General features: G+C 42.7%; 1 protein-coding gene across 1 annotated transcript; it reads right to left on the reverse strand.

Moving 5' to 3' along the window:
- Positions 1–13,907: 13,907 nt before the first annotated feature.
- Positions 13,908–70,290, reverse strand: LOC104257907 (hormonally up-regulated neu tumor-associated kinase homolog A). The gene is made up of 10 exons (XM_009812826.2): positions 70,039–70,290; positions 68,800–69,092; positions 64,256–64,311; positions 62,970–63,108; positions 58,426–58,553; positions 56,111–56,246; positions 54,390–54,567; positions 47,528–47,747; positions 45,519–46,097; positions 13,908–14,083 (listed from the first exon to the last, which is right to left on the reverse strand). The coding sequence occupies exons 1-10, from the start codon at positions 70,288–70,290 to the stop codon at positions 13,908–13,910; spliced, it is 2,157 nt and encodes a 718-aa protein (XP_009811128.2).
- Between the last annotated feature and the right edge of the window lie 73,889 nt (positions 70,291–144,179).

Raw genomic sequence — 144,179 nt, forward strand, 5'->3', positions numbered from 1 at the left:
GATTGTGAGCAGGTATATTACTTTAACTTCACATGGTATCTTACTCAGAATGTTTTTATGTGGGTGAGTTTGTAGCTGCTCATTCACTCTGCTCCCTTCACAGTTCTTGAATAGCTGAGTCCCTCTGCCATGCCTCAAGCCTCTCCTGCCAGCGTCACTTCAGCCCAGTGGTCTGCCTTGGCTTGATACTGCTTAGTATCTCCCAAGGAAGAACTCGTGACCTGTGGACCTCTTTGATCATTCAAACATCTTTTTTGCTTCCTTCCAAATCATTACAGCCCCACTAGTATATTCAGAGCCCTTCTTCTCCTCCAGCAGACTAGTGGGAATGTAACGGCAAATTAGCTGGATTCAGTACTGGGGCTATTATGTCTCTGTTGATATGAGTCTGTGGCCTTGTCTTACCACTTCATCTGCTGCCACTCACTCAGGGACTCCCAGCATGGTAGTTTATAAGACAGAAACAAATGATAGAGTGGACCTTAAGCTGAATAACATTGGAGTTAGCTGACTATGTTATTAAAAGCTGAGCAGTACTTTTGATTTAAATGTTAACTCTTCTAATAATTTTGAAACCTGCATATTTCTTTGGATCACCTTGTACTATGCTTTATCTCATGAAGCGTTCGATATAATCTTGATTTCTAAACTGAGGGTTGTTTGAGCAAGGGGTTCCCAAGAGCTTCTTAACAAGTAAAAGCAATTTATGAAATGACCAGGTGGCCACAGTGGGTTTTTTCCATGTTTCTAGGAGAAGTGGTGGGGGTTGCACATGTGCATCTGAGATTCATGTGGTGCCTGTGGTCTCACCCTGAATGATCCCTGTCACTTCTGAGTTAGTCCTGCACATGCAGTAGAGACTGAAGCATCTGCACACGATAGGATTAGGCAAAACGCTTTGCAGTCAGCCTACTCTTAGGAAAGTGGGTGACTCAAGGGCATGTTCTGTGGTCACTGAACTTGCAAGAAACCCACACAGGGAAACTGAACCCTACCTCTGGCAGAAACCTGAGAGTGGCTGTGGGCCTGTTGTTATCGTTGACCTCTGTCTGTCAGGGATTATGTTTTTGTTTTGTTTTTACTATTGGGCAATGTACCCTACTAATCTATAGCTAATTTAGAAGATTCTGTGAGGTTTTTTTGGAAGGCAAAGAGACCACATGTTTTCTTGTGCAAGTATTTAAAATGACTGCTGACTTGTGGCTACTTTTCAAACCTGAGGGAATATTGTGGAGAGCACCAGGATCTGCCAATCAGTAAGCATTGATTAAAAAGATTGGAGATGAAGGACACGTGTGATACTGTAATTGCACTTCCTGAATAATGGACCTGGCTGTAATTAAGACCATGGCATTCCTCATACACACCCCTGGCAGTCTGAGATGTTTTGTAAAAATTCTTGATAAGTTGTGCTGGTTCAAAAGTAGGAAATAAGGGACAGGGATAGCAGTGAGAAGGAATGTGAATCTGTATGGGATTCACAGGCTGAGGTCTGGCGTTTGAAGAGATCAGGAAGGGGAGCTCATAAGTGCATCAGAAGGAGCACGAAGCTATTTGTGGCAGTAGTGGAGGGAGGGGACCAGGATGGGTGTACTCAACTTTGGGGAACTATTGGGGCTCTTCATGTTAGTTACACCAGTGAGGATAGTCCTGTTCTGAATCTGCATCTAAAGGAGCTGTTCTCTACTGACTATGGAGAGAGCCAAGAGGAATTAGCATCTCTAGGCTAAAACTAGCTTTCCTGAGTCCTGGAGTAATAGTCTGCTATAGGAAATGACTGTGAGAGCTCATCTGCTCCACCACTTACTCCAAGGCAATTATCTACAACATTTATTGCAGGCATTGATGAAAGATGATCTTAAAACTCTTTGTTAATAGATTTGGACAGTTGAATTTCCACTGCATCACCTCATTTGGCGTGCCAGAGAAAGAAGTCTCTAATGTCTAAACTAAACCTCTTTTGCTGTAAGTTCAGAGTGTTCTTGGCCAATTCGAAATGAGCCATGTTCATGCTAACTGGTTAATCCTGTTCACTTTGCACTACTTTAAAGTACTATCATAATTTTGCAAATCAGTCTGTTTTTTTCTAGACTTAAATAGCTTCAGGTTCTTTCGTGATTCCTAATTTTTCTCATTTTTCTAGACATCTTCTCCAGACTCCCCACAGGAGGCTCACATCTTTCGTGAAGTGCTGTGCCACCATCTGACAATGAGACATGGACTGGAAGAATTAGTGCTTTTTGACAGTGCCCTCATTGTTGCTTCTTTAAAGAACTGTCAGTTCTCCTGGACTCTTTTTTTCTTTCTAACCTGTTAAAATGACATTTCTTGAAGGCTGTTTTTCTGAAATCCATCATCTTTTTTGCACTTTGCCTCTTTCTCTTCTAAAGAATCCACAGTCACAATTACACTCCTGCCTTCCTCACCCCGTCCCTCCCTGCTTCTTGGGGTGGAGTTCAGACAAGTCCTCTCCTTTTCGACCCAGGATGGACACATTCCAAGAACTTGCTGGGGAGGAGTCGGCTCACATATCATAGACATCTACACATTAAGTACCCAGGCCAGATTTCCAGGCTGTCTTTCCAGTCAGTGGATACACAGGGGCACATCCAGGAGTGATTGACTCCATTCTATGATATCAGCCTACGATTAATAACTCATGTCAAGTACTTACCTCTCTTCATTGACTATAGAAGTATTTGAGTATTTGACCAACTTGGATGAGACAGGCCTTGCAATATTCCTTTTTCAACTAAAGGTTGGGAAATTAAAATATTAACAGATTTTACCAAACACCAGATTATACAGTTGAGGTCATTTTGATTACGGTCATCAAAAGCTTTGCTATGTGAATTTCCCAACGTGATATTAGTCTGTGCTGTAATCCAAGACAGCCCTAATAGTCCTCTACCCCTGCTAACATTGTCCAAAGACCTTAAAGCAGCAGGTCTTTCTCTGTTTGAATCTCGGCGAAAGTGTGTATGTGCTTAATGTGTAAGACTTTTCCTATCCTTCCCGCTTGAATGAAATGTAACCTCCTATAAATATGCCAATTCTTTATATTCTCCAACTAATTCTGCTATGTCAATGAAGTCATAATTCTGATCTTAGGATAAGACGTTGGGCTCAGTGCTCTTTTTCCCCTTACTTTGTTCATGGAAAAGATACGGTTCATTGACCTCCATCCTCCTTTGGCCTTCTATAACCTTAGTATAACTTTATCTTTTATGATTTTAAGCCCCTCCTGCAGGTGGCCCTCGTTTAACCCTTCCTTGAGAATTTCAAATTCTAGTCTCCACCAGTTCTGGTTTAAAACTCTGCTCATTATGTTAGCAAGACAGTGTACAAAGATATTCTTCTTTTTTACTAGGAAGCTTAGGATGTGAGGGAGGATATTGGGATGGTAAGCCACTGCGGGGAAAGCATGCAGAAGAGGTCAAAACACAAGCCTAAAACTGTTTGACTTTGAAAGTATTTCTCACCAGAAATTTGAAGGACAAAATTAAAAATCGTTTCTGTCCAAAATTTTGCAGTTCTGGCAAACCTCTTCACTAAAGTAAAATAAAATGCTAGTTTTAAAAATTGTTAGTCAGCTCACAGGAAAAAAAAAAAAACAGCTTTATTTTAGTAAAACTGTTTTTTGTTTTGTGGGGTTTTTTTGTGGTTTGTTCCCAGTCTCTTTCACAGTGTGCTGATCCTTAGAGAACTTGACAGTGTGGTAGTGAGGAACTTGAAAGTGTATAGGAAATGTAAAAGAAGAGAGTAGAAGTTTCTCACTGGAAATTTTGTACTACAGAGTAGTTTGAAGCAGGGTTTTTCTTCATTCTAAAATTAGTTTGAGTCTGAGAGATCTTATAAGAACAAACCCGCATGCTTGGCAGTGATCTGTGTGATTTCCATCCTGCTCCAGTGTGAAATGTCGCATTCTAGGCAGGCAATGAAATTCCCTAACGCTCTCATTTTTTCCACTGGCCTCAGGAAAATGGCAAACCTGGTTGTGATTGTACTTCATTAAATAAAATAGCTGTTAAACAGTGCTTCAATATATTTCAGTTAATATCCACTTACTAGAGAACTGGTCCCACCTAATGCATCCCATCAGACTTAAACAGCTTAACAGGTTTAACGTTCTGCATCAATTTCAGAATTTCAGGCGATTGTTCAAATACTGGATTTCCAAGTAAGATATGGGTCTATCTTGGCCCCTTCTTGCGAAGAGGCAAAGCTGTTTGCAATTTCAGCCTACATGTCACATCAAGCTCTTTGTAACTTCTTCTGTTGCATTCTGAGTGCTTTTAGAGATGATCCATCATACCACCCAAATCAGGTCTAAACTCATTTGTGAGTCCTTCTGCCCAAGACTCCTGGTGGATTCACTGACGCTCTCTTTTGACAGCAGAGGAGTCTGCTGTATCCTCTCTTCTTCTGTACCAGGGGTGGCCATGGGGATCTAGACCCTCTCTGTGCTTGAAAAATTGCTGGAACTGCTGAGAAATGCTGCCAGTGGTTTAGTAGACTGCCAAGAACGAGGTGTGTACATATGTGGCAATGAAGGAGAGGTTCCTGATGGCAGTTATGCAAGTGATGGAGCTGTTTGTGTAACAAATGAGCTCATAAGAACTTGAATTCATGTGTGCAAAGTAATAGCGCTTCAGAAAGTAATGTAAAAGTTCACACATTGTTTTCCTTGCTTTAGGTGTTCATGTTGCTTCCCTGTAATTTATGGATATCAGATTTGTAGGTATTCAAGCCTGAAGTCTAGTTGTAGATCTGGGAAAGAATACTTTTATAGGATGTCTCCTACAGAACTTGTCCCTAATTTTGGGAAACAGGAAAGTTTAAATATTTAGCTATTTATAAATACAGATAGTCCATAGGTCTGTTCTCTCATCACAGACTAGAAAAAAGCAAGCAATTTTGTGACTTGAGGAAGGTTGAACTTCTGAAGAACAAGCTTTTATTTATAAATAGGACTCAGAATAAAGCTAGTTTACTGTAAGACCATGAAGACCAGATCCTCAGCAAATTTGAAAGGTGAATTAACATGGCTTCACTGAGTCAGAGAAGCTGCATCCATTTATAGGAGTTGAGGATGACAAATTTCCAGGGTCTGTATTAATGAGAAGTCTGGAAGTGGGTGGAGGCATGAAATTACTTCAGTATTATTACTTCAGCAAGGCCTTCTGCACATGTTCCTACCATGGGACCACCACAGAGCATTTGTCTGAGGAGCAGTTTTGTCACATCAAACTAAATGAGTTTCTGTTGCTGCTCTCGGCACTCAGTCCCATCAAGGGCCCTCACATGGCTGCTCCAGCACACAGGAATGCATCCAGGAAGGAGCTGTGATCAAAGCTTCCTGGCTTTACTGAAAATGGGAATCTGGACACATGACCGAGGCACTTCTGCAGAGCAGCACACCCAGGGTGTGTGCTTGTGGGGGAAGGCAGAGGTGAGCTGAGTACAGTGGGCGGGTGTGGATTTCAGTTCTGCTCCAAGTTACATGTCTTCCTTTACGTTTCCTTCAATGTGAAATTATGTTAATATATATTTAATTTAATGATTTACGCTAATTCTTCTTTCTTCATTAGACTTCATAGAAAAAAATCTAAACTGTGTATCAAAGAAAAAGCCAAGCCAACTGAATTAAATTGCCTGATGTAGGTTTTCCAAGAGTCAGTGACTGACATAAGTTGTAGCCTTTGCCTTATTTAATTTTTCAGATTTTTCTGGGGCTAGAGGTAGATCCTGGGTAGTTTCCTGCTTACAGGTTGCGGCAGATGTCTCAGCTGGAGTGAGCTCCTCTCTTCCCAGAAATGGAGCTCCTGAACACGGACTGGCAATTGGGCAACTGGTTTCATGAGACAAAAGCACTACCACAAAAGTGGTCCCACTCCCACTCCTGCATGCTCCAGCCACTTACCTTGGGCTGGCTGTGGGAGCTGATTCAACTCACTGAAGCGGCAGAAAACAAGCCCAGCAAAGAAGTGGATGATTTTCTACTGTGTAGTGAGTTAAATTGTCACAGCAAGGGTCCCGTGAGCATCACAGCACAAGAAAAGGGATGGCATTGCGTGGCTGGGAATAAGAGAGGAGGGAAGAGAAGTGAGACACCCTTGCTAATGCCTTTTGGGAGTGTGTTCAGTTGGCTCTGCTGAACATGTAGTTGTAAATTAGTTGCCTGGGGAGTTTTCAGGCAGAGGAGGGAAGTGTCTGATGAATTCAGGCGCCTAAAAGGTTAGGCAGTTCTGGAAAGCAGGCAGAGTGGATCACTGTTGGTGTACATGGGTTTTAGATGCTGATGTTCCATCTTTGGCAGGATTTGAGCAAGCCAGAACCCACCCTGAAAGATCTGCTTATAAAACAAACAAACAAAAGAGTTGTTCTGTGTTTTTCAGTGGAATGCCACTAACTGTGTTAATGACAATGGAGACCACCAATAGTGTGAACTCCCTGTTCTAATGCAATACTTCCAGGCTTCTTTAAGCTGCATTTTGTAAAGGCATCAAAGGCGAAAAAATTCTGCATTAGCTCTATGGGAGCTGCGTGCGTACATCAGAGGGCAAATTTGGCCCCCAGTGTTCTCCCTGCAGTGAATTTGAGTCTCTGATAGCATCAGTGCAAGAAGAATAGAGCAGTAGCTTAGGAGGCATGTGGCATTTCCTGGCTGGGTGCAATGGATTCCCCAGCTGAAACCAATAAAAATCAGTTCAGGAAGAATTTTTCAGAAAATCAGTGGTGAAATTGACAGTCTTGAAATGCTCACACAATTCTTGCAGCTGTGGAGTCCTTAAAGTCAATGAGTTCCAGGAAAAATGACAATAGTTCTGGAAACTTTCCCATGACTGCCTCTGGGCAAGCATTCAGAATAGCTCGTTTACTCAACGATGCTAATTCATTAATCATTAGAGATACTTTTGTTCAGTTTCCTTTGAAGTTGGCCACAACTTTTCTTTTCTCCTAAGATGAAATGTGGTCAATTATATCCATACATAGATTTAACACGGGGCAGGTTCTTCTCTTTGACAAATTATTTACTAGCTTTGTCAACCCAGACTTCTCACTCTCTGATGTTTCTCAATTGTATATACTGACCAGAAAATGTTGCAAGTCATCCAGTTTTACTGTATTAGATGGGGTTCTCTTTCAGCTCAGTCCTTAATGTCTTCAGTCGCTGTGGTAAACTTTGATGTGATTGGTCTTTAATTTTCTTATTATAGGACACATCATTTTTTGTGCTCACAGCCAACCATAGCATTACACTTTCAAAGGCATGACTAGTCCAGCAGTACCCCTTCTTCAGGAACTGATAGGTTTTGACAACCTCCCTTGCCTTTCCTGCCTTTCCTTCCATTTCTGAGCTGATGGGTGACCAAACTTGAAGCCAGATGGTGTCACAGCACTCCTCTGAGAAGACCTACTTAGTCTTATCTAGCCCTGCTTTTCTAGCGGCTTGGGCCCTCCAGCACTGCAGCTGGACTGGAAAGAGCTCACTCTATCTCTTCTAGTCCTCTTTAGTGTACCTGGCCTCTCCAGCAGGCTTTCTCCTCTCCTGCGGGTGAGGTTTCATGAGGCAGCTGAGTCAGCCCATGAGCTTGCTGCTGGTGGAAGGGACAGGCCCGTTCCTGGGCACATGCTCCATTTGTCTCCCTTCTGTCATCTCTGGGATGTGTCTGATCCATTAGCTCACTAAAGTGGTGAAAACTATTCACTCTTCCTTGATTTGTTTTGTTTTGTTGGGTTAGATTTCTGCCAGTTTAGTGAGCTAAATTCACTTTCTAAGGGGTCAAATGAATGCCGGAGCTGGTGAGAGGGAAGGGTAGGTCTCCATAGCTGCCAGCAAGAGAGGAGGCGGAAACGATGTTGGATAAACTGAGCTGTTTTGAAAGAAGATGGCAGCTGCTGCTGCATTTTGAGTGTTTCTGAGAGCACTTGCTGCACTGAGTGTCTCAGGAGAGATTGACAGAGTGTGCTTGGTTTGCGGATCTGAACAGGGTTCAGGCCGAATATAAGTGTTGAGCTGCTCAGGCAGTTCATCCTGGGGTGAAAAAAAAATCCCAGTGGTTGTCCAGAAATGAAGTTTGAAGCGCAGAGGGAACTGTGGATTTTAGGCATATGGTTTCAGGGGAGAAGTAAGCATATTTGGGCTGGCAAGAGGCACTACATACTGCAATTTTGGATGTTAATGTCTAAATTCTACCTAAGGTCTCTTTTGGCTGTGGACATTTCTTCCTTCTGTCTAGCCAAGAAAATTGTGATGATGAGAGTGGCTGTTACAGTAGGATACCATACTGGTCTTCAGAGGCTGTATTTGGGCTTGAGGTTTCAGCATGTGGTGTTGAAAATTACCAACAAGAGATGCTCAACAAATTCTGCAGTAGGCAAGATGCTCTGAGATACGGCAGAGCAGAGGAGCAAGCTTCCACCTCAGTGTAATGTTAGAGACCTCAGTGCAGGTCCTGCTACCGACTGTTCTGGGGAGAGCAGGATTGCCACTGAAAAATAACAGCATGTACTCCAAGGAAATATGCCGAGATCCCAAGCCCTGAAGATGTCTACATCTTATTTTTAGGTTGTTCTCGATGTCTGCATCTCAACTAGTCACTCAAGGTCAAGAGAAGTAGACATCTAAGGTAACATGAATCATTCTCTATTTTAGATGCTTATTCTACAAGATAGATTTTTCCCAAGAAATACTTATTTTTCTCCATTGTCTAGAAAACCTACCTTGGACAACAGGTTTCCATATAGATGTCTGCATCTGATCAGATGAATCAGGGTTGGGTAACCGCACTGAACTATCGTCATCATCAGGGCCAGTATTGTCATCAGTTTCTGTGTGATTAATTCTGGAGCAGGAGGAGAAGGGAAGTTCACCAACACTGTTTTCTTATGACTGCTGTGTGTGTTCCTGATGACTGTGTTCAGCTCATTTCTGGGTAGCTATAGGAAGGCTGTATCATTCTCCACTTGAGTGGAAGGGATGAGAGTCTGGACAGAGCTACAGGCAACTGAAGCCATGCCAGAATTCCAGGTTTGAATGAGACACTTCCCTGGGGAGGAAACACAGAGGTCTGAAATTCCCATAGTAGATGAAAAAAAAAGGTAGCAACTGCTCCTATTTTCAGTAATCTGCTCTAGAAGTCAGACAAATTAATTTACTTCAAGTGCTTTAGCTGAGCAGTTGAAATGCTGAAGCTTAGTCTCCTGAAATGTCTTCAGGATAGAAGGGCTACTTAATTCTGACTGATTTGTACATGTGAAGTTTTGAGGCCAAATAATTTTTGCAAGGTGTTTAGACACAGAATTAGCTATACAAATAGAGAAGTCCAGTAAGTCTTTAAATCACTTTTCTTTCTTAATTGTGTTTTGCCAGTTAAATTGAGCTTTTCACTTGCACCTGTGGAGGATTTGACATTTCTTGATAAGTTCATCAGTTATACTTTTCTGTTTGCATCCTTTTTACTTTATAGGAAGAAGCGAGATTAATTCCTATATAAACCCAGGTGAATTGCTTGTATGTTAAGTGAACCTGAATTCCTGTGTGTTTCTGGAGTCCTGGGCTGTTCTTTTCCAGCATGTGGAAATTTTTTTTTCACTTCTCTTTTTTTCTTAGTGTTTTAACACAGCAAGAACTGCTGAACAAGCTGAATTGGTAGCCACTTTGTCTTCTGGACACATAATTTTCATAATTATCATAATACACAGATCTGTCATAATGACATATGTATAAAAATAACAGTGCCAAATATGTTTCCTCTCCTTCCTATAATACAGACACCTAAGAACATCTCACTTGTCCCGGTGTTAAATGGACCCTGTGAAGATGTTGTTCAAATACAGTGTAGGCAAATGTGGATCTGCTAAATATCTTTTGTGTTTTTTGAGATGGCATGTCAGATGGCATGAGCTTGTCTTGGAAGGATAAGCAGCCCCAGTGGACATTTTGACATGAAAAATTAGTGACTTACACATTTGGTGGAGCGTACAGAGGGAGAGGAAGTAAGCAGGAAGTACCAGGCAGAAAGGGAAAGAGAAAGCCAGCCTCCCATTTATTTAATTTGTTGTCATGGGATACTTGGGCCTCTCGGGGACCATATTCATGCACCTGATGCAATCAGCCACACCAGTGACTTCCAGTCTGAGAGTTACACCCATCTACATCAGGGGATGGAAATGTTCCTCAAAGAATACTTAGCTTTTTGGGGTTTTGACCTTTAAGCTACTCTACTTTGTCATTTGTTTTCTGACCAATCCCATTTCTGTGATTTAATTCTAACTGCTGCAAAACTTGGCTTATAGTCTACAGAAACATGCAGAAGAAGCAGAGGTAACTTTGTGAAACTAATTGTTTAAGGAAGGAACTATTTTAGTTACAAAATCGAGCTGGTTTTGCTCCAAATCTTAATTCTGAGCCTTCTCTGTTATTGTTTTTTATTAGACTAACTGATAAAATAACACAGACAAGCTTTCAGCCATACAAGCCCTCTTTCAGATATGAAGCAGAAACAGCAAACGTCAAGTTAAAAGTGTAATTCATTGCATGTGTCCATGCCCCATTCCATGAACACTCATTCTTCGTGCCAGTCTCTGTCTGCTGACTCCTGTGTTAAGCTGACAGAACCATTTGCAATGGCTCCTACTGAATCCGATCAGGAAACGGATGCAGGTGAGGAATGGCTGTGTTTTCCTTCTTACTTTTCAGCCAGGTAAACTCTTTGGTGCATTTCTGCCTGAATCCTTGTGTTGGCACAAGGGAGAACTGAGTGTAGAGTAAAATAGGTTGACACTGAGCAAAGGCAGGGTCTGGGAGGCCATCTCTAGCAGCAGGCTGTGCTCAACACAAAGTTAGGATTTATCAGTATGATGTAGAGCTTGCTCTTAGGAGTACTGATCTCAGCTTATATTGCAAAGAAACATGTCCTTTGAATCTACTATCTGGTTCCCCTCTCTCTTTTCAGCCCAACCTACTTACCCTGGCAATTTCAGATGTCTGTGTTATGACCCATCCCATGTATCCCTGCTGTCCTTTCTCCTGCCTTTCCAGTCTGCCGTGCATGTTTTTATGAAATATCACCATACTGAGAACTAGGAAATGCAGGTATCTTACCATTCTTTCATTTCTCTTGCTGTAGGACATTTCTTGTTGCCTTTGCATATTATCCTCTTTTCCACCCATACCTCTTTTCCATTCCCTGCACAAATTTCTCCTTGAGAAATGGATTCCAGTGGATTTTGTGAAGTGAAGGTGAGAAAAACCTACTGAAACTCATTTTATGGTTAACTCATCGCAACTGGTCCATTGGGGCACGATGGTCGCCATCTCCACTTTGGTGTCTTGTCACAAACTCAAAGGGCTGTTACATAAAGGATGAGAGCTGTGCTGCAATGGATTTTATCTGTTTGCAGTAATTCTCAGTTTAATTGTGTCCCTACTTCTGAAACTAGGAACAGTACATTCCCAGGAATTATGTTTCTGAGAAACACAAAATGGCATGCTGCACTGCTGGGAGTGACCCTTTGAAATAAAATGAATGTTCTCTGACATTCTTTCTCTCTTCATTGTAGCTTAACTGGCATCAATACAAAGGTTTACATCTGTATTAAAGATGTTGGTGATTGCTGAATGCATGATACATGGATGGCCATTATCATCTGCAGAGAGTTAGTGTACTATGCATATAATCAATCAGATTCTGTTCATGTCAGGAGCTGGCCAGCTCATTACAGCCCGTATCACATTAACTCTTGCAGTGAGTGGAGTGATAAAAGGCAGAAATATTTTGGAACAGGCCAAGTAGTGATCCAACCTACCTACTTTTTGCCTGCCAACCCTGTAGGCATGTAGATTTGTTAGACACCAAACCAGACAGCCTGAACACTTACATATAGTTGCTCATGTCGAGACTTGAGTCTATTTCTCACTCACTCGAGAGAGGAGTTTATTTCCTGCTTAGCACTGTCCTGATAGTCAAATGGTAGGCAATCTGGTACTGGATCTGATCAGGAAAGCAACTGTCATCATCTGCCATGCTGTCATCTGCCTTTTGCACATGATGGGCAAATGGTAAAAACGGTCACCTGGGAAGTGGGAGGTGGAGGGCAAGAGGCAGGAGGGAGCCTGACTCTAGTCCTGCTCTGTGGACTGTGCCTGGACCAAGGGCAGAACTGGGATTCCAGACCATGCTCCCAGGGTCCTGTTGTTTTATCCAATGGCAAATCATTGAATTAAAGTAAAAACAATTGAAAGCATGGCCAGGAAGGCCAGCTATGTAAAGTGCATGCACTCCAGCAATCAGCAAAGTGAGCCAGTAAAGTAACAGGAAATAATGCATTTTCTGGAAGAGTTGAATAACACTGATAAAGCCTACTTCAGATGTGAGATATATGGACTTAAGGACCTTTATTGACTCTGTTATAAAGGAAATCAGATAATCTGTCTGGCCTCATAATCTATGAAAGGTCTTGATCCCTGACTTTGTTGTTCTACTGATGCTTCACAGCCATGATGCTGGCTTAACCGGCCATATCAAGCATAGGATGAGACAGGGCTTCAGCAACAGCTGGAGGAAGATTATCTATCTGTAAATCAGTCATTTTGCCATGATCTTTCAAAGGAATAGGAAAAAACAAAGACCCTTATGTTTCAACTATCGTGGCAGTGTTAGGTTAGTGTGACTGTGGCTTTCTATGCTCAAGTCATTACGAATTCCCATGATAATTCTCAGGCTGTACAGGATGCTGAACTCGCACTAAAGGATAGTCCAGCCCACGTCTGAGGAGTCCAAAGATGTCCTCAGACATGTGATCCCACCTCTGACTGTGCTGAGATCTGAATCCCTATAAACAGCCGGGCAACCTCTTAAAATAGCCTTAATTTTTGCAGTGAGATGATGACATCTTTGAAACTGTAGTCAGGCTTTGAAGCTGACAGTAGCAAAGGTGAAGCTTCTAGAACTGCAGCCCCAGACCCTGGCACAGATGCCTGCGCTTCACCCTGCATTTGGTTTATAATTGCTGGCATAGTTTTTGAGTTACTGGAGTTTCAAGAATAAGAAATTCTTCTAATCTAAAGAAGTAAAATAGCACTATAAATAACATTTAATCTTCATTGTGACGAAATTAAGTGAAACAAGGAGTTATTAAACACATTTCAATTCATTTCCATAGCTTCTCTTGAATTTTATGTGAAGCAGGAAGCTGCAGTTGAAAGCAGGGAAAGACAAAGGTTTCTGACTGAGCCAAGGATGTGGCACAGCTGGGAAAAAAGTAAATATAAATCTCAGGAGATATATTGCTAGCAGAGGCATTAAATAAAAGAGGAATTTTTCTGTGTGGTACCAATATGACCTTAGCTGAATTTTTTCACAATTTGATCTGCCTCTGTTAAAAAACAAAAAAGAAGGGTCAAACTGGAACAGGTGCAGAGAATGGTGGAAGAGGAAGCCTGCTTTGGGAGGGCAGACTCAAAAAATTTGATGAAGGTTTAGAAGGGATGTGAATGGTTTATAAATACATTTTGTGGCTTAGGGGAATAGAGAATAAACACTATTGGAAACTAATCGATCTTTTCTAACTCTGAAAGGAGGGCACACGGCTGCAAACTGATACAGATACATTTAGGCTGAAAGTTAGAAGAGCATCTGTAACTATTGGAGCAACAAGATCATGGTTATTTTGTCCTTTTCCTTTTAGGACTAATGCCCAGCCCTGACCAGTGTCAAGTCTTCACAAACTGGGAAGGGGCCAAAGAAACAGGAAACACAAGGAGAAGAATTAAGTCAGGAGGAGAACTGATGACAAATGAACGGATGTGGTGTGAGGGTTGAGAACGAGATTGCTAAGGGATGGGGTGAGAGGCACTGAGTGCCCAGGGAACTGGTGGACGTTGCCTGGTGTGCTGGGCTCTACTCAGAAATAGGAGTGGAGGAGGGAGTGCACACATTGCCCCTGCCCAAGTTGCTGGGACCCTTGTCACATATCCTCCTTCTGCGGATCTGGGGGGCCAGTTTGGCCAGGGCAAGGAGGACATTGTCGAGGACAGGTCCTATGATTTGGTGGAAGCTGCCTTCTAATAGGGCTCCTAGAGGATAAAAAGTTACATTTAAGTTGGGACTTCTTTGTCAGTAAAGAATTGTATATTGTAGTTCCATGTACAGCAAGGTGACAGCACTTCATAGGAACGGTCCCTATGGTTTTTTACTCCCAGTCTCTCAAGAAAAGGCCCCTAGAAAAAACAACTCTTCCTCCAGTTAGCAATGTTACTGCAATTATATCTTTGGGAAACCTAAGTCTTTTTCTGACTGTTCTATTTTTCTTTTTTTTTTTTTTGAGAGGCATGGTTTCAGGTTTCATATCATGCTCTGATCACAGTAGTAAAGCTGAACAAGGCTGGTTGTAATGACATCTGCCTGTGTGATATTGACATACAGCAGAATTTGATTGTAAGGTTCTTTTAACCTAAAAGTGAAAAAATGCTTCTCGGATTAATATCTTTACATGTCAGTATTTCATTCACGGCATAGAAATGGGTGAGAGACCAGACAGCCTTGACAATGTTATGTGCCAGAATCTGTCTTGTGAAGACATCTTTCAAGCACTTGGCATTGTTAGGTTTTTAATGTCTCTAAGAATCAGATAAGAATAGAGAGAAACTCAGGACATTGCAGCAAGAGCCAAGTGCAAAATTGCTGAAGCTCTTTCAATAGGAGTAGAAAAGAAATTATTTCCCACTTTCTTTGGGAAACCTCATTAGAGTTCACACCAGATTCAGACTGGAAGCGTAATTCCAACAATGTTGCTCAAAGATGTTTTATAATTACCCTTTTATCTTGCCTTCCCGGCTCTGCAGCTAGTTACAGTCCCCATGAATTGGAAGAATGGATGCTACTAGAGCCATGCCAGCTTACATGTCCTGAGGATCTCTTCTTGTTTCCTCACCAAAATCTCTTCAGATTCCATTGATATGAAATAGGTTATTGCTGTGATATGACAAGATGCCATATATTTAACATGTCAATAAATACATCATTGCTGTTGTTGGATGACCTTCTGGAATCAGTCTGCGACACCAGAGAGACTCTGGTTTATCTCCATTTTACCTGGACTCATTTTTCAAACCCTAATTGTTAAACAACCTGTAGTATATCCTTAGGAAGACACAGGTTCTCATGTAATAGCCCTAGCCCTAAGTGAAAGTGATAATTTTTATGGAACATTTTGCTATTAACCATTCGATGAGGAAAGCCAAAACATCCCCTCGAAACTCTCAAAACCCAACCCCTGTTTAAACACTTGTATTTTAACTGCCCTAGGAAAAAAAATCTTATTAATGCTATGAAAATAAAATAATGCCCAGAATCTATAATGATGTCTACTGGTACAGCAAGTTGCATGGGGCTATCTTAAGTCTGCAACCTTTAATGAGTATTTCTTTGACGTTAACCTAAGTAGTAATAATCTGCATCTACCAGAGATCACACTAATTACGGAATAGTGCTGCTCCTGAGTTTGAAGTTTAACGTTTTCTCTACTCTGTTTTGCACATTGTCTCTTTCAACACTGTCCTTTTTACAGTAGAACCATTGGACACATGTTGAAGCATATTTGTTCTCCGTATTCTTTTATGAAGTCACAATTATATAAGGCATATTCATTTTAATATAAATTTAAAACAAAACGTACAGTTGTAAAATGCTGCAAAGCCCTTTCTTCCAAGCAAGAATGACCAAGCAATGCACCTAAAAGAAGTAGAGACCTAGAAGTATTTCGCTATCAGATAGACTTGTTGGCTTTGGATCATTTTTACATTCTTTGCCTGGCACCATTAAAAAGATTGTTCTACTTTTAGCTGGGATTTGTTTCACCTGAATTCAGGTGTTCAACCTGGAAATTCAACTAGGAGTTTAGTCTAGACTGCCTTTATCACTAAGACAGGCACTGCCATGTTTCATCTTGCTCATTTTAAACAGCTGGTCTAGGGTGGGATGTCCCACTCTCAGAAGCATTTCCCTCCCTCTCTTCACTACAGCTAGAATTTAAGATGAGCTTTGAATAAGCATTTAACCTTTGAATGATCACCTTGAGATGGCATGTAATGAACCTGCACTGTTTAGGTAAATGGGATTTTAACTGCAAGGTATTCAAACCTATTACCATGGTGTATTTATTCTTAATTATGGCTAGGCCTATTTTAAGTAACAAGCTTTAATAATGATACTCTCCATGATTAGTATTTTACTTACTGGTGCTACAGGTTTCATAACCTGTTCCTGAGAAGCTAGTGTTTTTTCTTCTTGCTCAACAGTCTGTATTGATAGACCATTCAAAAGTATTTGCTTAACTTGTATTAGTTACGGTATCTCTTGGACGGCACACACTTGAGGTAAATAAAAAGTGGGCAGTTTACACAGATTAAAAACATATGATTTGAAACAAACATGCATTTAGGAAAAGGAAACATTTGGAACTTGTTAGCTTTGTGAGCACTTCTTGCAAATAGATGTAATTCTAATGGTCTTAAGGATCTATACAAGTAAGAGAAGGACTTTATTTTCCTTGACCTCAGAAGCAGAATGATTGGCAAGTATTGGGACTTAATTTGCTGGAAAACAAGTGATCTCATGGTTTAAATGGCTTTGTCAGTGAGTGCAGCAAGAATTATGAAGACGCAAATCACAGGGAATGAAAGAAATTCGGTTCCACATCGTTTTATTATCATGAATGTTTTCAGTAATGCATTTACTCTAGTATTCTCTATGCTGATGTACAGTAACATCTGTTAGTCGGGGAAGTCCAATTTTTAATAATTGTCTTGACAAGGCACAAAAAGATCAAGTAGCTTGCTCAAGGTCACATGGAGAGTGAGATTTAGTTTGTGTTTGCAAAGAAGTATTGCCTGGATCCCAGCCTTTTATTTAGCCGGTAGAGCTCATATTCTTCTTAATATTTAGAACTTGTTCCATATAGCACATGATTAAAGTGCTTATGGCTACAGCTTCAAGACCTACTGTTATTTGAATTGGAACCTAAAGCACTCCTATTCAGAGTGCCAATTAAAGATATTAGAAAAGTAAACAAAGCATGATTTTGTAATATAGAGTTCTAATCATTTGGAAAAGCTAAGTTTGTAGAGGATAGTGCAGCTGCTAACAGCATAATAACTAATGTGCAGTATTTTAATCCAGCTGTTTAAAAACATTTTTTACATTACTTTCAGAGAACTGGGAACAGAAGAAGATCTATTCTTGTATTATGTATTTGTTATTTAACACACCAAGCTGGTAATTTTTGAAACACATGATACTCCTCATCTCTTTAAAATTCGTTATTTACTTAAAGTAGGACCTTCACTTTGAGGTCTTTTTTTAATTAAAAAAAGTTCTCTAGAAGGAATATTTTGGGAATAAAAAATTCTTTCTTTTTAAAGATTGAATCTGTGACTATTGTAATAATAATAATAATTTCTTTTAATAAAAGTTTAGGCATGTGATGCTGCAGAATCTAAAATTTGTTGGATATTCATTCCAATTAGAAGTCATTTGGCAAAATCACTGCAGTGGATTTCTCAGGGGTCCAGCAGGTTGATATGAATGAGTAATACCTGTGTTCAAGTCATAAAACCATTAGTTTGGCCTTAGCCATTCAGAGCAAGGGCCCCCTTTATCATTATCCTGGCTCCAACAGTGGCTGTAAGCAGATGCTAGGAATGAGCAGGAACGGGACAAGCATGTGTTGGTACTGCCCCAACACCCTCTCTACTCTCCCAGTTCTAACTATCCTGTCAGCTCAGGAGATTTCCTGGATCTGTGGTAGTTGGTCTATTTCGTAATCTTCAGTGGATCTGTCTAGTAAGTATGTGTCGTACCTTCCCTTGTGATGATGTACGCGTGCCTTATCTGCAATACCCCTTGTCAAGGAGCTGCACAGGTTTACAGGCTGCTGCCACCTTCTTCTGTTTTTTTCGAATGGGGCTCTTACTTGCTCTGTTTGATGGCTTCTAGCTCTTTGTAGTGGAAGATGCCATGCGTTGTTGAACCTTTCTTTGTGTTACCCAGAATTGTAGACTCACCTAATTTTTTCAGGATAAACCAGCCTAACTTCCTTTGCAAATCTCTGCAATGATTCCCAGTTCTCCTCAGGATGTATTTCAAAATACTATTTACAGACTTATCCAAGAGACCTTTTCATGCTTTCTGGTTTGCATCATTGTCAGTGTTTAACAATCCAGCTTTCAACCCTTCAGGTCTGTCTAGAGTAATTTTTATTTGGAAACTCTATAACACACTTGAGTTTGCTGCCTATGCAGGAATCTGTAGGCCATGATAGAAAGAAGAGTCACTCTGAATTATGTTTGATTAACTATTTTCCACTGTTCTTGTTTCCTTGGTTTTAATGTCCATTATTTGGTCTTATTTTTAATCTCTTTAGTTAAAAACTACTATGCTATGACTATAAAATCTCAGGTTCTCAAATATTACAGTGACAGGACTGAAAAAAGTGTAGATATTTTTAGTACTCTAATATTACAAATGAAAACAACTGTGGTACCTTGCTGTAGTTCTGTGCACCATATCAATTCCTGTTCCTTACAATGTGGCAGATATGTCTGCAAAAATAAAGTATGGTGAAAGTGCCAATTAAAAAAAATACTCTATTGCAGTCATAAAGCTTATCCTGCATAAATGACTTACTTTTCTCAGAATCAGAAAATTAAAAAATAATATTTAATGCACTGTTTTAATTTTAAGGGTAATGTTGGCAGCCTTCCTCAATGCTCTCCAAAACATTCAGCTTCATCCCATCTCGGGCTGTGGTGAGTATTTGGCACAAGTGCCACGTAGGTTGGCAGAAACAAACCCTAACTGTCCTTGAGCAATTCATTGTTGCACTTGTGTCTGATCACCCAGTTTCCTGATACATTTCTCTGTAAGTACACGTGGAGGGTAGTGTCGTCACAGGGTGGGGTATGCAAGAGAAGAAGAATGATAGGGGCTGCTTAATCCAGCACTGATGCTGAAGAGATGCATGTGTAAATGTGACTGTGGTATTGCAGAATATGTTTTTAAAATAAAGGTTGCCTGCCTCACTTTATCCACTTCGACACTTAGGTGCTGAAAAAATAGATGTGAAAGAACTGGAGAAACTGTGTAACAGTCTCTTACGTCAGAAAGGAAGAGGAAAGAAAGTATGGTATTAAGTAAGCACTGCTGGGGAAAGTGATTGACTCAAGCAGTGAGATGCAGAATTACTCTTGTCCAGAACCCTACTGAGGTACTCAGCTGGCCAAAAAGAAAATTTGTTGTACTTTTGGTAACAAATTGTACTGCCAGTCTCAGGCCTTCGAAAATCATGAATCAGGCCCTAGAAATCACAAGATTAAGAAGAAAAGGAGAATTTTTAGAAACAGCACACATTTCGAGATGTTTGTATCCTGTTTTTTCAATCTTTACTGTACATTACGACATATTTTCAAAGTTTTCCTCCACATCCTTGAGGAATAACAGATAATCTTAAAACCTGAGATTTTCACCAGGTAACATGACTTGAAGAGCTTGGGTTTTGTGGAAACCACTGGCTATCAGAAACTTTGATAATACATTCAAACGGGTTAGCAACAAAGGGTAAAAGAATGGGGAAATGAAGTAGAAAGGCTTCAGAAAGATTAAACTGCCTCTCTGAGTGAGTTGACTAGCACTGTTACTGAAATTAAAGTGAGGCTGCCCGGATGAGAAGAGATTGCAAAGATTTTCTTGATTAACCTTTTGCAGGGAACACACATCTCATTTTTCTTGGTAAAACAGAACAGGCTCCAAAAACCAAAATGTGGTGATTTAGAAAATGCTCAAAGGAGAAGCAATGACAGGTTTTATGGCATTCCTGAAAATGCAGAAAATAACAAAAATGTGGGAATGTTGCCTCTGTCACTTACACAATCCTTGCATTTTGATAGTATTATAAAAAGACCTTATGGGGCAGAAGCACAAAAATCCCCAGATCCAGCTAAGATATGTAGTTTTCTGTTTCCAGAATTATCAAACTCAGCAATAATTTTTTACAGGCAGCCGGAAGAACAATGAAGAGCTGTATAAGAACAAAATTATCTATTCTGATGACAATTGCTACCCTGAAGTTCAGAAAATTTGGAGGCACGTTGGAGCTAACCAAAACCAGCTTAGGAAAAGGGATAAGGTCCTTCATTTCATAATCATCACAACTAAGATGGGTATTATTATATAAGAACAAAAGGTCCCAGAGAAGCATTGCCAATGCTTGACAGTTCAGGCATTGTGATCCTTCAAAAAGAAGCAGCAGAAGGATTAAACATCCAGTCTGCAATAATTAGACCAACATCTAACTTTACAGCAAATTCACCTGGATTTTGCAAAAAGACAGGAGGCCTGACATGCATCAGGACTGCAGAAAGGGAAGCTGAGAGAAAGAAATGAAATATGAAGTCCGGATGCTCTACTGTGTCCAAGGAGCAAAAAGGACACCCAGGGGAGGAAGTGTAAAGCTGTCTTTTTCTGGGATGCAGTGTTCCTGCATCCAGACCCTTGGAGGAACTTCCAGCAAACTTAAGGCTGTTTGGGGTTATGTATTATCTGGCAGTGCACTCAAGGCACCAATAACGCAGCTGGGGATCAGCTTGGAGAAACGCTATCTCCTGTGGAAGCAGGAAGAAGAAGAAGAAGGGGAGATTCTGAACCTAAATTCTTTTTCTAGCGAGCATAAGAGCACTCCTCTACAGCCGTACAATTCCCTTGCAGGCTGGCTATGTCAGGCTTAAGAGCAAAACCTTTGGTCTGTGGAGCCATACCATCTAAACAGGCAACAAGCAAAATAGGCAATAAACACCAAGTTCTACATTGTGCTACCACGGTAGGTTTAATAGGCAGATGTCGGGGAGGGATGTTATGGATACTAGGAAGGGAAATAAGTGACAGGATGCAGGTATTAAAAAGGCAAGGCTGTACACTGGGTAAAACTTGCAAGGAACTACTGATAGAAGAAGGGGCAAGTCAGCAGAGGAAAATACGGGCTGTGTTAGCCAACCCCAGCTGTTTCAGACTTGCTTTCTTCCTCACCCTCTAGTTCTTATTCCGAAAAGTAAAGGAGCAAAAATTAGCAAAAATGTAAAGTATATTGCAGCATTTGGAGTTGTTTCTTTTTCCTTCATACTCTCTTAATACAAAGCAAAAGTTGATTGGGGAATTTTCTGGGAAGGCAATTCTTTGCCTACTACAGCTGTTAAAAATAGTAGCTGTAGCTCTCAGCCTACTGATTTCTGAAGCCAGGCAGCTTTTCTGCCCAAATAAATTTGAGTTCATGGACAACTGGTTTAAGTTATTTGTTGATCCTAGCCAAGAGTTTTCACCAGGTCAGGATGGCTCTATACCTAGAAAAAATTTAATGATAGCTGTGTTCTTTATTGCACTGTGCTGGATACATTTGTATTGCTATATCAGGAAGCTAAACCTGGAACTAAGGAGTTGCCTCTTTTTCTCTCCAGTCTCCTCTTTCTTAATGCCTTTGCTTCCAGAGGTAGGTCTGTACTTACACCTTAATGAACACCACAGCCTTGCTGTCCTTCTTGCAGGACAAAGTGATGGTGTTTTAACTTCTTTACATTAGTTTCTTTTTAGGAATGTTAATACAAATACAAAGATTTGTATAAGATTTTGTGGGTTGATAATGAAGCACAAATATTGAACATTTAAAAAGTTACCTTTAATGTTTGTAGGGTTATGCTGAAAGAAGCTTTCAATAGCATTCACATAGAAACAATTTGAAGGGCTGAACATCACAGAGCAGCTATAGTATTAGTTGCTGATTAACCTTTCTGAGGACAGACTCCTAAAACTCAGATGCCGGGAATGGGAGAAATGCATGAAATTTAGACAGTGGGTTGTGGGCTAAAACTTCTGAAACTCCTTAGCCATGCTGCAATTAGTTACAGAGGTACAAACACCAAATCAGCTATGCACTAAGCTCAAGACCCAGCCAAGCAGCCATAGGAACTTTAGAGCTGAATAGATTCTGCTTTGTTCAAATATAGCTAATACAAGCAGCACATCTGCTGATGGTTAAAGAGCCCTCAGTGTGGCTGGGAGACAATGTATTGTAAATTGTATGAGCAAATTATTGTTGGCTCTGTCTGTTACTATGACAGTAATGGTGTGTAAAATATGAAACTCTAGCCAAGGTCAGGATGGACAGTATCTCAATGAGTAAGATTCTAAGGTATAATTTTCAGTGTCATTCTGGCCAAATATAAATTTATGCTTACTATGTTGTTTAATGTGGCATAGCTTAGGTCTCTGAAGACAGAACAGAAAACCATGCCGGCTTTAATTCTCAGTTGATTTATTTAAAGATAAGAATAGATACAAGTAACCCTGTATAGATAGCTATTTCATATGGAGTATTTACCCCTGTTCTGTACAGCCTTGTCATAACAGTGCAAAATGTACAGAGGCATTCTGCTTATGTGAACTTAACAGATGACATATCTTACTGGTGCTAAGATTTGCTTGTATCTGAACTGTCAGAAATATGAGATCATCCTTCTTCTTTCTTACTTAAGCTGACCTTTTCCTCTAGAAAATATTTTAACCATAATTTGCATTACAGTCCTGCTTTAGGCATTATGTATATGCGCAAAAAATAAGATTTTAAGAAAAGAACACTTCCATCCCCCTCTCCAAACTTGAAAACACTACATTTTCTGATATTCCACATCAGGTGGAAAAGTAAATAAAGAAGAGAGAACGAGGCAAGCTGGCAACTAGTTGTGAACAGTGTAATAAGTAACGGTCTTAGCACCCCAACTGAGAATCATCAAGCATAATTGACCTAACTTGCTCCATATATTATTTACCTTATTTTGGAAGACATGCTCAGTTGCTTTTAATTTCACTACCACAGCCTAACAGACGTTTTGCTTTATTTTCAGCTGTAGTATGTTTGGTAACACATCCAAGGAAAGCAGAGCAGAAGGGTGAAAGTTCGAACAACGTGATCACAAATTGCTCAATCTTGTGTTTGAATTCTGGAATGAGGATTTAAAACAATCTAGAGCTAACCTGTTCCCGGGCTAACCTGAATAACTTTGGAGCAACTTTGTCAGGACTGAGCACACAAAGAGTAAGACAGGCCCTGAAAACTGCAGGCTTTGCAGTATGAAGGTGGGGATCACTACCTGGTTCTTGCAGGTAGTTTTACAGTAATTCATTTTTCAGTTTTTAGTAGCATAGTGACTTTGTTGAAAAGCTGCACTTTTAGTTTAGCAATGTGTATTTTTTAGAAACGCAGCAGTGAATGCCAACTGGGATTGTTCTCCGCCTTAATTTCTTGAAATAGACATATTATCTGATGCCAGATACCAGCAGACAAGGAGTGTTGCAATGCTGGAGAGCTGACTGGCCTAACAAAATGCCATGTTACTGTTTTCTTTACATGTGGGCGAGGCTGAGCTCTTTCCTCACATTGTCATCTGCCTTGCTGACTTTTCTCAGTCTGGAGTTCTCCTTAGTTACTGGCCTTCCTGTGGTCTTGCTGCCTTGTGCCTGTCCTTGAAATGTTTGAGTCCCTAGGTGTCTGCTGCCAGGCTCAAACCTCTTAAAGGAGGGCTAGTAATCCTACAGGACTCCATGGCATATATTGTTCCCCATCCTCTTCTTTAGCCTCAGAGCTCCCTGGATAGTCAAGCTGCTCCATTCCCAATTAAATGCCAAAGGCCTGCACAAGTCCAGCCCTGCCTCTCACATTAGATTGCTCGTCCAGGCTCCCTCTTCCTTAATGTTCTCAAAGGGATCTTCTAATTTCTTCTTGTCTCATTTGTGGCTTCAAGCTTGTGTGGAAACTTGTTACGATCCGTTTGTCACTTATGCTGATTTTGCCCCTTCTTCCTACTTTCTGCTGCCTTCCTTTGGTTACTCCCTCTCTTTTGTCCCTTGCCTCCATACTTCTATTGATCTCCTTTTGTGGATGAATGCCTTTTTTCTGAGGTGCCAAGTCAGGATACTGTAAAAGGCTTTTAGTTCCTTTCTATTCCTCTGATGCATTGGCACCTGAAGTCCCTCTGGGCTAAAGTGGTAAGCAGCAGGCAATACTGCAGAAAACACATGTTGGCGAGCAACTACGAAATATCTAAAAGCAGCCAGTAAGACCAGCACATCACCCCATTTCTTACAATGTAGTGGTCAAAATTCACAAGTGAAACCCCTAAATTCTCCACTCTTCCTACCTTTTTTGTCAGGATACATCACCTCCATCACTTGGGGATCCTCACCCTTGGTGGTGTTCCTCTGATGAACAACTTGGAGTCACCCAACCCAAGAAGTGTGATCCAAGCCACATCCAGCACAAACCAATACTAGTGAGGCCAGGACAAAAAACCCAGCAGTCAGCACCACTTTACAAATATGATGTTATTCACTGCTAGGGAATGGGAAACCTAGGGCAGTTCTTCCCTCAGAAGAGTACTGAAGGAGATGACTGTTCCCTAGCTTACGGTAATAAGGAGGAGTTTCCAATCTTCCCTTTGAAGCTGGGCTGCTGTGTAGAAATGAATGCAAGTTTCATGGACCTTAACCAATGACTTTATATGCAACTAAGAGAGCGTCACTTGGGGGAGACCAGACCTGGGCTCTAATCCATTCTTTTAGAGCTGTTTACGCTATTTTCCCCGAAATTAAAATCCCAAATGGTCTAAGACACTTCTCTGTAGCATTTTCTGTTGGCTTCCTAGTATGGTCCCTCTTACCAATCTAATCTTCACCTGGCTGATAGTCCTATGCACAGTGTAGAGAGCACCAGTGGCCGTTCAGTGCTGTGGATTTGAGACTAATGGCCATGCAGTGTATAAGATAGCCATTGTGATGCTTGTCATCGCTTCACCAAGTCCCTTTGTGGGTCAAGCCCTGGGTGTCTTATTAAAATCATGAGGGAAGCAATCAAGTCTTCAGTCCTCAGAAAGAAGGGTGTTCCCAGCAGTGGTCCCAGGTTCCCTCCCGAAATGGAAAATGCCCTTCTCTTCACCTTTGTAGCTCTGCCCAGTCAGCAGCTTCTGCTCTTTGCTTTTATTTGACTCAAATGTTCTCAGTTCTTCCATCCCAGTGACTGAATCACAAGGCAGACTAGGGCTGTGTGTGACATACTGAATGGTAGTAAATAAAGGCTTGTTTATTCAAGGGAAATGAAATACAAGATAATGAATAAAATTCATTGATTTTTGCTTAAGAAAATAAGTCTGGTGAGATTTATTTTGAAGAGTAGATCTTTTGTCTGTGTTTATTTTTTAAAAAAGTGCATGGATGCCAGTGTTCCAGGTATTTTTTTAGTATAAGTTCATGAATTCTTCAGATGCGACTTTGAAGCTTTTCCCAACCTTTTGAAAGTATAAGTAATAAAATTGGGTGGGTTCAGTGCCTCAGATGGAATCTCCTAGACGTAAAATCCATCTACTAAGGTGTTTCATATTTTCTAAAAGCCAAAATCGTGCAAACTGCAGCCCAAACTACGAGGTGCTTGTTAAGCGTAGGCAGAAAACAGTGTCAAATATTCTTTAGGCTGCCTTTCATAATCTTTTGTTGGCTCCACTCCTGCAGGACCTCCTACAAGGAGGTCTTGGCCATGTTCTAAAATAATACGTTTATCCATAGGCAGCAAAGGGTACAGCTGCAGCCTGCTGTTTGTGTGAGATTTAAAGACCAATGGAAAGCTCTTTTAACTTCTCTGAATTCCTCATTAAAATGCTGGTGTGATTTTCTGCAGCTACCTCAGCTGAGAGTAGCAGTCCAACAAAGCAGCACTGGAAGAGATTGGCATTGTATGTTTCTCTTTGAAATACGGCAAGCTGAGGAATAAACTTGGATCCCCCATCAAGAAAAATTGGAGAAGGAAAAGTATTTTCACCACTAGCCGCTGTGAGTAGGGATTCTGTGGAGGCAGCTCTCCAGCAAGGATCTGGTGGTGAGAAGTTAAAGGAAAGACTGCAGTCTCAAAACACTGCACATCTTTGTGGATGCCGTTGTCTTCTTAAAAAAAAAAAAAAAGATTTTTTTCTGTATTGCAATCTTTCCTCTAGCTAGGCTTTCCCCTTTTGAACACATGAGCTAGTCTGCCTTTGCCGTCTATTCAGATCTCTGGGAGCGCAAAGAAGAGAGGATAAGAATGTCAGGGCTGGATATCTATGTGTCTGATTATGAACAGGTCCAAGGAATAATGAAAACCAATGGCCTGAAACTGAAGCCAGGCAGAGTTATATTGGAAATAAGACACGAGTTTTTAACAGGAAAAAGATTAGCCTTTGGAAAATGCCACTATGGGGAATGTTAGTGTCTCCATCTCTGGACATCTTCAAATCAGACCAGACCCCCAGCGCTAGATCTGTGTGCTGGACTCACCAGATCCAGGCACAGATGCCTTAGCCAAGCACAATCTGCTGGGCCCAGCCCAGGAGTAACTGGGTGTGATTTAAAGACCCGGGAAGTCAGACTTCTGTGATCCAGTTCTAGCACATCCTTCTCACTTTTTGAATATGAGAAGCTTTGTAAGGAAAATAAGAGCACTGAAATTCAGCCCAGCTTGAGATTGACAGGCTCAACTCTATTACATCTGTTTGCTTTTACTAGACGTGTAATGACATAGTTAAAAGGTATAGTAAATAGTTGTATTTCAAGTCTCGTAAGGTGTGTGAGCTTTTGAAAGCAGTTTCTCAATGCTAGCATGTACCTGATTTACAAACAATTCCTAAGGCAAATTGAGTCAATTCTGCCATATTTTTATCACTTGTGCTAGAGTGTAACAGATTTCCCATCCAGTCCTGGTGAAGTGATAGTTCATCAACTAAACGAAAGCCTGGATCTGTTCTTTGATGCACAGTGCAGTACCACAGGACATATTCAGGTATACTGAAATGGATGGGACCATCTGCTGAGTATTGGGATGAAAGTTTCAGAGTCACACTGGCAGTTAATACTTGTTACTCACATGTGACCAGAAACGTTTTACATTTAGAAGATACTGTTTGTTTTCAAAAGCTTAAAATAAAAAACCCTGAGTTTGACATTCTTACGATGATTATTCTGAGATGAGTCCATGGTGGCCCTGGAGGGGCCAGAATTGCATGCAGTGGGAGTGACAGCTGTAAGAATCAGCCCTGTTCCCAGGGAAAATAATTAGGTAGACAGGAAAAGAGAAAGTTGAAAGCAACTGGAATTAGAAAGTGTTTTTTTTCCTAACATGCCTTGAAGAGATGTCTATATCCCTGTCTTGGAATTAAAGTTTAAAAGTGTGCTTGGTTTTATTTATTGTTCAGAATATCTGGGATTCTGCTGGTACTTTTAGAATGGCAGCCACAGCCAGTATTGCATGAATTTGGGATGGCTTTGTGTCTGAAAATCTTTATTAGATGGTTTGTTGCACTTTAAACCCCCCCAATCTCTGTAGGCACTTGCACAAATCTGCTTAGCTATATAAAGCTTTTTTTTAAAGGATTAAGTCATTTGGTGTTCTCCTGACTTCGGGAAGGTCATGAAAATTAAGTGGCTCAATAAATATTTTAGAGTGAAAATTATAATTTTATTGTAGCGTTAGGAAAAGGCAGCAAATTATGGCTAAGAGTAATTCTCCTACTGTGGACGGGCCTGAAAACTTTGTACTGCTTGTGAAATGCTTTTTTGGTGGAGGAGAGAGTTAAAACCCTGCAGCGCTTATGAAAGAAAGCATCACATGTGGCAAATTATCACCGTGCAGTAAATAACTGAAAGGGAAGAGATCTGCAAGACTTCACCCAGAATTTTATTGGGCTTAGTATATTGCTGTCGCAGAAGAAGTTGAGTCTGGTTGGGAAACTGGTGGGACACCTATGTGAAGGAGCAACCATTGATGTGGATCCAGTAGATGCACCAGTTGGAAGGGAAGGAGAATCCAACCATGTAGCTGAGGACATTACCAAAGGAGGCTTTGGAAAACAAAGGTTGTCATCAAACTGTAAGACTAAAAGGCACTGTAGTAGGAGTTTAAGAGTAGGTGCAGAGCTGAAGGAGTATGAGTTAAAGTGTTGTGTGCAACTGAATTTCTGCTCACATAATTATGTTCCACCTTCTCGTTCAGATTCAGTAGCATAAAGCATTCATCACGTCCTAGCCTAAAATACTGCAGAGAGCTTCTGTGCTTTGCTAATCATTTATGACAGGTTGTCCTAGAGGCTGAGCACATTTCAGTGGTGGATGAAGAGGTCTCTGTGTACATTGGCCATGTATCAGCTTAAGTTTGTAAAACACTTTGGAATCCTTTGGGGCACAAGGCCATGTAATGTAAGGCCATTATCATGTTTGCTAAGAAAGCTGGGTTTGCTGCCAAAAATGACAAAGTCTCCTTTAAACTTTGAAAGACTATAGCTAGAATCTGCATTAAAATAATGCAAGAACAAAGTAAAATGGGACTTACCGGCAATTTCAGTGTTGCCTTGGCACTGCCTCTTCCCGATGTAGGCAATGTTGATCCCATTCCTTTTCACCTTCTTCCTCTGGGTTCTCCAAAGTCCGTGGCTATAATCATGGGGTGGACTTGGCAGCGGTGTGTAGAACCTGGAATGTGTTTTTCCAGCAGCCGTGTCTGGATTTGTGGCTGACTTCTTTGGCTGACGCCACTGCTGGCTCTGCTGGCAGACAGATCTTCTTGGGGGCTGTTTTGGGTTCACAGGGCTGTCAGCTCACTTTCTGTTCTGCCCTGGATGCCGTTTTCCTTGAGTCACACTTCTTTTTTTTTTTTTTTTAAAGACCGTGTTTGTGGACAAACTTTCTATTATGAAAACACATGATACGGCAAAAAAATCTTTCCGTATTTCAGGGTTCTTGTAAATGTTTCCCTGTGAACCAAGAGTAAATGTGCACATTCGCTCAGAAAAGTAACTGCTGCTGTAGACGTGGTCATTTCCAAATAAAGCTGCTCGGCTGGGGACCTTCTGTGGCAAATTCTGTCACTGGTATTGTGGCCAATCCCGATTCCCGTGACAAAAAGTGCCCTGTAGTGCCCTTTGCTGAAATAAGACCTTGATCTGCAAAGGTATTTAGGTGACTAACCATTATGTAGGTGCCTCATTTCCACTGACTCATATTAAGCGCACTAACTGCTTTTAAGGATGTGGCCTTATTAAACCTTGCAAGCAGCCAGAGCCAGCAGGTCATGTGGGTGATGCCAGCTTGGCAGGACGGATTCTCGCTCACAGTCCTGGATTTCCACCTATCGCTCCTTTGCTGACTAATGGCTCTGCTGGAACTTTGGTAGATTGCTGTGAGTAGTTTCACCAGGGGATGGGATATATCTATTCATATTAAACTGAAAGACCCTCACTACATCCTGGTGAGAGCTCTTTAAGTTTTTTTTTTCCTTTTTCGTTTTCTTTTTTTTTTTCTTGTAGTTTTTTTTTCTCCCTTAGATCTTTCTTTTTCTTTCTCCTTTTCTTCCTTTCCACTTTTCCTTCTTTCGCTTTTTAGATTCCTTCCTTCAGGAATGGCATGGAAAAGAAAGCAAGCAGGAAAGTAAGGAAAAAAAAAAGCTAAAAAATAGGAAAACTCTGAAAAGTCAAAATATTTTCATTTGGAAAAGCAGCCTCTACTTTTTAGAAATGCTTTGAATGGAGAATGTTGGGAGCTGTAATCTTGATAACTGGATTGAGGCAATAATTCTCGACATACGTTAAAACTGTTTTTAGGGGTTTCCCTTTCTATGTTAGATACTCTTACAAGCATTTTGCATTTTGATGTCTGTACTCCTTAGATGAAGCTGTGAACATCCCCTCTAGGCCATATTGGCATGTCAGCAAAGTTCATTTGGCTTGTACCCTCTTTTGACTGTGGCCCCTGGCTTCCCAGCAGCAGAGGCATTGGTTTACTCCTGGGCTTTTCTCTCAAATGAGCCAGCTCTTGATATAAGCTCCTTTCCTGCATTGTTGAGTAGCTAATTGACTAGCATTAAAGTTAACACCCCTATGTCCTTTATATGGCTGAGCTTGAGTCTAATTATTTCCAAAACAGATATATGCATAGAAAATGTTTTTTGAGGGGAACTTTCCCTGGAGTCCACCTTGAGTACTTTTTTATCTTTTGAACCTTCTAATCCATCTCTAAGACACAGAAGTAGGACTAAGAGGGAATTAGTAAATAATGGTATGGCTTTATACAAGAGTAGTGGGAATATCGAGTTCCTCTTTTGCAAATAAATGGGAATTCCAGCTTTTTGACAAGGAACAAACTTTTCTTGTTATAACAGGAAGGCTGAGCGGCGAAGGAGAAGTACAAAATAACATGTTCTGAAGCTGCAGAGGAAAATGGGAATCCCTGAATTCTGGATTACAACCACAGCGATTTATAGTTTCATTAGGTAGACATGCGAATGACATAGCAGAAGATAGTGGTTTTCTGTTAGTAATTCCAACTTTGCTCCTAAACAATCATTTAGGAACAATCTTTTGGTTTGGTTTTTTTTTTGGTTGTTTGTTTGTTTGTTTTAAATGTGCAGTGATATGGGATTTTTTTTAATTTTAAAAATACCTGACAGAAAATACCTTCAGGAAGTATTTACGAGTAAAGTATGCATAAGGATAGTATATTGTTTGCTTTAACATTTTAGACAAGTAAGAGTAAGTGATGTAAATGACTAATTCAGTTGAATGAGTCATCACTTGTCTTTTGCATTTTGATTTATAAATATCATAAAGGAAGGAATTATCAAACAATAATAGCTGGCAAGCTCTCTTGCCAGCCAGCCCCGGATAGATACCTAATGGCTTTTTTTCAGTGATTTGTCCAGTTTGCTCTTGAAGTTACTAGGAATAATAAGACTCCTGCTGCTTTTCTTCAGATACTTATCTGTAGTTAACAAAGCTCATTGTTAAGAATTTCCCCTAGTATACTAATTTTCTGTATTTTTTGTTACACCTTTTTGTTCCAGCCTGGTTATTTATTCCCGTCCTTGGTGTTTACACTCTTCAGATACTTGAAGTGGTTAACATATGGCTGTTGGACATTGTGCAGACAATCTAACATCATTCCTTTAATCTCTCCTCATAAATCAACCCCTACAGCTGTTCAGTCATTTTTATGGCTTTTTTCACATACCCATCATTCTGTTGCTCTCTTTCTGGTATTGAAGTACCCAGAACTGTGCAGAGATTCCTGCATATAATCCCCCCAGAGGGAGGCTGAGTCATTCACTCTCTGGTACAGTATCTGCAAGCACATACACGGTAGCTATGAATTCCAATTTGGGTTGCTGTCTCGCATCTGATAATTCGGTGCTTTGTAACACGTCTTTCGTTCTGGTTAAACTAGAACAACATTTTGGACTGTTTGAAAGCTCGAATTAATAAATTTATGGTATTTAGAAATTTCAGAAGAGATGCTGTAAATTAGTGATCACAGATTTGCACAACAACAACAATAAAGACTAGATTTTTGACATGGCTTGTAGGAAGGAGATGTAGTTGTCACATGCACTGGAGGATACTTGGTAGCATTACTGAATCAGAAAAATAAGTCAGGAAAGATCTAAGACATCACCTAGTCCATTATCCTGCCCAGAAGTAGGATGCAGTATAGCTCTGTTGCTCCTGATGGGATTATCTTTCCTGTTATTAAGGACATCCACCAAAGAGGCTGTGATTTCTACAGGAAGTCTATTCCAGTATTTACAAAGCAATCCTGCTAGAAGACTTTTCCTGTTTTCCAACCTGCATAATTTTGATTTTCAGGCTTCTCAGGAGGATTAAGAGTTGCCTTTGTTGCTACTTTAAATGACAACATTGATTAAATATGGGACTGGGACCTGGGTGCACCTGTTCCTTGCGACGAAAAGAAGACATAAATGATGAAAGGAATATGGTTACTAAGTGGCCTGTCATTATTAATCTAGTCCTCTAGTCACAAAATATTTGAGCAGCCATGATCAGTGCTCTTGAGAATGACTGCCTGGGAGAGAGATGCTGACAAGAAGAAGTGCTATTAATTCAACAAGAAAGGCTTCATCCATGCCAGAGTCCCAGCGGCTGGTAAAGATGATTGCAGTAGTGCTGTGCTGATTTGCACCAGCTGAAGGTCTGTCATATATGTAGACTGAGTTTGTTTGAAAAATACAGAACTGTGGCACAAATTTAGCCCCAGCTCCTTGCATGTGTACCCAAAGTTTCCTCTGTGAACTAACTAAACTTCACTTGTAAAATAATACCAATTCAAAACTGTCCTATTGGATAAAAACAGCAGTGTGAGATGCAAAGCCTGAAAAACTGCCCTAGAAATACTGTAAGAAGTTATTTCTTTTCAAGTTGTGTTTGGAATACTTAATTATTTGGGGGGGGGGCTGTAGTACATTGCAAATTATTTCTGTTTTTATTGATACTTCAATCCCATATTCTAGCTAGTGCCAGGAAATGCAGGGAGACATCATGAAGAAAATGCTAGAAAGTCTAGAAAGTGTTTAGTGGTCTGGGAAATGGTCCAGATCGGATATTCAAAGCAAAATATAGCACATCTTTTGAAAGTCTCAGAAGTATTCCATGTCCCATGTAAGTATTAGCTTTTACTGAAAATGTAGTACAGATTGGGTCATTCTTATCCAAAACCAGACACATTTGATGAATAAATAAACAGACTTTTAAAAGTAAGTAAGTACTCAATTTCTCAATTTTGAGGTGTGGTTATTGTAGAAATCAGGTGTTCAGGTAATTACATGCCATACTTTCTGCTATTTGCTGCTCATAAATGAACTAATTATAATATCCTCTGTGTGGATGAGCCTGGAAAATTTTCCCCCAGATTAAGTACCCAGAAAACATAAGAAATGCTTAATAACTCAGACAGGGGTGCCACAGGTAACAGAAGTTCTTTGAAATATGTATCTATCAAGCAGGAATAAGGCCATCAAATGTCAAGAGTGTGCGCCAACATCCTTCCCAATGTCCCTTTAAAAAATAACAACAAAGCAAATGCAATAAAACAGCACCCTGTCTCACAACTTGATAACTCACAAAATCACAATACACTGCCACATAACTTTGTAGGGCTTGGTTTACCTTACTTCACTTTAAGCACCTAGTTGAAAGGCCTAAATAATGAACAAGGTCATTCAAAAAATTCTCTACAGTCAATGGAAAGTGATGGACCCTGCTAGAAGGCAATACAGATCTTAAAGTCTAAACCATAGTGCTGGTAGAAAACAGTTCTTGCTTCCCTGAATCAAACCTGAATATATATTTTAATTAGGAAATAAAATGCAATTTACCACACAGACTGAATCTTTCCCACAACCCTCTCCCAGTCAGTCAGCCGCACCATGGGATTCTTTGAGGAAACAGATACTGATGTACAACAGACCTCAAAATCAGTAAAATCAGACTCTAGGGAGCAAAGGGAGGAAAGAAAATTTCAGAATCAAGACTTTCTCACTTAAAATGTCCTGTATCTAATATGAACCTTTCTTACTTAACTTGGGATCCAGTCATGTTAGTGCTGGAATTCCTGGTTTTTAAAGATGACACTTAGAAGAGCTGTATAGAGGATTATTTTGTACTACTTAAAAATCCACAACTAAGAATGTATGTTTCTGTATATTTTGGATTGTATATGTACATAAAATATGATCTATTATATTTTTCAAATATATTTCTGGTTTTGGTTCTGTTTCTTGTATCTCGAGTGAAATATGGGAGATAGGAAAGAAACTAAGACTTAAAACATCTACTTCTAATAAACTAGGAACTTTTTCAAGGATAGCAAGATTTAGTGGTATGTATCTTACTAAACACTAATGCTCTACTAGTGTTTAATCTACAATACCGTGCTTCCTCTGTCTCTACTTTACTGAGGTTTTCTGTTCTAAAAGTGATATTTCTCTTCTGTAAATTAACAACCTAAAAATGGGTTGTCTATGTCTAAGCTAGCCAACTTCGTCTCCGTATATATTCAATGGAAAGAAATGGGCACTGCCATGGGGCAAATGCATCTAGTCCTGTCTTTTCCTAAAACAGAATCACAGAATTGTGCAGGTTGGAAGCGAACTCTGGAGCTCATCGAGTGCAGTTCCTGGCTCAAAGACAGGCCAGTTGCTCAGGGACCTGTCCAGCCTGGTTTTGATAATCTCCTGGGAAACCTGTTCCAGTGCTTGATCACCCTTGTGGTCAAAAGTTTCTTCCTTTCATGTGATCAGAATTTCTGACCTACCTGAATTCCAACTTGCATTTCTTGCATCTTATTTTATGCCTGTGCACCTCTGAGAAGAGGCTCCATCTGGCTTTCATAAGGTAGTTTCAATGACCCTCTCATAAGGTAGTTACAGACGGCAATAAGGTCCCCCCCCGAGCCTTCTCTTCTGAAAGCTGAGCAAACCCAGTTCATGTAGCCTCTTGTCATCCATCCTGTGTGTCGGCCTCCTGCCCATCTTAGTGGCCCTCCACTGGGCTCACTCTGGCATGTCCATGTCTTTGTGGTACTGAGTAGCCAAAAACTGGGTGCAGTACTCCAGAAGAAGTCACACAAGGGCCAAATGGAGGCAAAGAAACACTTCCCTTGACCTGCAAGCTACACTCTTGCTAATATAGTTCAGGATATAGTTGGCCCTCATTGCTGCAAGGGCACACTGCTGAATAATGTTCAGCATGTTGTCCATCAGGATGCCCTGGTACTTTTCTGCCAAGCTGTTTTCCAGAGGGTTGAGCCCTGGACTTTATTGCTGCATGGAGATATTCCCTCTCAGATGCAGGACTTTGTATGTGCCTTAGCTGAACCTCATGACATTCCTGTCAGCCCACTTCTCCAGCCTGTCCAGGTCCGTCTGAACAGCAGCTTGTGCTCCTGCATATTGACTGCTCCCCCCAGTGTGGTATCACCCATGAAGAGGCTGAGTGTGTCCAGTCACTAGTAAAAACTAAACAGTACCAGCCTTTGCTCTTCCCTTGTCCACGGAGCTAGTCATCTCATAGAAACCAGTCAGACTGGTCAGGCATGATTTGCCTGGGGAGAACAAAAGAGATGGAGTACCTCAGCCTTTTCCATGCCTGTTGTCACTCAGTCTCTTGCTTCATTGAGCAGAGAGCCCACATGCACATTAATCTTCTCCCCATCGGACATATTTCTCATCAATAAATATAAAGACAGAGCAGGCTGATTAGCTTAGTCTTCACTAATTTTCAAAAGCCTAGAGAACACTGGGCTGGGTGCAGCCTGGGTCGGTGACATGTTTGCGCTGGTTGACAGCTGACTTCAGCAGCCCGGCAGGGTAGTGCCACCACATTGCACGGGGAGCAAGGGCTTTGATCAAGCATCAAAATCAGGGGCTTCAGGCTTTTATTCTCTGTTGTGTTCTGACTTGTATACTGGTTTTAATTACTTGAAGAGTGATTCATGGCAGAGAAACACAGCTTCACAATCGGTGCGGTCACAAGCAGTTACTTAGCCCGTGATGACGTGGATCTCCCGAAGTCTTCCAGCTCTTTGGATGTTCCTGCTGGTGTGCAGAGGGACATGCACTTGGTTTACATGCCATGTACAGCAGTTTTGTAGGATCTAACTTTTGGCATGAAATGGTATTAAGTTAAAAAAAGATGTCAGATGTTACTTTTATCTTATGAGCTAACACTAAAGGAAGGTGGTACAGAAGATGCCTGTAATGTATTTAAAAGCACTTAAGGGAAGAGTCACCTACATGGAGAAGTCGTTCTGCTGTTGCTCTGCCACGCTTTTCTTTTAGGGGATGTTTACTCACAGCAGGCATACTGTCAAGGCAGATACTGCCTTTATGGGTTCTTCCAGTGCCCAGTGCCTCTTGAATGTTGGGCTGTGCTGTTGGATGGCTGACTGAGCTCAGGTTTTATAGATCAAAGTTACAGTAAAAACCAAAACAGGTGACTTAACCTGAACAGAGCAAAACAAGGCAGGAAAGAAGCATTTTCTATCCCCAAACTCATAAAGAGAATGCCCTATAAAATATCTGGGGGATGCAGTGGGGGAGGTGTCATGATGACAGTGAGTGGAATGAGAAGTGGTATTTATGAGAATGTAAAAATAGATCGGTGAAAAAGAAGAAATAGTTTATCTCATTAACCTCTCTACCAGTGCAGTCCTTCCTATAATATCCATTGTAATAACTATTCCAGGAGACTTTTGCCTGCCAGGAGAGTGGTGTTTCCATGGAGCATGCAGCATGCCGAGGGGTTGCGCGGCTCCCAGCAAGGGTGAGGGACGGATTCCAGGTGACTTTAATGCCTTTTCAATCCAGGTCTAAAGCCTACAGTTAGCCTAAGACTACAGTTAAATAAGACTTTCCTGTGCTTAAAGGCCCAGATCCGCTATAGCAGGCAGTGCCAGATTAGCAAGGCAAAAATGACTTTATAGATCTTTAGGCTGCTGTAAAACTATTATAAATTAATCTTGGCTACCTGTGAGCTCAAAGAGTATATCTGGTAGCAAGGGAGGAACACGGTATTGATACTACACCCTCTAGCTGGAGAAGGGAAGGTGGCATACAGCCACTGTTGCTGCTTTGAATTACCCAGTATTTCCGCTCTATGGAGAACCATCAGGAGAGCAAGGCTGCTGGGTCTCTGGCTCTTTTGCACCGCTGAAGTGGCAAAAAGCAGCTGGAGCAGACCTGAGAATGAAGCTGCACAGCTCGTTTCATTTAGCACGCTAATTTTTTTCCTGTTTCTGAGCTGTACAGCAAATAGCAAAACTTTCGATTGGCTTTAATTATGCAATATGTTAATATATAACTAAGCACTCATCATGCATTAATTATCAACAGATTTTTGAAGACACTTATTGACATTGAATAATTACATAGGAGATGTGAGTCTCTTATAAAATGGATAACCCTCAATAAGTCTACTTCTTGCAACCATTCTCTAATTATTTTACGCTAACTATATTTAGATTTGGTAGTATAAATCATAAAATACCAAATTATTATTTAAAACAATATTTTAAAAGTCTAAGCTATGTAAGTTAATCCTACAGAAATATGTCTTCAATAATCAAGTGCTATTTTTTTAAAATGCAATTAGAATCTTATTAAAACTAAATTAAAAGCTTACATGAAAAACAATTTAAAAATAGATATTGAAACCTAAGAATTCACACTCTTCAGTGTTTGCTCTTATTACAATGCACACTTAAGAATTTGATAATTTTTTCCAGGTGGACAAAAACAAAAAGGGTTTAAATTTGTAGCTAGTTTCAGATTTTAAAGTAAACAGGCTATTTAAATGGAAGGACGTGGTTTGCCCTGTTGTACCCATATGGGAACATTTAATTTTAAACACATCATAAAAATAAGGCAGATTAATGTTTTTAAGCAACTTTGTGCCATTTGAAGGGAGATTTTATTTTCATTTCAGACACTGAACTTGCTTTTTCCAACATGCAAGTCCTTGGGCAATGATAGGTCCAAGGAAGCAAAAGCAAGGATGCAGGGGGCAGATGTTCATTTTTGCAAGACGAATTAAAGTGAAAAAATCTGTAGAGACCACAGGGTATAAGGGTATGAAGTATAGTGAGTGTGCTCAGTCACTGGAGTGGCACTGAGCTTGATGCAACTGGTTAAGCCTAAAGCCATGGTTTGCTCTCCTTGCTTTAATGGAAGGGCAAAAATCCCAGCTCTTAGTTATTGCTAAGCCAATTTTTGGTCAGTACTTCCAAATGGGCTATTATGAGGTTCTCTCACCATGCCACATACTATGTTCATACATTGAAATCTCTGCTTGGTGTTTCTTCTCTCCACGGGGCAAAAGCAGAATAGAAGCAGAGAGATTCCTGCAGAGAAAGTGTCAAGAAAGGGCAAGCTTATGAATTATTTCTGAGATTGCATAGAGATGTGTAATGTATGATCTGTACTTTTTGAGCTCAGATGTTCATTAGTTGATACTGTCATACACTGATATCTATCAGGATAACATAATAGCTATATGACAGTCATGATTTTACTGACTTTTCAGTCACTGCTGAGTATTTTTCAGGCTTTCTGGGAAATTTTGCCATCTTTACTATATATTCCATGAGTACAGAAGTCTCTCAAATATCCATTTTTCTCGAAGGATTGCCTTTGCGAACTCAAGGGGTGCTTGCTTGCTTTTTTGTGGAAGGAAGATAATGAGCTTAACAGAAGAGAATCAAGCCCATTGGAGCAGGGTATCCTTAGAGCATTTCCGACAATTTGGGGCAGGTTTTCTGAAATGTAAATTTTCTTCTCATCTGCAGGATTTGCCTACTTACTGCTGTTGAAAACAGTGAAGTGACTGGAACACAGTTTTCTTTCTCTAGAAGGCTGTCATAACAAAACAGCTTGAGCTGGTACCGTATCATCATCTCTATGACTCTTCTATCTCTGTCTGAGAAGGTGGGGGGTGGTCTCGCAGCAATAAAAGGGAGGCAGTATAGACAAACACAGAATGTGTCATTTAACCTTTCATATCCATTGTGTAACAGCGTATCTTCCACACCTCTCTGTTTTAGCCTACATGTAAATGCCTGTAAATGTATGTGGCTTATACGTCAGTCGTCTTGGGGAGTTATTTTTTGGTTTAGTCACAGGAGAGGTGCTGAGCTATTAAAGCATATGGGAAGCAGCAAGTAGAAATGCCTAGAAAGAGCAGAGTCTCCGTAACATGGGAATTCTGGGTCATGCTAGGAAAGGGTGTAGGCTGGCTAAGAATGGCTGTCTGGCAGATGTATAGGCTGTGTTCTGTGAAAGAAACCTCTTGGTAGTGTGAAATACTGCCATACCCACAAGGGCTTGTATGCAGAACTTCACTGGAAAGACACCCTGAAGGTCTGAATCAAAGGGCTCCTCCTTTGCTGGAGGAACACCTGCTTTCCTTTCTGGTCACATTGAAGCGTACTGTAGAAACTGCTGATGTGAGTTAAGTATCAATTAGCATAGAAAAGACTTGTGTAACGTAGTCCTTAATGTTTTTTGTGTCCTGCTTGAGCTGCTGCAATGGATAGGCTTGATATTTAAATCCTTCTTTTCTCTAAATAGGGGAATACTGGCTTTCTGCTTTAAGGAGGACTTGCTTTCTAAGAAAGGATTTGTAAAAAGTGGCGTTCAGTCTTCTTGCTGGCCTCAAAAGGCTGTTACAGCTGCTAAATACAGATGTCCCAAGTAAAACGCCTGCCTGCCTAGAAGCAGCTGATTAGGTTTAAGGACCCATTTGGTTCTCCCTTCTACCTTTCTGAGCCTTTGATATATGCTCCAGATAAGGACTTAAAAATCTTACTGTTGTGCTCCTGTGGAGGTCAGGAAAGAGTCCTGCCAGCTATAACATTCATGAGATGAGACGGATGCTCTGTTCTTATTATCCAGTCTGTGGAAGCTCAAAGCCCAAAATATCGGATCAATTAGTCCTTATGGCAGTGCAGTTAGGTAGATTTTGAAGAGTCTGTTCAAGGGCCTCCAAAACTAATTTACTCTCCCTGTTTTCCAGATGTCCGTAGTCTCCATTGACTACAAAGGAGTCTAGACAACCAGCTTAGTCAGAGATGTCTCCTCTGTTTAAGGTTGGGTAAGCAACATCGCACTGCAAGATCCTATTGCTCCTCAAAATCTCAACCTGAGTATGCCTCACGGTGTTTAGCTCTATTTGTTCCCTTTGCCCCTCTGCCCGCTCTCCTGAGTGGTGGTAGAAGCCTTAAGCTCTGTGATAGCTCCTTCCTAGCTGGAAATAGCTCTTCCCCGAAAGCCTTCTCTTGCTTTCTCTCTAATGGATTAGCCACAAAATGTGTGTGTATAAGGGACTGGGGCCCAAACACTACAGCCAAGAAAATTATAGACTTGGTAGGAAAGTCCCTGCTGATTCTTCTGCTGGAATGTTTTATGCCAGGAATCCTAGCAGAAATCTCAAATATTTATTCTTAAGAGGACTATGTTTCTTAAGTTCACTACCTTACATTTTTCTGTAGTATCCATCTATATAATCTGTAACCCAAAACGATGACCAGAACTGAAAAAAGTGGTGAAAGAGAGGAAGGGAGTAGTTCATTATCGTTATGATACTGAAAGATTTTAATTTCAGATGTATGGGTGAGGCAAATGTATATTACATATAAGGAACATAAAAATTGTAAGTGCTGATTCATAGAAGAAAAAATGTGTTTGTGTATTTCTCAGGCTCACTTTCAGTTTGACAAACACTGATTTCTTTTAAGACGGCTTTTGTTCGATGAATATCTTCTGGATTTCTTAAACCTTTCCCACACCCTATGATTAAAGCCCATGGAAGTCAAAGGAGTGGATTTCCTTGGGCTGCAGATCAGGTGTTGTTGTTTTAACACTGTGTTTATAAAGAATGAGCAAAATGCTCCTGTTTGCCCTTTCTCATCATCTTGCTGGCACAGACAACAGGTGAACATGAGCTGCTTTCTCTGTTTTCGTGAGCTTCTGATTTGTGGAGTTTTTTTGTTCATAAGCTGTAATGTGAGAGGGCTGTGAGAGAATGGGTCAGTCACTTCGATCTCTCTTCAGCGTTTTACCCAGGGTGGATGGGTCAGCATGACAAAGGCTATCTAATGTCAGAACTTCTGAATTATTCAGGGATTTTTCAGAGGCTAAACAGAAATTCCTTTACTGGCTAAATTATTAATATTGTTCATTTATGTGTTTAAAAATTATTAAATTAAAAGTGCAGTATGAAAGCAGTGACATTTTTTCTTATTTTTCCAACTGTAGGTTTGATTCTGTTTCCCGATAGCTCTTTTAAGTGTATATTTGTACTTCATCCCCAGAATTTCCTGTGGTTTGAAATTCTTTTGCTGACATGAAAACAGTTGTGATTTGAAAAGCAGAACAGTGTTCAAACTGGTAATACATAAAGCAGTTGAACTTATTAATACGGCGCAGAAACAGGGTAGTAGTAAAAGGTGCCATTTCCTATGTGTAAATGGAAAACCTATGAAATGGAGGGCTGGGAAATCTTTTGTGATTGCATTGACAGACCATGCAAATAGCAGGATCCACTTACAGAGACTAATTTGAAGGACCTAAAGATGCAGTGTCAGTCCCAGCAGAGACTCTATATGAAGTTTGTTTGTATAAGGGACTGCTATAGATGTAATGAAGTAGCTAAATGCTGCTTCAGAAACTGTCTCTTTAGGGGCCTGTTGTTACGTTTCTGCTACCAGATGCGAGAGAGGAGGTGTGAAAGCCTTGCCGTCCCACTTCACCTTGCCTTGCATCTTATTAGCATTGGCTTTTTATCAGGGTTGTAATAAGACTCTACTCAGCGTTAGGTATTTTCAAAAACCCTTCCTGAAGTAGGGTGCTGTGGGACTCCTGTGCAAGGCGTTCAGCTCCCTCCTCTCCCCCCACATGGATTGCACTGATCGAACACTACTCTGCATGACTCAGTGCATTTCTGGCCAAGTGCATCCTAATGTACATTTTCTTGCCAAGCAGCGATGTCCCCTTCCTTAGTTAGAAGCAGACTTTTTTCTTTACATTGTTAAATAAAAGGGTGGATTCCAGAGCCCCTCACTTCTTTCCGTAGACATCACATCCCCGAAGCGTAAATTTATCACCTGCTGAAGGGAAATGTTTTTGTGGGAGCCACTTGTTAAAATACTGGCACCATCTCCCTGCCTGGGCCACCCATGCAGTCCGGCTGCCTGGAGGTGTTTCCATCCTCACGTGCTATGTTATCGGCTATACTGAACTGTGGTCCCTGCCCCTTCCCAGCTCAGCACGTGATCCGGGACCTGCGTTTATGTCACTGACCCGTTAACTGCACTCTTGCCTTCTCCCCTTCAGGAACGAGATGGTTTTTATTTCAAAGTGTTCATGTATGTGGTAGATGAGAGTTCCTACTCAGACGTGGCCGCTCTGTGCTAGCAGCAGATATATGTTTTAGCAGTGTTGGAACAGCTTGGGAGAAGGCCAGGTTGAAGCTAGCCCTTAAATAAGTGTATGGAAAGCATAGGTAGAAAATCTCTTTTCTCTCTGTGTGACATCTATAAAGCAATACTCAGCTGTGGCATGTTGAAGAAACATTTATTTCAGCACTATGACCTTTAAAGTGCCAGACAGGACAGAAGAAGGGATATTCCCCTGCCTTTTAGTAAACCACTCCTAGAAATAAGAAACCATATTATCTTGAAGATGGAAAGAACAGGCAGGTGGTAGGGACCCTGCAAAGACTTGATGTTTTCTCCAACCACTGATAAGTGTCTCACCCCTTGGAAACCCCTATTCTCTGCTGCAGCCAGAGCAGAGGCTGGGCTGGAGGCAGCTGAGGCTATGGGAGGATGGAGGCCTCCTCCACACTTGGGTCATGGTGCACAGTCACTTAACACTGATCTTTCCAGGCTTCATTTTTGTGGGAAACAGGTATTGTCCTGTGGCTGTCGTCTGCTTGGCACCTACATAGACACACCTGCACTGAGTCGGTAAAGGAGAAGCATAAGCTCCTCTTTCTCTCCTCTCTCCGAGGTCTTGTGGAGGAGCTGGAAGATGGTGGTAGAGCTGTTTGGAAAATGGAGTTTCGACTCGGTGAAAAAAGCTAGAGCATTTTGATGTTATTGTCATCTGGAATTAGAGTATAAAGGCAAAATATTAAAAAGTGTCAAGGAAAAAAATTTTTCTCAGAAAAAAATTATGTGGAGGAAAAAGCTTTTAGACATTTATGGTCAGAATGAAGCATTTCAGTATTGTGAAAGGAAGCAGTAAATTGAAATGTCAACTTACAGCTGAAACCATTTGTTTCAAACTGTATATTCAAACAAAAAGTGTTTTCTAAGGGTAATTCAAAGCTAAAAATGTTTTTGAGACATAAACAATTTCTAAATTCTAAGGAAATCAGATTTTCCACAAAAAACACTATCTGGAAATCACTCAGCTACCTCTAGGTTCTGAATTACATGGTGCCAGAGTTATAAGTACAGCAAATGGCCCCTGCACTGCTCATTAGCTCGGGTGTGCACAAGGGAAACTGCTGGGTTTGAGCTTCTTTGCCATCTGCCCCTGTTCAGAGACCAGAGGTCCTTCCTTCCCCTCTGAGTGGAGGGGTACAGGTGCCGCATGTGTATCTGCTTCCACGCCACGTTCTGCCAAATTGTGCTGGGGTCACCAAGCATTTTTAATAGTAAGTTTCTTTCCAACCTGGATCATTCTGACCAACTAGATTTTGGGGTGACTACATGTACTGTTATGCTCTGAGGAGACTTTAAGCTTTGAAGAAAAGCACCGGGCGGGGGCACTAGCCTTTCCACCTAGCTCAGCTGCAATCCCAGGTGGCACGTCTGACTTGCAGCTACACGCTCACAGGATGAAGTTACACAGCATGTTTTCTTCGGCGGCGAAGCTGGCGTAATAAATTCCTGCCCACGTGCCCCAGCCTTCCTCTCCAGCTCTTCAGCTGCAGCTGTGGACTGGCCCTGTAAGCCTGGTCAGCAAAGATGTACTGAGTTAAAGGGCTGGCTGAGAGCAGGGCTCTGCTATAGCTGTTTCAGCCCAGCCGAGGAGACCGCGGTGTGGCTGGCACCCGTGTGGGTCTGCATAAGCTGCCCTCACCAAGGCGGTGCGGCATGCTTCTGCAGGAGCTGCGTGGACCATGAAGACCTCACCCCATGGATGTGGTCCTGGCACGGTGGGGAAAGGCGAGACAGAGTAAAATGAGAGCACAGGTTTGGTCCCGCTCAGTGTGACCAAATGCTTACCACAGTGCTTGTCAGATAAAAGCCTTGGGTTTAGTTCATAGGATTATGCCTTATTCTGCTGTGGCTTTTTCTTGCTGCTGTGGCTTTTTCTTGCTGCTATTCTTCATGTATCTATCTAGTATTATTTAGAAACCCTTTGCGCATCTTTTACTTCTACGTGTGAGCTTACAGAGCAGCAAATATCGTAGAATCATAGGGTCATACAATGGTTGGGGTTGGAAGGGACCTTAAAGATCATCTAGTTCCAACCCCCCTGACAGGGGCAGGGACACCTTCCACTAGACCAGGTTGCTCAAAGGCCCCTCCAACCTGGCCTTGAACACTTGCAGGGTTGGGACATCCACAACTTCTCCGGGCAACCTGTTCCAGCGCCTCACCACCCTCACAGTGAAGAATTTCTTCCTTATATCTAATCTAAATCTACCCTCTTTCAGTTTAAAGCCATTACCCCTTGTTGTATCACTACATGCCCTTGTAAAAAGTCCCTCTCCAGCTTTCTTGTAGACCCCCTTCAGGTACTGGAAGGCTGCTATAAGGTGTCCCTGGAGCCTTCTCTTCTCCAGACTGAACAACCCCAACTGTCTCAGCCTGTCTTCATAGGAGAGGTGCTCCAGCCCTCTGATCATCTTCGTGGCCCTCATCTGGGCTTGCTCCAACAGGTCCATGTCCTTCTTATGCTGGAGGCCCCAGAGCTGAAGACAGTACTCCAGGTGGGGTCTCATGAGAGTGGAGCAGAGGGGCAGAATCACCTCCCTCGACCTGCTGGTATGAAGGTCAATATGAATAGGAAGACTCCCTTTGTATTCTCACCTCTGTTGGAGTCAATCAAGTTCAAATCTGTTGAAGTTAAGGGATTTAAACTGATACAAAACTGGTTTGAAGACAGAATCAGGCTCAAAGCTTAGTATTATGAAAATCTAGCTGAGAAGCATAAATCATTGAAATGGAAAGCAAATGCATGTTTTCAATAGTAAGAGACAAACATTGCAAAGGCACACAGTTACAAATAGGCAGTCCTAATTAAGCTGTTAAATTTACAAGGAAAATGTTTTTATTTGCTCCTTTCAGGGGAGTTAGGTTGCATGGTCTCCATTAATTAGAATACACACAGTTAAAACTAATAAATAAATAAATAAAAGATCAGTGCCATGACTATTTTGTTTATTAAGACAATCTCCCCAAAATCGATTATTCTGTCATTGCTGCTGTTTGTTTACCTTCTGTATTATGTTCACAGCTTAAATAAAATTGCCTGACCAGATTTATTTCCCAAATGATATGCATAAGTACAAGTTACACAAGTTTGGGACAATACATGTATTGATACAAAGTATTTAAAATCATATCTTCTGCCCACAGTGTCCACTTTTTTGCCTAAATATGCTTGATGTTGTTCTGTTACAGTGGCATCTGTTTTTCTGTGTCTTTGGTGCGCTCTGCAAAATTTGTAGCCCAATGTTTGATGGGTATCAGAGGATACACAGCTTAAATCATATCATTCTTCTTTGTATTTGGAGGTGTCTCATTTTAAGATTGGATTCATCTCTCCTGCCGTCCTTTTCTCACTCTCTGTTTCTGTCCATCTTTGTTTCTTTCCTGCCCCTTTGTCCTATTTTCTTCTGATGCTTTGTGGGTGTTTTATTTATGCAAAATTTAACCTTAGAATCTCTGCTTTTTTCCCCAACCTGGTTTGGTATGGTGGAGATAAAACTGGAAGATTTAGATCTGTAGTTTTAGGTGTGTGTCTGGGTTGGATAAAGTTTTTCTTAGTTTTCTTGTTGAAAAAATGAGTTGGGTTATCTTTAGACTGCCTCATACTTCTTGTGGTAAATGTTTGCTGTTGGGACATGGGGAAGGCTGGTGGTTTTGAACCATTGACTAAAACCAGAGGGCAGATATTTGGATGTTGCTGTGATGACCCCAGCCAGGAAATCTTTCTGGCTAGGGTTTCTCTCAGGGCGGCTTGTTGCAGCCTGGGGAAAGGCGACAGCTGGGGAGAGTCAATCATGAGGAGATCAGTGCCCTCTTTATCAAGGTGACACCGTGTTGGGATGTAAATATTGTCATCTACTGCCTTCAGAAGGTCTTTAAACCTCATGACCTGATGAGGCAAAGGACTTCTGGTAATAATTCTGTTTTCCATTAGGGACCGGGGAGGTGCTTTCATTGTACATGTCATTGCTTGAATATTTGAAGAGGGAGGTTGGTTATTTGCTGGTGTGGATGGTGATTTCTCATGAAGACATGGTTTTGCGGCTTCAGTCAAGTCTTCAAAATCATTCAGATTTTTCTGAAAGTCCAAAAGTGGCTGATAATACATGGGCTCACATGGCATACTTTTGCTTGATGACTTAGGAGGTCCAAGGTGGACCGAATCTCTGCCTGCAAACTTGGAAACTAAATAGAATATGGAATAAATCAGATCAGCTTCTGATGGGATGGTATTTTCAAGAAAAATAACATGTTAATATCAAAACAGCTTTATCCCATAATAAAAAAGTCAGCACTTGTAAAGGCATAAATAGAAGTAGATCTTGACATAGAATGAAATCTTGCACCAAGGATTTAAAGCAAATGGTGATCTGGAGGTAGGAAATCAGCAATTTTTTTGGTTGGGTGAACAGTCTTTAAATAAGCATCTCAGCATAAAGTTGCCTGGCTTAATTTTAGTGACTATTATTCATTTATGCTTCTGGGTCTGAATTCAGATCTGGAGTTTGATTATCCAGTACTGTGCATCTTCTTCAAGGCCGCACCTTGAATACTGTGTTCAGTTTTGGGCCCCTCACTACAAGAAGGACATTGAGGTGCTGGAGCGTGTCCAGAGAAGGGCGACGAAGCTGGTGAGGGGTCTGGAACACAAGTCTTATGAGGAGCGGTTGAGGGAACTGGGGTTGTTCAGCCTGGAGAAGAGGAGGCTGAGGGGAGACCTTATCGCTCTCTACAATTACCTGAAAGGGGGTTGCAGAGAGGTGGGTGTTGGTCTCTTCTCCCAAGTGACTAGTGACAGGACTAGAGGAAATGGCCTCAAGTTGCACCAGGGGAGGTTCAGGCTAGATATTAGGAAAAAGTTCTTTACTGAGAGAGTAGTGAAACATTGGAATAGGCTGCCCAGGGAAGTGGTGGAGTCACCCTCCCTGGAGGTATTCAAGGAGCGTGTGGATGTGGCATTGTGGGATGTGGCTTGATGGGCATGGTGCTGTGTGGGTTGTTTTTGGTGTGGGTTGTGGTGTGTTTTGTGGTTTGTGGGTGGTTTTGGTTTTTTGTGGGTGGGTTGTTTTTTTTTTTTTTATGGTTGGACTTGATGATCTTACAGGTCTTTTCCAACCTTAGTGATTCTGTGATTCTGTGATTCTATATTTTTGAGACTATGGAAAATGATGCTGTGGATGTGAGTGCAACCCCTTCTTGAGCATAAGTGAAGTTGTGACACTTGCACCATGCTCACATTCATCCTGGGAATGTAAATAATTTCCTTTTCTTACTCATAAATGTCTATTCTTGGAAGTGCCTAAGCAGTACTAGTGCCATCCCAGGGTGACTCATAGAGGAACTAACCTGCACAATGACACCAAACAGTTATTTGTAATCAGTACCTGCAGAGTATAAACTGGATCAGGTGTTCACCTGCTAATTTTTTCACCTGATCAACATTAAATCAATCACCAAACTTAAGGCTGGGAAACAATTGCTCAAAATACTTGTAATTAAAAAAAAAAGTGGAAGGATATTTCTATAGTATTTTCAGGAATCATGTTCCCTTTTTTACCCAGATACCCTAGTACCCTTTCAGACTAGGATGCCAAGACTATATTTCAGAACAGTACCTTCTGAGAAGTTTTCTTGGCTTTCCAATGTAATTGTGATCTCATCTTCTTGAATAGCATCTGGCACTGCCAGGGTTTGTGCAGAAGGAATTGCCCTATTGCCGTAATTCCTGAGGTTTTCCAGAGTGTCCATTCCAGCCTTCTGGGAAATCTGAATTTCTGACTTCTGATTCAAATGTTTATCAGAATTAATATTGTGTTTTTCTACTTTATTTTCCCTCTGCAAAATGATCAGACACCGTTCGATTAGCATGGAACAAAAAAGCACCTTGAACTTTAAAGGAAATCACAGTATAACATGTGCAATGAGAAATCTTGTTTTCACACAAGTCTTAGTTTCACATACCAACTTTTCATCTCAGCAGATCCCATGCCAGAGGTTCTTCCTGAAACCCAGCTGCACATGGGCTGGCAGACCCTGCCTTTTACCACACAGGCCATAGGGAGCAAGTTTTCATGAAAATCCACTGGAGACTAGAATGCCATCTTTGGAGAGCCTGTAGCACTTCCTTCGAGGCTGATGGCTCACAGAGTCTGCTAACAGATGTCTAAGGGAGACTAGGGTACCACAGAGCTCAGGCTGCAAAGCGAAAACATTACAGGATGCTGTGAACCACTCCCCGATCCAGGAGGAAGATTATTGTGGGACTGTTGCTGTCTGCTGTAAGGAGATGCAGTCACCGCGGGGCTAGACCAGTCCTGGGAAGGTTTTGCAGTGGGATTGCAGCAGGAGGATCTCCATGGAGCTGTGGTAACAGGACTGAGCATCCTGACACGAGCATGGGCTCCAGGACTCCCTCCTGCTGCAGTGTCATCACCCATACTTCTATGTGCATCCTACATGCACGTGGTGGGGTGTTCTCATATGTAGAACACTTGTCTATCCCATGATCCAAGTTTTCAGAGTCCTCACTGTGGTAGCCTCATGCACGCTGAGTTTCAGGTATCAAAACCTTGTGAAAACGCAAGGGCTGCACAGTGAAATAAATCCCCTTCTACAGTACTAAGTCCTGTGATGAGCTCTCTGCACTGTATACTGCAGCTGACAAAGACCATCTTCTCTTAGGTCTGGCACTCCTCAAAATGAAATTTCTGAAATGTATTGACTATCCACGTGGATATTCCAGTTCAATACCAAGATTTTTGCACGTTCTTTATATTATCTTTGACAGACCCCCTTTGTCATTATGCAGCTACTACTTCAAGGATTATCTGTAGTAAGTTTTAATCTTTTCACTGCCATCTCCACATAATACGAACTTCTTGCTTCCAGAATCAGAGATGTAATTCGTTTTACTATGGTATATTTATCTTTCATGGTTTTCTTCTATTCTTTGCGTTGCAAAGTACTCCCCTTGTGAAAAATATGTTTTTAATCTACCATGCCATTATAAAAAGTGGGTGTAATTTGTGGAGAAAAGGCACTTTTGAAAGCTCGCATGTATTTGTGAGTTAGCAAAAATGTTTGGAGAAGTTTGAAGGGCCCTAAACCTCAAACTTGTGGGATTACTCCATCCTTCCTACATATTTGCAACACCCAAGCACAATTAAGGAAATTATTTTTAAAGTATTTATAAAAAGAAACACAATACGTTTAAGTTGACAACATATTGCTAAAACCACACTAGATCAATTGGGAATTTGACATGTCATAAGCATTTTAGGCTGTGCAATCAAATAGTCTCCCAGGATTTTACACACTGCTAGTTAAGAAAACAAATTTTCATCTTACATTTTGCAAGCTGTCACCTTATATACAGTATATCAGAAAACTTGCCGTGACTGGTTTTACTGCCAGACCTCTTAAGAGCTAATTGGTTAAGCACCTGGGCAGGAAGCTTTTTGGCAGAAATGTTATTTTCTGCAAGGACTAGCTATAAAGTTCTGGATGGCAAATTGTAATCATTAAGGCTCCCTCTTCTACAACAGAACACATAAAATGCAAATACATTGCTTGGAGAAATTACGATGCATAAAAGGACAGGCTGTGTTTTAAGTTTATCCAGTGACTTATGGCTCAAATTTGAACATGGAAAGGATCTTATGCTTTTTTCAGGGTCAAGCTTTCAGCAGACTTCTCTAATTGCACCCAGAAAAATGAGAATCACATCTGTTTGCATCCACCAAAACTATTATTTGCATGTACAAATGTTAACTTGTGTATACAAGGAGGAGTTGCAAATACAATGAGTCGCACTGGTTTTTCAAACACAGGGGGTTTTGTACATGAAAAGTAATTTCCACAGACTTTTTTGCAGTTGTAGATTAGAAGTTCTGCTGAAAATTTGTCCCCAGGAAACTGTATGTTTCTTCGGTATTGTGTGAAAAATCATAGCGTAGTTTGCTGCCTGGAATGAGTTGAATGCGGTGGTTTGTGAACATGTGTTTGAATTCCAAACAATGTTTTGCACTGATTGTGTTGGTGGAATTTTTTATTGCGTATTATTCATGACCATTGTCGTGAATGCAAATACTTTTTCATTTGTGTTGATATTTGATATGTTTAGTACGTTTTGGACAGAATTTTCAGAAGAGCCAGATGCCAACTTTCTCTACAATTCACTGAGGGGAGGTTTTTAATTTGTTCAAAAATACTGGAGTATTTTTTTACCATAAATTTACTCCTTTATAAATATTAGCTGTTTGTAAATATCTCTTTTCATAGGCAGACAAGAATATGCAATATCCTTTATGGTCCTAGACAGAAATAATGTAAATGAATAGCAATTTGTTTTCAGGGTACTTCATTTTACCTGTGACTGTTAGTTGTTACTTATTTGTTTCGCTAATTTAGGTTTAAATTTGCACTAATTTAGATGCAAATGCTAATTTCTGTGCTTTAATTTTATGCACACAAGTTGTCTTGTTGAGCTTAGTGAAACTATTCATATACTTAAAGTTAAAGCAGATGCATACATTTGCAAGATCTGGAGAGCTGAAAGGAAATTATGTGATTTAATGATGGTTCACACACTGCTACTAATAAATAGCAAATAGTTGGCATTATACAGAATAGAAGTAACATCTATCTATGCATTTTGAAATATCCTTGGCATACTTTGTAATACAGATATCAAATACCCATGCTGTTGTAATTAAGCTCCAGTAACATTATCAGGATCTCAACAAGAAGATGAAGAAAAAGTGTGAAATTTCCCCCTTGCACTCTGTTAACAATCTTTACACTTCTTCCTCAGTCTCAGCTCTCTGTGGCCGGGTGGTCGGAGAAGTGCATTGCAGCCTGCCAAAGAGGTGGTTGAATTTGGCCTCTTTTAGACCAAAGCAGAGAATCTTCCCCCAAGATAATGCCCTGCCAGCTGCCTCCTCCGAGAGCCACACCAGCGCAGTGTGGGCTAGGCTCCAGGGGAGCTGGGGGCTGCTCTTGGCTCTGCCTCTGCCCAAAAACGTCATGCCACCCGTGTGGGACTCCGCCTTGGGATCCAAGAGATGCATTCTTTTCTTTTCCCTATATACTTTGCATATGCTTAGGGCTAAGTTTTACCATTGTGTAAGCATGTGCATAAAGTAGCTGTTGCTGAAGAACAGGCCAGAGGACACTGGAAAAATAAGAGCATTGAGTAAAAACGCCCAACTTGATTTCTTAGCCAGCTTTTCCCCCTCTCTCTCCTCTTTTTGCCCAAACTCCAGTCTTTCTAGGTAATATGAATACTATTGAACATTGGAGAAACTGGCATAAGGTGGTAGCACTGATAGTCATAATTTAAAAGAGCTCCTGGGGAGAAGTGAATGCACAGGTTAATTGTATATAAGGCTTGAATAAGAAACAATCGAGAGGTGATCATTATTAACTACAGAGAGCTGCAGAGCCTAACGACTAGCAAGGGAGAAATATTAATTTTTGTAATACAGAAGAATGTAAGAGGGAGTAGAGGGACAAAATTAAGAAACAAACGATGTAGAGTGACTGTCTGGGAAAAAGCCTATGAGTTTTACAAACACTCTTTGATAACAGAATAATCTCTAAATGGTACTAGTAGCAGGCTTTGTGTTTACGAGTTTAAAGGTTGCATTTACAAACCTTGCTCTAGCAAACAAGAGGAAGCAGACTTTAACGACATGGAAAGATGATATGAATTGGTCTTTTCTAATTTCCTAATTTCCAGGTCTTAGTAACATATATTAGAAGGTATTATCTATGATAGAATCCACTCCGCCAAGTTTAGGCATCTAGCTTGTGCCTGTATTTCAGGTTCTCAGCGAAGATGTCCTCCTAAAAGTGAGTCATTTCCCTGCAAAGCCATCAAAGGGAGAATCTGTTTGTCTAAATGCAAATTTAAGAAGTCCCCACATTGAACATGTGAAAATTTGCAGATCAGCATTCTTTTGTGGTGCAGAAGAAAGAACTGCACACCTGGGAGCTATGTGGAAAGGGACATAGGGAAGATGTAGAAATGGGGAGCTGTGATATGACACAACTGAACTGACCCCAGAGCGCGTACCCAGTTCACGTGTTAGACATGTCCCCACTAGGTTTGGTTCAGCAAAGGGAACTGCAAAGTCCTGCACCTGGGGAGGAACAACCCCAGGCACCAGCATATGCTGGGGCCACCCAGCTGGAAACCAGCTTGGCAGAAAAGGGCCTGGGGGTCCTGGTGGACACCAAGTCGATCATAAGCCACCAATGTGCCCTTGCTGCAAAGAAGGCGAATGGTGTCCTGGGCTGCATTAGGAGGAGTGTGGCCAGCAGGTCGAGGGAGGCGATGCTGCCCCTCTACTCAGTGCTGGTCAGGCCACACCTGGAGTACTGTGTCCAGGTCTGTGCTCCTCAGTACAAGAAAGAGACGGACATACTGGAGAGAGTCCAGTGAAGGGCCATAAAGATGATGAGGGGACTGGAGCGTACCTCCTATGAGGAAAGGCTGACAGAGCTGGGACTGTTCAGCCTGGAGAAGAGAAGGCTCAGGGGGGATCTCATCAATATATACAAATATCTGAAGAGAAGGTGCAAAGAGGACGGAGTCAGGCTCTTTTCAGTGGTGCCCAGTGACAGGACCAGAGGCAATGGGCACAAACTGAAACACGGGAGGTTCCCTCTGAACATCAGGAAGCACCTTTTCACTGTGAGGGTGACCGAGCACTGGCACAGGTTGCCCAGGGAGGCTGTGGAGTGTCCATCCTTGGAGATATTCAAAAGCCATCTGGGCATGGTCCTGGGCAAACAGCTGTAGGTGGCCCTGCTTGATCAAGGGGGTTGGACCAGATGATCTTCAGAGGTCCCTGCCAACCTCAGCCAGTCTGTGATTCTGTCATTCTGTGAAAGTCACCACAGTTTTGAGCTGGTAGCTGGCTAGGTTATTTTGGGGCAGTACCGGTTGGGGTTTAAACCTTTGGCTGGAAAAATGTCAACACAGAGAAAGAAAATGTCAGTCATTCCTTTGTTAAATTTCCCTTCTTTTCCTCCTTGCTCTACCAAAACCTCCAGCCTGTCTGGGAAATATATATACACTAGGACTCCAAAACAATAATTTGTAGTGTTATTACCTCACAATCAGAATTATTTTTTGGGTCTGTGCTTGAATTCAGCTTGACTCTCTGCCTTAAGAGGGCATTTTGGAAGCCAGGAGTGGCAGGAAGCAGCACAGCCCCTTAATCAGCTTGTGACTTACTTTATGCACACGATCGCTTCCCTCTTCCACCTGGGTAGGACGCTGAAAGAGGTCATAGAGGACGTGAAATGCTACCACTTGCCTGGAAGGCTAGATCTCTAGGGGCTGTAAATCAGCTTGATATCCAGAGATTCAAGAAAGCTGGTCAATAGCCTTCACAGTACGTCTCTTTTCCAGTGACTTACAATTTAGCAGATCCAATTTAAATTTATAATATGAAAAAAATCACATATGTGAAGGAAAGCCTCCTCCCCCTAAGCATGCGCACACACACTCCCCAACTCATATTTTTGAGTTACGGCTCTGCCTGCAAACACTGCACAGGCTGTTGCAACCTTGGGGCTGTGTGCTGGGATGGAGATCTGGATCTGCTCAAGCTCATCTGAATAATTTCTAGAGGAGTCAACTGGACCTTCTCAAAATACAGCTTCTCTGGGGCGAAGGCTTTGAATGGGAGGCTAATCGCTGATGTGTGTTGTTTTGTAGCTGAAACCTTTCCCATTGCACTTGTGTGTTAGAAGCTGGAATTTGGCTTCCTGTCTGCCTAGTTTCTGCCTGAAGCAAAATTTTTACGACTGAGCTGTGAACCCCTTAGTGGAGACGGTTGTAAAAGAAAAGCTTACCGCCTTTTTAACTAATTGTGGCCTTACCAGCGATTACCATAATTTTCTGAATTTACTTTTTAGATTTTTGTCCCCTCTGATCTCAATCCATGCCCCTGAGTGAGTCAGAGCTGGAGTATGAGCGTAAGATACAGTGGTAAAAATACAAAAAAAAGATGCTGGGAAAAGATTTTACAACTTTCACAGCTTCCACTCACCGCCCCAGACTCTGGATCAGGCCCTCAAGGACCAGTCAGAAAGGGAAGGGATGGCGAGGTCATTGAGATGCTAATGCTCCTTGTCCCAATGGAAAAGTAATCTTTTATGTAAAGCAAAACAATTCTCAATCCCATTACAACCAGCAGCCCATTTTTAAAATTCATTAGTAATAAAAAAATGGATATATTTATCTCTGGGAAAAAAAAACCCCTCTTAAAATAATCACCTCCAAGAATGCCAGAATGTAGGTTTCCTGATACTGCACCCAGATCTGCAATTTCATTACTATTTTTGGGGAGTTTTGTCTCCATTCCATGAACAACCACCTTTTTCACATGTGCTGTGTGGCTGTCGCGATGTTCCTCGTAAGAATTCAGGGAGCACTTTATGTCTGCCATGATCGTGATATCTTACCTGGGCTCTTTTGTGGTCTTTCTGGTACCTAAGCAGTTTCTTCAGCAATAAGCAGTAAGAAGCCATGGCAGGAGAGGGTCTGTTATTTATTAAAATGTTGATAACTTCTGAAAGACTGAACTCCATCATTTCTGTCATGTAGTTTAAAACAACAGGATTCAATTCACTGGGGCAAAGTCTGAAATATTAGGAAAAAGTATTTAAATACAAATGAGGCATCCAGGTGCAACGTCAGAATTTACAGTAAGTGGACAACACGCTTCTTGTGATGTAGCTGGAGTAGGCTAAGTCAATTGTACAGGCAAATTATGATACACAGTTGTGCAAAAATCCTCTGTCTGGCTATGCTAACTTCACTGCCGGGCTGAGGCTCTGTTACTGCATTATTAAATATCCTATTGTTGATATAATTTATTACTCTGAAAGGACACCCACCAGGATTAAGCTTGAAAAATTAAAAGATGGAAACCAGCATTTTCTCATTTTAATCGAGTGTGTATATTTTGGTTCTCAGTACAGTATTCTCAAATGGATTAGCAGAGAGGTAGCGTGTGTGCGTGTGCATAAGAAGACAGGAAGAGCCCCAAAGGTGGGAAAATCTCAAAGGACAAAAAAAGAACTAAGGAAAGTACAGGAGGTTTTTTATTTTTATATCAATCAGATTGTGAAATAAAACTGGTTGTGTTATAATTATTTTACTCACAGGCTTCTGTGAGTAGTAAAGTCTAGTAAAGGCATCTTAGAAATATGACTGCCTTGGATTCTGAGACTGCTAAGACATTTTTTCAAACTTGTCAAACTTCAGTATGAGTGGGCACAGACACATCTGAGGGGAGGTAAGGAGGGCAAAGGTAGACACAGTGGGCAATTCTCAGAGAAATGAACAAACTGCACATAGATTTCTAATGGCTCTGGCTGTGACTGGCAGTGGATCACCTGGATTGTGGTAGGAAAACCTGCCATGTGTCCTGTAGACACCATTGCAGATGGTGCAGATTACATAGGCCAAATTACTCTCTTTTTCGATTATTGTAAACTATTGACTTTTACAGAATTATCTGGGCACAAAATATTTGATGCATGACTAGCTACTTTCAGCTGTGAGGAAGATGTAAAAGGTCCATCACTGAAATTAGGTATTTAAAGACATGCAAAGTATACTTTGCTGCCTCCCAATATGAAAGATGAATAACATCTCAAAAGCTGCAATGATTATGTGAAGTGTCATATTGCACACATCTATTTCAAACTTTTATAATAATCTTAAACCATAAGGTGGCTTGCTAAGAAAAAATGGAGACTAGTTAAGGCCAGTTACAAAGATGAATGAGAATAAAAATTTTTAGAATAACTTCAGTGTAATATAAAAATGTCGTTCCCTCAGGTGGGCATGCGAGACCTAGTCTTGCAGGAAAGGATTAGAAGCACACTGTCTAGAAATTAGTGGCACCAGTGAGGCATGTTGAAAACAAAATTATTGATACAATGGACATAAGCAGTTCTATAAGGATGTTTCCTCTTATATAAAATTTATCCATGGCTAGAAAAGGTGATATGGTATTTTCTGAAATAAAAGTCTATCATTTTGGAGCAGCCCATAGCAGATGACAAAAATCTTCTAAAACAAACAAAACAAAAAAATTCCTAAAAACCCCAACACTTCCCGCCCAAATCCTGAATCCTGAAATCCCAAGCGGGAAGAGAGATGTGAAATTTGTTACCTGTTCTCATAGGTAGCAGCATTCAGTATTTTCCTGGTGAAGCCTTCGTTCAACCATTTGTCTTTTATTGCTTCTTTGACTCCAGGCCTCTTAGCAGGGTCAGGCTCAAGCAAGGACTGCATGAAGTGTACAGCTCCTGTGCAGTATTCGGATGAAATGGCTTGTTTACTAGTAATATCTGATTATTTGGGCAGTGCAAAATTTTCCTTTTTCAGAAATGTGGCACTTGCCCTGCTTCTCCACATTCTAAGAAGCTCAGCTAAAATCCAGTCTCTAGGGCTACCTCTGGATTGCTGATAAAACATCTCCGGCTGTCCTCCGAGACTGCTGTGGTCCCGTGTGGTGACCCTGTTCCCCCCAGGACGCCTGAGCAGGGTGGGCAGCATGGGCCAAACAATGCCGTGAAGCATGCTATGGACCTATGGATGCTGCCAGAGATACAGGACTGGCCCTCGCTTCCTAATTTGCTTGATTTACACCAGTGAATGCAGCCTATGGCATCCATAGCAATCTCAGCATTGTGCTCGCTCAGCATTTGAGCAAGGCTCTGGGAAGGGGCACTTCTGTGCCAGATGACTACCCAGGAGTTATGTTCCTCACACACACAAAAAAATCTTATTGATAAAACTCTCTGTATTGAGGGAGGGAGATGGACCCGTGTGCTCAGATGACATGTTGTGCTTCTGCTTCCTGGAGTTGGGACAGAAAAAGCTCAAACATTCCCATATGTCTATCACTCAGCTCCAACACTGCATAAAGTCCCTCTCTTTTTTTTTTTTTCTTGGGAAAACTCTGCTGAATTCTTCCATATTCCTTGGGGATGTTTTGAAATGAGCAAAATGGCAAGTGAGCATTAAACTGGGAACATACTGCTCCTTTCACTTGTAATCTCCTTCAGAAGAACTTAGATCTAAAGTATGCAAAGCTTGTTTACTACTGCTCTCTCACTAAATTCCCAATGGGCAAGGGAACAATGGAGTTATCCACAATTGTCCACTAGCTGTGTGGCCTTTGTAGAAAAGCAGAGATAATGCATTTATTAGTAGAAGCTATAACAATAACATAAATAAGAAAAATAAGAAATATAATAATTGCAGCTATGGACGGCTTGTAGAAAAATGGATCTGCTATCTGGCAACCAATCTCCAACAAAAGATAAATGAGAGACTAATGTACAAACATTCTGGACAGCTATGGTAGATATCCTCATAGCATTTACTGGGGAGAAAAAGAAACTGAATCATAACATTATCTTAATACTGTAACTCCGGACTAGATCCAGCTAGCTTAGTCTGGAACTGTCTGCTGCTTCCCAGCACTTGGCTGCAGGCAGCCACTGAAGCTAATCTTGGTTCCTAGGCTCATTCTTGCCTAATGCAGAGCAAAGCTGCTCAAAATGATGGGGAGATCTGAACTCATGCTGGTAGATACCTGGGCAAAACATGTCTTGTTCTGCTCTGCTTTCTGACTTGGTCAGTGAAGCTGCACAATAATGGCTGCGAGAAGGGGCCCAAGCCTGTGATGCTCAGCAGAGAAGATGCTAGTCCAGGTGGAGAGAAAGTAGGGACTAAAGCCAGAGGTGTACAGGAATCATTGTAAAGCAGCAGAATTTTGAGCTTTGAGGCAGTGAATTTTGGACCGATAACCCAGAGTGTATATACACCAACATGACTTCTGGGTTTTAGAGCCACGGGCTGTAATTCAAGCTACAGCTTTTGAAAACTATCTTCCCCAGTTGTCCTAAAAGACTCCATAGACTGTACCTCATTAAAGATTGTTGGTAAAATTCATTGAAAAATCTTGTATTTCAGTTCTTTCTCATGAAAAATATGAACAGACTCTTCATAAAAATAGCCCTCCCATTTCTTTAATTACCTCAATGTTGTGGGTTCTGTCTGTAGCCAAAAGATATGCTCTTCAGGAAAAATTATCTAAGGTTTTGAGAACTGATTTTTGGGAAAAACAGGAAACAATGCCTGGCTATAACACACAGCATGGGACATACTAAATATGACAGTGTTCTCATTTACTGCACAGCTGCTCCACTTACGTAAAAGCAATGTACATTTTATTCTCCCTGTAAATAAGAAACAAGAATAGTGGTCTTCTGAAGAGACAACAGTGTTATTTTCCTGCTAGTCTGATATAAAGAGATCTTGCCTAAGCCACACTAAAGTTACTTCTAAATGTAAACAAAGCAACTGGAAAAGGTACCTCTTATTTTCCAGAAGATTGCGTTATTGCTAAATTCACTTTATTACATGGGTTAGACCTTTTATACATCAGTATTCTTTATAAAAGTTGGAGTGCTTTACCAGGGGAGATATCTGACGGAATAGGGCTGATTTCTCCAATTAACATCTTTTGATGTAGTTGCTTGATATTAAAAGGTTCCACTGTGAAAGGTAATGTCCCGGTTAGCATAGCAAACATGCTTACACCTCTGTCAAAGAAAAAGACAAACATCAGAGCTCCATGTAATGCTAATAAACATTTGTTAAAAAAATCCCACAAAGCTATGAGTCAGGTTTCAGAGATTTGCCTTCAGTATCAAGAATGAGGTTACAAATTACCTCTGAGCAGCAATTTGTGCTGAATACACATCTTACACCCTTTTTCTTTGTGTAAATGCCATTTTATCTAGAAAAGAATGTTGTGAGAAGTGTGTGTAAAATAGACTGTACAGTGAGAGACTGGAAAGCCTGCAGTGTTGAAAGTGGAAACCTGCTGTTTATTTTTAAAATAAGCTCATTGGAGTGTCAGTGTAGTGTACCCACCCCATCAGAATAAAGCATTTTGGTCTGGAAGCTGAGTGACAACACAGAGCTGGGACGGATGTGATAGATCTTGTTCCAAATAGTAATTCAGTTCTTCTTGCTTTGCTCAGATTGCTAAATTAGGTGTGACTTATGCCTAGAAGGCATTCGTTTGGTAACAGTTTGCTGTTGGCTAAAGACTTAAAACTTTAACTCTTGCGAAAGACTAACAGTCTGCTAGCAGTGATCAGCAAACTTTGTGAAGGTTTGCCATTCAGTTTGGAGAAGTACCAGCGTTTGGAAAACTTGCTTAGCTGTCCCGAGTTTGCGAACAGGGAGGTTTCCTTGAACACTCTCCATGGTACTTCCTTGCTCCAGCTGAGCTGCACCACCACAACAGCACTTCTCTTCGCCATCCTTTGCCGTTTCTCTATTGAACTCAGTCGAGACAGTCGTTTTAGGAATTCAGGCAATTCTAATTTAATTGATCTGGTTGGTACGTTAGTGCAGATGATGATGATGTTATCTGTGAAACAGATCTGTTTGTGGTGTGCACAACTACAATCTTTTTTTAATGTTTTCAAACAGTTGAAAACACATGAGAAGATAATGGCACCATCGAAAAACCATGAGAAGATGGTGGCACCTTTTTCTAAATGTTGCATGGGATTGCATTTGAACAAGTGACCTATGGATAAATGCTTTTTATTACTCTTGACTAGGACTTATCTTGTCTCACTTTAACCATCTAAAACCTAGGTATCAGTAGTTATCAATGGAAACAGACAGGCCTCTCCAAGAGCGATTCATCACAGCTATGTTATACAGCTATTTAAGGCTACAGTTAAGTGTCTTAGAAGATGAGCTGTCTCCCTGCACTGACAATAACAGGACACTAACTGCCTGGTATAACCCAGATGCCTGGTTGTTAAATGGCTAAATTTAGGTGAGATCACTTTACCAAACCTTCTGATAAATCTAGTCCTTGAATGTAATGCTTTCCAAAACTTTTATGATTAATCCTTTGAGTAAAAAAACCCCAGAGATACAAAGGAAACATGCTGCAATGAAACAACATTGAGTTGACTGAAGTAGCAAGGATTGTCATTCTACAATGCATAATAGCACATGGATTAAATGTAGCTTTAGTTGAAGCAAGAGAAGGGCCCCTGAATATTCTCTGATGAGTGAGAGTAACATGCAGTGCAAATGGATCTCTAATGTCACTACAACATTAAATATATTTTTCTTTTCATCACTGAAAACACTACCATGCACTTTAAATTGCTGGTGATGATATACGTGATTGGTGCTTTAAACTGGCAATAGTTCTTTTCATCAGCCTACTGGATGGGGAAAACCCCTAGGTATGGGAATTTGGGGAATGGATGGAGCTGCCATCCTAAAAGTCTCTTTTAAAATCTTACGCACAAAATGTAGCTAGTTAACAGTAACACGCTTAATAGTTAATTGTAGCTGGAATCTGCTGGCATGTTAAACTTGAAAGTTTATTAGCTACAACAGACTGCTTTTCCTCTATCCCACTGAACTATCTGGATTTGTTTGCATACAGCAGCTGTTTCCCCAATGCAGCCGGTGCACAAAAGCTAATCACTTTCCAGTCCTTCAAAGAATCTTTAAAATCCTATGCACAAAAGTCATGATTAGGCAAAACAGGCACCGCTATTCACTGTTGCCTCATAGGAGCCTTAGCTGTATTGTAATTGAATCTGGTTGGTTTTCTGAATGTGCTTCTGAATGAATATGGCTTTCTGGTTCCCATTGTAATGACTCTTGTCAGTTCTGCCGCATAAAGTCAGTATTTCTCCACCACTCTGGATCTTTTGCCAGAGTCCAGTCGATCTGTAGTCCTTTACATATTTTGTGACAAGTGAAGTAACGTATCTAATTAATATTTTAGTTCATCAGAATCCCCTATTCCATGATGATAATGTGAACAATTCAGGTTAAATTGTAAATATGTTTTATGCCTAAAATGTAGAATATGTCTATGTTAAATACTTTATATAAGGTTTATACAGTCCTTGACCTGTTACGTGATGTTTATTAACAGAATGAGCTTAGTAAATGGTTCTCAGGTTACTGCTTTGCCTTCATTCATACATCTGAAACATGAAATAAGCATAATCCTATTTAAGTGCTGGCAGCATCCTCTAGACCTGATTCATCTGTGTTATGTCTACATAAATTCAGAGCAGCCCTGTTGAAACCCAGACTTAAACTGAAGTAATTTGGTAGAATTTTTCCCTTCATCCTTAACTTTGTGTACCATTCATATCCTGCAAATTTAGAGGAAGCTGAGGTGTAGGAATCATAGTTAGGTGAAAACCCTAATATATAGTATGTCTGCCAGAAGCAGGTCTTGAGAGGAACAATGTGCATTATAAATCTTCTTTCTCTTTTGAGCATATAGGAAAGCTAAGCTTCTACATTAGATGTCTGAATCAGATGCCTATATGCAGGTACCAGCAACCTTGTAGATCAAACTAAAACGCTTTGTCCTCTGTAGATACACAGTTTAGTAAAGACTGCTGAGAACTCCTCAAGGAGAGTCCATATTCTGGCAGCTGGACAAGCAGGTGGGACATCCCCGTTCAGAGCAGTTCTGTACATCCAGACCTCCCGTTCCTTCTGGCAGGTGACCAGAGTGAGGTGGTTTGGGTTTGGATCAAATGCAGTGTTGTATGTTGACCAGAAGCAGAACATTAAGATCCATTAGATCAATACAGTTGTGGGGTGGGATGGGAGGTGGCATTTCTAAGCCAAAAAGTCCAAATACTCTTACAAGCCTTCTGAGCTGTTTGAAATTCACGGGCTTTTATCATTGGCTTCAATAGCACCCTGATTTTTACCATACCACTTGTTAGTTAAGACATTGCAGGGAATTACAGTTGCAATTTTAAATAGGTGGGAGGAATCTGGACAAAGGTGCATTTGACCAGCCACTGGGTTTTTGAATCTTAATACTCTAGATGAAGATTTTGCTTAGTCCATATTACTCATGCTCATCCTCTAGGCACTAAATCATACCTGCTAGAAATGGGCTTAAAAACATGTTCTAGGTGGAACACAGACCCGGGAATATGGTCACTATCAAAACAGCTGAGGAAAAGCTGATACGTGGGCACATATACTTATAGATAAACATGGACTGCCTTTGGACAAATGATGGACATGGAGAGCCGCTCTCCTATCCAGATCCATGAAGATCAAAGGATACAAAAATGGACCTAATATACTATCATGTTCTCAGATCCATCCAGAAAAACTGTCAAAAAAGCAAAAAACCCCAAACTTGACTGCAAGAATTGCAAACTACAAAAGCAGTTGAGTAGTCTGAGATGATTTATGTGAAAAATTACTATTCTGATGGCACCTTCTGCATTATCCTTTAGTATAAGAGACATATCCTATAGATCTAACGAACAAAGAAAATGGAGTCCGTTCAGGTTTGTGCCTCCTATGAAGTAAATAACTTCACTTTTTAATCATAATCTGATATAAGGGCCTAGCCAAGGTATGGATGAAGGTCTCCTGGCTCTGCTGTAGCCACATCTTTGGTCTGTGTGTCCCTGAGACTCAATTTTTCTGTTTAGATTTCTTCTTTTGACAAAGTAGACAGAAATGCCCATTTGTCAGCCCAGGTGTTTCCAGGGCTTCTGATTTTGACAGATGTTACTCAGATATCAGCTGTACCTGTGTGCCAGAAGGGCAGGAGAGTGGGGGGTTCATCTGAGGGGGCTGGTACGTACAAGCTCTTTCTCTGCCTTTTCAGACCAGGCTCCTAGAGCTGGATACCCTACCTTCTGCTGACTTCCCTTGCCACAGGCACAGGCTTATTCCAGAATAGCACATGCATTGCTCATTCGTTTCTTTCTCCAGTGTTCTGCAATGGATACACATTTCAAGGTATATTTTTCACACCCACAATTTTTTTTTTCTGGTAACCCTTCTCTGATATATCTCTGCTTTCCCCATTGATGCCCCAAAGCAGAGTACCACCAACCTATTTATATACGAATCTTGTCTAAACCATTCAGTCCTGAGAGTGTTTCGATAACTATATTTTTAGATCTACTTACATGGACCAGACATCCACCTTTGGACCATATTTCCTATGAGCAAGGAGTTCTGGGGCAGCATAAGCTGGGCTTCCACACTGGGTACGTAACAGCTCCTGAGAGACACCCTCGAATTTTGCAGTATTGCTCAGTCCGAAATCTGATGGTCATGAAAACAAAGGCCAAGAAGTTTTAGTCTCTTCTCAAAATAGTTTCACTTTACAAATTGGTTGAAGATAGGACAAAGATGAAAACAGCGGCTGGCTTTAGCATCTGGTGACATCTCAGCTGTGGATGCCAATTTGGGTTTGAATAAATGTGCCATGAATTTGCAGAGGTAACAGTGAAGTTACCCAGCCATGGGGCCATACACCTGGTTTGGCTGATTTTGGTTTAGCTATTTCAGTTTGCCTCAGTTGACTGTATGCTGGTACAAGAGCTTAGCTACACAGCTGTGTTAGCATGGCTTAATGAGCTATGGCATTCGGCTCAGCTGGGTGTGCTTTAGCCCGTTGTAAATGTGGGGTAAAATGTGCTAACTTAAGCCTTTTTCTCTGTATATGTGCATGTGTGCAAGGGGGAGGGAAGAGAAAGGTGTGATTGTAAAGGTCTGGCTGGCTATAAAACAGGGGTGAAGAGTTGGTGCCTTTTTTCTCAGAGGTGTTAAGCTTTTAAAAGTTTGGGAAACACTGGGTTAAACATGTGGCGTCTCTAAGAGTGAGCTTCCCTTGCAGGGATTTTTCTGTGCGGTTTCCACAGAATAAAATTAATGTTTCTCTGAGCTGTGTTAACTGCTTGGTGCAAATTCCCTCATTTTTATAAATGTTTGCTTCACAACCCTAGCAAGGTTTCTGTTAGTGACCAAAAAAGTCCTTTTTTTTTTTTTTTTACACATACCAAATGATGAGGTTTCTAGTTGGAGTAATGACTCGACAGAAGCTAATGTGTGCATACCTGTGTTTCACCCCAGAAGATTTATTTCTTTGTCTACAAATCACTTCTGCTAGGAACAGCTTTCTACACATAAAAGCTGTAATTGTTTCTTGCTTCTCCAGCAATACACAAGGGAAAACAATAGGCAGAATTGTTTTCCTTTTTCTCTTAAAAATATGTTTTAGTTAAAGCTCAAATAAACAAGCTGTGAAGTTATACTTCATAACTTTTTTCATTCTGAAAGTTCAAATACATTTATTGAATAATCACAAGCTCACTCATAAAGTGTGCTGTTTAAATAGTAGCTGAACCGTCACTGAAAGTCACGCAAAATAAAAAGCTGAAAAGAAGCTTCACAGATATTGTGCACCTACCAACGATTTTGATGTTGTTGTTCTCATCAAGAAGAAAATTTTCAATTTTTAGGTCCCTGAAATGAAGACAGAAAGCAAACTTTAAGATGCCTGATGTCCCAGCTAACCATTTGCAGACAGTTTTTAGCAAAGTTTAATTGAAATAATAACAATAGTTCTGCACAGCTCTGCCTGCAATTGTAACAAGATCCTTATTCCCTCCTGAAGTTTTCAGTTGGGAAAATGGAAACTTTCTGTATTTCAGGGAATATTTTATGAGTATATATTTTAAATAGACCATTCATTTTAGGAATCATCCATTCTACTGATGTATTTAAAAAAAAAAAAAAAAGAACAGCATTTATTTCTTCTTTTGAGTAAAAAAGAAAGTTGCGCGTACTTGGAACCGGAGTGTTTTTGTCTTTGTTTGAAGTACTGAGCACTGTTGAGTGTTTCTGCTTTCTTTGTGAGTAAATCATGCCTGAGAGATACGAAGGATGGGAAGGGAACTGGAAAGTAAGATCTTGCGGAGGAGGCGAGGTGTACCAAAGCTGGGTTGGGGACAGATACCCTGAAGGTGGAGAGATCTCCGCAGTGATGTTTATGTAAACAGGGTCAACCAGTATCAGCCGCCCCTGCAGGAGGACGTAATTCAGAGCTGCAGGAAAAATGCTGTTAGCTGGCTCAGGCGCTTACTTGCTTATTGTGGGAACATTTATATCCTTACAAATTCAAACCAAACCCCAGAATATTGCTCCACTGTGGGGAGCGCCTGGAGTGGCAGCTGAAATCTTTTGCAGCACGGGGGAATCCTCAGCCAGTGTCGTCTGGGTGTTGGGAGGCGGTCCAGGAGCCTGCCATGCTTTGCTGACTCCCATCACGGCCTCCCGCGTGGCGCTGGGGGCTTCCCTCGGCTCCGCGCGGGGCGCGGGGGGACAGAGCAAGTTTCAGAAGCAGCTCCAGGTACTTGAATTTCCCTCCCGCCGTCTCTGAAGTCATGAAGCATTTTCGTCAGCCCAAAGACCTCGGAGAGTACAGGAGGACAAACCAGAAGGAGGAATGAGAACAAGGACAGGAGCAAGTAGCAAGGGCTGGGAGGAGTGGTGCTGCACGAACAGCACTGCGCTGCTGCAGGGGATTAAGTCCAGAGGTGTGCGCGGTCGTCCTGATGGGTGGTTTTGTGGGACTGTCCTTTTATCTCCATGGTTCTGGATAGGACAGCATTGCACTGGAAACCCTCTGCTGCCCCAGGCTAAGAATGGGATGAAGATCGTTTTAATGATAACTTTTTAATCTGTTTTAATTTGAATAGCATGTTTTCTAGAGTGGTAAATAGGCCAGTGCCCAAAAGCTGGGAGGTAGATTTAAGATAACTTTGTTCGTAGCCTATCCCTGTGACATAACCCTGTGCACTAAAACTATGTGGTTTAAAACTAGTTGTGTTTCAGACCACTGCAAATCTGACATTTCTATCGGATTTAGCACCCCACAGTGCACTCTGATGACTTTTACTACAGTACAATTAAATAAAGTTACATCGGATTGCCACAACTGCTGTTCTATAGGCTGAGCTGAGTGCTCACACAGTTAATAAAAATGCATGCTTTCTTGCATGAAAAACCTGATAATGGTCACTATTAAAGTTTACATAGTGTCAGAAGTTATCTTGCATCAAAGATACATCTTGTTCTTTTTTTCCAAAGGAAACTTTCCCAGAAATGTTGTAAGTTCAAGCAACATCATGAATTTTTTCTCATTCCCATGGGGACTTCAGAGAGAGTGCCTAGAGGGCAGCTTGTGATGCTTCTCCAGGTCTTTGGTCCAGTAGTGATTCAAGAGGATATATGACATCTTTATATGGGAGAAGGGAAAATATCCAGGAAAAATTAGAAACTGTACATACAAGCAAGTAGCTGTCACTTAGCAAGTGCCAGCTTTAGGAGTTGGTAGCTGACTGTGTGCATGTGCCAGCCCAATCCAATTGCGAGGTAATGTGATTTAGCTTATATGTCTTTATTTGAGGTTTTTAAGCTCAGATGCATTACCTCACCACTTGACCATGTCTAGAGCAGGCAGAGGGATAGTTAGCAGAGCTCAGTCGATGAGTGTTAGCTTGTGAAGCTGTTGAAACTGATCTTGTGCCTGAGCCTTCTTGTATCTGGCACAGTAAAATGCTGTGTGCTGGATGAATAGGCGAGTCAATCCTCCATCTTCTTGGTCATTTTGGCAACTGTGGCATCAAAATCAACCGTGATCTTGCATGGACAAGAAAGGTACTACCCTTACTGTGAAAAGTAGACTCAACCTTAATTTAAGCCACAAGGATTTGTTGGATCAGTGCTGATTTTAGTGCTGAATAAGAAAAGTAAAGCTCAAGAAAAAAAATAGCTGTCAAAACATAGCACAGGATTTGTGATGAGCTATATTAATTTGGAATAAAAATAATTACAAAACTGGACAGTTTTTCAACAAGTATATTATTAAGACAATAAAAAATACTGGTTTTCCAAGGCATATCCCAGGGTTAAAAATCAGGAAAGCTCATAAGACACTTCTGAGCAAAAGTAAATTAGTAAATTCTTAAGCTCATCACTTAGGAATGAGACCTTGCAATCACCAGGCACCTCCATTCTAGTAAAATAAAGAGGCCCCGGGCATAGACCCAAGCATTGGCACACAGTTATCCATCTCATTAAATTATTACCATGATACCTGGTGTGATTTTACCAGCACCCTCCCCAGCAATGCCCTGACACCCGTGGGGTACCAGGGTAGCATGGAGCAGCAGCCGTTCCCACCAGGCAGTTCGGGAACCCTACTTCCCTTGTGTTAAAGCAATGCAAAGAGTTGAGCTTTGCTCAGTGCTTAGATGAGAAAATCAGATTGACTTTGTGAGGTAACTTTCCTATTTCTGTGCTCATCTTTCTGGAAACATTGATGCCTTCTTTTCAGCAGAGGATACACCCACAATTATCCTCGTCGGTTTAATCTCCGCAGTGAGTTGCTATAAATCACTGCAGCTGGAGCTGAGCGGGGAAGCCCTTCCAGATCCTTCCCAGCCTGCTTCTGGTATGAGGTCAAGGCTGCAGCTCTGAATCTCAAAGCTAGCAGCAGGTCACGAGTTGAGGTACCGCTGACCAAACCTACGCCCACAACCTAGCAAGGCAGCTGGGCTCCTGCAGGACCGTGCAACTTCATAAACCCCATCACAGGGCGCTTGAGAGCCAGGGATGAAATTTCCTTTGGTTAGGGGGGTTTGATAGTAAAGCAAGTCTCTGGAGGAGCTCACACCACTTTGTACCTGGCTGTTCTCAGGGTGTGCAGCAAAATTCTTCTCTCTCGGAAAGCTTTCCCAGCAAAACAATATCAACAGAAGAAAAGAAAAGTAGGGGAAGAAGTCAGGCTACTCCCCTGCCCACCGGGAAGAGTTGTTTCCAAACAAAAAGAAGGAAAGAAAGCTTGAGAAATTCATGAGGAATGTTGTAATGGGAAGAACATAAATGTTATGATCATGGGCACTGAAGAAATGCTGTAAAATAGGTTAGTTAGGGAACCACCAAGGCAGGGGTGTCAGCCTGGACTAAATGGGTGAAGCCCCTTGGGTTCATTTTCTGATGGGGTTTTTTTGTTTGTTTAAATTCTCTAGGTCAGATACTATTTGTTTCTTGTCCATTCCTTATTAATTAACAAATCCAATATAATTAAGTGCTGGATTGCAAGCATTTCAAGTCACAAAGCACTTGTAAATGCTGAGCTATCACATTCACAGCTTATTTGTTTCATGGTTGCTGTAACGATACAGTAAACTAGATTACTTTCTAGGTCCTGGGGGCTTTCTTGATGAGTGCATTTACCATTTAAAATTAAGGATCTGATTGACCATGGATTATTAAGTAAAACAGAAAACCACTGAGAAAAACTGCTTCTTGCCTATTCTCCCACCTAAAATGGCAGTTCTTACTCTGCTGCTCTTGGCATATGTGCCAAGATCCCTGGTGGGGGGAAGAAGATCAGCTCTCCTTGCATGGGCTGCTCAGGTTCCTCTAGCAGTGGGTGAAGTCGTGATCTGTCTCCATAATGCAAAAGCCAGCGTGGAAGGTCAGCGACCTGCCGCAGACTTGGACCCTCAGGACCACGTCATCTGTGCAACCAGTGAGCTGTGATTCCTCAATCTTCTCTCCTGAGTGATGTGTGGTTATTTCAATATGTTGTGGCTAACCAAATTAAATCAATATTTATATGCATAGCCACACTGAAATATTTGAATTAGATACATGTTTGTCACCAGCTAATTCTGAGATAATTGTGGCAAAATATTAATTTGTTGCGCTCATCAGCTCTTATCCCTGGACTTTGCTACTTTCCTCTTCAAGGAGTGTGTAACAGCTTATCTTATACAACCACTGAGAATAAAATGCTTTATTAAAATGGGCTGAGAGAACATAGTCTTCTTTGCAATCCCTGTTTTTACAAGGGAAAATTAAAGAAATGCTCCTGGTGAAGAAGAGCACTCTATGTTCTTGCAAACTTTCTTACTGTTCTTTGGAAGGGGGGAAATATCTTACCTGTGAACAATCCCCTGGCAATGCAGGTGCTCTACTGCAGACAGAATTTGCCTGGTGTATCTCCTTACTTCCCTTTCTGCCAGCCTCTTTTTGTCACAAATTCTGTCCAAGAGGTCCCCGCCGAGGCACAGCTCCATCACCATGTAAAAGGAGTTGTCAGTCTCCAAGGTCTCATATAGCCGAACAACATTGGGGTGCTTAATCATCTGGTGTATCCGTGGCTCACGCTTCATATTTTTTAAAACGTAGGAATCCTGCTTGGCTTTTCTCTTGTCGATGACTTTTATGGCTACCTAAATTGCAGGATATATGCAAATTGGCAACAAGCTTTGCAACCTAGATTAATTTTCAAAAATATGGGGAGTAAGCTGACATGTGGGAGAAGCTGTTTTTGACATGATGTTGATAATCAGTATCACAGAGGGAGACATTCTTGATGGAAGAATGCACTTCTTATTTCTCTTGAAAGCCAAAAGAAGAAGGATGAACTGTCATACCTCTCCGTCTGATTGCATTAATAAATATGCATATATGAAATGTTCTCAAGTGCAAAAAATCCCCACATGCTTGACTGTTAACTGCATCTGTACGGTACCACATTTTTTTTCTGACATGCTCCCTTCTGACTTGGTCTAAAAGCCATTCAAGATACGGGCTATAATGGGCTGGGATTAGGCCTTTTGCAGTTTGGGCAGCTAGTCATCCAGTGAAGCTACCAAAGCCATAAGAAAAGTAAAAATCAAAAAGCCACTTGATAGTAATCCATCTTTCCACAGTTACATCTAGTAGTACGCTATTTTAGCCCCACTGAGCTAGAGATAACAGGTGTTATCTGTATTTTGCCATATAAATGATTGCTGTTGGAGTGGCTGGCTTTTCAGGAAGTGTTGCCCATAACTTTAAAGGTCAGATACGCGACACTAATTACTCAATGAAGATTATCAGGGAAAGCAGATTTGCAGTTGTCCTTATGCCATTATCCTATTCTCTTTCAGTGTGAGGGTATCTTTGTTGTCTGTACTGTTTTATAATTGTGAAAACAGTGGCACTCAGTACGTATTCACACATGCAACTGATTATACATGAGCAATAAACTCAATTTATGAGGATAAAGTTCAGAGGATAATTTGCTGAGTAGATTGTGGTTTGTGGATTAAATGGTCTGAAATTCTCTGACATAAGTTAGTGTGAGGTTACTTGTGCTTCCTAGTGCATAGTACCCTCTCATTAGGAGCTTACCTTCTCCCCTGTGGGGATGTGCAGCCCCTCCATCACCTTGGCAAAGGAGCCTTTGTTGATCATTTTGCCTACTAGGTAATTCCCAACTTGTTTGGAGTGAGGGAAGGTCTTCCCAGTCTCTTGGGGCATCTTGTTAAAACAAGCAGGTATTTTTATATCCTTTAAGTTTTTCTCCCATTCTGGTAATATCCCATCCAAGTTGCCAGTATCTGTCATTTTGTCATCCAAGCCTGCTTTCATTGCTGTGGGCATCCCTGGAGAGTCAGATTTGAATTACTACTTTCCAGATGTAGCTTCTGATTCACAGCAGATCCAGGCATTAAGTCTGTACATCTTGTGGTGCAAGTGCCATCCTGCTGATCACACAGCAACTAATCCTTTCCCTCCGAGACTCTGTGTTTGTCACTGATCTCTACCCTGGGCACACGGATCTGCTCAAGCAGAACCAAGTGGTAGATTATTAACCTAACCTGATACGTGATGTCAGTCAATGCCCCAGAGCTGCCGAGTCAGATGACACGTAATCCCAGCATTAGCCTGGAATATTCAGCTCTCTTCCTCCTACGATAGTTCCCTAAACAAGTTGCACCAAACCAAGCTGAGCCCCAGATTTCCTTGCATGCATATTGCTGGTGTGGAAGAGCACAAATTATTCTAAGAACACTGTGGTACCTAGCATGAATGCAAATCTGAGTTATGTACCTGATGCTGTGCAAGCATTTACAAATTTGCTGTGTAAAGCATATAAATTCGTAGCACATTTAAGTCCCAGGGTCCTGGCCTCATTGCAGGTCAGGTATCTTGCATTTTCTGGGAATTGATTCCTGTTCTGTAAAATGTAGCAGTGGGGACAGAGAGAGAGAGAGTGCGTCTATGTGTGTGTGTGTGAGCATTTTCCTCCTTACAGCAATGACTGATAAAAAGAAGAAAAGAAAAGGGATTTTTCTACAGCTGTTGTCTATCTGTATCTGTCTTCATTACCTGGGTTCTTTCCAAAGTCACAGAAAGCAAAAAGAGCCTTTCCAGAGAGTGCTTTCACATACCTGCAATTTGAGCCGGGAGTTGCCATCTCTCTCCACTGACTACAGTGGAATCTTAGGGAACCAAAGCCCTTCCCATAACTTAGTGCGATGACGAATCCTTTCTCCACCCTTTGTCACTTGGAGCTGAACAATAAGCGGCGTCCTCCTTGCCTCATTTGACTTGTGAAGCTCACGAAGGGCAAAAATTTGCCAGGACGAGTGAAAATGAGATGGAATTTTTTTAAAAGTGTTTAAAATTCAAAATGGATTTACTGCACGCTTTACAGTTCAAACTCTTGTGGGCGAGTTCAGTGCATCACCATCTGCATGCAGCTGCTTGCAGGCAAAGGGCAACCCCTTGCCTTTCAGTGTCTAAGTAAAAGATAAAGTCCCACTAAGCTGAGCAGGTTTCATCTTCATAACACACTCAGTTGTCACACTTTGAGCTATATCAGTTGCCCAGCTGGAATGGGACTTTGTTTGCTAACTTAAGTAGCGTTTTTCTATTCCTTACAGAAAGTCGGAAACAAGAGAGACATGGTTTTCTGAGGGAAGAATGAGGAAATTCTCCTTGATTTGTGCTTACTATTTGCTCTGCCTCCTTCCCATCTTCCTAAACGACTGTTCATTGACTTTCCCACTAAAAACAAGAAAATAAAAGTGAGGGGAACCACTGAATGGAACAGAAACCCCATATTTCTGGCACATTTCAGAAGAAAGGAAAAAACCTCTTTAAAAATATAACAAACATTTAAAACATGATAGCTAGCTAAGTTAACTCTTGCTATTTTTGGGGAAAGTCCCAGCCTGACACCTTGAAAAATGTTGAAGTCAAAAAGCTTCCAAATACCTTTCTAAGTAATTTTTTTGGCACAGTGGAGGATTAAAAAAAGGAGGCAGGGCAAAGGAGCAAAAGAGAGTCCACCTCTGTGTTAGGGAGTCCACGACTAACTGACCACAAGCCAAATGAAGCTGAAATCCTGGATGAGAAGGGAGCCATTTGCCAGCGCTAGTAGTGTCTCTGCTCTGTGATATGGCTGCTATGTGATGTGCTGCACTGCAATGGGAAAAAAGTGTGAGAAGAGACCTAATAAAGCAGATCTCTGATAAAAGAGAAATATCAGTAAGGAATAATCTCCAGCAAGGAGGAAGGGTTAGCACCATAGAAGGGATGATCACCTTAATGGCTTCAAAAAATCAACAGCCCTTCTCCGCAACCAAGCCTCGGGCTAAACCATCCTATATTTTTACCACCTTGCACTCATTTTGGGGGGTGGGAGGGGAGGCAGTTCTGCTGCCTTGATAAATAAAAAACCTCAAACCGACAAACCCCCAGATCTGAAGAAGGTTTGTAGTTTTCCTATCAGCAAGTGAAAAAAAAGCTTTTTGTATAAATTGGAGACCCACTCCAGGTTTGAGACGACAAATTTTGCTTTATTGCTCCATATTCGTAGTACCCTTCTAGGGAAACTGAAATGAAAAGTGTTTCTCATGATAGATGTGCTACTGATCCAGAAAATATGAGGCGCTGTGTGTGTGGGAATTAACTTTATGAGAAGGCCAGGCTAGTTAAACAACCTCATTACGTCCAGCAGAAATAAAACAACATGAGCAGGAATTTGTCACTTCGCAGCCACCATCTTGGATTTCCTCCTGTGAAGCAAAATCCTGGCTGTAGCTGTATCCAAAGCTTCTCTTGTCTCACATTAGAGATGAGGCAGCGTGGTCCTGGTTTCTGGCTTTTGCCATTGCAGGATGAAGCTTTGGCTTAATGAAAGGCTGGGGTTTACTCTTGGAGTAATTCTTTTTGAAGTCCTAATTTATACTCTTGTGAATACTGCCAGTTTTGTAAGATCTAGTGTGAGATTTTTCAAAAGCACCAAAAAGTCAGATTCTCAGAGCTGTGAAGTCCCACTGATTTGACTCAAGAGTTCCCCCGAAGCCTGGATCTTTGTGGTCGCAGAGCATATGCCCTACCTAAAGATGTGCTTTCCGCAGGCACCAAGGGCATGCCGACACGGTGGGGGGCTGTGTTGCTGTGCGGGAGCAACGCAGCGATGGGCTGGGAGACAAAGTTAGTTAGTCAGGAGGCAGCATCCCCCAGGAGACAGGTCTTGTTAGTTGGGAGACAGCATCCTACTCTCAGGACAAAAGTCAGCCTCTGTTCCCGGATCGACATTGTCATAGGGATGTACCTGCATGCACAGAACTAGTGCAAACATCTCTTTTCCAAGAGTGGTGCTTTAATGCACACATATTCTTAGGTGCTTTGGCAACTCTCCCCACTCCCTTGACTTTTGACTTTCCTACTAACCGCTGCTGTCTGCTGCTTGAGGTACTAATGGCGCTGGCTTAGGTCCTGAGCTTGGCCCGCTTTGGACGACTTGAAGGTTGTGAACAGTTCATATTTCCACATGGCTTATGTTACCTGGGTGTAGGAGGTAGGCTCAGCAGCTCCTTTTAAGACTGAAAGCTTTTCAAGTTTCATGCTGAGAAGTGGGGATTTCCTTTTCAGAGAAGGAAATCCAAGATGGTGGCATCTAAATGTGGTGAATAGAGCAAATAAAGGGGAAAAAAATGGTTTGAAGACATGGTAAGAGGAATTTCATCTAAATAGCAACCTCACAGCCTATATTGTAATAGCTCTCAGATCCTGGAACCACTTCAGTCTGGGCTTTATAATGTACCTAAGACATGCCCTTATTGCACTGTAACACCTGCCATATTGTAAGTTATTTCTGACTTCTCATACACTTTTTGGCAGCCGTGGAGTTTACTTTAGAAGTTACTACATGTGCAAGTTCAGCAGCTTTGCTGCAGGATTTACTTACTGCCACGTGTTAAGGGGTTAAGAAGGCATGCACTCAAGGGTGGGCCAGACTCTCATCCCAGAATGGTGTAAATCAGGGATTACTCTCTTTCGAGAGTCATAGGACTTCTTTAGTCAAAGAGGTGACTATTCTTCACCACCAGGAGACCAGCGGAATCAGAAGCATATGGGTTGTTACTTTCTTAGTATCGATCTGGTCCAGGACTCATACAAGTGAATGGGAATATTTCTTTTGTCTTCATAAGGAGTTGGATCAGGCTGTAAAAGTGCAAAAGACTCTGTTCTCCATAATATATTAAATTTTAATTCATGTAAGTGTATTTCCAAGATGTCATTCATGAACATGTTTTACTCACACAATCCATATCGCCACTAAATTTAAATCTGATTCTGCACTGATTCCTTAGGCTAGCTGTTAAATTAAAGGAAAGATGAGTAAGTTTACTATGCAGATAGTCTTTGTCTTTCTGCCATGCAATATATGCTTACCAGATTTGCAAAAAGTTTCTCACGCATGTGGATATTTATTTTCAGATTATTTTCCATTTCTAGGAAAGAAACCTTGCACCCTTTATTAATTGTCCATGAGTACTGATTCATGGTATATTTTAGATGAAATATTTATGTCAAACCTGTATTTCTTCCAAATGAGGTAGCCTTTATAGTTTCTTTCAGTATTGTGCCTGGATCTTGAATGTATATAAGAATATCAAAACCAAAAATCATCCATATTGTCTCAGACTGAAAGTTTATCTAGTCAGTGTCCAGTCTTTGAGCGTGGCCAGAACGAGATGCCTGGAGTCAAGCATGTCAGGTGAAGCCTATATGATACCTCCCAGTAATACATCCTGGCTCGAACCACTTGCTACTCAAAGGTTTCATAAGCATCATAAGGTGGCTTCTGTGGACTCCATAAATTTCCAAAAATATCTTTCAAACCCTATGGATATGCATAGCTTTTATCTTTAAACCCACCATATTCTTAACTGTTAGGCTATGATGACACGTAATAGTTCTTCATGTGTGGCCCAGACACAGGAATGGCAGAAGTATCTCAGTAACCTACTTCCAATTTGGCTTAAAGGAAACAGTGACGGGAGAAGCAACAGTAATTTCCAAACCCAAATCATATTTGGCACCTACTACTAAAAGTGCCCTCAGATTATGTTTATATCCATCTTTTGGAAACTGAACTCAAACATTCAGCCCGTTACATAAAGGCCCTAAGGATTTAGGACAGAAGTGTGAGGTAGATTCAGATTGCTGATAAAAGTGAAGAGTTTCAAAGCTTTTTGCTGAAACTGGAGTTCTTTTTCTCTTACATCATTTTACTATTTTCCATTTCAAAATTGCTCTAAATATTTTGCATTAAAAAAACATTCGTGCTGGGCAGCAAATCTGCAAATATCTGAACTTGCATTGTCACAACAAGACTGAGCTGTTACCAGATTGTTAAAGGAAAGCAATTGCAAGCAGAAAAAAATTACAAATCTGCAGAGGATAGAAAAAAGGTATTTCAGAAAAGAAAAAAATGGAGTAGCTGCATGTACCCTCACAGTTCAAGAGAGCATGGAAATTACTGAGCTGGCTAGTATCATGTAGAAAGCAGTAAGGAATGGAAAGCCAGAAATAAACAATGCAGTAAACCAAAACATTTTGCGTTGCCACATATGGAAAAACGTGGACAGACAAAAGGTATTGTGCTGCATCAGCCCCAGGGTGGATGAGGGTGCAAATGGAGAAAAAGAAGGGAAGTGGACCTCTAGGAATGCACCACTAGACAATGCCATGCTAATTTCCAACATTACCTGACTTTGCCCAGCTTAACTTTCAAGGCCAAAAATAATGCTTTCAGCTTTACTCCCAAAACCATCAGCATCCACTGCAGATTGAGAAGAGTTGGTTTTGTTTTGTTTTTTTTTTTTTTTTTTTGTGATTCAGGCAAGATACTCATCAAGGTGACTGCAAAGACCACAGCGTCTGGGTTGTTTTATTTGTTTACCTATGGCCTGATGAAGGACCAAACTGTTATGCATTCATGAAAGGGGGCATTGCTATGGGTATTTATTTCCTTTTTGATCTCTGGTATCTCCAGCTGTCTTTGGTGGCATTAAGTTCAAGATTAAGGCACTTTAACTTAGTAATTTACAATTAGGTGTCCTCATGGGGGGTAGTAAAGGGGCTCAGTCACCTAAACCAAGGCACCTACTGGTATTTGAGTTGCTCACGGGTATCCCATCAGCTTTCAGCTTCTGCTCAGACAGTCACGTGTATCCCCAGGGTCCCATGTCAGATCTGCCAGCCCCATGAGGATGTGTTGGATACCACGGAGCATCTCAAATGACATTAGACATCTACATTAGTCAATTAGACTGAGCTCCCAGTGACAAGCTAAGGATGAGATGAATTACTGCCAAGGCTTCTCCAGCTGTACTAGAATTTCCACTGAGTACAGTGGTAGCTTTGACCCTCCTCTTGCCCACAGACGCTGGCATGTAGATCCTTCCACGCGGGAGTTTTGATCTTAGACAGAAACCACTCCTCAGTGTGCTCAGCGCATGTGTGAAGATAATTCTGTGCCCTTGATAACCTGTTAATTTTAAGACAGCTTTTATCACTGCATCATTGTAAGGTTTTACATGTAACACTATGATTCTCAGCAGCTTGATGACTTCAGGAGACAAAGTTGTATTGCTGGAGCTATTCATTGATTAGATAAAGTCCGATCTCATTACTACCTTTCTTCATTAATGCCTTTTGGAAATGGAAAGATAGGCTCATTTTTTTGTGAGTTTGTCTTTATTGAACTCGAGGGAAATCAACAGTATCAAACTGTAATTCTTAATGGACTGAACTTAGAATGAACTCCCTTTTTTGACAATTTTTTGTTGTTTGTTTTATATTTGCTTTACTGCTCTGAATAGAAGAAAGTGATACTGTTATTGTCTGGAGCCAGTTGTAATGGGCAATTTTTTTCTCCCCTGAAACTCTCAGTATAGGCCTAACACTGCCCTTGCTCAAGTCAATGAAAAACTACCTCTCACTGAAATGGGAGCAGAGTCATGCCGATAAATAGTCCTGAAATCCCACTGAAGATGGGTGGAGACCATACCATTTCCTAATACACTTTAATGCAAACATATGTTGGACCTTCAATTAATAATGACCACTGGAGACCAAGAGAAGGGTGGACAATTACAAAAAAAATAGTTTCTTAGGCATTTTGCTTGTGTTCACAGGTTTAATATACTGCTGGCAGCAAAGAGGCAAATGGGAGCCATTAGTTTGTATGATTGTGAGAGTTCTCCTTATTTTTCTTCTCTCTTTCAGCCCTTACCATCCAGTTTCCAAGCATGCAGTACCATGTAGGAGTGGTACCCTCCATCCAGCGCCCAAGATCACTGATGTGCTGAACACATAACGGTCACAAATTGTACAAGATCAACACTTGTTTTAGTTATGTCAAGAATACAAATCTTTACTTTATGTTACAGTATCCATGTTCTTGCTTGTCCATCTACCAGCTGAAGTAATAGACTTCTGTACTGAATTGCATCTTCTGTTTGCTGAACTATCTTTTGCAAGCAATGTAATATGCTGTTTACAGGTTGTTTTTTTACAGTGGCATTGTTTGGAGGCCAGCTGGCCACCATGTGCACGGTCGTTTACCACAGGGAAAAATGAAAGCTGAAGAGATCTTTATCTTTGCAAGCCCCACAATTTCTGAGTGGGTGAATTCCCTGTTGCGATCTTGCAAATTGATAGCCAGTGATAGCCAAGCTTCTCTAGTGGTATGATTTTTCAGGCAAGCTGGAGTCTAGTCCCTTGTACCTGTCTGAAGTGTAAGAAGGTAGGAGAAAGCATGAATCCTTGATCTTACAGACACCTGGTTTCTGCAGTGGGAAAAGAGTGTGCACCTTTTGGGTTTCCTTACTGAGGGGTTAATTTGTCTTGAGGGAAACAGCTCTTCTTGTCCTTCCTCCCAGATGAGAAAAGGAGAGATGTCAATACTGTCTGGGTGATTTAGTGAAAACATAATATCCCAAATAAGCAGCATGCAACTTTCGTAGCATAAACTAAGTTCTCTATGGAAGTTGTGGAGGAATTTATATAACATGTTTTTTTCCACCCCCAAAAGCTAGAGTTTCATTATCTGCTCTTGACTATCCCCGTTTTCCACAGATTTCTTGATGACAAGTTTACAGATGTGAGAGAATCTTTTGCACAGCCGTGTTTTCCTTCCCTTGGGATGCTCAGTGTGGTTTGCCCAAAGCTGTAGTGTCAGCTGAGAATCCAGTGTCATATATCACAGAATCATGAAATAGATGAGTTTGGAAGGGCTCTCTGGAGGTCATCTGGTCCAACCTCCCTGGTCAAGAAGGGTCAGCCAGAGCAGGTCACTGAGGATCGTGTCCAGTGGGGTTTTGAACATCTCCAAGGATGGAAACTCCACAACCTCGCTGGGCAACCTTCTCCAGTGCTCAGTCACCCTCACAGTAAAAGAGTGTTTCCTGATGCTGAGAGGGAACCTCCCGTGTTTCAGTTTGTGCCCATTTGCTTTGTCACTGGATACCACTGGGAAGAGTCTGGGGACCCCAGAACTGGAGCCAGCACTCCAGATGTGTCTCATCAGAGCTGAGCAGAGAGGAAGGATCACCTCCCTTGACCTGCTGGTAATGCTCCCACTCATGCAGCCCAGGAGGCTGTTGGCGGTCCTTGCTGCAAGGGTGCATTGCTGGCTCATGGTCAAGTATACATCATGCCTGCCTTGAGGGTAGGATTAAGAGGCACCATTCTTTACAAATGCTTTTGTAAATATTTTTTCAGTGTCCTAAAAAGGGATGAGGTAGGCAAAGAGGATAAAAACAGCATCAGAGGAGTGAGTGTGCAACCCCAGTTTACTCTGGGCACCAGAGGCACAAGGATAACTTTGAAATTACTGATTCTGAGTGCCAATAAAGGGAGGCGCTCATTGCCAACTCTCCTCTCAAGTGCCGCTTGAGAAATAACTCCAGTAAGGGACTAAACCAGAACCAAAATTGTGCTTGACCATTTAAAAATGAAATGAAAGGCATTAGAAAAATGTAAACTCCCACAGCAGATGTGTGAAGACCAGTAAATAGATTAGGAAACACTGTAGGTTGCATGGTTGTGACTTTAATAATAATAAGCTGAAGAGTCTAGACAAGAATCTAAACAGGGTATATTCAAGAAACATACCCTTCTACTTGCATATTTGGGGGATTTTATAGTTTTGCTTGTATAGTTTCTTAGGACAATCACAAAATGTGATGTGATACATCTGAGAGAAAAATTCCTTTGGCAGGAAATAAGGTAAATAAAATAATGGGGTTCTTTCAGTGGGTAGCAACTTTTGAGAAGTATTTCTGCTTTTTAATTAGTTAGCCAGTATTTTTCTTACTAAAGAGTTCAAGTTTTTGAGCAGTACTGTGGAAAGAAGTTCTAGACCTGTCAGAACTGCAAATGTTCGGCATAATTTCTTCAGCCTTCGTATTAATTTCTCAGCAGCTAAGTCAAGGATATCCACAGGATATCTAGACAATGTGAAAGCAGTAAATCCCTGGTCAAATGGAGCCCCATCTGGAAGATTTTGAACTGAGGAAAGAAGTGTCTTGAAGGGTAGTGCTGATGACATCCCACTGCCTGATAGCATGTATTCCTACAGGAGCAGTTGCAGAAATTAAGGAGGGTGAAATAGGCGTCACAGGCTTCAGTATGGTGGAGCCCTGCACAACACATCAAGAGCTGGGAAGACCGCGTGCCCCCAAAATAAAACCTGAGATCCTGGTCCTACTGTGCTGACAACTGAAATGGGCATTAAGAAGAATGTAAATAGCAGCAGACTTGGTGCAAACAGTAATCGGGTGCAATGTGTCCCAGACTGTGCAATTCTTCTTTCAGAGGTTTTGGTTAATATGTAAGATCTCACCAAAACAGCTGCAGTTAGTAATACAGATCCCAACCTGAGTAGCCACCATCGACTGTCCTTTGTAAGACTGGAACAAGCTGGGATTTTTAAAATGAAACAATTTTTCACTAGGCAAATACTATACTTCCCATTTCATGGGAATGTACCAATTCTGATTAGAATGATTTCTCTGCTCTAGGGTTGAATTTGATTTGAAAATGAAAGAGAGATTACAGGACCAAGAAAATACCAACTCGGTGGCTAAACTTTCCTATGGACTGTCAGAGACACCCACCTCCTGAGCCCTCCAAAGTCTTCTGGTACCCAGAGAAATGCTTTAATAGCAATCATGGGGAAGCTGCCCCACTTCTGTAAATGAATGAAGGTTCATTAAGACAGAAAAGGCAAATCTGGATTTCTGACTCATTGACTAAAGCATTGTCTTGGATATAAAAGCAGCCAGAAATGGAAGGATTTGAACTTCAGTTTCTCTTGTCCCAGCCCAACTAGTGGCTATTGTGTTGGTCTTCTCCTTGAGCTCCGTTCTCGTCATGGACATGATTTCAGGGTTTTGGTGGCATTCTAATGTAGAATGAGATACTTTTGTTTTCCACTGTCTTGAAAAAGTCTTATGAGGTGAGAAAAACATCTCCTGCTCAGTTTTGATGAGCCCAAGAGCAATATTGGCAAGATCTTACTCCCCTGAAGTTAGACATAAGCCTCTCATTGACTCCACTGGGAGAGGGTAATTTCTTAGGAATCTACTGCTATGTAGAAAAACTACATTTTTTTATTTTTTTCTAATTATCTGGGATTCAGAAAAGCAGGCTGTTCTAGGGTGATGTGCCTTCCTGAAAAGAGATTCTGCAAACGCATCAAGAAATGCAACTAGAGTGAAAGGGATACAAAGGTTAGATGTCAGGGAAAGGGTCCCACTGCATTAAGGCTAAGTCAGGCTGTGCTGTCCTTCCCTCCTTCGTAACCACGGTCTGTAGAACACAGCCTCAGTGGAGGTCTGCATCCTTTACCCTGTCTTGGTACGTCTTTTTTACAGGCTTTCTTGTAGCCTGCTGTACCCTTCACATGCATAGGTATGAAATCTCTGAGCAGAAATGGGAAAATATTAACCCATTCTCTGTGTATCTTATTTGGGCTGCCCCCTTACCACCTTCCCATTAAATTGATTATTTTTTGAATTTGAAAGGAAGAATAAGGATTAAAGAGCATGTTTCCATGCAAGTTATTTTATTTATTTATTTACATTGACAGCTGCAGAGTTTGTACCAACAAAGTGAGCAACACTGCAGAGTTTGTACCAACAAAGTGAGCAACAGGAATGAACTGGAGAGTAAGGCTTATTGTGCAGCCCTATTGACAAGCTGTCAGGTTTAACTGACCTGAATTTTTTTGTACCATGACAGTAGACTGTGACCATGACAGGGGTGTCCATTTTCAGAAACAGTTATAAGAAGGAAGAGGAGATAAAACCTTTTTCTCCCGAAGAACCTATGCAGAATGCAGTTTGTACTGCCTTTGGATTCTCATTCCTCTCTGGATCAATAAATTAAGTAACACCAGATAGCAAATGAATCACTGCCAAGGAGAGCTCCCCGCTGTGGGTTTTTCTCTTGGCATGAAAAGTGTTTGATCTGGTTGTGCTGTCATAAAAGATAAGAGCTACTTCATCATCTTTGGGGATTTTGATTTACTAACTAAAACTGATGGGGTACCCGTTTCTCATCCTTAATCTGAGATGGTACGTTTTTATTTGTTTATTCCTTCATTAAAGGGTTTGCTTCTCAGTGAAGAATAACAAACTGAGAAGTAAATAGTTGGAGCATTTCTAGCGACTGGTCTTTGAACAGGCAGTGCGACGGGCAGTGCTATGCTGGCAGGCAAAAGGCAAACAAGGGCGGAAGAATCACTCCTGAAAGCCTTTCCTTGTGTTAACAGTGTTTGCCAGGGCCAGACTTTGTTAAATCAATACCGGATGCAGGATTTTGGAAACGGTTAATACTCCTCATGCCGCATCAAACGGACCCCTATGCATGGCCTCCAGAGCGAGCCGGGGAGCTCTGCCGGGTGCGTGCGGGGCTGCCTGCGGAGCGATGGGCAGCAGTGTCTCCTCCGTTAAACTACAGCACAGGATTTCTTGCACTCAGCAAGGTAATTCCCCGCTGATTTATATTAGGGATACAGCCTGGGAAATACCTGGTGCGGGTTGGGGGTGCCTAGGCTTTTGTGCATATGCCTGTGGTTTTGCCTCCTAAAACACCTTCCCTCAGCATATCTGGAGCTGCGTTTCATTCCTGGCCCTTGGCTGGGAACAAACCCCCTGCGCCCTGGGGTTTCCTCGGGGATGGTGCTGCAGCAAGAGGGAGCGCTCCGGGTGGGGGGCACGCAGCCCCCGCCGCAGCAGAAGGCATCCTTTGAAAAACACTCAGCGGCCAAGGCAAATCGCTCGGCCGGTTGGTTAAAAAGTGAAGGCCTACTTGAGAAGAGGACGAGGCAGGAACAACATGTTTTGTTTTTACAGTGGGAAAGGAATTTTTCCCCTATTCGCCGGGTCAAGGGTGAGGCGGGTGGGGGGGGTGGTTAAGCCCACAACCCCTTCTAGAAGGATACTTTCGCGTGCTACATCTGCCAGGTAAACAGCACGTGTGTGTAACACACGCAACAGTGCTGGCGAGTTGCTTATAAATCAGATAATTAAAGATGTAGCTGACTATAATGTCTTGAAGGAGGCTCAGCATTGGGCAGTGACTTTTATTTACAATTTAACAGTTAAACATATTATACTGCATAAACCTTGAAACGGCTTGATTATAAAATGTGTTTTGGAAAGTCCATGTGCCTTCCCCACAGAGTGCTAAATCTGGTGAAAAATGGGTAGCATCAATAAACACCAAACCTTGTACCAATAAATGTGTTCCCTTCATTACTCAAAGAGCCCAGAGCGATGGAGGTATAAAAGGCCCCATTCTCCCCTACAGGGGAATAACACATGGAGGGTAGAGGAAACTCAATGAATTTCAGCGTGCAGTTTCCTGCTCATTTCTCCATGGGAGGGGGATGGGTAAGGACTTAGGGCTTGCTTTCTCCACGGGACAAAAAAAATAACTGCCTCCCAAATTTACAGATGCTGGGAAACCCAGAGGGTCAGCAACATCTTTTCTAGTTAACTGTCCTACAGACTGCTTTTGCAGTCATCATTAGGTACCCCTCACAAGTGCATTTTTTTAAAAGTCAGGCAAATAAGTTGTGTCTTCCAGTCCTGTCATTTGCACGAGAGGGGTGGGAGCTGTGTGTTCGTGCAGCGCTCCAGGCACCCTGACAGACCTTCACATCAGCACAGTGCTTGGCCATAAATTGCAGCCTTTGAGTTCCTGCAGCCCTAACAGGCAGTGGGAGATCTGCTATGTTTTTAGAGTAAATTAAAATTGCATTGTTGCCATGAAATTATGCAGGATGTTTATAATGCTCCCTCTATTACATGTGCTTTCTGTATACATATATATAAAAATATACAAAGAGAGGGCATGTATAATTTCTCTTAAGTTTCTAAAGAAACCCATTAGTCTGATGCAGAGAGGTATAGTAGCATTTGTTGATTCATATCACTACTGCAGCAGCTACCTTCATCAGCCCAGGAACTGAACTTGGGGACTGCCCCAGACCCAGCTCTGTGCACATGAAGCTGTCTGATGGGATGCAAATGCTGACCCTATGGGGGACACAGAGAAGACTTTGACAATCTGATCCATGATTTTCTCTCCTGGTTGGGGGTGTGTGTTGTGTTGGTTGTTAGGTGTTCAAGGAACGTGTGGACGAGGCATTGTGGGACATGGTTTAATGGGCATGGTGGTGTTAGTTGATGGTTGGACTTGATGATCTTACAGGTCTTTTCCAACCTTAGTGATTCTGTGTGATTCTGGGTCTTTTCCACCCTCTCCTCCTTCCTCTTGCACTCTGCAAAACTGGATTCCAGTCAGACAAGGGTAAAATTGGGGTACACTGCAGTGGCTGAGTTCCCAAAATGTCATTTTTTTGCAGCAAGATTTCTTCCTTTGGTTGGCCCAGATCTCAGTTTGAGCCTAAAGGACATATTTTCCTAGACTTTGAGTCAGATCCAGAGGTGGGTCTATACATTGCCTGTGTATGCGTGTTGTATGCTTTTAAGTATCTGCAAAGTTATGACAACCTTGGTATTTTTAGAAGATTATTTCCTTTGTCTTAAGTGACTTTTTTTTACCTGACCTGTAACTTGAATAAGGATTCTCCTATGCAGACCGTTCGTCTGGAAAAACTGGTTCAATTTGCTTTTTCACCTGACTTTCTCAAACAGAAATCCCAAACAAAGAGTGTTGGCAGAAGTGCCCCCCATCATGCCTCTGTGCAATCTCTCTGAAAAAGCAAAGCAGGAGCCTCCCCAAACATGACAGTTGTTGCAGATGCATTGCCCCTGTGTGGCAGATGAGAGAATAAACAACATATGGGAGATGCTAAGTGCTGCTCAAACGCTATAGCAATGAGCACAGGATAAGAGACCCTGTAAAACAAAATAGATTTTTTGCCCTAATCTGTTTTAAAGTGCTGTAAAATTACATTTATTTCAGACACATTTCCTTAGCCCTTGTTTTCATTATGTTCTCGAAGATTTAAGTTGGTGTATCTGAGCACAGACCCCATGCAGCTCCTCAGATAATCAGAAAGGTGCTTATTCCTAAAATTCACTTGAGCTGCTGAATTTCACAAATCAGCTTTTCATTTTCCATACTAGGGGTTGCTTTCCCTGTACCGGAGCAGAGCCGGCAGCTCCTAGCCATAGCTCATATTTGCCCCCAAAATATGCCGGGAGCTGCTCTGCAGACCCCCACGCTGCCTGTGCCCTGAGCCCCCTGCCCAGGCCAGGAGGCTGCTCGGTACAGGGCATGCCGTGGTGGCTGTTTCATCCGGGCAGGAGGCACCCTCTCCCGTAAACACTTCAGCAGGAGTGTGTTACCTTCAGGAAAGGTGCTTTTGTTGCTACATACCTGACAAAGTTTTAAGAACTTATTATTTTGGACTCTTAACCCACTCTGGTAGCAAAAGCACGAGTTGGTCGTGGGGATATTTATTTGTTATTTGCCCATTGCTGTAGACAGCTGTAAGAGTTACAATAACTTTGATCTTTTGTTTTTCCCACTTGGAGAAGTCCTCATTATCAAAACATCACCCCTGACCTTCTTTTATATTTTCAGCGAGCGTTTTATCAACTCCTTTTTCATACGGGACATGTGGTGTCTGCCAGTTGGTACAAAGGAGACAAAGTTTGCACTTCTGATGCAAAGAGCAGCAGTGAGGAAGCTGGCTTCTTGCCAACGGTTTATGCAAAAAAAAAAAAATATTATGGGGAGGCGTGAATTAAATCTGTGCCTATAGAATCAGACTTTCTTTGGGCTCACTGCTGGGTCAAACCTATTGCACTTCAGCTAGGGAAAGCTTCCTTATCCCACCTCGTGCGTGCACTTTACGCAGAGATGATAAATTTCAATCATTTGCCTGAGGAATTTATTTTCACAGCACCTCTTTACTTCCCAGGCTAAGAAACACGGCATCCAGCCCTTCCCTGCCAGTAACACTGGAGGTTTTGCACTTATTATACATTTGGTGAAACAGTATGCGACAGTGAAAATTTACTAGATGTTGCAGAAAGAAGCAAGGGAAAGTTAAAGTACAGCCTAGAAAAATAAAATGAGTACTGTTTGCGTGTACTTTTATTGATTTCTGACAGCCACGTTATTTTCAGGGACAACAGAAGGGGAAAGAATTTCAGTCTCTGAATGGATGAGTGATATACTACCCTCCCGTTTTAACTAGTCTTTTTTTTTTTTTTCTTTTTTTTTTTTTGTGCTGGTGTGTGCATGTGCAGAAGGGTGTCTACCTAATTGGCCTCAAGAGGGGATTAAACTAAATAAAATCACGGTCCACAGGGGGCCTCTAAATATGGCTTTTTAATTTGAAAATTTTTGTGGGTTCCAGTGTAATTCAAGCTTTTCAAGCTTTATTAGTGCACAGTCGTTCGTGCAGCTTGCAAAGCTCCCATCTCGGCGAGTTTGATATGCCCGCCCCTGCTCAAGCAGAAGACAGAGCACTCTCTTCAGCTGCAAAACACACTCTGTGACATAACAAAAGCCCTACTGTAAATAAAACACATGTTAATAACAGTGACAGGAGGTGGCAGAAACCAGCAACGCGCATCCAGGCAACGCCGCCGCTTGAAAGTGGTACTAAACGGAGGTAATGACAGTCAGCAAGCATCTCTCTGCTCTGCCTGTGACAGAGGCGCTGGGAGCAGATAGGAGTAAATACCAGCAATTTTACATGTTCGCTTGTAATAAAAGTCAAAATATGCAGCTTGGTGTAACTAATTGCTGTGGAAGGAGAACGAACCAATAGTGCTCGTTGCTGTGAAACTGTTAATGGAGAACTTATGGAGAGAAAGTCCAAGTTCTCTCGTCCAAATTGGAATGTGAAAGAAATCTGTTGGAAGGTGATGACAGAAATGAAGTAAAACAGTTGTTTCCTGATCCATGTGCCAGATGTGTCACATACTGTGATAAATAAGATCTGCATCTTACACTCCAGAAATTGGGGAATATTACAAGCGTTTATTATAGTGAGGTACAAAAAAATGTACTTGAAATGCTTTGTTTCTCCTGGCACCAAGCAGTGAGAAGTTATTGCACAATGCCTGGAGCTGCTAATTCTTTTGTTTAGGTTCAATCCAACACAGCCTATTAAAAGCTTAAATTCAATTTTATTGTTAAGGTATTTATTAACTGATTATGAAAAGACATTAAAGGGCTCATAATTAAACTACTAAATTGTTCCTTACCTTGACGAATCCCCCATTTTCCAAGACTAACTTCCATAATATACAATATCAGGGTTTTAATTTAGAGAAGAATGCTGCTCACAGGCAAACCCCAGCTTTTGCTTCAGCTCTTGAGTTGATCCCAGGCTGCCTTGCTGCTGTTCCTAAGCCCAGAATATCATGGCAGAAAGCCTAATGCATTGGTGGCATTTCTTGGGAAGACTGCTCTGCAGGTTTGTGGCATGTTGTCACACATTTGCAGAAATAGCTGCGTGTTGATGTTGGATAACCCAGTCTTACTACTCAGGAAAAAAGTCTCATTGACTTTTGGCCCATATGCTTTTGAAAATGTGTATTGTGAACAGCTTGCTAGCCCTGCCGAGACTGAAGGCACATGCTTCCAGGCAAAGCAGATTCCCAGAGTAAGATGCAGTCCACGAAGATTTGCTATCTAAATACTCCCCCAAATTCAAAGCCTGGGAAGACAGTGGGAACTGAGTGACTGGATCTCCCACACCAGATCAGCGTAGGACCTCAGAGAGTCTGCTGACCCTCCAAGCCAGTGATTTTACACAGGCAACTGCATCGTGCCTTCATCCAGATGACTGATGTTTAGGTGGGCTGGGATGGGTGCAGGAGGCAGCCAAGGGGGATTGAGTCTTTTTGTGTTTTCCTTTTGGAAATTGCTCTGTTCATCAGAAGGGTCGTGTGTCCAGCACCTGCACCAAGGTTAATAGGGAGACTAGGTGGTCTATCCAGAGGTCTTACGGCTCTCAGCTGGCTCTGGCTGTCCGCGTCCTCGCAGAGCTCATCTGCAGGGCTGTAATACTCAGTGGCCTTTCACACCGACTTTGTCAGGAGGTTTTTACTGTCAGAACAGGCAAAAAGTACACGCCTGATTACCACAGGTAGAGATGAAAGCTTGAAACCCCTGATAAGCATGATTTGGGTGAACCTCTGAAGTCCCAGGAACCTGACGGTGAACAGCAATTGCCGGAATATGTGAGCTGTCTCCAACCAATCTCATGATTGCTATGCCCATGATGAACCAGAGAAGAGGTAGGTCCCTTCACTGTGGTGCTGTGCCCAGCAGTTCAAGAAGCCTTCCCACTCTGGCTGGGGCGTCAGGCCACTGTTATGCCCACTCTTCATGCTTGCGCAGAGCTGGGGTGGGTGTCCCACATGGCACTGCACTGTGCCGTGGGGACATTCTGGTCAGAATTCATCTCACCTGACCCTAAGCACCTAATGTAGGCTGATGTGAACTGCACCCTCCAAGTGCCTCTGTCGCTCTTTTGACGATGAAGGGGTAATGCCTCTCTGCTTGTAGATGAAGCCCACCCTGGTTGCCACTTATATTTTCCAGGGTTACTTCAGAGAGATTGGCTTGAGATGCATTTAAAAACCTGAGAGTTCCAAAAACGTTGCTTTGGGGAGATGCCAGTATCCTGTCTCGGCATGTAAGACCTGTAGGTGAGTCCCAGCCGGGAACATTTCCTTAAATCACATTCTCTCCTGCTGCCCAGTTTCCCCACACAGATCCCCTCAGGATAGTTTTTGACCTTTGCTGTGTAAGTTAGTCTGTCCCACGCTGAAGATGTGACATCATCTATGATCTTCATCAGTATCCCACCAGCCTTTACTTAGATTTCAGAGGAAAAGACTGCTGTATCAATTTTAAAATTCTTGGAAACAAGTTTGTTCTTAGGCTACACCTTCACTGCTGGAAGAGTGTTTGCTTATCCCGTGGTAAATATCTCGCTCTAAAACCCCAATTCAGAGCAGCACAGGTAGCTTTTACTTTGACATAGGTCTTTCACTCCTCCTGGGATTTGCCTTCATTAATCATACGGAAGTAAAAGCTCTCTTTGCCCTCCCCTCAATTGATGTTTCCCAGTGAGATACTGAATTTAGCAACCCCACTGGAAAAACCACCCTTTTTTTTGGCAGAGAAGCTGCAGCTGTAAGTGTTTATGGGAAATAAAGATATCTGATTAGGGTTTTTTTACACACTAAGCTGCATACCCTCTGGTAACCTTATTATTTGTTATACTGTTGGAGGCTGTGGAAGAATGGAAAGACTGCAGTTTCTCAGCGGCGCAGCTAGAGCCGGCCCACCTTCCAAATTACAGAGGTGCTGTTGTGGTTCAAAGATATTTTATTGAAGAAAGTGATACTGCTTTTGACAAAACCAGGCACGGACTTACAGTAAGGGCTAGTTAGGAGCCTCAGCAAAATGTTATTGTCATCCGGAGCCATGTTTACCCTTAAGGGACACATTAGAAAAACAATGGACAATGGGCCATACTGACAGCTTATGGGAGGAAATAAATGAAAGAAATAAAGCTTACTATGTTTTTGTGGAGCTGACATGAATACAGCTGACAAAGGTCAGTACATTACGGCTTTGCAAATGGTGAAAATATCAATTGTCCTGGCTTGTCACAGAAAGTGAAAACACCTATTGTGCATGCCGAGTGTATGAAAAAAAATAGGTGATACTTATTGCAGTGAATAGCCAGTGATGAATGTGGTGAATAATGCATGATGCACATCGCCTAAGCCAGTGAGTGGATCCCCCTGAGGCAGGGAATATTTCTGTGTTGCCTCTTTATACAGTGTGGTATTCATTTCTCCTAAATGGAGACTCCAGAACCTAAGACCTAAAGAAGAGTCCAATCTAGCCACTTTCCTAACCTCACAGGCAGCTAAATTCATTAGGTTGGACTTGATGATCTTACAGGTCTTTTCCAACCTTAGTGATTCTGTGATAGTGATTCTGTAGGTGCTTCCCTCCTTAGGCTGAAGGAGCCTGGAGCAATGAATGTTAGTGGCCAGAAGTATCTGTTCTGGGAGGGGAATGCCCACCTGCTCCCACATACCTCAGAGAAGTCTGCTGTGACCCAGAGGTGGTTGGAGAGGAGCCTCGGCTCCACCTGGGGTCTTGGTAAAGCCTGAGCATGGAGATGCGGTGGGGATGAAGGAAGCAGGCTGAGGACTCCGTCTGCTCCCTGGGACAGCGACCAAAACCTGAAACTAGAACTCACTCAAGTTAGGCATCCAAAGGACTGGGTGGACTGGATCCCTCCCAGTGTTACCAGTGACACCAGAATTCCCGTCAGGTTCACCGAGAGTTTGTGCAACAGGGGTCACAGGCAACAACTTGGGATTATTTACACCAGTGTAGTTCTCAAAGTTTATGCTGTGGATGTCTTGGTCTGGCACAGATAAGCATTGCCAAAAAAAGTACATTCCTAACTCTGGTTAGATAATCCAAGTTTGCTATTTCAATCTGAATTCACCGTGAAAACAAGATGATTTGGGTTTTAGGCAGTGCCTGTATCTCAACTCCAGGTTTATACAGGAGCCTGGAGCAGCTTGGTCAGGTTGCTGTGTCTTTTGGGCTGTTTTCACCTAGGTCAGAAAATTGGAGCAGCAAACTCTAGAGTCTGGAAAGCTCTTAAGACCTCCCCAGACATCTGTCCTTCACACAGAGCTGCACATGGTTTGGTGACCGTACGGTCGGGGCAGAGCCTGTGGCTGCGAGAGGTGCCCAGTGTGGCACAGGGGTGGACACGGGACCCCTGCCAGCCAGAGGAGAACCTGGAGCAGCTTTCCCTCATAACCCCTGCCGAGGATTGTAAATTCGTATTTCACAGTTTGTACCGCTCTTTGCATTTAGAAAATAAAAGCTTGTCCTGTCTTTGCAAATAAAGCACTGACTATGGTTCGGGTGACCCCTCGGTGAGAGGAGGACAGTGCGAGGTGCATGAAAAGCTCAGTGTCTCCAGTGCAAACCTGGCCCTGGCATCAGCTTGACTGAAGACATGTGCGCTGGCAGTTGCCTTCCATAGGTGTTACTGATTGACAGATAGCGATGGAGGCAGAAAAATGTCAAAGTGTTAGAAAAGTCAATATTATTAAGACCTTGCTCCCCTCGCTTCCCTGTTCCGAGTAGTTTCTTGAGTATGACCAATTACATTCTTTTTTTATGACCAGTCACAAATGCAGTTTTTATTAGCTGGTTTGCTCAATGATTCAAATGTATAGACTTTATTTCAGTCTCATTTGAGTTGGAGGAAAGCATACAAGGATTTTTGCTGGCTTAAATTAGTGGAACTGCCCCTTTGGCTGAATGACAGGGCCCTCGCCTCGCAGAGCAGAGCTCCAGCCCCGTCTCTGACTTTTGCCTGTAAATTAGTTTGTGAAGTGGTGTTTATTGCTACATTGGGAGGTTAAGACAGCCTAATTGTATGTTTGTACAGGAGAAAACATCACGCCAGAGCCTTAAGCAATTATTCTTTCCATGTCCTTTCACTGTTTAATCTTGACAGTGTTCAGAGGGGAAAGGAGACAATTTGTCTTCACCCTACAGCCAATTAGCAGTAAAAGTGCAGAATGGCTAATGCAATATCCACTGAAGTGCCATCGTCCATTCATCAAGATAAGATCCTGAAATAGCATGCGTCTAGAATCCCTCACTGGGAATTGTTCTGAGCCCATGTCTGATCACAGCCAAGGATATCTCCATGATTTATAACCCAGCGCGTGGTTCTAACGTGTGACAGTGCTCAGCACCTCTCCTCCCACTTTTCCTCTCCAGTGGCCATCTTCTCTTTATGGAATAGTTATTTTCCAGAGGTTCAGTCTTTTTTACAGGCCATTACTCACTGTAATGTTTCGTCTTTTCTAAGCAGCTAAGGTGAATCATGTGGAATTGCCTTTCTTTCCAATGAGGACATGCCAAATATAAGCCAGACGAGTAGTGCCTTCTCCGAGTTGGCTAAAAGGTACGGCACAGCAAAGGTAGTCCTTTGATATGACAGCCACTGTGTTAGAAAGAAGAAATCTCTCTTTCGGACCGTATCTCGTTTATGGAAGTGGCAAATCTCTTAAAAGCATCCAGGTCTTGTGCCCCACGTTTGCATGCAATAAGCCCACAAAGACACAGTCAGACCCAGGGTAAATGACTGACAACAGTGGAACTCTGGTCATGGACACATGATCTGTATTTGGTTCTGGACATCCAGGATTCGGTTTTCTTGAAGGTGTCTGCAGGCAGGTTCTCTCAATGTTTTTCTTGTCCACAAAATACTTCTCTTAAAAGCGCTATATGAAAAACAGAAGGATCTACCTTCCTTGGGGACAGCACAACAGGGCCCCAACTATTTTTTACTGGATGCTTAAATACATGCAGTAAGAACAAGCTCATGCTCAAATTTTTCTTTCAAGTGGCAGGGCAGAAGTTTTCTGGGCTCATCCCCAAGAGTGATCTAGTCCTGTATGTTTTAAGAGGTTAAATTCAGCCCCTGAGTGTTGGTACAGGCAATTGCATTGCATCAGGAATGGGCATGACCATTTCTATAATAAATGATACAGGAGGAGACCTACCCAGAAATGATCATGAAATCCTTAGTGTGCTGCTTCATCATCCTGACCCATTTTGGTGGAGTAAAAAAAGCTTTCCCTCAAAGATGCTGAGTTTTGATACAGGAAAACTAGACATTTTCAAAGAGGCTTTATTTGCTGGATGGAATTAAAGGGAGGCGCCAAGAACATTTTAATCAAATGCTCATTACTGAGAGGATCCAAGAAAAAAACACTGGCTGCCCTATTCCCTTCCAAGCCAGCAGACCATTCTGAAGGCTTCAGCATCTATCTAGCTTTGTACACATATACAAGATGTTATTAAACTTCCAACAAAGGATAAGGTGGAGGAGGAGTAGTGGTTAGCAAGATGGGAACAGGACTGCATGTGATACTGCTCTGGGAAACATGTTAGACTATTCCAAAGCTTCAATTTTGACCTTTCTTCAGGAAAAAAAAAGTGCTGTATGTAAAAACTCTCAGATCTTTAGCTTCTCAGAGAACTTGTCTTTTGCCAAGTAACACAGTCACTTACTTACATTCCATACGTCTCTGCCAGAGGGTATGTCCCAGGCCTGATTTGCTAGTAAAACAGGGAGTGTAAATCTGGATAGGGTGCTCATGCCAAGCTTAGGGATGTGAGAGGACAGGAGACAGGCTTGAAAAGCTTCGTTGCCTTAAAACGCACCTAGGAAGGAGGTCGTGGGTGCTGCAGTGTATGTGGAAGCTCTGCATCCTGGGTACCCCAGGGACAGGAGGAATGACATCACAATGACATCATGCTCATCCTGAGCTTCCCTAATGTTAATCACAGCAGCATCTGCCGCAGGAAAGCATTTCTGGGAGAAAGGTGTCACAAACATGACACTTTCCAACCGTAGCCGGAGTGGGGAGTTTCAAGCGGCAGAGTGCTGACGCCATGTCCCCCGGGGCCTGAACCACTTCTCTTCTAGGTGTCTGACTGTCAAATGTGCAGCAGCACGTGGTTTTACTCTCTTTCGTTTACTTTATTGAGGACGGCATCGGTTACAGCTGTTTAAAAAATATCTCAGCAGGTTATTATGGGAAAGGACAGAAGTTCTTGCTGCACAAACGCAAAACTCGGATGGTTTTCTTTACAAGGGTGAAGATCATTAGTGGTTTTTCTTCCAGGGCCATTTTTGTGGAGGGGAGGCATCTTTGGTGTGAGAGAGCTAGCAGAATGGGCAGTTGGGGACTTTGGAACGCTGACCACAGCTCTGGCACTGATTCCCGCTGAAACTTAGCTAAAAATTTCAAATTGGAGTCTCTGAAAGGTCGATAATAATAAGTAATAGGGCTGGCTGTAAAACAAGAATTCTGTTTTGTGAAAAATGTTGCGGTTTCAAAATTTGTTTTCATTCCAGTGCAGAAAGAATATGAGATCTTACTTCCTTTTTTTCTTTTTCAAGGGAGAGAGGAGAAAATAAAAAATAGGCAGATTAAAAAAAGCCTTAATAGTCTAGTAGGTTAGGGCAATGGTTCAGGTGAGGAACTTGACCTGACATCTCCCCATCCAAGGCGAGATGGGGGATCTTGGCTATCCAAAGTTGGTTTTCTTACGCGGTAATTCTATCCCAGAGATTAGAAATTTTCTTGACAACTTTTTCATTGAAACATTTGTCTTTCTTTAAAATGTTTTAATGCTATGACTTTATTTTTTTATTTAGAAAGGGAGTTGGGACATTTCTTGATCATTTCTAATAACCACCTGTATATATATTTTTATTACTCATAGCAAATGCCAGGTGCAGAGACAGTCCTTCATCTCATAGACTCTATCTAACTGCTTGCTGAAACTGGGGAAGATACAGAAAGGCAACACGTCTGAATATTTGGCCATTTCCATATAAGGTTGTTTAAAATTCTGATTGTGTGTTTTGTTCTGCAACTTCAGGCAGACATGTTAGAAATAAAGGTCTTAGCATCTCTGACATCACCTCTGCCACCTCTGAAATGTTGATGACAATACTGGGATCTTTCCCCAGCTGGCAAGGATGTTGAGAAGTTTAATTAATATCTGCACTGCTCTCTGAATGTAACAGTCTTAAGTGCAGTTTTGAATATCACCTTGAATACCTTGTATGGACAAGACAGTCGGAGGTGTAATCAAAGATACAGACATGGTGCAACATATCAGCAATAGCACTCCAGACTATCTAAACTGAACCAGCCCAACAAAGGTCTGGTCGACAGACTGGCTAATAGCTGTTCTCAGTTTTGGCCATGGCACAACAACAGGAGATCATTTATAAATCATCAATTTTTGTTTACCCAAATGTTTTATGTGAAAGCTTTGGAGGGTTCTCCTTGGTAAAGTGAGCCAATATGAAGTACAATGGGGATGAGGCACAGCTGTAGTTACTACTTTGCTTGTTATAGCTAATATCTAGTGCTTAAGTGGTGCTACAGGAGATGAGATTGCAATTGCAGGGAAATCACACAAGAAACAGACTTCTCTGCAGAGCACTGCAGAAATTAGACCTACAGGTGCAGCCTGTGAACTTGTAAAGTCTTTTCAAAATTCAGCTGGGGCTTTTCCAAAGCAAAATACAATTTCTGTAGGCAAAATAGATTTAGCACCTATTCTTGCATGGCTGCGAGTCTCCTTAGCTATCACTGAAACCAATTAAATTTAAAAATACAATGTTGGACTCTTGGTATATAATAGTTCTGAGCTGACTAGTTCTCAGATTGCCATCTTTTAGCCAAGCAGAAAAAATACTCAAGCAGGCCTGTCAATTCCCTTTGTAGCCTTTCCTCTTCTGCTTGCATCAAGCCATGGCGCCTCTTTTTCAGCTGAGCTGGCTGGAGCGTGATCTTAGAGGCTTTGTGGAGGAATACAGAGAGCCTCAGGGAATTGGGGAGTGACTGTTTTCCCCTCTGCATCGATGACATCTCTGGCAAGTCAAATAACATTCAGCAGCAGCAGCAGCAACAGCAAGAACAAACTGTGAGATACCACCTTGTATTTTCGTAATATAGCAGAGACTCTAGTGAGTTAATCCTTGTAAAACAGCCTCCAAAGTGGCTGAAATGGGTTGAAGTGGGAAGCTGGGGTTAAACCAGTCAAATTTGGGTGCCTATAGTAAGGCAGCTAAATATGAGCATCTATTTTTTTTTCCCCTTGAAAGGCAGAGTGCTTTGGCTGAACTGCTTTACTTTTTGATGTCCAGGTTCAGAACGGGTTTGCAGGACACAGGATTTATCCTTTGATCTTTCTCAAGGAGGCCCAATGTCTGCTTCCTCCAACATGAGCATTTTGCCAGCTGTTTGGGGACCGGGATTGTTTCAGCCCTTCGTTTAGACCTGAGCACAGAAACACCTGTCTCCCTTTTCCGGGGCTAAGAAAGCAACCATGGGTAAAATTCAGTGAAAATCCATCAGTTTAATAACAGTTTTTAGACTGTAAATGTGATTATTTTATAGCATAAAAGACTCTGGGGAAAACGTCCATGTTTATCTTCTACATTTGGAAAGGCCTTGAGATTTCATGGGGTTTACAGGAAACAAAGACAGGAACAGGAGTAGCTGGTCCATGATGCAGGACACACAATTACGCTGTTGAATAAGGGAATGGCACAGAAAAGTACTTTGGCCACAAGCAATAATTTTTATACTAATATTGTGCTGTACTCAATTAATCCTATTTAGCAGCTGAAGCTGGTCTAGCTGGCATTTAGTTAGGTTTGAGTGCACATCATAACTGCAACTTTCATACCATTGTTGGCCCAGAAATCTAACAAGCAGATGATTTGAACTGTTTGTGCAACAAGAAATAAGCCAATGAGCTATGAAAGCTGACTATGTTTAAGGCAACAGACCCCCAAATAGCTGTTTTAAGGTCTGGAATTCCATACTCTTGGTTTCTATGGATCTGTGTTGCCATATGGAAGCTGAGCATAACCGGGAGAATGGGAGGAAGCTACAGGGGATGGGTGGCCTCAGGCAAAGAGGTCTCACAAACTTCTTGTGACATTTTTTCTGCTACTCTCAGAAATATGGTCAGCAATGTCAGACAAATAAATATGTGTATTCATGTGATAGTAGAGCTATTCCTTGGGCCGTATCTTAAAGGTTTGACAAATAGCTCAGAGATAAGCAACAAAATCGGTGGCAATCCTTTTCATAAACACAGGAGAATAACTGAAAGTTCCCTGCAGCGGTAGGGATCTTTTGGGAGGGGGACACTTACCCCAGGAAACAAAAGATTTGGCTGCTGCCACAGGTCCATTTTCCCAAGATTAAAAATAACACAAGGGAAGAGTTTGTGGAACCAGCTCCTGAGACATCAGGTTTTTGGAATTTGGAATCAAAATTTGATTCTTTTGGCCCATGTTTGGTGAAAACAGTGGAAAGACTAGATTTATTTGAAAGAGAAATTAAAAAAACATGAGCAGTAACAAAAAATAGTACTGACTATGACAGTAGGACAATTTATAATTGGGGGTCAAGTATCCTATTAGTTTGGGGCTATTTCTCTTTAAATAGAAGACCAGTCACAAAGGATTCCTGAGAGATGATATAATCTGAAACTATATTGGAAAAAAGCTTGATTCTCTCTTAAATTACCAGGGCCTTTTGTATCCTAGTAAAATACTTTATTACTTGATCTGGCTCTAGAGAAACATTGATTCCATAACAAACCTTTCCCAGGACTTTAATTATTTCCTTTATTATATCCTGAAAAAGGACCAGGTCACTTCTGAAGGCCACAGAAAGAGTATAATATTTTTTTTTTCCTGGGCAAACAAACAAAAACCAAAGGATTGTTTCTTTATATTGCATCCTAAACTGAATTTAGGTTGCTAAGTACTGAGAGTGCAATAGTTCTGTTCCCAGAAACACGTCTCAGAATATATTTCAAAGAATTATCTCATGATCTTCCAGTGAATCCCTTAAAAACCAGCCCTTCCCCAACACAACTGTGAATCTTCTTTGTCACTGCAAATATAAGGAGGGTTTTCAAATGAAAGCCTATGTTGCTTGTGAGTCATTTAGGTGCTTCTATAAAGACCGTGACATTTGATGTTTCAGTGACAGACCCAGCTGTGCATCACAGGGCACGTTCATGCTTTCAACAGCTATACATTTCTGACAGTACTTGACCAGTTCCCCATATGATGGCTCATTATGGATATTGTCCCTCTGAAATTTGCCTGCTGAGGTGAGCACTCAACACAGAGCAGCCAGTGAAAACTAGAAAGATGTGCAAAAGTGTCACCTTGCAGGACCAACAGGCAATACAGAGCCCTCCTGTGTGTAATTCTACTCAGAATTTTTTGTAACAGAAAACTGTAGCTTAATTCACAGCTAAATTGCTAATTTTTTCTTCCTTCCCCCCTTCCCCTCTTCCTTCCTTCCTTCCTCTCTCCCTCCCTCTCTCCCTCCTTCTTCCCCTCCCTCCTTCCCTTCATCCCACCATCCTTTCTTCATTCCTTTCTTCCTTTCTTTCCCCCCTATTGTCTTTCTTCATAGTGAACTGAAAAGCATTTGCTTATCTACAATATATGACTTCCTGTATGTGCAGGTCATGATTTACTTCCCCAAGAAGAAAAAAAGGAAAAAGAAAAACCACAAGCCATGCCACGGTCTCATTAAATATATAAAAAATTAACTGTCCTCATTATGACTAACATCCTACTTCCTCTAGCATTGCCTTATATTTCAGGGCATTCAAAACCTGTCGTTTATAGAAATACCCCGAGTGAGTAATATGTGGTCCCTGATTGACTGCATGGGTAGAATTCAATCACAGGCTTCTACTGACACTGGGAACCACCAGGGTACAACTTGAGGGTTTATGAATGGCAGGAAAGCTCCCAGATTGAATTATAACTTTGTTATTCCATCTGAGAATATATTTTGTTATTTATAGCATATAGAAAACTCATATGGACTTTTTTCAGGTGGAAAATTATAAAACAGAGTAACAAAATAATCACTTCTAATTTCAAATGTAAAGTCTGTGAAGTAGGTAGGGAAAGAAGGATTAATGTGCACATGATGCAAGGTTATTGGGGTGTGATGGCGAGGGCCGAGGATCGTTTACGGGGAAATCAAAGGAAGAATTTCACTGGAAAGTAAGCACTTTCTGTGGAAGTTATTAGATGACCAACTACCATAACTAGTCCTAAAACCATAGTAACAAAACCCAAACAGAAAGACAGACTTCACCAACAGCTTCTCCCTCCCAAAACACCTCAGGTCTATCTTTACTTGCAAGTGTGTTGTTTATATAGTTGTCAGTGGCGGTACCTTTCAGTATCTCCTGTACTTGTTGCTCTGGGAGTATCGGCACATCTGTTTATGCCAATGGGTCCAGCGTTTCAAAGAAAAATCAACAAAGCCGTGGTCTGGCATGCAGAAACTCTTACAGACTTTTGACGGTATGAACTCAAATGTATTTTTTTTTCTTTGTTTCTTTCTGGGTGTTTTATGGTGGAAAAATAGAGGAAAATTACTGGTTATTACGGGTTAGTTGCAAGTACTTTTATAGCTGGTGGTGATTCCTGGTTGTTGATTCTCGGGCATGTGAAGCCTGGTTCTTCAGTGAACCAATTTAAACTTGTCTGTGGTGGTTTTGCAATCCCTTTACCTGATCCTTCTCCCCCACCATCTTTTCAATACTTTGAGCCTCATTTCCTACATAGCAGTTAATAAAAACAAACTGGCAAGAAACCCTCTTTCCAAATTTATGAAACTGTTGTCTTGCTGTTATTTCACTTTTTTTTTCCTTTTTTTTTTCCTTTTCTTTTATTTTTGCCCCAGGTTTTGCTTGCCTGTCAAACTCATTGAGTTCAAACTTTCTGAATTTTAGAAACCTAAGTTCACACAGTAATTGGAAGAACAGTCCCATAATTTCCAAGTCCAGGGGGAAGCTATCTTGGAACACAACAGCAAAAAGAAACCCTCGGGTGAAAGAAGAAACCTGGTCAAAATAAAATCACAGATCATTGATTGAAAATGTAGATGTGATTATTTCTAATAAGCAATGAAGGAAGGCAATTAGAAGAAACTGTGTACATTTCTGGAGCCTAGCTGAGTAGTCCTTTTTAGAACGATGAAGATTTACGGAAGATCCGGTTTGAAGAAATAAATGCAAATACTGTGGGGCCTTATTCTGGAAGTTGTCCTTTAGGTATGTGCTTAACATTGCATCAGTGGAGTTTAACTAGAGAGTAGAGCTGAAGGGCTCCCCGATGCCTCTGCTTTTACTCCTTCCATGCCGCCCTGGAGAACTGCATCTTTCTGAGCGGGAGCGCTACTTTCACAGAAAGCCCCATCAACCTTATCAGCAGGTGGGGGGTTTATTGCTCTGACCAGAGAAGCTAAAAAAACCGGTGTGGTCCAGTGTTTCCCTTAACAGAGCCTTGCTGTGAATACTGACATTATTTATTCATAACCTGTCAGGCTAACATCAGTGCTCTTCTCTGCGCTTGAAGTGGCTTCTCAGTCATCTCTGCTGCAGATTACCAGTCTCTTAGGAATAAAATGGGCATAACTAGTTGAACAGAAACTCGACCGTTTGCAGTAGAAAGCTCTCTCTCACCCTCCACTAAATTCTCTGCTAGTGCTGTAATCGCTATGAAAAATCCCGAGAACTCACACCCGGCTGGGAGAGGTAGCCAGCACTAAAAACGTTCGGGATTTATTTATTGCATCTAACACTTTGGATTCTGTCTAATAGCAACAGCAAGCCAGTGTGGACTTCAGGGAAGTGGTAGAGTTGCCCCACACTGCTGCTTCTGTACCAGGGGCAGATCTGACTCCCCTCTTCCCTGCCAGCTGTGGGCGTGCGTGCATCGCCGCTGAGCACTGATGGCAGCATCCCTGAGTGCGGCAGGAGCCACCTGAAAAGCAAAAAGGTTCAAACACTTTTCCAGGTGTTGCCAGGATAAAGGACTCCCTGCTGGTGGTGCCAGCATGGGAGATGTAGGAATATAGAATACCCCTGTTTTTGGTATTTTTGGAGCAGGTGGCTTTCAGCATTGTGGATAGTCAATATTGCCATCACATCTCGTAAGACAGGAAAGGCAACTTGTCATTGAAGTACTGGTCGGTGCCCCAGGGCTTTCTGCACTGCCCAGGCTGCTCCTGTGAGATGCCAGGTACCACCTTGCTGCTCCTCTCCTTCACAGTCTCCTGTGTCCCCTGCATCGCAGTTGCCTCTGCTGCCCGAGGACATGGTACAGTGAGGGGACAGGCTGGGTGTCTCCTCACATCCCATGGATAAGGTGGCCAGGTACTGAGTCTGGCCAGGGTGCCAGTGGTTCGGGGTCTCTGCTCCAAAGGTGTGATGTGTGGGACTGTACCCATCATGTCTTTAATTTTTTCCCAATCCAGGCTGTGATGTTCGAGGATACCTGAAGAGGGTAGGAGGTGTTAAGGCTCACTCTGTATAATCTGTGCTCAGAAAGGCTGGGGATGTTTTATTCCATGTCGTCTCTGCCTTTGCCATACACAGCTTCTCATCCCCAGTCCCTGCTCTGCAGCAGGCGATAATGAGGTTCTTCCCTGCCTGAAGGCAATTCAGGATACATTTTCTCTGTCAGAAAAAGGCAATGAAGGCAGTTCCTGGCCGTTCTCTTCTGCTCCCTGGTTGCGACTTGCTGCCCTGGCAGTGGGGCTGGCCTGGCTGCCTGGGGAGCCGTGCTATAACCAAAATAGCAGTAACAATCCAGGTTAAAAAAACCTAACACGTCTTTTCCAGGAGAAGGTCATGTTTGTTTTCAACCTAGAATACGTCTGGCCCCCACATGCATACTTGCCTCTTCAGGTAAGGGCTGGTAAACAGGATGCAGAAATGAACAGTCACACATAGAAGGGAGCAGGGAAAATGTGACTTCGCTGCCAAAGGAAGCGTTTCATGCATCAGCTTGGCTACCCAAATTAGGCAGAGCAAGTCCTAGCCAGTGTGCTCTCCAGGTCTGACTCAAGTCCAAACAAAGGCGGCAGCCCTGGCTGTCCCTGGTCTAGGCTCTATTTTCATACCTCTGAAAAATAAATAACATAACACATACTTCCTACAGAAGGTAGCCAAGGACTTGTCCCCACGGCATTGCACAATGTCATATAATCTTCACGTCCAAGGGAGGCTATTCCTCTTTTTTCAATATGTGAAATATATCTAGCATATTCATAGATGGGGGCAACAATTAGGAAGTGTATTCCTCTTCGTGAATTACCCCGAGATCCAGTCACACCAGCTGTCATATATAAAGAAAAGCATGGAAATTCAATCATAAACCCTGAGTTTAATCATTGGCGTAATTCCCCTCCTGCTTGGCGGGACCAGGATTTCACCCAAAGCATCGCTAATACCCAATTAATCAGCTGACACAAAGTCAACAAATGCAGAACTCTCCAAGCACAGGAAAGCGAACTGCCATAAGAATAAAACTTTATAGCAGTCGAGCTCTCTGTGGAGCAGAGCAGGAGGGTCACTGCATTCCCCATTGCAATTAGGATCATGTCGCTGTTCCCTGTCAAAGGAATGGACCTTGCCATGGCTCTTTCATTTCACAGAGCTGTTCCTGGGGATGCAGGAGCCGCTAGCAGGCTTTGCTCCAGGTGTTCTCTCCTATTAAGCTGGTCTTAATCTCTGCTCTCTGTCTTGAGCTAAACAGGCAGCTGCAAACTAGAAGAAAGGAAGTGGTTACTCCAATGCCTATGGGAAAGGCATTGATGTTGCAAGAGGGCTTATCAACAACTTCTATGTGTACAAAATTCATGGAGCGGCTCCCTCCCCAGGGGCCGGCAAAAGCGAGTTCCCACTTCTGCTGCTTCTGAGACTGACTCTGTGCAGAGACTTCTGCTGATGCAGTAATGTCAGTCTGCAGTATGGTAGCTTTTAGGAAATTTCTATATTGATAAAACTCTTAGTGGAGGCACAGCTTGCAACAGCACAGACATTCATTTTATAAATGCCTTTGCCAGCATGGACTGCTTTCTTATTTCAATTCCACCTTTCAGGACCAGTATAGGATACAGGAGTGGGGAGATGTTTCTGCATTAATAACTTCCGTGAACTGGGAAGTTTGCAAAGGGGCAGCTACCCTGACAGCACTAACTGCTGTGTATATGCTGCCGGTTTATAGACTATCATAAGCTCATAAGTAATACTGGAAAGTGAGTACTAGAAAATGACAGAGGAAAAAATGAGCTGCCTTCTCGCAAGTTTTGAATAATTCTTGCTGCTTTTAAGTCATTTTTTCCCCCACAGCACAATTTGCCGGTGGCACTGAAAAACCCCAGCTGAATATTGAAATATGTAACATTACATTTGCCCTGGAGCAGCGCTGGACGTGGCCTTTCCCTTTTCAGATAAGAAGCCTGACCACTTCTGACCTTTATGGCAAAGAGGGCGGCGGAGCTGGGAGCTGTGGGTTCAACCGCTCAGACCAACGGGATGCTGTACCTGGGCTCCTGTCATGGGGACTGCCTGCTCTGCCTGCTCTGCCTGCCAGGCTGCTGCGTTAGCAAGAAACATTGCTGCCTTCTACTCATACAACAGCTTAGGTGAGGACATCTGTGTCCCCACACATAGATGGGTGGGAAATCTTTTATGGATGGGGAGAGATTTGCTGACTAGTAGCAGAACAGGGACTGTTCTTACTTAGCTCCAGCTGCTCATAGCAGCAGGCATGTGGATGCACAGTGGTTTTAACTGAAGGAAATATTGGTACACAGAGACTTCAGGGTCTCCAGGGGCACGGGTGGCAGACAAGTTCAGTTCGGAGGAAATGAATTTTGGGCTCAGACCTCCAGGAGCACCCAGGCGGGAGTTGTGTACCTAAGCTATTGTGTGGGTCTGGCCTTTTGATGCATTTGCACATGCCAGAGTCAACAATATGGCATGTCCTAAGGACCGCTAGAGATGTACCTGTGAATACTCTGCCCCCAGCACAGTCACGGGGATTTGACTCTGCAGTCTCAAAGCCAGTGGGAATTGTGCAGTTCAGTCTTATGGTGTCAGTGTCAGATCACAGGAGACTCAGTATCTTTCCTGGTAGTATCCCAAAGTTATCCCAGAGAGATAACTGATCAGCCGTACTTTTGGCACGCAAGTCAGAAGATACAGGACTTCTCCAGTGTAAGGAAATATGTCTGCAGATGAATTTGGGCAGAGTGCTGTTAGACGATCTTGCTGGCCTCTCATCTGTTCTGTTGGTGAATCACAAATAACCTGCTAAAAATTGTTTCTGGAGTGGTAAAGTGCAGGTGACAAGGGCACGAATGATTGCTGGCTTGGTGTTTCCTCGCAGGGTAGGTAGGACAGTTGTGCTGGTTGGTGCAAGGCTGGGCCCTGTGACTGCCAGACGATGGGGAAAGGCTGAGGGGGCCGCTTTGGCTGGCAGCCAGACATCCCTTCGCCCACCCCACCACATCGCACAGAAGGGATGGGCACAGCTGGGTGGGTAGCAGGACCATGGCCAATTTGTTGTTACGGTGGTTTGACCACTTTTCTGTGCCTGTGCCTTTCTCTCTTTTCTGTTTGTCTTATGCCAGGGTATTCATTGTCAATGAAGAAACACAACAAATATTTGAAGGTTGCACATCTGCACTAGCAACCAGCCCACTGCAATTATACCAGCTCTTGCTTATCCAAAAATAGATCCATTAACTGCAGATTAACGGGGTCAGCTGTATTACACATCGAGCCTGTCAGCTGCCAGGGTTGGGTGCACACAGAGATAAAGAACTGAATGAAGAGACTGGCAGGTTTGGAAGATACTCCTTCAGTCCTGCCGAATTCAACAGATACTGCATGAGAAAGGGTTTTCCTACAACCAATTGTATGGGGGAAGAATATGGAAATGTTATGGTGTTAATGCCAGGGAACTTATCTTTGTGGCTTCTGTCTCCTCTGTTCTAAAGGACCCTGTATGAAGTATCTTTATTGATAAAAAGGTATCCTTTTTTTTTAGTTCCAGAGTCCTTTAGTCAGAAGAAAAGCATACGATGTTTGTCCAATTTTGGAGTATTTTCTCGAGGATGAAATCCTGTCACTCTGGACATCAACAGGACATTTCAAAAGGGAAACTCCTACTGATTTCAGTAGGGCCAAGGTTTCACTCTATGAAGTGTTTGATTTATTCCACAATACACAAATATTTTAAAATACGTTAGATTTTTATTCTTTGAAATTTGATTAGAACCTACTAAAGCAGACAGTTCAGTAAAATACTTAATGCATGAAAATAATCTATAACCATGTGCTTTTCAAATCACCCTGAAAAGGGTCAGATCTGCGTACAGTTTCCAATATGTTTAGACTATAAAATGTTTCTTAATTTATGTTCTTTGGCTTGTATCCAGCAGCTTGAGCCTTCAGTATTGTATTGATGCCATCCTCAAGACATCCAGTGCTTTGGCTCCACAGGGATAGCTGTGGTCTGAGGTTACAAGCTGGTGTGGTTTTGAGTACACTCAACTATGCTAAGGTACAGGAAATTAATCTATAGTTCTACCAACAACAGTTTCAGTGCTATGAGGCAGATTGTACCTTGTGTCCGAATGCGAAATCCTGTGTCCCTTACTATAAATAATTCTTGAATCTGCTTTAGCTCTACTTTGGGAAACAGGTTCATGTTGATTTTATCTATTAAAGGTCTTAGGCTTTGTCTGGGCATACAGAATTGGCTAGAACTGCTAAAATAGCAGTTCTGCTTGAGCACTTCCAGCATAGTTTAACAATACCAGGATAACTCCCTTATTCTGTCATAGGGTAAAACTAACTTATAGGATAAACCTATTTATCTTGTAGGATAAGACTAACTTTGCTAAAAAATAATGAATATTTCACCTGCGAAGGTGGAGTTAATTATTCTGGGACAGGGACATTTTTATTTTGGAAGAGAGAGTCCATCTGAGGAGCTGGAAACTGCTATGCCAGGCAGCTTCTGGAGGGGAGAGGTGGGGAGAGAAGCCGGGGTGATTTTCTGACCCTGTCCTGTGTGAGTGCACTAAGTGCAGATTTCCCTCCCGCTGCTCCCAGGACCACTTGAGTACCCTGCTCTTGGTGAAAGAGGTAGAGCACCGAGGAACTGGCACACCAAACACCTCACTGTGAGGGCACCAGGTAAGTTGGGTGGTCAGGAAGGCACAGTTACACCTGAATCTCTCATGGCTGGGGTGAGTAAAGCAACTGCCAGGATTTAAGAGGTTTAAGAAGTTTTGAAGCCTTCAAGGATGGAAGACCAATGGGCATTGCTATCCACCTGATGGTGTTCTTGACTGCGAATACTAAGACGTGAGCCCTGAGGGCTCATCAGGGCAATCCTATACCTGCAGATCAGGGCAATCCTATACCTTTTGTTCGGACACACATCTTCATGCACTTCTCTGTGTCATTTCCAGTTATGAAGCCTAGCCTGTTTATGCAGCATTTTTTTGGTTTTTTTGTGGGACCCATCCCAGCTCCTTCTCCAGGTGCATTTGCTGAAGATGTGGGCTCCCCATCTACGGTGTGTGAAAGTTTAGATGCTGCAGCACTGAGCCTAGCCCCATGCCATTTCACATTCAGCTTATGCTGGTTTAATATCAGCTTGCTCTCCTTTAATATCCTGAAGCTCTGCCCCCAGTGGCCTTCGGGAACCCGTTCCTCAGTACTCCGTCTGAACATCTGCATCTGCAAATCTGCCCTCTTGCACAAAACCTAATAACTTGTGAGACAGAGAAGAAAAAGAAGTCCAGAGAGGTTTTTCTGCTTCAATACTGAGAGAGGACCCCCTGCCCCCGCAACTGAAGAACTGAGTAAAAATGAGCATTTTTTTACTTTTCTGCTAGATTGAGAGATCAAAAGAATGACTAATTGACTAAACCTGAGTGGGTCTAATTGACTTCAGCCCTAGAGTTATTCACTGTTCTGCACCTGTTTTGGAGAGCCGATTCAGGGCTTGATCCAAAGCTCTCTATTGACTTTAGTTTTCATCAGGACTCACAATTTCGACAGAAATAGAGCACTTCTTGCTGATTTTGGTGAACTTCATTGCAGTGCCTTGGCCGTTTGATAGTGTTTTTAGTAATTTCTGAAACTTCATAATGAAGTTGATATAAAGCATTATTGAGTACATTGAGTGCTAGCAAGACACTGAAGAATATATCGTAGGCCATGTGTCGAACATGGGTATAGCATAGTACAAGGCTACTTTGAAGTAAACAAAATGATGGTTGGACTTGATGATCTTACAGGTCTTTTCCAACCTTAGTGATTCTGTGAAAAATCCAAATATCTAAAATTCCCATTTTACTATTTTTTTTACTCAGTGTGAGGAAAACAGCTGCATTGGATTCTCTGCTTTAGAAGTGTTCAGTTTTCAGTAGTCAAATAATGTTATCAACCTTTTCTATTTTAATATTTCTAGCCTTGTAGCTGAAAATGAGAAACTATTTTGGTCTTATGATGATTTCATAGGATGTACTGGTGGCCTGAGAGCTTTCATCAACCATTTCTTCTCTTCACCTCATTATGCATGATGCATCCCAGCCTTATTTAATCTATAGGTTCTGCAGTACGTGGAGAGGCTTTGGAGTCCAGCCTCACAAGAACTATCTGACTGATTTTAGGGCAACTTTCAGATTTGTTTGTCTTGCCATCATCCACCTGAACCTGCTGTTCTCTCCTCCAGGTTCTGGATGCAACAGGAGGTCTGCAGCATCCCTCAGGTGGGCAGTGTGCCTCACGGGAAGGGGTCCTCCCCTCCTCCTCTAGCATACCATGGTCCCACAAGGTCTCAAGGCTCCCATTCCCTGCTGAATCCCAGGGTCAGAGTGCCTTAGTCTAACAGGGACAACAGCTTTCGTCTGAGGCAGATGATCTTTATACCACTGAAAGTCTTTGTAAATTCCACATCTGAATTTGTGTCAAGCCCCTGCATATATGGGACCCTTTCCTTCTCCTTCTTTTGTCTCTTCTCTCTTCTCTTCTCTTCTCTTCTCTTCTCTTCTCTTCTCTTCTCTTCTCTTCTCTTCTCTTCTCTTCTCTTCTCTTCTCCTTTTTCTTCCTTTCTTTGTCCTCTTTTTTATTTTTCTTTTTATTTTTTCTTTTCTTTTTCTTTTCTTTTTCTTTTCTTTTTCTTTTTCCCATCACTGCACTGTTTTAACACTTCTGTGCACTCACAGAAAAACAAGTCACAGTCTGGTCTTTAAGATTTTGTGAGAACTGACAAATTTGGTCAATGGTGAGATTTTGCAAATGCTGTTAAAAACGCAGCTTTTCATGTGGCAACATGTTCTTTTATACTGGAACACATCCTAAATTTTCACACATGTGCAGGAAGTGAAATCACACCTTTTTATGGCAGAAACAGCTTAGCACAGTGAAATGACAGCTTTTCCCTATAAAAAATGCCTTTAGTTTTTGTGGAAACCAGTGAATTACTTGAGGCAAAACCACGAAGTGTTTCATCAGCAGCACAATGGTTTTTAATGCAGCTCTGCCTTGAAAAGAGCTTGAGGAAGATGGAGATCAGGGGATGACACCACTGGATGTATCAGCCTTGCAGCCCAAATACGCTGTATAAGGTTTGAGTGCTTTTTCAAAAGATTTTTAATTTAATGGTGTCTTCTAAGTCTTCCTTTTCCCTCCTTCCCCATCTTCAAAGTCTATTATTTCCTTTCCTTTGATCCCAAAATTTCATCCCATGGTATTTTTAACTCTCCCTGCCCCCACCAGACTGACTCCCATCCCTGTTCCCCTCCACATGTGGCTGCCCAGCCGCTCTGCCTGCCTCTCCCTACCACCGAGGGAAGCCAAGGGCCATGCAGGCTGTAGATACAACTGGAGCTCTCTGACCTGCTTTAGCGGTACCTGCACGTCCTGCGTTAAAGACACCCCAGTGTGTGTCCTGGGCAGCAGGACATTTGATACCCCTGCCGTCATAGTTTTATTGCCTTCAGTGGGAACAAGTGCTGCGGTACCTGGAGGACCAAGGCAATTACCTTTCGCTGGGAAATCCATTCTGTAGAGCTCATAGCTGGATCTACAACTGGGAGGAAGACACATTTTATTTCTAAGCTTGCTTCTTCATGGGACAGGAGTTGCAGTGAGGTGAGATGTGTTGCCATGAGTTGCTCTGTTCTCTCCCAAGCTACACCATTCTCAAATGTAATTTCCCTTTCCTCTCCCTCCTCTTTAACATCCGTGTGTGCTTCTCTTCCCTTAGGCCATGGAGAAACCTGGAGATTTGGAGGAAATTTACCATTGTCGCTCATGGGGGAGCTCTCGAAGCAGACTCCGGGAAGCCCTCTAGATGCTTTCAGCATGTGGGTGCTTGGCAGGAGTCAAGAAGAGTCACTGCATGCCCTCAATGTGATGCAGAGTAATTTCAGTTTCTGTGCTGTCACTGAAGGCCTAAACTGTGGCACAGGAGCACTGAGAGGAGAAGCGTAATTTGCAGTAGTTGAAATACAAAAGTAAATCAGTAAGTAGTAAGCAAAACACGTGCATGCGCTGACCTGCATTTGCAGGTACATCCATGTGTGTGGGAAAAGGTACAAGTGAAAAAGGCATTTGTACAAGTTTCTGGGCAGGTTGTATGCACTGGAGCCGAACTACCTGCTTGTTGAAGGAGAGATTTTAAACCTGCCTGTAAGTCAAATAACCAGCTTTCTAACCACACACATCCCACACCTACATTTTTGTGTTCTGCAGCTTTCATGTTGGTCAAATAAAAAGCATCAGCACCACATCTACTTGTTTGCATTGAGGACCAATATGTTTTCTTTGCACTTTAAATACTGTTTAGAGCTCTCTTTATGAGCTTCAATTAGGAGTTTGCTATGGAGGGCTTATTAGAGCAGTTTTATTGGTACTTTAACACATTTTCTTTGTTAAAAGCTAGTTTAGAAGCTAGTTTAAGAAGCTTGTAAATTGGAGCCACAGTGAGCTGTCTGTTCCACTGACAAACATGTATCAACAGGCCTCCCAGAGGGTTCCTCAAGTCACCTGGTCCACCCCTGCACGAGCATCCGTGGTGAGCCCCAGCATCTGCTGGGTTCTCACAAAAGGGAGTTGGGTGGGGGCATCAGGGAATAAATATTCTGGGGAATATTTGGAATTCTGGGGAAAAAACAACCCCCAAACTGCAAGTTCTACATTTGATATAAACTTAAGATGTATGAGACATCCAGTCAATTTGGTATCCAGGGCAATCAGGTCAATAAAACACAAAGAGATCACCCAGACTCATTTCACCAGCAGAAGCAGAGGTCAGGACTGGGAGTGAGGAAACATTCCTGCTACCCAGGTTTTCCATCCAGGGCTCAGGCTGGAGAAAGCCACAGCACTGGGCCCCTTTCTCTCCTGGCTGTGACCGGAGGAAAGCCTCCCTCTTGTCTCTGGAGACTCCACACTGGGATGGGCATAGCTGAGAAGACCCCATCCCCGGACGAGGCACAGTGGAGAGCACCCGAGGGGCCATGTCTGTCCTCATGTCCCGTGTGTGTCTGCTTGCCTCTGGAGCAGAAACTCTGTGTGTTGGTTCCTGTTTTCTCTTTCAGTACGGTTCTTGTTTTAAAGGCACCTAGAGGTGAATTGTGGCTACTGAGGAGTGGCCTCTGGGAACAGGGAAAGCTGCTGCAGCAGAGTAAGGAGTGTGAAGGTCTGCCTGAGAGTCCTGCCCACCCTGAGAGGCACCTACAGCCCCTCTCAGCTGGCAGGACAATTTAACCCAATTTGTGGTTTGGATTCCCCCTCGCATACTGTAGCTCTTTTCAGATGTGGCCGCCCCATCCCTACCAGCTCCCCACAGCTCCCCGGCTCCCCCAGGCAGGGTCCCCCCTGCAGTCGGACTCCCAGCTGGGCAGCTGCCCTGCCGAACACCCACCGCTGCCCGGTCAGCGTGGCTGCCATCCTCTGGCCCAGAAGGTGCCATCAATCCCCCACGCCTGTCTTTCTGCAAACGCCTGCAAAGCCCATGCCCACGAGGGTCCCACCGCAGAAAGCCCGGCTGTGACTGCTGAGGCAAGCTTAGGAGTAGGTGGAAAGTATCTCCTCCAGATCCCTCCGGGAGTGCTACAGAGTATCTAAACAAGTCCGTTTCATTAGCCACATTTATATTTTCCTAGGAAAAGTATGCAAGTAAATATTTTCTCCAGGCTTTTTTCTTTTCTCTCCTCTTTTTCTTGGCTCCTTTTTTCCCTCTAAACCTACAGTACATCACTCATGACGACTTAAATAGTGAAAACTGTCTACAGTTTATCTAAGGATCAAACAGCTGTTGTCTTCACAGGCCTTTTTTATTAATATGAATTAATGTTTTCCAACTTATTTCCTACATTTCTGCTGGGAAGAATAACCCTTCCCAGAAGCATTCTTTGGCAGATAGCAAAATAATTTGAGTAGCAGATATATGATCTCATTTTTTTCTGGACAGATTACAAATTGGAGATTGGCTAAAAGTGGATGAACACAATAAGTATTTTAATCTTGCAGTGATTTCATGTGCCTAAATGCTTCAGCTGCCTACACTTTCCAAGCCATGAGCTGCATCCTTAAACACTTAAACTGTCTCTAATTGCAGAGGATACCGTCGCCCAGACCTACTGTAATGGAAGAGGGAGTGGGTTGTTTCCATTTGTATGTCACTGCAGAGGTCTCTGAGCATTAACTACTTGCCTGACCAGCATTTCTCAGATGAAGTGCTTTGGAAATATCGATGTTCGAGTCCCACTCCAGCTCGACATTCACAGAAATAGGTTGCTTTTGATGTAGCTGGACTGCTCCTTCTCTGCAGCTGGATCCTGCACAGTGGGTCTGGAGGTAAAGGCCTAAAAGTGCTGCCTTAGAAATGTTCTGCTATTATCTTCCAGGGAGAGTCTTTACTGCTTTAAACTGCTTTAAATAGCTTTATGGAGACTCAGTCCTTCTAAAAGATTGCTGTTGAGCATGAGAACATTCCTGGATTTATTCATATAAGGTTTATAATATACACGTATGTCACAGAGACTTTTGCCACTTGATGTAGGTGCTCTCGGAGCTCTTGTTGACCCTACCTAGTTATGGCAGTGACATGCGAACCAGCACACTCCCACTTCTCACCATTTCTGAAAGAAGGAATTGTGCACGTCTCTTCCACTGAGAGCTGAAGGTCTCTGTGATTTGCATCCAAGTGAGTGATGGATGTTTGTCAGAGACACAGCAGATGGAAGAGAAACTGTTGACTCTCAACTCCAATTATTTCTCCTTTTGGAGAAGGTTTAGAATTAATTTCCAATTGCATTTACTCAGTGTAAATATGTTGTTGGCTATAAGGAGTGTCTCCATGTAAGTACTGTGTTCCTTAATAGTCCTTGCTTTTTCAGTGCTCCTCTCTACCCAAGTCAGGAATGATAAATAAATAGGAACCCAGTTTCCCCTGCATCTCAAATTACATTTCAGTATAAATTTTATAAATCCTGGAGCAGGTAGTTCATTTTGCTTCTGTGATGTTTGATAAGCAGTGTATATGAAATGGTAAGTTGATGGGAAAACTCTCAGTGATCTCTTGGAGCCTTGCACCAGATCTCCTCTGTATCAAACCATGTGGAAAGGACTGAGTGTGATGATAAAATATTGGGAAGATTGCCCTCTTCCTTCTGAAAAATGACTGAATGGAGGATCCTGCTCAGCTATAACAGGCAGTGGTACAACCAAGAGGTGCTGACGCTTGTGGCAGGTCTGTTACCTCTGGGAACTGAACCCAGGCTGGACACGGTGCATGTCCTGACCAGCACCGCACTGTAATAATTTAAGCTGGAGTGATTTATTTGAATCTGTACCAGTTTTGCACCTCGGTTCCTTTTTCTTTCTTTGCATTTCATGTAATTCTGTTTTCCTACTTGACTCCTTGAATCTTTTTTTCCTTCAAGAGGGCTTTTCTGTATGTAGGTGATAGGAGCAGTCGAACGAAACGATACAGGATTTTATGTTGTAAGAGACACATAGTGTTAGAGTGACGTTCACAAAACCGATTTCTTGGCGCCTCCATCTCCTTTAGGCTTTGCGCGTAGCTGCAAACTAGTGGGCAGGTTTTCATCAGCATCTTTAATCAGGTTTCAAGACACTATAAAAACACAACAAAAATCATAAAAATTCCTTTTGTCTCAAACACATACCTTAGCAGTAAGGGATGTATCCCTAAATATTTCCTCAGGAAAAATTAATGAAGCAAATTAAAAGAAAAATTCTTTCAAGCTGTTCCAAACAAACTCATTTCACAGCCTTTTATCATGCTTCCTTGCCGTTTGGGAAATTTATTTAAGTTATTAAAAAATTCCCTAAAATTCTCAGCTGAAAAGTTGGCTTCTGTTTTTTCTACAAAGCTAACTCACCTGATTTGTCAGAACAGCTCGAAAATGAAGTGCTAACTGGTGGGTTTTATTGAAAGGAAACCAAGTGGAACAACATATGTATTTTCTTAGGAAACTAAAAAGCTCACAGTCCTGTGGTGTTCCTTGGGGTAAATTCTTTGTTATGAATTACAACCTGCTTACTGATGAGTTGTTAATAAAAAGTAGACCTGCTGGGCCATTATTTTTTTCCACACAGTATACCCAGTTTAACTTTTTTTTAACGTTTTCATTAATGCACTGAGTGTGAATAAATCTGTTTCCAATTTGTAATTGTTTTCCCTTCATCTGGACATTTAATTTATTGCCAAATCTAACACTCTTCTATTTTTAATATCCCTCCGAACTGAAGACCTGTTTTAAAAAGAAAGAGATTAGAAGAATGCAGGATAGTGGGAAGGATCGCTCTCTCTTTCTTTCCTCTTTCTTCTCTCTTTCTTTCTCTCTCTCTTTCTTTCGTCTTTTGCTCTTTCACTCTCCCATTCTCTATTTCCTTCTTTCTCCCTTTGTCTCCTAGATCATCTCCCAGGATCTGGGACCAGGAGAAAGGGGCACTGGGGCTCTCCTGGGGCCCCACTGTGTTTAGAAACAACAGCCGCCAGCTGAAGTCATACGTAGTTGACAAAATGGTCTGAAAGAAACACTGGAATGAAAGTAGAAACAGATGGTAACCTGAGGTGGCAGTACAACTTCATTTAATGTGGGATGGCTTTTTATTTATTTGATTTATTTGTTTATTTTCTAGCTAAGCATCTTTTTGCATGGGGGAGACTGCTTCATCACTCATTGCTGCACGGGGCAATAGCAGCAAACCTCATTTGTTGAAGAAAATGAAGGGATTAAGCAGAAGGCAGTCAAATGCCAGTGTGTTTCAGTGGATATTATTCGCAAGTGGCTCTCTTGCTATTTTGGTTCAACACATTTGCATGTATTCACATGAACTGGGGGCACAAAATCCACCCCCTAATGATGGAGCATTACTATCACAGTCAGGAAAATCTGTGGAATCAGCAGTGAAAAATGTGACTATTTTTCTGGCCTGTTTCTGCCATGCAGAGGAGGAGGATGTGTGGAGGAGAGAAAGGGGAAGGGAGGGTTAGTGGTTCCTTGGGTGTTTTCAGAAGCAGTGGCTACTGGTGGTGGCAAATCTCTTGGCAGGCTTTAAGCTGCATATGAGGAGAGAGGCCAGGAGAGGGCTGGAGATGCATAAAATAAAAGCAGCTGATGTGGGATCCCTACAGCACTGCTCCCTAGATGCAGGGGGTGCAGCCAACAGCCCAAGCATGGTGGCTTTGAGGGATGCTGCACGCAGCCAGCAGCAGGGTTGGTACCAGGAGCACCAGGGCATGCGGGAGGCATGTGCCCAGTGATGCTCTGCAGCAACTCGCAGTGTCCGGCTGCCCTGGCCAGGAGAGCTCCCTCCAGAGAATGGGATGTTTGCACACAATTTCTCTGTGGCCTTTCACCTACCCTCTGTTCGGCTTCATAAAGGCCTTTTGCTTAGACTTTCAGTTCCCCCAAGAGCCTGGGGCTTGGTTTTGGGGGGTAAAATAGCCACCAGCAGCCTTCAGGCTCCCTCGCAGGCAGAAGAAAGGGAGAGCAGTCATGTTTTGCCCCCTTCAGAAACCCCTGGGTTTCCAGGGAGGAGGGCAGACACAGAAGTCAGCACCTTTCTGGGCACCTGGGCTGATATTAGTCAAGGCTAATTTTTAGGCTGTACCAAGCAGATGCTGTCTGGGCTCTCGGGCTCAGTCCTGCTGGAAAAGCCAGGGGGACTCTGACGCTACTGATAGCATTTTGTAAAATACTAAACACAGTCAGGAGATGGATGAAAGTGCCAAAACAGATAACTGTATGTGTGGTGTTTGCGTAGTGATTACGCCCACTCCACATACCATTGTCAGATGCGTTTTTGTGATGGACTGGATGTACTTATCCTAAAACTCCTTGCAGGTACTTTTCACAACTCAGATGGTAGCACAGTAGCACAGGCTAGATGACACAAAGTAAAGAGAAAGGAAAAAGGAACAAGCTTTCCCCCTACTCCCATGTGGTGCCAGTATTCAATTCGCCGCTGTGGGGACACTCCTCCATCACCCACCTGGATGTGGGGAGCAGTGGAGACACAGCACATTGCAGAGAGCAGTTGCAGAGTTTCTTTGTCTTGAATGCTTTTGACAGCAACTTCTGTGCTGCCTCAGCTCCCCCAAAGATGCTGGTTTTCTCACTGTGTGAACTGTGCTCTTTGGCAAGCCAGAGAAACTGATGCAGACACATTTTATATCTCAAATCTTTTTTTTTTTTTTTAACCACAGTTAATTCTTCCCTTTTGCCCTGGGTTATAGGACTTACGTCCGGAAACAATAGGAGCCTAGCACCTTCCCATATGATCTCTTTCTTCGTTTTAGCTGCTTGTAAAAACCTATCTTGGTCCCTTGAGTCCTAAAGAGTAATAAGTCCATTGCCTCCACAATTGCCTACTCCATCTGGGACTCTCATTGGGATTCAGTCCACACATTCAGTTCAGGTGGGATCTTCAGAAAAATCAATAACCAACATGTCTGGCAGCACTTTACTGCATGGTATCTGCGTCCTGCTTCCTGGCTGGGACTCTCAAAATACTGATGTTCTGTTGAATTGGGGATTTTCCAAGGTTTCCAGCCACCTCTCTGTTGCTCTGTGATTTTTTTTTTTCCAGTTGACTGTAATCTATCTCTCATAATCTGTGTAGAGATGGCCATTCTTCCTGCTTCACTGTTTCCCCTCTAACTGAGGCCCTGCAGTTTGCAGTGTTCAAATTACGGCCTTCGGTATTATCGAATGATGCCGCTACTTTGGAAATCCACAGGTGACTGCAACCTGCCAGTTATATCCTGGGCTGCTGTTGGCGTGCTCCTGCCATAGCTCCAGGCTTTTGGCAGAGCAGTGGGCTCTGATCCTGGTGGGGGGGGGCACGGCTACGGGGTGGGCTGTGCTCCGGTGCCGGTAGTGTCAGCTGGGCAAGGGGGGGAAATGGGGGGCATTGACAGGACTAGAGGAAATGGCCTCAAGTTGCACCAGGGGAGGTTTAGGCTGGATATTAGGAAAAAGTTCTTTACTGAGAGAGTAGTGAAACATTGGAATAGGCTGCCCAGGGAGGTGGTAGAGTCACCCTCCCTGGAGGTATTCAAGGAGCGTGTGGATGTGGCATTGTGGGATGTAGCTTGATGGGCATGGTGCTGTGTGGTGTTGGGTGGGTTGGTTTTTGGTATGTTGTGGTTTGTTGTTGTTGTGTGGTGGGGTTTTTTTGGTTTTTTTTGTTGTTGTTGGGTTTTTTTTTTTTTTTTAGGTTGGACTTGATGATCTTACAGGTCTTTTCCAACCTTTTCTGTGATTCTGTGATTCTGTGATTCTGTGATTGCTAATGGTATTCGCCACAGCCTATCTGGGGTCATGTTTACACTGAAGCACAGAGACAGGGTTGTAGTGTCACCCACAAATGCTAAGCCAGCTTTAAACTCGCTTGCTTGGGTATGGGTAACAGCCTGCCTAGGGCAGCACGCAGCTGTAAAACAGCACAAGCTGTAAAACTGCTGAAGTACCTGGATCTGGTCCATACCGAGCTTTCGGATACTGCTGCTAGGTCAGGGTTGAGGGCTGATAATGTAGATCTATGCGGCTGCAGCTAATGCAATGAGCTGCTGTGCAGCCGTTCCCCTGGGAAAAGGAACAGTGCTGGACTGAAATGGCCCTTTTCACCCCAATCATGTGAATTCAGCTATTTGTACCTGAGGAACTATCATTGCTGTTCTAGTGCGAGGAAAGTGAGGCTCAAGGAGATTAATGCCCGATTTTCAGCCACACTGGCCTTCTTCACCTGTTGCTTATGGATATATAACGTAGCCTGGTCAGTGCTTCTGAAGAAATGGAGCCTCAGCTGATGTGTTTAAGGTTGCAGAGGCAATAGCTGGGGAAGTACTAACCCCATAAACCCTGAGTCCCTTGCCAGTGGGACAACTGGGAGGCCTTTTTTCCCTCTCCAGAAGCATCTTCCTTGAGTGAGCACTAACAAAGCTTTGTCAATGTTAAAAATGGTCTGATTTGGTGTAATTATTCATTTTGCTGAGGCTGGCCCTGACTCAGTGCTTCCGAATGCTTTTGAACCTGAAGACTGTGGTATTTCTTCTTTAGAAATAACTCTCTCCCATCTTTTAGAATAAAACAATATGTTAGAATAAAAAAGATATATTTAGAAAAAAAGGTGAAATGGATCTTAGGGGTCTAGCCCAACTCCTTGGCAGGTTGAAACAGACAAAGTATCACCCACAAATATCTGACCCTTGGAATCATAGAACCATAGAATCATTTAGGTTGGAAAAGACCTTTAAGATCATCAAGTCCAACCATAAGCCTAACCCTGCTAAGTCCACCACTAAGCCATGTCCCTAAGCACCTCATCCACACATCTTTTAAATACCTCCAGGGATGGTGACTCCACCACCTCCCTGGGCAGCCTGTTCCAGTGCTTCAACACTCTCTCAGTAAAGAAATTTTTCCTAATATCCAGCCTGAACCTCCCCTGGCGCAACTTGAGGCCATTTCCTCTTGTCCTGTCATTCATCACTTGGGAGAAGAGACCAACACCCACCTCTCTGCAACCCCCTTTCAGGTAATTGTAGAGAGTGATGAGGTCTCCCCTCAGCCTCCTCTTCTCCAGACTGAACAACCCCAGTTCCCTCAGCCGCTCCTCATAAGACTTGTGCTCCAGACCCCTCACCAGCTTCGTTGCCCTTCTCTGGACACGCTCCAGCACCTCAATGTCCTTCTTGTAGTGAGGGGCCCAAAAGTGAACACAGTATTCGAGGTGCGGCCTCACCAGTACTTGTGTACTTAAATTCAGAAAATAGCTCTGTCGTGTGTGTTGATAACTTCATATTCAGGAAAATTTCTTCCATCTGATATTCAATTAAAACATCCATTGCTGATTTCTTCTGGTACTTCTCCCAGCGCTTATGGAGAAGAATCAGGCACATTGTCTTTTTAACTTTTTTGCGTAATTAGACTATCCTATGATTCCATTTATGATCAGTGCTTATCACTAGGTCCATGGTGAAGCAGTACCATTGCACTATAGCACTGTAAAGAACTCTGGTTTAGCAGATTCAGAATAGAAAAGACTTATCCTAAGGTCCACTGCTAAAAAAATCTACGAGTAAAAAGTAAAGCACTGTGTGACTATTCCATTTGTTACAAAGATAAAAAGAAAATCTTCAAATTATCTGAATATCAAAACGCAACTTTTCTGGATATATTACAGGAGAAAATCCATCAAGAATACAACATAAAACTTTGAATTACATTTTTCTCCTCATCTATCCTGTGATTAATGTTAAAGTAAAATACATGAAGGATAAGGGGAAAAACCACACTTTTATTATTTTATTACTTTAGTGCCATAGTTGAACTCAAAATATTCTCAACCATTGAAAATCCAAGGCAGTTTGTATTTTGCAAATAAGTCACTGGGGAAAGGTTCTGCTTGAAGAGGTGAGGAAGTAGCTTTATTCTATTTATTTTCAGGTAGATTTCATGTAAGCATTTACTTAAGTGTCAGCAGAACCTGAAATCATCAATGCAGTTTCTTGTCATACCATTCTCCTGTGTCCATGACATGTGGCCCATTACACATTAATCAGCCTTCCCAAGCTCTGATTTATAAAATTTCTATGAACTGTATGCATTTGCATCACATGATATTTAGCAAGAATAAATTATCTGGGATGAAGGAATTTTAGGCATTTTCTTTTCAAATAAATATCTATACATTTTCCTTATGGCCAGACTGGACTTAATGAATCTGATCTTATTTCATCTCAGGAGCAAAGATGTTTCAGGGTGGTTAACGGAGAAACTTGGCTCAGGCCACAGACTCTGTATGAGAATTTGATGATTATTAAACCATAGAAACTGAGTGGAAACACTGCTTTAGGTCCCATCATCACTGCAGAGCTGATGGACAGAAAAAACAAATACATAACGTTCCCTGTGCTGATACTGGAAATTAGAGTCTCACACCTGTTTTTGTGGTAGATTTCTTGTATGAATAAGACAAAATAATTCAGAAAAATATTTTTAAAGGCAATTGTAGCACCAGGGCACCAAAGTGTCAGTGAAAGTCAAAGGGCGTAAGTGAGCAAGTTTGAATCTCTGAGCTGCAATGTCTGTGTCCCAGCCCTCCACCCCTGAGGTGGTTATAATTCTTCCAATCTTCTAAGCCATTTTTTCTTTTTACAGTGCAGGCAGTTTTTGGAAGGAGCTAACTGACCAGCCAGGAATGGCTGGAAATTCAAGATTTCCATTTTGTGTGACAATACGGCATGTCAAAAAAGATTTCACTCTCACCGAAAGGAAAAATCTCTGGTCTCATGGAGAAGAAACTTCTGGCAACTTTTTCCCTTTAGGAATGTCAAGATAATTTCTTCTGACTTCTAAAAAATGAAACAGAGCTGCCAGCTACCCCAACACAACTTCCTCCGTACAGGTTGTCATGGAGCCTAAGCGATCTGGACAATTTGGATTCCGGGGGGAATTATTTCCTTCTTGAACTAAAATGAATTGAAACAGACCTGAGATAGTTGTCCTTGTCAAAGATATTTATATGTATTTACACTGTTGAACAGGTCTGTTAGACAACAAAACCAAAAACTATTTTTTAACTTGCAGGTCTCCAGACAAGATCTCCGCCCTGGCTGATAGATTGTCTGTTTGCTCGTACATAGCTTAAATCATTCTCGAGGTATGAAAAGCTCTTGGCTTGAAGTGCTTCCCAGGGTGACGGCAGAACTGCACTAAAACATAAAAAGGAGCCAGCCAGATTGCAAAGGTTGCCTCCCTGATACCCACTCCAATAGCTTTATATAGTTTATGGATGCTTTTTAACCTCACCAATTAGTTCTTGGTTGGACCTATCTGCACGGGTCATGAGGTCCTCGGGGAGACTAAGATCTTTATGTCAGCAATCTTTGTCAAAATTGCCAGGAAATCACAATTTCTAAGAGATTAAACCAAAACAGTGAACATGAAGTAGCTCCATGTTAATTGTCGGAGTCCTCACTGGGAAAGCTAATTCGGTGCAATTAATTTCTGAGGAATTTATAAATTAGCCTAGTAAAGAAATATTGTGAGAACAAATGACGAAGGAGAGACTTGTTGCAAGAGGTCTTACTTCTCACTGAATCGAAGTGGAGAATTGTACCTATTTAATTGTTCAACCCTAGCTTTTGAGAGAAGAGCAGAAAACAGGGCTGGAGGGGAATACAAAAGACTTGCAGTCCATCCTTCTGCCATGAGAAAGAACCTGCTGTTCTTCAGGCACCACTGTCAGATGTTTACCCAGCTTCTCCTCAGGAGTCTTTAGTGATGGAACCTTCCTGAAGGCAATGTATTCTAGTGCTTGCAAATATTTTTTTTTCATGTCCAGACTAAAACTTCCTGGTTGCATACTGCACTTATTATTTCTAACTTTAAATACCTAGGTGATGGAGAACAGGGGATTCTCTTCCTCACTGAAATCTCCTTTTATGTATTTGAAGACTTATTATCCAGGTTTATAGTAGGAAATTATATGTGCTGGGGATCATTCTCTGGCACTGGGTCAACTGGCATGCAGCAGCCTGGATCTATTCTAGCAACCTCCTTCAACCTCTAACACAGTCTGATCACATTAAATCTGCCAACTGGGAACATCGCTGGGTTGTATTCCAGGCCCTTTCCCGGGCAGCTGCCCAGGAGAAAGCGAGTGAATCCAGAGCAAACCACGGTAGCCATCTCACTTCAGTCTCCCCTTCTCTTTATCAAATTGTTTTTTTCAATCTTTTCTCATAGGCCACATTTTCAAGATCTCCCTTCACAACCATTGCTCTGTGGTCTCGTTCCCACTCACCCACATCAAATTCACGTGTGGTCCTTCAGCCAGAGCCTGGCCTATGCTGAGAGGAGAAGTGTCCCTCCGCCTTGAGGGCAAAGTCCTAATCATGGAGCCCACTATTGCCTCTGTCTTCTCTGCAGCAACGAGATGTTGTTGACCTGTGTTCAGTTATGATCTGCTAGAAGCACAAGATCTTTCTCGCAGAACCTATCCATTTGTTTCCTATCCTTACTTGTCCAGGTGATTATTCCTGGCTAAGTGTAACATGTAGGCAGGAATCCTAAGTGAACAACATTGTATCTCTTTGTCAGACCATTTCTCCGGTTTGTTCTTATAGATATTTCTATCCTGCAGCTTCTCCCAGACTGATGTTATAAAAATCTTCAATATACGACATCCAGATCATTAATGAATACACAAATGTTGATAAACTCAGGACAGACTCTTAAAGAATACCATTTTCACAGTAACTTAATGGTTAACTGTTATCTGAGGGCACTGTTCCTGCCTTTTTTACATTCACTCAATAATGATTTAATATAGACCATGTTTCCCTGGCTTGCCTTGTCAAAAGCCTTGTTAAAATCATTGTACACAAACACTTGTTAGCTCTCTCCTACCCCTCCATAAGGCCTGTTACGTTGTCAGAGAAGGAAATAATTCAAATTGACGCAATGCGTTCTGGAGCAATCCATATGGCTGTTATTTGCAGTGTTAACTTTTAGGTGCTTATGGATTATTTTTATTATTTGCTCCAGTCCTATTCTGGGAATTGAAGCCAACGTGCGGCATCTATGATTCCAGCTGTGCTCTTTTAGAGACAGCAATGCTTTTTATCCTTCTCCCTCTTCTCGATCCTCACCTGAACTCTGCAAGTTTGTGCAGAGTACTTGCAACCAGCAACACTCCGAGCGTGCTTCAGCCAGGTGCTGAAGATGAATGGTGTGGCTGATGTGAAAGGCTCTAATTTATCTAAGTATTCCCTTGCTTTTTCTTCTCCTATTCTAGCAGGACATCTTACCTTTTATCTGCCATACTGTATTTAAGCCACCCGATTTTAGTCATTACTTTCAATGAAGGCTGAAGCAAAAAACCTTTTGGCCTTGAAGAGACCATCTGTCAATAGCTTTCCTTCAGCACTTTCTTGATTTTCCTCTTACAGAGTGTCTTCTCGTTATCATTTTATGCCTTTGCCTTCCTGATTTTTTCTTTTACTGTCACATTACTGATTTTCATCTTTAGCAGTCTAGCCCAGTTTCCACTGCTTGTGTGTATTCCAGCGTTTGAAGTCAAGGAAGAGTTTGTGATTTAACCAAGTTGGTTTATTACCATTGCTTCTTCTTCCCCTGCCTTGGAATAGTTTACTCTTCTACCTGCAACATTTGTTTCCCCAAGAAACATCGGTTTTCCCTAACTCCTTTTTCCTGTAAACTGTCTTTATATAAGATCTTACCTACCTGTTCCCTGAATTTATTGAGATTTGCATCCTTGAAGTCCACTGTTTTGATCTTGCTGCTCTCTCCTTCCTTTCCTATGGATCATAAACGCTGTCGTTTTGTCACCCGCATCTCAATTTCCACCTTTGCATTTTCAGCCATTTATTTCCAAATCTGTAGCAATCTTCCCCCTACTCTCTCTGCTGGATTTTCTTTACCTACACATCAAGCAATTGTCATCAGCACATTCCTGGAGATTGCTGAACGCTCTGCCTACATTTCACTACACACAAAATGTGCCCACAGCTATTCTTTAAAACTGAGACCAACTGGCAGAGAGTGGCCCACATCTGGACAGCTCAACTCTCTTACCCTTCAAAACTGTGGGGCCATACCCTGCCCACGGAATCTGGCTGCTGCTCTCTGCTAAATCCAAGCAGTGTTTGGGAAGTGTTTTGGGACAGTGGCAGGTGCCTGAGGGCAAAACCGTGTCAGGGAATGTCCCAGGACTTCAGCACGAATGGCAGCGCATCAATGCTGAGGAATGTGCTCCCTCTGGAACCGTTTCATTTACTGTGATAGATAAAGTCTCTTGTTTCTTGGTTTATTACTTTCTTAGCAGGTTGCTGAAGAGTGAAAATCCCTGGAGAGCATCACCTCCTGGGGCATCCTCCCCCTAGCTCACAAAATGCCGTCTCTACCTGCACTTGTTGAGTGGGCTGTTTGCAGTATTTATTTATCCTGAGAGCACCTAAAGTCCTTTCCCCTGTGATCAGACATTCAACAACTTTCCCTCCCTCTGTGTTGTGGAGCTGAAAGCAAACCCCATGTACTAGGCAGCCATGCTTCCCTCCTCCCCTTTCTTGTCCTTCATGAACAAACTGCACCCTTTTCTACTAATATGCCAATCATATGAGTTATCCCACCATAAACCTATTTTATACCTATTAATTTTTGATCATTATATAGACTTCCACTTCCTCTTATTAATCTCAAGCTTTTGTGCATTAATCTAAACATCAAGTTGTTTCATGGGCTGACACCCCCCAGCACACACACTCTCTTTCACCTCTCCTATCATCCTTTTGTGGATAAATCTGTGATTCTCTTTGGCTAGAAATAGATATTGGAAATTATTTCATTGCTGTAGGCAAAATGAAGGAATTAAGTCAGATATGTTTTGCCTAGCTTCAGATGAAGAAAAAATTGCAGAAAGAGGACAATGACACCCGCCCTCCATCTGAACATGGTTCGTCTTCCCGGGTTAGAGTCTGTGCTGGAAGCACGTGATATCCTGGCAGCAACACAGCAAATGTCCAAGAGGGAAATGACACGTTAAAATGAAAAGACAAACACATTTTTCACCCTGACAGACAGCTGGCTTACATCTGTATTTTCACAGGCATCAGCAATGTTGACTGTTATTGTTAAATGCTCAGATACTGCACTGGAGTGTCAGAGGGCCTGCATTCTCTGCGGTGTTATTGCCCACGTCTAAGACATCCTGAAGTGATTAATGGGCTTTTGGGTCTTCCCTCCAGGATGCCTTCACGTCAAAAAACACCGGCTGGAAAGCGGGAGGCTGTTAGGGCGTTTCATGTCAGCACCGCATTCAGGGCAGAAAACGCTCCCGCTTGCCAGGTTGGCGGCCTCGGGGACGGGGGAGCGAGGCCGGGCGTGCACCTGCGGCTCCCCCGCCGCCAGCCACGCCTGCTCGCCCGCGGCCTCGGGCCGCCGCCGCCGCCGCCGCCGCCGCCGCCGCCGCCGCCGCCGCCGCCGCCGCCGCCCGAGCCCCGGCGCCCACGAGGTGGCAGCACCGCGGGGACCTGCGCCCGCCCGGCCCGGCGGCCGGGATGGGGGGGCTGGCGCTGCAAGGCGGCGAAGCGGGAGCGGTCCCAGCACAGCCTCGGGGCCGAGGGTGGAACCGGGTTTGGAGCGGGCTGTGCGCAGCCTGGCAGCCCTAGGAAACAGCTGGCGGGTCAAACCCCAGAGCGAGCTCTCAAGCAGCGAGGAGATAAGAACAGCAACGAGAATTCAAGTTTTCGGAAGGCCCTTGGACACGTTGAAGCAAAATGAAGAAGACACACGCGTGTACTTACAAAGTGTAGGAGATGTCCTGGCTCCATTTGTTGCTCATCTGTTTCCACAGCATTGGGGTTAGTGTGTCCAATGCAGAAAGCCCCCCCAGCCCCGCCTTTCTCTCCTCGCAGGAGGGTACCGCAAATCTTTTTGCCACCCTTGTGACTTTCCCTGGCAGCAGGGACAAGGGGTTCTGACAGGAGGGGTATCGGCACAGGCACAGCCACCCGCAGCGAGTCCAGCCGCTCTCAGCTGTACAGCTCTGTGCTGGATCGTGCATACACACAACTGGGGACATCAAGCTGCTCAGGAAACTTCTCTGTGAGATAACTTGAACGCTCACGGACAACGCGTGCCACTGTTTGGGAGCCCCTGCCACCAGAGTCAGCTGGGGCCCAAGGGCTGGAAGGTTAAGTGCCAGCACTTCTGGCCTTGCCCACCAGTCCGGGTCATTGGCCCTCCATGTGTCTTGCCAGCACTGTGTCTCACGCCCGAGGCTCTTCTCTAACAGTGGATGCCATTTCTCTGTCGTGGGTGCCAAAAGAGATTTGTTTGGGATTCAAAATCTTATTTTGTATGGATTTTGGCTATGCTGTTGCTTTGATTTTATAATCCTCCTACAAGAGCTTGGAGCAAAGGCAGGGGACGTTTTCCAATCAGCCTCACTGGGAAAACACCACAACAAGCTATCTTGTCAGTGCGGTAGCTGCATGTGTGCCAAAACCTGCATGCTAAAAAGATTGTGAAACGTCAAAAAAGGGAGATGCAAACTGAGAACAGCAGGTTCTGGGCTTATGTTCATATGCAGTTGTCCCATCTTAAATGCGTCCTTGTTCTGGCTTTACGGTGCCTTCACAGCAGCCAGGTGATTGCACTGTAAGATCTGTAGATCATGGAATTATGGAGAAGCCAGAGTTTGATATAGCGAGCCAGACTGGCAACCTGCTGCTGAACGGGGGAAGAAAATAGAGAGGAGGGAGGGAGGGTGGGGAGCCCCCCCTGTGTCCGCAGCATGAATCTCCAGAGCTGACCTGGAGGCACCTCAGCAAGTCTTGGTTCGGCCCCCATTTGCACGGTGGAGGGGCGAGTACCATACTCTGCTCCTCTCCTCTTCTGTGCTGCTCCCCTTGGCTTCTCAGCACATGGCTCCAGTGCCGTGAGCTGCATATGCTTAGGGGGCCTGGGTGAAAAGTGAGCCCCAAAAGTTCCTCCCTTCCTCCTGGCCTCTGAGTGGGGGTTTGGGTAGCCCATGCTTTACATCCTCCCACACTGCTGGATATAATAAAAGCTTTAACTGATCATGCATGCAAAATGGAGGCCTAAAATGCAGGGTGATGGTCAGCTATGTTTCTTTTCTGTGCCCTAGCAGATCTTCTGGGAAGCCCCTCTGTCCCTCAGCCCCCGAGCCCCTGTGTCCTCCCAGAGGAAGGAGCCCTTTGCTTTCAGAGGAGGAGAGCCATCACAGCAGGCTCTGCATTCCCCCATGCTTCTCTGGGTGAAGGAATTTGCTTGAAAGCCACATCTATCCGCTGCCACGAGCTGGCCAAGATGCTGTCTCTTGGGGGTCAACACCATTTCAAAGGTGAAGCCCCCTCCCAGGGAAAGGCAAGAGGTGCCATTCTGCCCTTCTCCAGCAGTCCCCGGGCTGCCTTGGCCCCTGGAGAGGTGAAAGGTGGGGGTATTCAGAGCATGCCTTAAGACACTTCTGTTTTCTAGTGCTTCTCGGAGGGTTCAGATGTACAAGAGGCTGAGGGTCTCTGGAGAGGGTGGGATATTTTTAGCTGTCACTTGGCTGATGTTTGCTGTCATGTAGAGAGAGTTTGTTATTCTTTTCCGTATAGATTATATTTTTTTAGGAATAGCAAAAGCTCCAAGAGTCTGGGATAGGTGCTTTTCCTGCATTCACATAAGAGTAACAGTAATAATAACAATAATAATAGTAAATTAATAACTTTGCAGAAATACCCAAGGTTTTACCAGAACTCCCCATCTTCTAAAAGCAGTGTAGCTGCTCCATTTTAAAAACATACAGACTCGTGTCAGCCTTTCTGAAAAAGAAGAAACTGGATTATGCAACTGGCATTATAGACCAGCAGTTTGCCTATTGTGAACTTGTGTAGCACTTGAAAACAGTAGTTTTTGGCCCAAATTCAGCACATCACTTAGGCATATGCTTAACTTTAAGCATGAGAATAGTCATACTGAAATCAGGGGGACTGTTCACATGTTTACAGTTAAGTCTCAATCCAAATGCTTTGCTGAATTTAGGCCTACTGGGAACTGAGAATGCTAATACAGTTTTCAGAGCCTGACCCAGTAAAATATTAAATACAGCTGAGCCCTCTAATTCCCACTGAAGTTAATGGAATTGAGGGTACTTGGCATTCCTCGGGTGCATGCAGCCCTGCACAGAACCAAACCCCGTCTGCAGCCACCGAAAACATGCTCGTACGCTTCCTGAAATCAAAGAACAATGCTTGTTGATTGCAGGTCGGATAGGACTTGCCGGACATAGAGCCCTTCATCTTAAAACGGATGTTTCACTGGGAGCTTTTGGAGTCCAGAGGACCCAAGGTTAAATACATAACAAAAATACTGCATGCGAGTGTGAGAAATGAAAAGAAGATCGTGGAGGGTCTCAGCAACGTGCTTTTTCGTCCGCGCCCATTAATTACATTCAGAATGTGATGCTTCAGAGTGATCTAGAAGCATTGCCTCCTGACTTTCTTTGGTATTTGTTACTTTGCCAATTTCTTGTAGCCATTGAAGCAGTTTTGATTTTGGGGGATTTGGAAAAGGAGAGCAGACCTGGCTGAAAGGTCTGTATTTTGAAGATTTTATTTTTTTGTTTATATTTTTATTGGCTTCAACTTCATATTTTTATTATATTTCTTATTGGAAATAGCAATTCTGATGAGAAAAAGCTCCAGAAGTTTTTAAACCACAAACTCAACCGCATAGTTAAAGCTTTTAAAACAGTCTGCAGAACAGGCCGTCAATTTTTGGCAATCAAAAACGTTGTTGAGCATTTTAAATACTGGTAAGAACTGAGTAAAAACGTGTTCATGTTTTGTTACTTATTTTTCTCCAATCGTTTCAGGGAACTGGCTGAAATTGTTGACAACCCTTTTGAAACCAGTAACTTTTTTTTTTTTAAATTGCCACTAAGTAACATACAGGTTTTTCAGCCAGGTTTAGAAGTTTGGATGGCTTTGCAGGTTGGTTTGGGCTGGGGAATCACGAGGAGGTTGGCTGGCACAAGGAAGGTTGCAGTGGGTGACATCAGGGACAAGAGTGACAGTTTGGGGGTTTGATCGGAAAGAGGGTTTGATGATAAAGAAAGAAATCTGAAGAATTCAAAGAGGCATTAAGTTGTGCAGATTAGAGCGGTAGCAAAAATAATGATTGTGGCACCTGAACTGGAGGCTATGGGACATTTTTATAAGGATGATTTTCCAGTTGAGAACACAGCTTCTCAGCAATGGACATTTTCTGTAGCAAAAAGGAAGAGGCTTCATTTAGGGTCAGGTTGATCCATAAATTATTTTTTTTTTAAATTACAGAATCACAGAATTACTAAGGTTGGAAAAGACCTTTAAGATCATCAAGTCCAACCATAAACGCAACACCACAAAGCCCACTAAACCATGTCCCACAATGCCATTTCCATACGCTCCTTGAACACCTCCAGTGATGGTGACTCCACCACCTCCCTGGGCAGCCTGTTCCAGTGCTTCAACACTCTCTCAGTAAAGAAATTTTTCCTAATATCCAGCCTGAACCTCCCCTGGTGCAACTTGAGGCCATTTCCTCTTGTCCTGTCGCTAGTCACTTGGGAGAAGAGACCAACACCCACCTCTCTGCAACCCCCTTTCAGGTAATTGTAGAGAGCGATGAGGTCTCCCCTCAGCCTCCTCTTCTCCAGGCTGAACAACCACAGTTCCCTCAGCCGCTCCTCATAAGACTTGTGCTCCAGACCCCTCACCAGCTTCGTTGCCCTTCTCTGGACACGCTCCAGCACCTCAATGTCCTTCTTGTAGTGAGGGGCCCAAAACTGAACACAGGATTCGAGGTGCGGCCTCACCAGAGCCGAGTACAGGGGCATGATCACCTCCCTGCTCCTGCTGGCCACACTATTTCTGATACAGGCCAGGATGCTGTTGGCCTTCTTGGCCACCTGGGCACACTACTGGCTCATATTCTTCCGGCTGTCAACCAACACCCCCAGGTCCTTTCCTGCGGGGCAGCTTTCCAGCCACTCGTCCCCAAGCCTGTAGCATTGCATGGGGTTGTTGTGACCCAAGTGCAGGACCCAGCACTTGGCCTTGTTGAACCTTATACAATTGTCCTCGGCCCATCAATTCAGCCTGTCCAGATCCCTCTGCAGAGCCTTCCGACCCTCGAGCAGATCAACACTCCCTCCCAACTTGGTGTCGTCTGCAAACTTGCTGAGGGAGCACTCAATCCCCTCATCCAGATCATCGATAAATATATTAAACAAGACCGGCCCCAAAACTGAGCCCTGGGGGACTCCGCTTGTGACCGGCCACCAACTGGATTTCACTCCATTCACCACCACTCTCTGGGCTCGGCCATCCAGCCAGTTTTCTACCCAGCGAAGAGTGCACCTGTCTAAGCCACGAGTCGCCAGCTTCTCCAGGAGAATACTGTGGGAGACAGTGTCGAAGGCTTTACTAAAGTCCAGGTAGACAACATCCACAGCCTTTCCCTCATCCCCTAGGCGGGTCACCTGGTCATAGAAGGAGATCAGGTCAAGCAGGACCTGCCCTTCATGAACCCGTGCTGGCTGGGCCTGGTCATGGGGAGTTTCTTTTGCTCTCTATCCTTGTCTTCCAGCTTGGGGAGCTGGATACCCTGAGGATACCTGGTGTGGCTATTAAAGACTGAGGCAAAGAAGGCATTAAGTACCTCAGCCTTTTCCTCATCCTTCGTGACAATGTTCTCTCTTGCATTCAGTAAAGGACGGAGATTTGCCTTGGGTCTCTTTTTGTTGTTAATGTATTTGAAAAAACATTTTTTGTTATCCCTTACGACGGTGGCCAGATTGAGCTCTAGCTGGGCTTTTGCACTTCTAACTCCCTCTCTGCATGACCTGACGAGGTCCTTGTATTCTTCTTCAGTTGCCTGCCCCTTCTTCCAAAGGTGATAAACTCTCCTTTTTTTCCTGAGTCCCAGCAAAAGCTCCCCATTCAGACAAGCCATTCATCCTCCCCGCCGGCTCTTCTTACGGCACATGGGAACTGCCTGCTCCTGCGCCTTTAAGATTTCCTTCCTGAAGAAGGTCCAGCCTTCCTGGGCCCCTTTGCACTTCAGGACTGTCTCGTCTCCCAAGGGACCCTCTCAACCAGTGTCCTGAACAGGCTGAAGTCTGCCCTCTGGAAGTCCATCGTAGTGGTTTTGCTGACCCCCTCCTTACTTGGCCAAGAATTGAGAACTCTTATCATTTCATGGTCGCTAAGCCCAAGACCGCCTCCAACCATCACTTCTCCCACCAGTCCCTCTCTGTTCGTAAACAGCAGGTCAAGCAGGGCACCTCCCCTGGTAGGCTCCCTTACCAGCTGTGTCAGGAAGTTATCTTCCACACACTCCAGGAACCTCCGGGACTGTTTCCTCTCTGCTGTGTTATATTCCCAGCAGACGTCCAGTAAGGTGAAGTCCCCCACAAGAACAAGGGCTTGCAATTGTGAGACTTCTGCCAGTTGCTTGTAGAATGCTTTGTCCGCCTCTTTGTCCTGTTTGGGTGATCTATAACAGACACCCAGCAGGATATCTGCCTTGTTAGCCTTCCCCCTCATCCGTACCCATAAGCACTCAACCTTGTCGTCACAATCGTTGAGCTCTATACAGTCAAAACACTCCCTAACATACAGAGCCAGCCCACTGCCTCTCCTTCCTTGCCTATCCCTCCTGAAGAGCTTGTAGCCATCCATCGCAGCACTCCAGTCATGCGAGTTGTCCCACCATGTTTCAGTGATGGTGACTACGCCATAGCTGTCCTGCTGCACAACGGCTTCCAGCTCCTCCTGTTTGCTGCCCATGCCGCGTGCACTGGAGTAGATGCACTTGAGCTGGGCTATCGATTTCACCCCCGACACCCCTAGGCTCATTTCTAGGCATGATGTAATGATGATGTAATGTAATGTAATGCAGTGATGTAAAACATTTCATTTCAAAAAAGTTCAGATAAAAGCATGGTATATCCCTTAGGAGAAAAGAATGGGATGTGGAGACCCGTGTCTCCCATTTTGTAATCTGCAATTAGCTCACCAGTTTGCATGGTACAGAAACAAGCATCATTTTGGTGCCCGATGGGATCTGTAGGACAGCCTCGAAGCTGTGCTCTCTGTTCCTTTCTGGGTGAGGACCCTCACTGTACTGTATATTTCTCAATGCACACTATGTTGTCTTCCCACTGTACCATGCAGTATAGGCAGTAAAGTCCATGTTACACTGAAGTGTAGTTTCCTATAGATTTTGACTTAGAGCAAGCAGAATCTGCAAGGGAAGGGTAATGCAGCCTGATGTTGATTTTACTCTAAATAAAGCATGTCAAGTAAATGAAACAAAATCCAGCATTTAGAATTCAGCAATTAGAAATGCTGAAAAGTTTTGCCTAAATATGTAGAAGTTAAAATGTCAGTATTTCTGAGGAGGTGCTTTTAAAATTTGAGCCATTTATCCTATTTTGGATGAAAATGAACATTGGAATTTCCAACTGGAAATTCTGCATTTCAGTCAAGTCTGAGCTAACCTGATGGGAAAAGAAATGGCAGATCCTGATAATCAAGATATGAGGTGATGAAAACTGGATGAAAATTCTAGTAGACTACATGGGAAGCCTGAATGATTTAAAATTTGTAAAGGAAAATGCATCACAACTTAGGTAATATTTTTGTATTCTAGCCAAGAGAAAGAAGGGGAATGGCCAAAAATGTTCACCACTCTTGAAACTACATGGCAGAGAAAATTATGACATTACAAACACTGGAGAGTGAGAGCTGTCCTGGAGAAAAACTGGTGCATGTTTCATTCAGGCTGATACTGGAACCTGGAGGAGGCTCAGAGCAGCAGGCTGGGATGTGTGATGGGGTGAAGGGAAGCTGGACTGAAAAAGGCATCTGAAGAAATCAGATCTGAAGTCATGGGAGCAGGATGAATGCCCCAGAGAGGTGGAAAAAAAAGAGAAATCTGACACCATGACCCTGTCCTCCTTTCCCATAGATCCTTCTTTAATACAGACGGGCTTGACCGTCCTCCCAGGATTTCAGCAGAGTACAGAGCATCGTGGCACGCGGCTCCCGTGGCACTTAAGAGAGATTTGCACCTGTAAACACCCACAAATATCTCAAATTCAGTTTAAAGGTTTCTGCTGAAGGCAGCTGACCACATAGCCCAATTTGATGGTACCTAACAGATCTACTACTTTCAATGGAAAGAGCAAACGACTGCTGCTAGATTTAACGTGCGGATGCAGCAGCCTGGGGGTGCGAAGCGGTGTTGCTCGAGTGGGATCTCTTTCCCCGGGCTTTCCCATTCCCTTTCTCATGTGCCCTGGGAATGGTCTGTCCCTCCCGGACCCCACGGATGACCGAAATGCTACGAGACAAGAAAGGATGTTTGCACTCGCCTGTGCACTGTTGCCCTCTGCTTCTCTAAACTGCAGGGGCCACCTTACAATAATACTTATATAGGGCTATATATTTTCCTAGCATTGTACAAATATTAACTAATTAATACCCAGGACTCCTGTCGCCCATTCTGCTAGACTCTACCAGCCCCAGGCAAGTCATTTAACCTCTGTTTGTCTTAGCTCTCCCATCTGTTACGCATTGTTTTTAATTGTCCTCTGAGAAGCCAAGCAAGTTGAACGAGATCTCGGACTTGTAAAAATAACTTGCACAGGACAATGTGGAATGGCCTGGCTAAGCTCCTTGTGGATCCCTTGTCAATCCAGATTATATTTTAGTATTGCCACTGTGGCTAGGCTAGGCATTTGGCAGAACAGGTTCATAAGTGACTTCGAAGGGCTGAAAATGAAGTTTTGAACAAGTTCACTTGTAAACATTGAAGGAGAGGGGGCAGGAGAGACAGTATATAGCACGAGAGCAGCTCGTGTGCCATGTGGGAGGTTACTTAGCCTGTGTGTTAGTCTACAAAGGAGTGGATCCAGAGTCCTGCATGAGATGTATGGTGTGTTCCTCCAGCAACGCGCTCTCCCTTGAATGGAAAGTGAGAAGTGCAATAAGGCTTTGGGGAGGATCCTGCTGGAGAACTGGCCTCAGAGCAGCCCAAAGCACTTGGACCCTAACTTCTGCATGTATCTTTGGCCCTAACCGGGCTACAGCTTGGACTCTAAGCCTGCCCTGTGCACTTAGGAGGAGTGAAGCTGGTGTGATGTGGATGGGTGGTGGTATGCTGACCCCTATGTGAGTAAACCCCCCCCCCCCAAGACAGCAGAGCTATGAAGGGGTCCAGTGGGCACACTGAGGCAGGATCTAAGTGTGAGCTTGAGGCTTCGTAGCTGGTCATAGATGAGTGGGGTGATGAGATCAGCAGGGTCTTTGGCCCTCCTGACTCAGAAATGTATTCCTCTGGAGCATAGGCACTGTGGCAAATTTGCAGAGCTTTGAGGCTGTGATAGTCTAAACCAGGTTTTCCAGGCACAAACTGCTGGGAGCAGAGGTGTAACAAGGAAATCTGTGCAACAGTGGTGAAGCTACTAGTGGAGACATGCCATCACTCTTCCCAGGAGCATCCCTACCCCGTAATAGTGCAGTGTGGTCCCAAAGGCTCTTCTGATAGGGTTGATGGACCCTACAAGTATCCGACATCATAAACCTCTCCTTCTTCCTTACTTTCTCTCTCCATGTGAGACCCAGTGGATGGACGCGCCTGTGATGGTAAATTGGTACCATTAAAGCTCTGTACCGCGGGGGAGTTTTCCTCCAGAGGGGATTCTCATCTGCCTGGCCTTCAAGGTTGCTTTGCACTGCTGGATGGCTTTGCCCAGGATTCACAGACTGGGAGATCTGACCCCTGTCAGAAGATCCCATCAGAAGGACATGCTGCTGCCTTTCTCAAGGCAGAAATATTACAAAATGCTCCTAGAAGGTTTTTTTGCTTCACTTGACTTTCCACTGAAATGCAGCTTGCTTCTCACCGTACTCTTAAAAAAACGGAGACACCTCAGAGTCCTTTATGCAGGCAGTGTCACTTTTCCAAAAGCTCAGGTTTTCCAATGCTGTTATTAAAATGTAGTAAGGTAAAACTTTGGACTAAAAACCACTTCTGACTGAGTGAAATCCCTTTCACTGATTTAAATGGTTTTAAGATGGTTTTACAACCTGTATTTTTAAATGGAGGGAGAAACATGTGAAAGCTTGACCCAGCAAAGCACTTAAGTACATGTTCAACCCTATATGCAGAAGGTTGCAGACTGGATTCAGGACATTAAGGGGCAAGATTATACACAAACATTTGCAAAGCTGGTTTTACTTTTTAATGAAAAAGGAAAACTGGCTCTTTTAATGTAGAGGCTCTAAAATGGGTCATTGCAAGTGCATGTGTAGCATTGCAGGCTGTTCCTGGGCATAAGCAGTAAGTACGTGAGAAAAGTTCTGAAATTGTAGCTTTCACAATGTGGTGAATTCTTGAAAGTATGGGAAATCTGCTTTTAAATAAAGGCTGAGTTAGACTGTGTTTACAGCTGTTAATATAAACAAGGAAACCTAGCTACAGAGCTCACAGCATGACTGCGACATCATGTTTTCGTTACACTGACTGAAAACTATGCATAATAATCAGCAGATTATTTGGTATTTAAATACAAGTATGGATTCAGTTATAAACCTCTGAAGATGGTTATTAAATTAAGGCTGCTTAACTCTGTCATCTTTCTGCAAATACCTAATAGTTGTGTTGCTAATTTTTGCTTACAACAAATCTGGAGTTAAAATGGTTGCAATTAAGCAGTTAAATACTGTAATCAAGAGTCAAACTGAAAGTTAGCTCAGCTCAGTGAGTGTGCTAAGCGTGGAAAGGGGTGACTGAGTAGGAAGGCATGGATTTGACACATTATTAAAACAGCTTTTCTTGATGTGTGCAACTTCCAGGGTGCCTACTGCTCTGTGCTGGTTGAAATAAAAGGGTTCAGCCATGGCATGTCTATTGGGCTGAGGGGTATTTGTTTGAAAGAGTTATATTCTCTTTAGACACTTAAATAGGCTTTAGGCTTTCAAAATGCCTGGCTTCTTGAACACTTGTATGCAAATATTGTTTGCAAAAAAAAATACTAGTGCTCCCCCATTCCCTCCTCCCCAAACAAACAGTAAAATAGTATGGAAAGAAACAGGAAGGTAATGAGGATACTTCGAAATGATTTCTAGCACTCCCATGACCAGATTTTGATCTTGTGTGGTTTAAAGGAGCCTTTGTTTGAATTTAACACTTTGGCAGGAAAATGAGGCTGAGCAGTGGTGTCGAAATAGCACAAGAAAGCTGGAAAAACTACCTCCGAACAGCCCTGGAGAACACATGCTATACAGTTTTATGTCCTTAGATGGTGGATCCCTGTTCAGTTTTACTCTTTCTGCTTTCCAGTGGAAAACACGTGGTTTGCAAATGACACATATGACTCCGACAGACAAAGGCCACAAGGTGCACACCGCCCTTCTGCATCCGGTCCTGATCCCATGGTGTTGTATGCATGTCCCTCGCTTCACCTGTGTGAGAAACTCCTGTGACTGTAGCAACTTATTTAAGGCTTTGCAGGCCAAAGCCCTTTTGTGTCTCAATAGTTTTCAGGTTGAATTTGCAGAGTTCATCATTGAAAACCATGTTTTTCCATCAGTCTTGGTCAAAAACATGTATCGGCCTGTTTTTGTAAAGACGGGGGGTTCCTCCTCGCTCTGTGGGCCCCCCAGGGTCCATAACCCCCAGGAGGGTTTAGAGACAGGGGGTCTTGCTTGCCTGTCAGCTCACCATTACCTGTGGTGTGCAGCACAGTGGCGGGGGCTGCCCTGGCAGGGGCTGCCGAGGAGGGCCAGGGACACCATCAGGCAGAAAACGTTGGCTTGGTGGCCGTGGTTGGGTGGAAGACAGAGAAATCAGAGGGAAAGGTAAGGTGGTTTGCGCACAAAGGGCTGTGTGGGAAGGTAAGACCAGATGCCTAAGCTGACAGAGAAAGCTGGGGTTTTTAGCCCTTGATCAACCTCAGTGATTTATTCAGTGTCCTGAGGCTGAAAAGCAGCACCTTGCCCCAATCATCAGAGCCTAGACCACCATCCAAATGGGAGCTGCTCTTCTCCCACTCCTGATTTCTACGCAGGGACCTTCTGCGGAAAAGTGCCGTGTTTCCAGTCACATTTCATAATTAAGCTGGACTTTAAAAGCAGTGAGCAAATGTCAGCGCATCTGGAGATACATCACGGTTAAACAACCCGACATTCAAATAAACGCATTGCTTTTTGCTTCCTTCTCTTCCAGGACAGCCCCAGGTTTCCCTGAGCTCAGACCATTTCCTCATGGCTGCCGCTGAGCTTGTCCCCTCCCCAGTGACTGTCTGAGGAAGGACAGATGTCCCAGGAGTTGGTGGGACCTGGAAAACGCAGGTCACCGCCCTACTTCAACTGAGATGGTCCTCCTTGACCTTTGCCAAGACACTCCCTCCACCCACTGCTTCTGTCTGACCTTGATAAAAGCAGAAAACATTTATCTAATGAACAGTATTGTGAGGATGAAATCTGGCAATGACTGCAAAAGACTTAGATGCTGTGTGGTGAAGACCATGTAAGTGTATGGGTGAAAGGTAGCTTTACATTAAGGTTCTCCTGGTGGCTGCCTCACTTACTGCCCTTTGGCTGAGCAAGCCCAAACATCCATATTTTCTGAATGAAAGAACTTAAAAAAAAGACTGTGGAGGGAGCAGAAAGGAGGGAAGCCCCCACAAGACCCTCTGTGGAAGTACTTGCTTTGCTCTAAAAGTATGGATTAAAAAAATACAGGACTTTTGGAGAGATTGGACTATGTCCTTTCTGGCCTCAGAAACAGGGATCCCCATATGCTCCAGAAAAGCACATTCTTGACCCCCCCCCACCTTTTCTTACCCAAAGGGTTGGCCGTGTTGGGTTTGTAAGCCAATTTTTAACTGAATTGAGAAATCCCCCACGTGAAGGCAGCTATGCTATTCTAAACAAGGCTCGAGCGTTACTGGTTTCAGCGTGCCAATCTAAATTGCCTGCACAAACACTTTCATACAGATCTAGCTGCCTCCGCGGGGGGGGCTGATATAAAAGCGTGGGGATGGCAAGTGCTGCACTGACCCCCGGTCCCGAGGCGCCGGAGCCGGGAGCTGCAGGCGTGTAATCGCCCCTCTGCAGTGCGCACATCTGAAAGCGGTCAGCTCCCAAATCCTCCTGTGAATCCAGCCTGAAAAATGGAAACCTTTTGTTCCTGAAATAGGCAAACTCTCATTATTTTTTTTGATGATTTCCCTGCCCCCACCCCCCCTAAATTTTTTGGCTGAAGCCTAGTCACTAGATCTGACCCAAATTCAAAAATAGCTTTGGCTGCCAGTGGAGAGGGAAAGGCCTGACTAGCGTGATGTTCCAAAAATCTGGGCCTTTGTGTGAATTTAAGTAGGGGGAGGTTGGTTTGGTTTTTTTAATAGCCTATCAAACTTCATCCTGTCCTAACACTGGAGCATTGCTTGGAGCTGTTTCTGCTTCGCTGGTGTTATATACCCAAGAGTTTTGACAAGACGTTAACACAGCGTACTCAATATGTACTTGGTTTGCAGCAGTTTTTGCTAATTGACATCTGAGCTGCTTTCTAAATGAGCTTTCCAAGTAGGCTCTCCATGATTAAGATTTTAGTATTTCCATTATAATCCAGGGTTTTTCAACAGATAACTTCAATGCAAAGGAAAGATCCTTTCTGTGTCCAAATTGGCAACTGAGGTAGAAGGAGAAGCGGGTTTTGAGTTTGCTTTTTAGCTTTGGCTTTAAAAGACAGTTTGATTTGACTCTTTTCATTATGACAAGTCTCTCTCTTTTTTGAATCCCAGAATTTCATTTTCTAAAATTCTTTCATTCGGCAGATATCCATGTTGGGACTTTCTTAGCCAGGTTATCTGAATCAAAGTTTAAACCAAAGGTTATTTTTTTAACCTTGGGTGCAGGGACTAGGAAGAATATTTTCTCTTCTACTTGGGTAGCTTTTTGATGTTGCATAACCTACAGGTGATAAAGGCTAGAAACTCGGGGCTCATTCCTGATTCTCCAGTGCAGCAGCGAGGAGAGCATCAGCCCTCAGCAGGATAAAGGGCAAGATCCTGCACTCTTGTTTTGGGTTGGCTGTGAACAATCTCTGATTTGTCCCATTGACTTCTGTGGAGTCATTTCTCCTGAAGAAAGGACTTAATCTGTATGAGCTGGGGCAGCCATATCTGGTCTTAAGTAAAACAGGGACACTCCTTAACTGGGTTATAAAAGTTGTCTCTCAGGAAGGAGAGGACAAGTGTGATGAGTTAACAGGAAACGGAGCCAGCCACAATAGTTCTGTGAGACCTGTTCGTGGTCTCCCTCTCAAAACATAACCAACTGCATCCAAGCGTGACTCCACCATTGTTTTTGAGGTGGCCCTGGTGATTTTTTTACAAGGCTAGTGATAGGATTCCTTGGCACGCAGCCTGGACTCTGCTGCTTCTTTCATGGGAGGGGGACTGTTGGGTTTTCCCTGCTGTCTCCTGCCGCAGAAGTTGAACTCAGTTGCTACGCCGCACTGAAAGCATCCTGGGAATAGAAAGTTTTGTTGCCCTCCGGATGGCTGTCGAAATAAACCGGGGCCCCGAGCTACCGCTGAGCTTGCATGTGCATTCCACACAACCAGGGCTTCACACACATGGAGCACTTCATCACCGCGAGCACGCTGCTGCAGTTGGCAGCAGCTCCCACGGAAGGAAGGACGGGATTGTTTTCTCCGTGGGAAATGGGGAAAGCAGTGCAGGGAGGCTGGTGGTGGTACCAAAACCACGCAAAGAATCTGTGCCGGAGTACGGCTTTGAAGGCACGTGTCCTTGGCCGAGTGACATGGGACTGACTTTGAAGGCACGTGTCCTTGGCCAAGTGACACGGGACTGACATAATCCCTGTGCCTTCTGCCCTTCTCCCTCCTAATTCCTGGTTAAGATGGAGCCTTAGCAGCCTGAACATGGCTGTTTGTCTTGTGTGGATCCTCCTCGAGCTGCAAACTGAAGTGGGACCTTCCAAATCAGTGGTGGTGGTGGTTTTCAAAGGCTTTACTGGGTAGCTCTGGTCAATCTTAGAGGTCTGTTGTTAAGCTGTCATCTTGAGCTGGTGACTGACTTTCACTCAGAGTGAGCAGTTTATATCCACTTACCCATTCACATAGACCAATAAAGCCAGAAAGCTTTAAAAAGAAGGGAAGCCAAGTTTCTCCTGTATCTCTTTAGATTCTGCAAATCCATCCATGGCTGTAAAGAGCTGATCCTGTCTCCTCTGTTGATAACAACATGTGTGTGCTTATGCCGTACATCCCCACCAAAGCTCCTCAGCAATTCCTGTTTATTTGACTTGCTTTAAAAAGTAACGCGTCAATTTGAAAATCATTAGGTATTCCTACCAGGAGTCAAAGACCACATTCAGAGTGGATTACATGCATGTTTCTTAAAAGTGTTAATGTGCTAATCTGCTGGTTACTTGATCCAGGCAAAATGCCATGATATTCCACATAAGCAAAATACCACGGTTCTTGGAGATTTCATATAAATATTACCCACTGTGTTTCCACATTTGCAGTGTTATACTTGTCTATTAAAATCAACAAGCTGGAACTAGTATCTGGAAATAGTGATATTACTATTTTATTTATGAACTTCAGATTCAGATTCTTTTTAATAAAATACCCTACAAATAAGGAACAGAACATGAATCTTGCTGTTATTTCATGTATTCCACGTAAATATTTCAGCTATGCCTTGCAGCAATAAAAGCACGTTATATACACTCTGCATTACCATTGTGACCAATAATGTTTGACTTACTGTACTGTATTTAGTCCAAAACCAAAACAAGTCAGGGCAACACTGTGGCTGTTATAACAGTATGCTGCAAGTAAGGAACTAGACTTGCAATGAATAAGGCCTCACACTAAATAAGAGCTTGTTCATTATGCAGCCGTTTGGATTATAGAGTACTCCTGACTCCGTTAAAGAGCAAAAATTTCCTATTTGTGCTCTGGAACGGGGGTGGGATGAGGCCACACAAACAGTAGCCAGTCTGTGATTTTGCGATTCACAGTGTGGTCCCTGCTGTTTCTTGCAAAGTTAATGCTTGAATGGGAGAATAAGCTGACTTTCGTTACGGTGGGACCCCAGTAGTGAGTCTACAGGTATTACCCAGACACATGCAGAACTCTCTCCACTAGGAACTACAGGGTCACTTCTGCTTTTTTTTCTTTTATGCTTAAGCCAAATTATCCTTCAAAGGGCTTGTCCCAACAAGGAGCAAAGCCCATTACTGACTAAGGATTTGGCTCTCATTGACTCCCTCTGCTTATCAAAGGGAGCACGAAGACTGTTGTCAGCCCGCAGGAGGCTGCAACACCGTGCAGTGTTTGACTGGAAGAAACCTTCCCTCTGGTGAACATGGTGCTAATAGGGATCATTTTTTCTTTCTTCTGCTTGCTGTCATGCAATCTAGCTCAAGGTAAGAAAGGTCCTTATTTCCTACAGCTCAGCCTCAGCTGCTTTTATGTGGGATTTGGCCTATTTTTTTCAGCAAAGTCTTTATTTTCAAAGGGGCTGAACGCAGGTGCAGACATAGAGATACCTCTCCACCTTATAATCAGGGGTAGTGATTTATGCTGTTTAGTACTAATGGGGGGACTGCATGTGTGGTTATAGATCTCTCAATAAACTGTTAAGCTAGCACACACGATGAGCCATCTTTTCCTCCTTTTCACCTTTTTTGGAATCTTGGTCTTTCCTTTTAGTAAAGTGCCAGGGGAAAAATATTTCTAATTGGTTAAAAATTCCTTCAAATATTTATTTCAGACCAATTCCAAGTTGCTCTTCTTCTCCCTTTCCTCCCCCCAGTTAGGCCACTGAACTGAAAAACCTCAAATTTTCTCAGTGCTACTTCACTGGCTACTATTATACATCACAGAATCACAGAACAGAATCACAGAATCATTAAGGTTAGAAAAAACATATACCCATCATTTAAGGCTTAAGTAGAAGTTGACTTATATGCATTCCTTGGGTATAGATTTCACACTGTATGACTGCCAGAAGCTTACATTCATCTTATCAAGAGTATCACATGAGCCATAAGGAGAGAATAGGCTATATATCTTTGTATTCAGTGATAGAGGCTTGGGCCTGCCCATCTACAATCTCTAAACTCTTGATGCAACCCCTGCTACAGTTGAACTTTAACAAGTGTCTTTTATTCACAGCTTATTCAGAGTGGACATGGGATAAGAGCTAGGCTAGAAAACCACTTCCAGTTCAGAGACAGATGTGCAGCTAATGATGTCACAGCTGGTAAGACATCAGGCTTAGGGGATTGATAACAGCATACAGAGCCTTTTCTTTTGGATCGTATTTTGCTCAAGATGCCAGTACTTACAGTGGAAAATTACCATCTGAGATCCATTTGCGACATCTGGTAAATGAGTGATGCAATCTCATCTCCTTTCCGAGCATGTCAAGGATCTGCAGTGTTTGACCAACATGGCTAGCCCTGCTGGTAGCCTCAAATGCCACGGTGAAAATACTTGGTCATCGGGTCCCCCGGCACACGCGCTTCTCCGTCCATATGCTCCTGCAGATGGCCCAGCCTTATGTTCACTGCACCCATTTTAGGTTCTTGGTTTTGGTACCTAAGTAATAAGTCTTGTAGGAGACTTGCCTGCTCAATGGAAGCTCTGTCAGAGGGCAACTCAGCACACAAAAGGCAGGAGTGTGGCAGTCTGTCTGCAGGGATTACTGAAGGAGCCTTGGGTATCTGCACTCCTTGCTGAGGGATCTCATGCAAATGTCTGAAATCCGGTGAGGTGAATTCAGGCCTTGGTCTCTATGATTTCAAAGTCAAGAGTTTTGCATGAGCACTGAATTTATTAAAAGATACTGGGACACAGGTACAGCTAGGCTGCAAGTTCAGCAACAGAAGAAGGGGATTTTATAACCCATTTTAATACCACAAGAAGATCTTATTCATGGAGGATCCTATGCTCCAGTAAAAGCAACCCATATTTTCTTGATATTCTCCCTTTGTTCAGTCCTCTGTGAACCCAACTGTTCCTTGGACACAAAATGAAAAAAGCTCTCCAAGCTCTGACTTAGATGGTGTTAGAACTTCAGCTCTCTTGAGGAAAAAAAATTAAATAGCCACACACAGACTAAAATGGTAACACGGCAAATCAGCCAAAGCTCATCAGCGTGTAACCAAGGCTGCATTGTTCTTCCCTTCTCACTGCCAATAATTTTTGGGTCTAAAGATATTCTGCTATACTTAATTTCCCGTGCCTAAGAAATTCTGTCCAGGATGCCAGAATATCTAAATCTGATAATTACTTCCACTGGCCTACTTGGCACAACACGCCGTTATCTGTTTAAGCTCCCAATTAAACCTTGCAGTAAAGAAGTGATGCTAACATTGGTTTAGGGTATCACTAAAGTCAAGCGGAAGAGAGCTTTGCAGGTTCCCTTGAAATGATGATGTCTTGATGTCAAGGCGGCAGCCTCGGTCAAAGCCTGTCACTGACTTGTAGAAACATTTCTGTCAAGGTTGTTCTTAGTTAATATTTATTTCTGCACAGCTGAGACTTGGAGTGGTTTTCCAGTGCCATTGGAGTGAAGTGGTAGGGGGAAATAAATGTTTTAAGGTTTTCTAGCTTGTGTGAGTGGAACTCTGAGTTATCAGAAAGCTGTTGCTGAGATAAAACAATCAAGTTTTCACATAGGTATTACTCCTTAACGATGCCCTTTCCCTGCAGCTAGTCAATATTTAGTTTCAGTTTGTAGGGCTCTTAAATGGACTTAGCGATACAGCATAATCCTGGAGCTATCCTGTCTCTAATCCTATAACAATACATTTTGTCATTTCAAAAAATGGTCTTTCTTTTTTTTTTTTTTTGTTTGTCCCAAAGGCAAAGTCATGTCATGCTCCAGGAATGTGTCTATTGCAGCCAAAAGAGGAAATCCAACTAACCAAAATGTTATCAGCAATTAACAAAATAGTTTAACGATTTTTTTCAGTATTTCAGAAAAAAGAAAACAAAACACCAGCTCAGACTAACTCCATTTAGCTGCATTAGACTCTGGTATGCTGCCAATATTCTTTATAATGGAGATTTAGAAGTTAATAGTATTGGAGATTAGAAATTGGTGTCAGTTACAGAACTGTGCAAAGTGATTTCTTTGCATTAAGACATAACAGCTGAAATGAATAAAATACATTTCTTTCTTATTTTTTTCATTTAGCTGTAATGGCAGTTTTGGCATGCTGGCCAAATCTTTTCGTCCTGGTGGGATGGCCCCATTCCTCATTCAAAGAAAAATTTTAAAAAAGGAAAATGGACATCATAGTTTATCCTGGAAAAAAAAAAATCAAAACCACCAGTCCCTCCACTTCCTTTACATATAGTGCAGAAAACTCCACTTAAAAAATAAACAAACAAAAGGAGATTCTTGACCTGTCTCAGCACAAGAGCTGAACCTGCTCCTGCCAGACTTACAGCTGGTGAAGGCTGGTGTCTGCAGGGTGGCCTCGAGCGGACGCATTTTGTACGCTCGAGGGTGGGGGTCTCGCCTGCCAAAACCATCGCCACTGTCCCGAGCTGCTTTGGTGGTACTAGATCTGGCCCCAGGTCTTCCCCATGTAAACCTGGAGCTGAACCTCCCCTGACTGCCAGCAGCCACAGCTGAACTTGCCTGCACCTCTAGCTGGGTTTGTAGAAACAAATGCTCTCCACGACCCACATGCGATGGAAAGGTTTGCAGCCAGTCATGAAGAGGGAGGCATAAAGACCTGTGTAGGTATGTTTGCACGCTCTCCTGCAGCACTTCACAGCTATAGCTAAAAATACTACATAAGAACCTTTAAAGTTGTCCAACAGCTCTTAATTAAAGTTGCTGGGGAAAAAAAAAATCACAGAAAACCCATTGATTAGGTTCAATAGGGCCTTGTTTTTAAAAATGGAATTTGGGGCCCCAGAGTAACCCTTTAAACTGATCTTTGTCAAATACCTCAGTGATTCAGCATGTGCCGTTCCACATTGAGGATTTATTACAAACTTAATAACGTAAGTAATTTTAATAGACTGAGTGTGTGCACGTGTGTGTGTGCGTGCACGCTCGTAAGGGATTATAGTTTTCCAACTACTAATTTCCTTGCAAATTAAAATGTTAATATTTGAGACACACTTGAAAGTCCCCCAACAACAAACAAAAGTTAAGCTGAGTTGTTAGCGCACAGAGAAAGTACAGAAAACTTGCCAACATCACTGATCTGAGTTTTATGTAACTAATAGCTTATAAACACTTAATTGGAATCTGTGCAAAAATGTGTTTCTGGGCTGAAACCACCTGCCATGTCCGGTCTCAAATAAATGCTACCTGCTGAGGATCAGCCCTTGACAAACGTGCAGGCAAATCGGTTCTTAGTCCAGCAAAGTGCCACCCGACGGCAGAACGAGTCGTCTTGCTGGGGACTGCAGGGTTTGGATCACAGCTAAGAAGAAGCCCGTGCTGTAGCAGATGCAGCTGTGGTCCAGATAGGAGTGGTTTTGGTGGCTCTTTAACAAGGACTGTCTCTTGTCAGGAAAGCACTTGTTAACCATTCTTGTTTATTAGGGCAAGGGCAAGATAGCAAAATCTTAGCAAGCAGGGCAAGATAGGGCAAAATCTTAGCAAGCAGGGCAAAATTATTTTCACTTAGGAAAAATAGTAACGGTAACATGGCATGTGAAACGTTAACCATTGGTGAGTTCTTAATGGGCAAGTAAAGCATGCTTTATATGTTATAAATGGTTTTATGCTCAAAAACTGATTTAAATGCTAATCTTCAGGTAAGACACCGTCGCACAAAATATAGTAGCCATGGGAAGGCCCCTTGCACACATGAGCAGCTTTACACAGGAGCAGTCACAGATGTGTGTGCAAGGACTGCTGGCAAGGGACAGATCCTGCATGCTCCAGGTGGACTCCAGGCCCCAACCAGGACCATCCTTGCTTTAGCAGAGGCTCCGGAAAGATGCAAGAGGCCCTTTGGTGAGGATCCTTTGGAGCATATGCTTGGAAGACTCAGTTGGGAACATAAT

This window comes from Gavia stellata, chromosome 2 (assembly GCF_030936135.1).
Source record: "Gavia stellata isolate bGavSte3 chromosome 2, bGavSte3.hap2, whole genome shotgun sequence".
NCBI classification, from domain to species: Eukaryota; Metazoa; Chordata; class Aves; order Gaviiformes; family Gaviidae; genus Gavia; species Gavia stellata.

Excerpts from the sequence above, each read along its gene's own strand:
- LOC104257907 (XM_009812826.2), bottom strand. The coding sequence starts at position 70,290 with ATGCCCACAGCAATGAAAGCAGGCTTGGATGACAAAATGACAGATACT. Across the intron at positions 46,098-47,527 it reads CCAAGAAAACTTCTCAGAAG|TTTCCAAGTTTGCAGGCAGA; the intron begins GTACTGTTCTGA and ends TATTCTATTTAG. Across the intron at positions 14,084-45,518 it reads GCAAACATTTACCACAAGAA|GAGCCCTATTAGAAGGCAGC; the intron begins GTATGAGGCAGT and ends TTTATCCTCTAG.